The sequence below is a fragment of the Saimiri boliviensis genome, chromosome 2 (assembly GCF_048565385.1).
Source record: "Saimiri boliviensis isolate mSaiBol1 chromosome 2, mSaiBol1.pri, whole genome shotgun sequence".
Taxonomy (NCBI): Eukaryota; Metazoa; Chordata; class Mammalia; order Primates; family Cebidae; genus Saimiri; species Saimiri boliviensis.
Genome location: NC_133450.1, coordinates 237,303,155 through 237,419,158, shown reverse-complemented (window position 1 = coordinate 237,419,158; position 116,004 = coordinate 237,303,155). Strand labels below are relative to the sequence as shown.

Genomic DNA, 116,004 nt, shown 5'->3' with positions numbered 1-116,004 from the left:
TTTTTATCTTGGCATAATTATCCCCATTTTCCAGTAAGCCTTCCCTTTTGCTTAAGCTGGATATAGTCTGGTATACCTCGTTGCTACCTCAAGTGTTCTGACTGATACGACAATGGGAAAGGCCTCGGGGAAACATTATGCAGGAAATGGCACTGCCTTCTACAAGAAACGCCTTAGTTTCTTGACTTTACGGAGATAAAATTCTGTGCCCTGTCTGCTTCACAAGTCTCTTGGTAGATTCTTCTGGAATAATGAATGTGAATGAGCTCTGTAAAACGTACATTGGTAGGTACCTGTTACTGCTGTTGGTAAGAGTTTTGTTTATTTGTACTGCCTCATTGTCTATGGAACCCAGGTCTTCTCTCCTTTGGTACTTCCACTTTCTGGTTTGGGCCCATCTTTTCTCACCTGGAGCTTTCTCTGTGCTAGATATTCTGATTCGGCACTTTAGGTGTCCGTGCTATCCCTATTCCTGACTCCAGCTCTTACTAGCTTTGTAATGTTGGAGAAATAATATAAATCCCTAAACCTTAGTTTCTTTATTTGTAAACTGGAGATAAAACTGTCGTATAACTCCATAAGGGTTGTTGTGAGAAGTGCCATGCCTGTGATGTGTGCCTGGCACACTGAGAGTTACTTGCCCAAGGCTACATGTTCGGTATACATCAGAGCTTGTCTAGAGTCCAAGTCTGTGACGTCAAAGATACCGTTCAGGATCACTGAATTCTGTGGTCTCTGAACAGCTTACTTGAGTTTTCTGCCTCACCTTGGTTACATACTCCACAACACGATGCTTTTTCCTCGATGCCAAGAGAACTGAGTTAGTTAAATAATTAAAAACAAAACAAAACACCATGCTTTTTAGGTCTCTCCTTTGTCCAAAGACCTTTGGTTGGTTCTCAATGCCAGGGACTTTCTCTACTACTCCAGATTAATTATGCTAACATTCAGGGCTCCTAACAGAGCTGGGCAACACTTAACATGTCAGATATGCCTCATTGCTATGTTTAGCCCATGAGTGCCCTGGCTGTGCCTGGAATTCTGGGCACATAGAAAGAGGGAGAGGGCATTTCCCAGGGAGAAAATAACGAGGGTGAAGACCAGGGGACAGGTACACATGATGGTGTATATGGGGAAAAGGAAACAGTCCATCTAACAGCATGTTGGGTGCATGAAAGGCAGGAACTGAAGATGAGACTGGACATGATCTCTAGCTAGACGGTGTAGACCATGAACGTGGTTCTAAAATGCCTACTCCCTGTTTAATAGGCAATTAGGAGTCCTCAGACATGGTTTGAGAGGTAAGGACATGACCACCTGCCTCTGCAGGACATCTTGCCTCGGTTTTCACTCAGACTGTCTCAGGGTTTACATAGTCAGTCTGGGGTAGACTCTCAGCACTCCCATCCTAGGCTCTTCCCCTCATGGTCTCTGGGAGGCCCAGCCTCACTCACTATGGGAAAAATGCTATCTGTAGTCTCATACCACTGAGATGCTGCAGCCTGAAGACCTGAGAAAGCTGCTGGCATGCAACATGACCACAAGATCTCATTCTCTCTGCTTGTCTACAATGGAAATCTCCATGTCTCATAGCTGTAAAATGGAGAGAACAGCACCTGGTTTAGAGGAGTGCTATGTGGATTAAGATAATGTAAAAAGAGTACATAGCATACGGCCTGGCACTAAACAAGTACCCAATAAAGCCTTTCCCCTGGCCTTCCCTCCACCACATTCCATACACAGAGTGGTTTGAAGAATCAAACCAGCTCCTTGCCACTTGTCCAGTGTGTGGGCATCACCTGAGAAGTAGCCACTCAGTTGATGTCTTTCAGAAAACACAAGCAGTCTGTGGTCACAGCACGGAGATGACTGGTGATTCAGATTTCCAATACAGTAGAAGGCACCTGCGAAGGCACTTGCCTTTGCCTCCTGCGAGCCTTCAGTGAACTCTCCAGGAGAGTAGTATGATGCAGAGAAAGGAACAAACCAAAGGGATGCACATAGTCATGTGGCTTCCAGTTACAACTCTTCTCATTCACTGGGTGAACTTGGGCAGTACCTCCCCTTCTCTGATCCTCCGTTGCTTTGTTGAAATAGTGTTGGTGCGAGAGGCCAGTGAGATAATATAGGTAAAGTGCTGCATGGTGGCTGACACTACTAGCTCCTGGTGGGGGATGGTTCTCCCAGGGGGTGCCTGTGAGACTCGGCTAAAGGGAGGAGCAGTCAGGATGGTCAGAAGCTCCCTTGTTGCTTTCTGGGACCTTGCTGTGTTTCATCCCTCTAGGACTAGCTCTGTTTTAACAGTAAAGAAGTTCTGTGACGTCCATGTGCTTTGCATCTGGGAGCAGAGGCAGGCCTATCAGCTCCTTTGCTCTGTGCTGGTTCTGCTGAAAGGTTTTCTAAGAGCACTGTACAGTAGAAATGTGTGAGCTGCCTGTATACGTTTAAATTTTCTGATAGCTACATTAAAAAGAATAAAATGCAGGTGAAAATAATTATAATGTATTTATTTTATTTATCCCAATAGAGGTTGAGTATTCCTAATCTGAAAGTCTGAAAGTCAAAATGCACCATAATCCAAATGAGCATTGACATGATGTTCACAGGAAATGCTCATTGGAACATTTCAGATTTTGGACATTTGGATTAGGATGCTCAACCAGTAAGTATAATGTTAATGTGTTAATCCCCCTGCACACAAAAAAGCAGAAATTTGAAACACTTCTAGTTCCAAACATTTTAGAAAAGATACTTAACTCATATATTCAAAATATCCTTTTAATAAGTAATCAATATTAAAACATTATCAATGAGGGTTTTTTTTTTTTTTTTTTTTTTCTGAGACGGAGTTTCGCTCCTGTTACCCAGGCTGGAGTGCAATGGCACGATCTCGGCTCACCGCAACCTCTGCCTCCTGGGTTCAGGCAATTCTCCTGCCTCAGCCTCCTGAGTAGCTGGGATTACAGGCATGTGCCACCATGCCCAGCTAATTTTTCGTATTTTTAGTAGAGACGGGGTTTCACCATGTTGACCAGGATGGTCTCGATCTCTTGACCTCATGATCCACCCGCCTCGGCCTCCCAAAGTGCTGGGATTACAGGCGTGAGCCCCCTCGCCCGGCCCATCAATGAGTTTTTATATGAAGTGTTTAAAATAACTTGTGTGTTATAAACACATCATGTAAAATAGTCTTTTTTTTTTTTTTTTTTTTTTCGACAGAGCCTCTATTGCCCAGGCTGAAGTGCTGTGGTGGGATCTCGGCTCACTGCAACCTCCGCCCCCGGGGTTCAAGCGATTCTCCTGCCTCACCCTCCTAAGTAGCTGGGATCACAGGTGCCCATCACCACGCCTAGCCAATTTTTGTATTTTTAGTAGAGGATGGGGTTTCACCGTCTGGGCCAGGCTGGTCTTGAACTCCTGCCTCGTGATCCACCTACCTCGGCCTCCCGAAGTGCTGGGTTTACAGGCATGAGCCACCGCGCACCGAGGAAAATAGTCTTATTGAGGACTAGCCATATTTCAGGAACTCAAATAGCCATTATCATTACGTGGCAGCTGATGGCTTCGTCCCTGGAGAGTTTATGACTTAGACTCGGTTTCCTGGAAACAGAGCCGTGCCGCCATCTAGTGGTTACTTTGTCAAATAGCTCCTCAGGCACCCACCCTGGGCTGGCCCCTTCCAGGGCAAGAAGACAGAAGTTAGTTGCATCCTTCTTGCCCTTCTGTGCCCTCAACCTAGAGTTCAGAGCAAAGGATGCAGAGTCCCAGGGGAGAAGCCTATCTACAGCACCCTGAGATTTGAAAGTGAAAAGGCAGTAGGAATGAGGAAATCTCAGAGATGTGGAGATGAGAAGAAGAAATCACCTGCTTGGGGCCATGTGATAAATAAGTCGCTGCCCTGAGGTGAGGACAGCTTCGGCCGAGTATCACATCCAAACCGAGGCAACTGCCTAGAAAATATTGGGGGTATTTTTGTCGTTTGTTTTCTTACAAAGTAATGAATCCATTCATGTTTCAAAATGTGAAAACAGAGTTTCCCATCCCCACACCCTAACTACCCGGTTCCCCTTTAGTGAAGCATCACAGGAAACGCTATGATAAGCTTGTACACTTTATTATTTTGAGACAGAGTCTCGAGGCTGGAGCACAGCGGCATTGATAGAGACCAGAGGCAGCCAAGGCACACCCCCACCCCCAGACCCTCGCCCACCATCTTGAAGGCTGAAAAACCGGATTGCCAGTCCAGCTGAAGCCTGCCCTTTGCCCAACTGACTCTTTCTGAATAATGCCCACCTGTGAACGGGGATGACGGGTTAGGGCCTTGGGAAGTTCACACCGTTTGTAGCGGGAAGGAGCCTGGGCTCTGCTGTTCCTTTGTGATAGCCTGGGATTCAATCCGCGAGCTGGAGAGCCTGTTCGCAGGACTCCATCTCACTTTGCTGAGTTGTTTTTCCTTTCTGCCCAATAAATTCCATTCGCCCTCACCCTTCAAACTGCCTGTGAGCCTCATCTTTCCTGGTCGTGTGACAAGAACCTGGTTTGTCCTACAGCAGCCTGATCACAGCTCACTGCAGCGTCGACCTCTCAAGCTCAAGGGATCCTCTCACCTCAGCCTCCTGGGTAGTTGGGACCACAAGAATGAGCCACCACACCCAGCTAACTTTTAAACCAATTGGGAAGTGTTCCTTATTCCTGTGTTTTTGAAAGCACTTGCTTAAGACTGGTATTATTTCTTCCTTCAAATGTTTTGCAAAGTTCACCAGAGGAGCTATCTGGGTCTGCAGTTTTCTTTGAGGAAACTATGACTAATTCAATTATATTAACAGAGTATAGCTCTTAAGTTTTCCTGTTTCTTCTAAACTGAGGTTTAATGATAGTTCATATCTTTTAAGAAACTTATTTCATCCAAGTTGTAACGTTTATTGGCAATAGTTTGTGCATAACTGTTGATCTTCCCACTTTTGTTTCAAATACGAGGAATGTGTGTGCTCGCTCGCTCTCTCTCTCTCTCTGCCAGGGTGCCTTTATTTATTTATTTAATTTCCATAGGTTACTGAGGAACAGGTGGTGTTTGGTTACACGAGTAAGTTCTTTAGTCGTGATCTGTGAGATTTTGGTGCACCCTTCACCCGAGCAGCATACACTGCACCTTACTTGTAGTCTTTTCTCCATCATCCCCTCCCCACCCTTTCCCACTGAGACCTCTGAGTCCATTGTGTCATTCATGTGCCTTTGCATCCTCATCGTTTAGCTCTCAATTATGAGTAAGAACATACGACATTCGGTTTTCCATTCCTGAGTTACTTCACTTGGAATAATACTCTCGAATCTTATCCAGATCTCTGCAAATGCCATTAACTCATTCCTTTTTATGGCTGAGGACTATTCCGTTTGTGTGTGTGTGTGTGTGTGTGTGTGTGTGTGTGTGTGTGTGTGCGGGCGCGCGCGCGCGTAATTGTTTCTTTATCCACTTGCTGATTGATGGCACTTGGGTTGGTTCCAGGTTTTCGCAGTTGCGAATTGTGCTGCTATAAACATGCATGTGCAAGTATCTTTTTCACATAATGACTTCTTTTCCTCTGGGTAGACACCCAGTACTGGGATTGCGGGACCAAATGATAGTTCTACTTTTAGTCCTTTAAGGAATCTCTGCACTGTTTGTCATAGTGGTTGTACTGGTTGACATTCCCACCAGCAGTGTAGAAGTGTTCCCTGTTCACCGCATCCACACCGACATCTACTATTTTTTTATTTTTTGATTATGGCCATTCTTGCAAGAGTAAAGTGGTATTGGATTGCCAGTTACCTCTTCAGGCTCCAACTTGTCATCTAGCAACAGTGCTTCAGGAGGACTTGCGAACCTTCACTTCTCTAGCTCCTCCCACTATTATGTAAGGTGTAGTTCCTTATCTAAGTCTCTCATCCCATAACACTCATTAAGGCTCTGCTTTCCTTAATAAAACCTGAACCACGTTCAATTTGTCAGTATTTTCTTTTTTTTTTTTTTTTTTGAGACGGAGTTTCGCTCTTGTTACCCAGGCTGGAGTGCAACGGCGTGATCTCGGCTCACCGCAACCTCCGCCTCCTGGGTTCAGGCAATTCTCCTGCCTCAGCCTCCTGAGTAGCTGGGACTACAGGTACGCACCACCATGCCCAGCTAATTTTTTGTATTTTTAGTAGAGACGGGGTTTCACCATGTTGACCAGGATGGTCTCGATCTCTTGACCTCGTGATCCACCTGCCTCAGCCTCCCAAAGTGCTGGGATTACAGGCTTGAGCCACTGCGCCCGGCTCAGTATTTTCAAAGAATCAACTTTTGGCATTTTAATTCTTTAAATTGTTTGTTTTATGTGTCATTGATTTCTACTCACTATTCTTTCCTTCTATTTACATTCTGTTTAATTTTTTCTTCTTAATGTGGAATTTTAGATCACTGACTTCAAACCTATTTACTTTTTAAATATAAGCATTTAAAACTTTAAAATTTCTGTGCCTGCGAGCGGTGGCTCATTCCTGTAATCCTAGCACTTTGGGAGGCTGAGGTGGGTGGATCACCTGAGGTCAGGAGTCCGAGACCAGCCTGGTCAACATGGCGAAACACCGTCTCAACTGAAAATATAAAAATTGACTAGATGTGGTGGCAGGCACCTGTAATTCCAGGAACTCGGGAGGCTGAAGCAGGAGAATCACTTGAACCCAGGAGGTGGAGGTTTTGGTGAGCCAAGATTGTGCCACTGCACTCCATCCTGGGCCACAGAGCACTCTGTCTCAAAAAAATAAAAATAAAAAAATTGTAAAATTGTTTCTAAACACTGCATTAGCTAAATCCCACAGATTTGTATTTGTTGTATTTTCATTATCTGTTTTAAACTTTTAAGTTCAGGGGTACATGTGAAGGTTTGCTTTAAAGGTAAGCTTGTATCATAGGGGTTTGTTGTACAGATTATTTCATCATCTAGGTATTAAGCCTAATGCCAATTAGTTATTTTTCCTGACCTTCTCCTTCTTCCCATCATCCACCCTCCGATAAGCCCCAGTGTATGTTGTTCCCCTCTATATGTTTATGTGTTCTTATCATTTAGCTCCCACTTATAAGTGAGAACATGCAGTATTTAGTTTTCTGTTCCTGTGTTACTTTGTAAAGGATAATGGCCTTCAGCTCAACTGATGTCTCTGCAAGGGACATGATCTACTTCTTTTATATGGTTGCACAGTATTCTGTGGTGTATATGTACCACTTTTCCTTTATCCAGTCTATCACTGATGGGCATTTGGGTTTATTCCATGTCTTTGCTATTGTGAATAGTGCTGCAATGAACATCCACATGCATGTATCTTTATATCAGAATGATTTATATTCCTTTGCGTATATGCTCAATAATGGGATTGCTGGGTCAAACTCATATTTCTGTGTTTAGGTCTTTGAGGAATTGCCATACTGTCTTCCACAATGATTGAACTAATTTATACTCCCACCAACAGTGCATAGCGTTCCTTTTTCTCTGCAACTTTGCCAGCGTCTGTTATTTTTTGACTTTTTAAAAATGGGATTGCTTAGGTTGTCTTTCAGAGTTTTGGTAATAGCCATTCTGACTGGTTTGAGATGGTGTCTCATTGTGGTTTTGATTTGCATTTCCCTAATGATCAGTGATGTTGAGCTTTTTTTCACATGATTGTTGGCTGCATGTATGTCTTCTTTTGAGAAGTGCCTGTTCATATCCTTTGCCCACTTTTTAATAGGGTTATTTAGTTTTTTCTTACAAGTTTGTTTAAATTCCTTATAGATGCTGGATATTAGACTTTTGTCAGATGCGTAGTTTGCAAACATTTTCTCCCATTCTGTAGATTATTTGTTCCCTCTGTAGATAGTTTCTGTTGCTGTGCAGAAGCTCTTTAGTTTAATTAGATCCCATTTGACAATTTTTACTTTTGTTGCAATTGCTTTTTGGTGTCTTCATCATGAAATCTTTGGCCATTCCAGTAGGGCATGATGGCTCACACCTGTAATCCCAGCACTTTTGGAGGCTGAGGTGGGCAGATCACTTGAGGAGTTTGACTCAGGAGTTTGAGACCAGCCTGGCCAACATGATGAAACCCCATCTCTACTACAATTACAAAAATTAGCCAGGCACAGTGGCTCATGCCTGTAATCTGAGCTACTCAGGAGGCTGAAGCAGGAGAACTGCTTGAACCGGGAGATGGAGGTTACAGTGAGCCGAGATTGTGCCATTTCAGTCCAGACTCCAGCCTGGTGACAGAGCAAGACTCCATCTCAAAAAAAACAAAACAAAACAAACAACCAGAAAGAAATTCCTATGTCCTGAATGGTATTGCTTAGGTTGTCTTTCAGAGTTTTTACAGTTTGGGGTTTTGAATTTAAGTCTTTAATCCATCTTGAGTTGATTTTTGTATATGGTATAAGGAAGGGGTCCAGTTTCAATTTTCTGCATATGGCTAATCAATTATCCCAGTACCATTTATTAAATAGGGTGTTCTTTCTCCTATTGCTTGCTTTTGTCAGTTTTGTCAAAGATCAGCTAATTGTAGGTGTGTGGCCGTATTTCTTTGTTCTCCATTCTGCTCCATTGGTCTATATGTCCGTTTCTGTACTGTACAATGCTGTTTTGTTTCCTGTAGCCCTGTAATATAGTTTGAAGTTGGGTAATGTGATGCCTCCAGCTTTGTTCTTTTGCTTAGGATTGCCTTGGCTATCTGGACTCTTTTATGCTTCCATATGAGTTTTAAAATAGTCTTTTCTGGTTCTGTAAAGCATCTCTATTATAGTTTAATAAGAATAGCATTGAATCAATAAATTGCTTTGGGCAGTATGGCCATTTTTGTGATACTGATTCTTCTTATCCATGAGAATGGAATGTTTTTATTTGTTTGTGTCATCTCTGATTTCTTCGAGCAGTGTTTTGTAGCTCTTTGTAGAAATCTTTCAGCTCCCTGATTAGCTGTATTCCTAGGTATTTCATTATATTTGTGGCAACTGTGAATGGGACTGCATTCCTGATTTGGCTCTAGGCTTGACTGTTGTTAGTGTATGGGAATGTCTGTGGAGAGAGGATCCTCCATCCTCACCCAATAGCAATGAGATTGAATGAAATGGTATTGACTGAAGCTAAACAGACTCCATTTCCCCTTTCCTCAGTGTCAGAGGGTTCCAGTAAGAAGCTGAGCTTAAACATTTACTCAGAGACAATGAATGTAAGTTAGTACTCTGCTTTTTCTGGAAAGGTGTCAGTAGGGCTGAGGCTGGAGCTGAACTTCTGCCCTAACCGTCTGAAAGAGACAGTGTAAACTGGCACTCTACTTCTGCAGGTTGGTGTCAGCCAGCTTATCAGGGAGCTAAATATTCACTTCCACCAAGACCTGTGTGCTATACCTAAGCAGGGGGATGGCTGTTAAAAAGGAATACTTTTTAGAACATAAAGTCTCACAGTATTACAAATATCCAAAAATATAATTTTAAAAATCACACATAATACCAAGAACTAGGACAACTACAACTTTCATGAGAAAAAATAATTAATATATTATCAACAGATGTCAACAGTGATGGATCAGATACTGAAGTTCACAGACTATCATAAAAGCAGCAATCATAAAAATTCTCCAGTAACCAATTGTAGATTATTTGAAACAAATGAAACAATAGAAAACCTCAGCAGAAAATTGAGAATATTAAGAAGAATCAAAGGGAAATTATTGAACTGTTAAAACAATAACTGAAATTAGCAACTCACTAATCAGCAAAATAGTTAATTAAAAATGACTAGAGTAAGAAATAATGAACTCAGCCTGGGCATGCTGGCTCACACCTGTGGTCCTAGTACTTTGGGAGGCCAAGGCAGGTAGATCACTTTAGGTCAGGAGTTTGAGACCATCCTAGCCAACATGGTGAGACCCTATCTCTACTAAAAATACAAAAATTAGCTGGGCGTGGTGGCATGTGCCTGAAATCTCAGCTATTTGGGAAGCTGAGGCAGAAGAATCACTTGAACCCAGGAGGTGGAGGTTGCAGTGAGCCGAGATCATACCATTGCACTCCAGCCTGTGGGAAAGAGTGAGACTCCATCTCGGAAAAAAAAAAAAAATAATGAACTCAGTGACAGATATATAGCAACTACACAATAATAACAACATGGAGAAACAGACTAAAAAAGAATAAATGGAGCTTCAGGGTCCTTTGAGGCAATACCAACAGATGAAACATTTGTATCATCAGAGTCCCAGAAAGAGTATGGCGCTGAAAAATAGTCAAGAAAATAAACTTTCCTAAAGTTGGCTAAAGTCATAAACCTACAGATTCAAGAGGTCAAGCTAACACAAATAGGAGAAGCCAAAAGAAATCCATGCCAGTATGCATTATAATTAACCTTCTGAAAACAAAACACAAAGATGAACTTGCTTCAGCCAGGCACAGAGCCTCATGCTTGTAATCCCAGCACTTGGGGAGGCCGAGGCAGGTGGATCACCTGAGGTCAGGAGTTCGAGACCAGCCTGGCCAACATGGTGAAACCCTGTCTCTATTAAAAATACAAAAATTAGCTGGGTGTGGTGGCATGTACCTGTAATCCCAGCTACTAGGGAGGCTGAGGCAGGAGTATCTCTTGAACCTGGGAGGTGGAGGTTGCAGTGAGCCGAGATCACACCATTGCACTCCAGCCTGGGCAACAGAGAAGATTAGCATGGCCCCTGTGCAAGGATGACACACAGATTCATGAAGCCTTCCATATTATTGGGGAAAAAAAAAAAAACCCACAAAGAAAAAAATCTTGAAAGCAGCATGTGAGAGAAATGACACCTTACCAACAGAGGAAAAGCAATTCAAATGACAGCAGATTTCTCATCTGCAACCATGCATGCTAGTAGGAAATGGCACAACATTCTTCAAGTTGTGAAAAGGATTGTCGGCTGTGGAATTTACATCTAGCAAGAACATCCTCAGGAACGAGTGGAAAATAAAGACGTTTTCAGACAAACAAAAACAAAGGGTATTTATTGGTAGCAGGCCTACCTTTTAAAATGGCTAAAATGTCAAAATAGGAAATAAAAAGCAGAAGGAGGCTTGGAACTTTGGAAAAAGAACAATGGAATGGGTAAAAATAGGAATAAATCAGATGGACTCTTATTCTCTTCATGAATTTCTTACATCATATTTGATATAAAAATCTTTACATGATATGGTGCTTAATGTATGTAGAGGAAATACCTAAGAGAATTATACTTTAGGGAGAGATGTCTACTTTTGAAAAGATGGAATAGACATATTTTCCTTCTTTCTTCCATTCAGTACAGATAAAATCAAACAATCCAGCAATCTCAATCCTAGGTATATACCCAAAAGAAAGGAAAGCAGTATATTAAAGAGATATCTGCACTCCCATGTTTATTGTGACACTATTCACAATAGCCAAGACTTGGAAGCAACCTGTGTCCATCAACAGATGAATAAATAAATAAAATGTGTTATTTATGCATAATGGAGTACTATTCGGCCATAAAAATATGAGATTCTGTCATTTGCAAGAACATGGATGGACCTGGAGGCCATTATACTAAGTGAAATAAAGGCAGGCACAGAAAGACAGCACATGTTTTTTTTATCTGTGGAAGCTAAAAATTAAAACCACTGAACTTACGGACATAGAAATTAGAAGGATGGGCTAGGCGCCCTGGCTCACACCTGTAGCTCCAGCACTTCTGGAGGCCGAGGTGGGTGGATTGCTTGAGCTCAGTAGTTCAAGATGAGCCTGGGCAGCATGGCAAAAAACCCCATCTCTACAAAAAATACAAAAGTTAGCTAGGTTGGTGGCCACACCTGTAGTCTCAGTTACTCAGGAGGCTGAGGTGGGTGAATCACTTGAGCCTGAGGAGGTTGAGGCTACACTGAGCTGCGATTGCACCACTGAACTCCAGCCTGTGTGGCAGAAAGAGACCCTGTTGAAAGAAAGAAAGGGAAGGAAGGAAGGAGAGAGAAAGAGAGAAGGAAGGAGAGAGAGAGAAAGAGAGAAAGAAAAAGAAAAAGAAAGGAAGAAAGAAAGAAAAAAGAAAGAAAGAGAAAGAAAGGTTGCCAGAGGCTGGGAAGGGTAATGGTGGTGGTGGATGGTTGATGGGTACAAAAAATAGGAAAATAAATAACACCTAGTATTTGCTAGCACAACAGGGTATATTAAAATTAATTTTACATTGAAAAACAGTATAATTGGATTGTTTGAAACACCAAGGATAAATGCTTGAGGTGATGGATACGCTATTTACTGTCATGTGATTATTACACATTGCATGCTTGTATCAAAACATCTCAGGTAACCCACAAATACATTCACTTACTATGTACCCACAAAAATTAAAAGTACAAACAGTTAAACAGACAAAAAACAAGGGTGCAGCCAGACGAGGTCACATAATCCCAGCACTTTGGGAGCCTCAAGTGGGAAAATTGCTTTAGGCCAGGAGTTCTGGACCAGCCTGGTCAACACAGACTCAGGTTCGTTTTTTTGTTTGTTTGTTTGTTTTTTTGAGATGTAATCTCACTCTGTTGCCCAGGTGGAGTGCAGTGGCGCAATCTCGGTTCACTGTAACCTCCACCTCCGGGGTTCAAGCAATTCTCCTGCCTCACCCTCCTGAGTTGCTGGGACTACAGGCGCCCATCACCACGCCCGGCTGATTTTTGTATTTTTAATAGAGACGGGGTTTCACCATGTTGGTCAGGCTGGTCTCGAACTCCTAACCTCAGGTGATCTGCCCGCCTCGGCCTCCCAAAGTGCTGGGATTACAGGCGTGAGTCACGGCGCCTGGCCGCGAGACCCAGATTCTAAAAAACAAAACATAAAAATTAGCCGAGTGTGGTACTATGCACCTGCATTCCCAGCTACTCGGAAAGCTGAGGTGGGAGGATTGCCTGAGGCCCCGAGTTTGCGGCTGCGGTGAGCCTCGATCACACCGCTGTACTGCAGCCCGGCCGACAGAGCAAGACCCCGGCTCAAAAAGTCAGCGAATAAAGCGAAGGGGTGTACAAACAGGCGTGAATTCGCAGCATGGAGGACAAGTAACATCTTTAAAAAAAAAATCAGAAAGGCCGTATAAAAAGTTAGAAAAAGAAAGACTTGGGGCTTACGTGACCACCCTTCTCGTGAACCCGAAAGTTAGATTTTACTTTCCGATTTTTCACCGTTTCTCCTGGATGCTGCGGTCCCGGCCCTCGCGGCATTCTGGGTGTTGTAGTCCCTCGCTCCAGGGCATCCGCGGTAGGGCAGTCGCGCGCCCCGGGGCAGACTGGGTAGTGTAGTTCCGCGCCAGGAGCTCGTTTCCGCGTCCCGCCATCGTCGCCTGGAGCGTGGTGAGTGTCCTTTCACGGTTCTGGTGAGTTAGCCCGGAGGTGGTCCCTCTCGCAGCCCTTCCCCGGGAAGGAGGGCCGGGAAAGCTGGCGTGGGCAGTCCTGGCTGTGGCGACACGCTTGAGTTTCGGGTGTGGGGTCTGGGCGTGCGCGGTCCGCCCGGAGAGCGGCTTTGGCAGAGGTCCTCTGTTGGGGAGGGAGCGTTGTTGCGAGCTTCTGGCGGGCTTTGGGCCCAGCATCTGAACCTGGAGGGGCCGGCGCAGGCCTGAGACCGACTTCTCATCCTACTCTGCAGGTGCGTCCCGGTACTTCTGGGGCCCTTGAGTGGGCTCTGCCTGGGGTACCGACACAGCGTCCGGCCGCCTGCATCCCACCATTCCCTCCCCACTGTCGCACCTGGGAGGTCTCTGGGCCAGCAGGTGCCTTTGGGGGACTTGATATTCTCGGTTGGAGCAAACTTCCCCATCGGTGTGAGGCACGCGGCTGGAGCAGCAGTCGTCGGGTTGTGTTGTATCGTATTGGTATCGAGGCTGAGTCTCGCTCTGTCACCCAGGCTGGAGTGCAGTGGCGCAGTTTCGGCTCACTGTGACCTCCGCCCCTCGGGTTCAAACGATCCTTCTGCCTCAGCCTTCCTAGCAGCTGGGATTACAGGCGCCCGCCACCACACCCGGCTTTTTGTATTTTTAGTACAGGTGGGGTTTCACCATGTTGGTCAGGCTGGTCTCGAACTCCTGACCTCAGGTGATCTTCCCGCCCCAGCCTCCCAAAGTGCTGGGATGACAGGCGTGAGCCACCGCGCCTGGCCTCAATAGGGTTGTTTATTAGGGCTCGGTGTGGCTGGCTAGCGCACCACAGTTGTGATGGCGCAGCTTGGCCACTAGCACTCGGGTCTGTGGGGGAGGATTGTTTAGGGGTAGACATCCAGACTTAATCTTGACAGTTGGATACGGCTAGGGCCGTACGACTTGGGTCAGTGGCCTTGGAGCCTGTGGGCCCTGCTGCACCTTGGTGAGTTTGGGTAGAGTTAGAGGGTTTGGTTGGAGTTAGACATCCCTGGATTGTGGGTTGTCTGGGGGAATGCTTGTGTCCAGATTGTCGGCTTTTGCGGCTATGTCACACTCCCTTGGACTTTGGGACCCTTCAGGGAGCATGGGTGGGAACAAGTATAATTGTGCCCATAGGGCCAAGGAACATTTTTCTCAAGCCCCAGGGGGCTGTTTGCTGACTCCCTGAATTCCTGGAGGTGCAGGAGGAAGTGGGGAGCAAGGCATACTGACCTACATTCTTATTTCTAACTTTTCACTATGAAACCATTGCAGAGATATCCAGAAGTAGCTATAAAGTTCCATGAATTCATCACTCAGATTCACTACTTATAAATGACTCACCTGTTTTCTTTCTCCCAAATCTGCAACCCCAAGTGTGGATCTCTTTGGAAATGGTCTTTTTCACTAGGGGTCTATGCCAGGGTCTGCTGCCTTGAGTGCTGGCCCTCATAGAGTGAGTTCAGATCCAGGTCTCTCCCTTCATGACTGTCACTTTGAGCAGGGTACTTAACCTGGAGGAGCTGCTGTGAATGTGGAATGAAGTAAAACTTGTGTATGACATTTCTCTGCTGTAGTGCTTTAAAACAGATTTCAAATATCGTATCATTTCATCTGTAAATGGCAAAAGCCGTAATTACTTTTGCATCAACCTAACACTTCAGTATGCATCTCTCATACATGAGGAATTTAAAGAAAAGCAACTTCACCATTAACAATCATACCCAGCAAAATTAACAAAATTTAGTTAGTATCACTTCTTCAGGCTGTGTTTTTTCCCTATTTGTCTCAAAAGATGTCTTGCTACAGATGTTTGTCCACTGCAAAGCTTTCCTGAGTTTTCTCTGGCAGAATTACTTCCATCGTCCTCTTTAGTCGCAGAGCACTTTATGACATGAGGACTTCACCGTTTGCATGGTACATCTCAACTGCCGGGCTGTTCCACTGGTTTGAGATAGTTCTCTGAGGGGACAGGCACCTTGTCTTGTTCCTCATGTGTCACTCACAGTGCTTGGCACGCACCTGGATTGTGCAACTGACTGACACTGAGGGTATGAATTGTCCTTTTTGCCTGGAAAAGAAAGTTCACGGAGGATAGAAACTCAGATGGGAAAAGGGGTCAGGCTGTCACTGGGGAAAGCCTAGGGTGCCAAGACTGTGTGAGGATCTTATCTGAGGTAAAAGGGATCCACTGCTGGGTTCTGACAAGAGAAGGTTCTATCAGTGCCCTCTCTCTCTGCTCCCTTTTACAGTGAAAGTTATCAAAAGAATTATCTACACTTGATGAATGCAGTTCCTTTCTGTACATAATCTAATTTCCAAATATTTCAGGGATTTCTATATATTGTTACTGACTTCTTATTTAATTCCATTCAGGTCAAAGAACAAATGATGTATAATGTCTTTTTGCAAATTTATTGGGAGTTGTTTCACAACCCAGCATGTCGTGTGAGTTTGGGAATGTACCACGGGCCCTTGAAAAGACTGTACATTCTGTTGTGCAATGGTGTACTAATAATATCAGTTTGGTCAAGTTAGTTGATTATTATAGTCAAATCTTGTATTTCCTTATGGATTTTTTTCCAGTTATTTTATCAATTGTTGTGAGGTCAATTCTCCATTGAATCCTGTCAATTTTTGCTTCACGTATTTTGAAGCATTGTAGTTATAAGGTGCATACACATTTATCTTTGTTACATCTTCCTAATGAGTTGATTGTTTTATTATCATGAAACATCCCTTTGTATCTCTGGTAATACTTTGTCTTGAAATATGCTTTATCTGATAGTAATGTAGCCATTTCAGTCTTGTTATGTGTACTCTTTGCATGGTATATGTTTTCTCATCCATTTTCTTTCAACTGACCTATGTCTTTATGTTTAAAGTCTTTATTTTGTAGACAACATATCGTTGGGTCTTTTTTTAAAAAAAATCATTTTGGCAATCTGTGCCTTATTTTATTTATTTATTTTTAGAGACAAGGTTTTGGTGTGTTGTACAGGCTGGTCCCCAACTTGTGGGCCAAAGCAATCCTCCTGTCTCAGCATCCCAAAGTACTGGAATTACAGCATGAGCCATTGTGCCCAGCCAGTCTGTGCCTTTTATTTATTTATTTATTTATTTATAATTTGAGACGTAGTCTTGCTCTGTTGCCCAGGCTGGAGTGCAATGGTGTGATCTTGGCTCATTGCAACCTCCCGATACTGGGTTCAAGCAGTTCTTCTGCCTCAGCCTTCTGCATAGCTGGGACTACATGCCAGGCTATTTATTATTATTATTATTTTTGTATTTTTAGTAGAGACAGGGTTTTACCATATTGGCCAGGCTGGTCTTGAACTCCTGACCTTGTGATCTGCCCTCCTCAGCCTCCCAAAGTGTTGGGATTACAGGCATGAGCCACTAAATCTGGCCAGTGTGTGCCTTTTAATTGGAATGTTTATTTCATGTAATTATGGAAACAATTAGATTTAGGTCTCTTTTACTGTTTGTTTTCTTATTTGTCTCCTGTTTTTGTTTTTTTTTTTCTTCCTCTGTTTCTATCCCTGCCTTCTTTGGGCCAACTGAATTTTTTCCTTAGCATTCTAATTTAACTTAATTCAGTATAATTTAATTGCCACTTAGTTATACTGCTTTGCATTTTTACTTTATATTTTTAGTTTATATTTTAGTTTACTTTATATTTTTAGTTTATGTATTTTAGTCTACTGCTTTAGAGATGACAGTATACATTTGTAACTTGTCACAGTCTAATCTTGTACAACTTCATGTAAAATGAGGGATCTTATAATTGTATGGGTACTTGTACCTACCTGCTCCTTCATTCTTCAGGTTATAATTGTCATATGTATTGAATCTTCATATGCTATCAGTCATAATGCTATTTTAATATATTTGCTTTAAACAGTTGTTTATTTTATTTTTTTTAGATGGAGTCTCCCTCTGTTGCCCAGGTTGGACTGCAGTGGCACAATTTCAGCTCACTACAACTTCCGCCTCCTGGGTTCAGGCAATTCTCCTGCCTCAGCCTCCTGAGTAGCTGGGATTACAGGCACACGCCACCATGCCCAGTTCGTTTTTGTATTTTTAGTAGAGATGGAGTTTTACCACGTTGGCCAGGTTGGTCTTGAACTCTTGACCTCAAGTGATCCGCCCACCTTGGCCTCCCAAAGTGCAGGGATTATAGGCATGAGCCACCACACCTGGCCTCAGTTATGTATTTTTTTTTTTTTTTTTGAGACGGAGTTTCGCTCTTGTTACCCAGGCTGGAGTGCAATGGCGCGATCTTGGCTCACCACAACCTCCGCCTCCTGGGTTCAGGCAATTCTCCTGCTTCAGCCTCCTGAGTAGCTGGGATTACAGGCACGTGCCACCACGCCCAGCTAATTTTTTTTGTATTTTTAGTAGAGACGGGGTTTCACCATGTTGACCAGGATGGTCTCGATCTCTTGACCTCGTGATCCACCCGCCTCAGCCTCCCAAAGTGCTGGGATTACAGGCTTGAGCCACCGCGCCCGGCCTCAGTTATGTACTCCAGCCTGGGTAACAAGAGTGAAACTCCGTCTCAAAAAAAAAAAAAAAAAAAAAAAAATTTTATCTACTATCTAATCATGTGCATGCTTCCTCAATTGCCTCAAAAATGTCTAAGCAAGGTTCACATATTACAGTTGACTGGTATCTCTCTCTCTCTCTTTTTTTTTAAAGACAGAATCTCACTCTGTTGCCCAACCTGGAGTGCAGTGGCACAATCTCGGCTCACTGCAACCTCCGCCTCCCAGCTTCAAGCAGTTCTCGGCCTCAGCCTCCCGAGTAGCTGAGATTACAGGCATTACCACACCCGTCTAATTTTTGTATTTTTAATAGAGACAGGGTTTCACCATCTTGGCTAGGCTGGTCTTGAACTCCTGACCTCATGATCCACCCGCCTCAGCCTCCCGAAGTGATGGGATGATAGCCACCATGCCCAGCTGATTGGTGTCTCTTTAATTCTTTTTTTATTCTATAAGATCTATAAGAGCTCTTTCTACTGTATTTTTTCTACTGTATTTTTCATGCTATTCATTTGTTAAAAGTGTTGCATTTAAAAAAAATTGCAAACATTAGTTCACACCACAGAATGTTTGCATAATTTCTTAATGACTGTTTCCTCCATATCCAGAATGCCATGATCATACTGTTGACAAAAAGAGTCAAACTATGTAAAATATTTTTAGGGATTTATTCTGAGCCAAATATAAGTGACGGTGGCCCATGACAGAGCCCTCAGGAGGTCCTGAGAACATGTACCCAAGGTAGCTGGGGTAGAGCTTGGTTTTATATATTTTAGGGAGGCATGAAACATCAATCAAATACATTTAAGAAATACGTTGGTTTGGTTCCGAAAGATGGAACAACTCAAAGACGGGGCTTCCAGGCTATAGGTAAATTTCAACATTTTCTGGGTTGACAGTTGGTTAAGTTAGTTTGAAGACCTGGGATCAATAGAAAGGAAATGTTCAGGGTAAGATAAAGGATTGTGGGGGACCAAGTTTTATTGTGCACAGGAAGCTCTCATAGCAGATTTCAGAGAGAGCAAGTTGTAAAATGTTTCTTACCAGACTTGAAAGGGTGCCTGGCTCTTAGTTGATGATCTCTTGGATCTGGAAAGGAACGAAGAAAAACAAAGGGGAGAGGGGGATTCTCTCCAGAATGTGGGTTTTTCCCACAAGAGGCTTTGCAGGGTAATTTCAAGGTATGGCAAGGAAATATATTTTGGGGTAAAACATTTTTATTTTCTTCCTTGTTATGCCAGAGTCAGATTGGAAAGTAAGTCATGACATACAGGGTTAAATAAAACTCATCTGATGAGAATTTATGGTTTATAGGGCATGACTCCCCAGGTCCCTTAGATAGGAATTTGGGTAAGATTAAAAAAAAAAAAAAAATCAGAGCTTTGTTCTTAACACCTAATAATATTAACAATAATTCTCATCACATATTGAATTGTCTCTTGTAGTCTGTGTTAGAAATAAGAACTGAGTCACCAAGAAAACGAGCACTCAAAAAACAGATTTCTCAGTAAGGCAGATTTACTTCTACAGAAGGGTGCCGCCTTCGTCTGATGCAATTGCGGGAGCACACTGAGTAGGGTGGAGCTGGGATCTTTATCCCTAACGTAGTTCCTGTTTCTGTGTTCTTTCTCTGTTGGCTGGAGTCAGACAGCACAGTCTAAGCTAACCCAATTAGCTAGTGTTTGAAATTGAATATGATTGATTAGGTGGGAAGGGAGAGGCTGTCCGTTGCTAAGGTGGGAATAGCTGTTTATGGAACAAGTACAGGGCATGTTTGGGTGCGGCAAAGGCAGGAAGGGCTGTTTACAGAACAAGAAAGAACAAGAAAGCACAGGGAAGTTTGAAGAGGAACTTATTATTCTCAACATCTGCTTTTCTTATTCGTTTGTATAAAACAGGATCCAGTCAAGACCTATACTTGTCATCTGAGGAATGATTTAAGAAATATTTTCATTAAGAAAAAAATCTACCCCTACTTTTCCCTTCTTAAAAATACCTTCCTGAGATTGATTTATTTTAAGACTAGGTCAATTACTAACTGCCCATTCTTAAATTTCAAGTTACATTTCAAATTTGGGGACCTATTTTTGATATGTGAGTGGAGGGGAGGGTGCAGCCAGGATCACATAGAAGGAAACTCAGATTATGGCCTCCAGCCTTCTTCATATCTCCCTCAAAACTAGGAATCCCGCCTTGGATTTCCTGAAACCTGTCCTTTGGCCTCAGGGTAAACGTGGATGGAATGCTTTGTTTTCAGTATGATGACACATTTTATTTTTCGACGTGAATGCTCACTGAAGGGCACTCTGAGGCCTTTTTCTTTTAACGGAGTTCACCCAAAGTCTCACCGACCTGCTGGAAGATGGGGGCTCCATTCCCCAACCAGAGTTTGGATCTGCGTCTGTCGTTGGCCCAGCTCTGTGAGCTCTATTTGTAAGACACTGGCTAAGAATGGGCTTCACTGATGCCCTCTGCAACCTGCCTTTGTTGCTTCCCTGTTCCCGTACTCCCTACTGAATTGGGAGGCTGGACAGAGTGTGAAGGGTGTTCCTCCCAAGTACCTCTCTCACTTCCCATCTTTCCCCAGATTTGCCTCTGCAACTTGACTCTCCTCTAGGAAGAGCACTCCAGAGAGCAGGAATATGGCCCCAGGGCTCCTGACAACCAGGGAGGAGGTGAGTCCTGAAATTTCTTCCTAGCTCTTGCAGGAAGGATTCATAATCTTTTCTTGTCCTGAAGGCTACCTTCTTAGTGTTAGGCAAAGCCTATCTTGATCTTGCAGGTGTGACTCACCTGAAGTTCTCAGTCCTATTTGCTACATTTATGACTCAGGTATTCACCAAGTAGTTAATTGTGACCATTACATCCTGGGCAGTTAGAATAAAAATACAGGACATCCATGCTTATGTGCCCAGTGACTCCAAAGCCATACAAAATTACAGTGGCTCACACCTGTAATCCCAGCGCTGTAGGAGGCTGAGTCAAGTGGATCACCTGAGGTCAGGAGTTTGAGAGCAGCCTGGCCAACATGGTGAAACCCCGTCTCTGCTAAAAATACAAAATTAGTTGGTCACGGTGGCAGGCACCTGTAATCCCAGCTACTCTGGAGACTGAGGCAGGAGGATCACTTGAACCCAGGAGATGGAGGTTGCAGTGAGCCAAGATCATGTCACTACACTCCAGCCTGGGCAATAGAGTGAGACTCCATCCCCAAACAAAAAAATGTAGGAAGGCTCTCAAAAGAGAAATTGTTTAATTTGCCCCTGAAGGGTTTGGCAAGCTGAAGAGTTACCGGAAGAGACTGCTGTGAAAATGGTGCAGGATGGTGGCCCATGCCTTAATCCCAGCCACTCGGGAGGGTGAGGCAGGAGAATCGCTTGGGCCTGGGAGGCGGAAGTTACACTGAGCTGAGATTATGCCATCGCATTCCAGCCTGGGCAATAGAGTGAGACTCCATCTCAAAAAAAAAAAAAAGGAAAGAAAAGAAAATGGCGCGGGAATCCTATCCCCCCTCACAGAGACGAGGTGACTGGCAGGCTATCCCTCACCACGTGGGAAGCTTTCGACAGCCAGTGGTCTTCCGCCACATTCATTTTCTCTGTGCATAAGTGAGGACACTAACCTGCTATTTCTGTGTGCTACATGAATAGATTTAGTTTCGCAGGCCCATACTTTCTTTATAAAGTAAGTTTTCTATACTTAAAAATTGGAAGACCATGCTTAAAGGTTCAGATTGCCTACTTCTCTGAAAATAGATTATTCACCACTGGCTAGGCAGTATGTGAACTTGATGTAACTGAATGGAGATAACACAACCTAAATAGCTGCCAGGCAGGGCATTTTTGTGTTGTTTTTATTAATTACACAAAATATTTTTTGTAGTTTTCGCTAATTCAGATTTGCTTTGTGCTACAAATATGTCAAGTGTAGAATGTTTTTGCGAGATCTGTATGTAATTGTATTCCAGGGCTCATGGTGGATATTTGCATATTTCTAGATAAATTAAAAGTGGTTTTGATCTTATCAGAACATCACAGAGAGCTGTGAGTCCCTTTTTGTTACGCGTTTGAAAGAAATCTGTAACACCTTTGAGAGAAAATGCGTATGTAGCACAGGCAGTTCAGAATTTTTTTCCAGGGTAATGGAAGACTTTTTTCTTCTGTATGCTGCACTTCACTTTGAACGTTAACAGAGAAGCATTCTTGCCAAACATGGAACGTTGGCTAATATTTTCCGTCATTACTCTTTTACTTCCTATGGAATCTTTAGCAGGTCCTAAACTTTATTCTGTCTGTGACCATCTTCTCTCAGTATACATTTTTTTTTTTTTAGCCATTTCTTTGTGAAAAATTGGGAAAAGATAGAAGCATCTAAAAGGCTTAGCTTTTTAAGATGAAGCTTCCATACCTAGAATAGTGTCTGTTAGTTGAAAAATACTTGTTGCATAAAGGGAAAGAGGTTTGTTATGTTGCATGCTATTTGAAGTATTGAAATTTTATGTTTTATGATTTTCAAAATTGTATTTCCTGGGGCTTTGTTATGCATCAGATCTGAATTATGTAGAAAAAGCTGACCTATATACAATTTAGGCATTTTTCCTAAGGGCTTTTGCCTGAGAGAAGAAACTGTAATATGCATTATACTTGTAACATGGAAAGGGAGCTAGTAGGCGCAATATGTTAGCTAATAAGAAATTGGCTAGCATCCTGTGTACCCAGAAAATCTGAGACAGGTCTCAGTTAATTTAGGAAGTTTATTTTGCCAAGGTTGAAGATTGTTGAAGAAAAGAGTCAAACTCTGTAAAATATTTTTCAAGTTTTATTCTGAGCCAAATATGAGTGACCATGGCCCGTGACACAGTCCTCAGGAAGTCCTGAGAACATGTGCCCAGGGTGGTTGGGGCACAGCTTGGTTTTCTGTATTTTAGGGAGGCATGACACGTCAATCAAATACATTTAAGAAATACTTTGGTTTGGTTCAGAAAGGTGGGACAGCTCAAAGGACTTCCAGGCTATAGGTAAATGTAAACATTTTCTGGTTGACAATTGGTTGAGTTTGTCTGAAGACCTGGGGTCAGTAGAAAGGAAATGTTCAGGTTAAGATCAGATTGCGGACTTCAGAGAGAGAGAGAGCAGATTGTAAAATGTTTCTTGGGCCGGGCACGGTGGCTCACGCCTGTAATCCCAGCACTTTGGGAGGCCGAGGCGGGTGGATCACGAGGCCAAGAGATCGAGACGATCCTGGTCAACATGGTGAAACCCCGTCTCTACTAAAACTATAAAAAAGCAGCTGGGCATGGTGGCGCATGCCTGTAATCCCAGCTACTCAGGAGGCTGAGGCAGGAGAATTGCCTGAACCCAGGAGGCGGAGGTTGTGGTGAGCCGAGATCGCGCCATTGCACTCCAGCCTGGGCAACAAGAGCGAAACTTCGTCTCAAAATGTTTCTTACGTGACCTAAAAGGGTGGCTGGCTCTTAGTTGATTATCTCCTAGATCTGGGAAGGAAGGAAAGAAAACAAAGGTGAAAGGAGATTCTTTATAGCATGTAGATTTTTCCAAGAAACTTTGTAGGACAATTGCAAGGTATGGCAAACAAATATATTTTTGGGTTAAATATTTTTATTTTTTTCCTTGTCTCATAATGTTATGCTAGAGTCAGATTGGAAAGTAAACCACGATATATAAGGTTGAATAAAACCCATCTGATGAGAATTTATGGTTTGTAGATCATGACTGCCCAGACCCCTTAGGAATTTGGGCAAGATAAAAAAAAATCAGAGCTTAGTCCTCAGGGTGTGGGCGCACGACGCAGCCTCAGGAAGTCCTGATGGCATGTGCCCGAGGTGGTTGGGAGACATCAGTCAATATATGTAAGAAGTACATTGGTTCAGTCTGGAAAGGGGGACAGCTTGAAGCAAAGGCAGGGAGACTTGAAGCGGGGTTCCGGGTCACACACAGGTGAGGGGAACAGTTACGGTATATTCTTTTGAGTTTCTGATTAGCCTCTCCAAAGGAGGCAATCAGACATGCATCTGTGTCAGTGCGCAGAGGGGGAGACTTTGAATAGAATGGGAGGGAGGTTGGCCTTAAGCAGTTCCCAGCTTGACTCTTCCCTTTCGCTTAGTGATTTGCGGGCCCCAAAATTTATTTTCCTTTCACAACCCCTTCACTGAATCTAAAAATTTTAAAAAATGTTTATTGTATGCAGGAGACTTTGTTGGTTTAGGAACAGTGATACCTACAGCATAGCATCAATTTGTATAAGATTATTGGTTTATTTTGGGGTTCACTCCTCATTGGAATTAAAACTTAAAAAAAAAATTTTCTGTTGAGATATAATCCATATACCATACAATGCAACCATTTAAAATGTACTCTTCAGAAGATTTTATTATATTAACAAAATTGAGTAAGTTCACCCTCATGTTTTCATCACTACCGAAAGAAACCTCATACCCATTAGGAGTTATTCCCATTTACCTCTCTCCCAGCCCCTGGCAAACACCCATCTCCTTTTTGGTCCTATGGATTTACCTCTTCTGGATATTTTACATAAATGAGATCAGATAATTATAGAAAAATGAAACATGTATCATAAAAAACCTACAGAGGAGGGAAATCCAGGGCTCTGCCCTTCCCCAAAAGCAGCTAATGAGTTGGCAAACACTGTCAGAATCAACTTCTGTAAAATTCTGGAATTGAATCAAAACTGGAAGACTTGGTGAAGAAATAAGCTGCTGCTTAGTGATGAGAGTGCTGTAGCGTTTCAAACTTCCTTGCTACCATTAAATTGCCTGCCTCCCACCTGTCCATGAGGAAGCCCAGGCACAAAGATTTAAGTCAACTTTCATAATAAGCACAAAGAACCAAGGAAACCATAGACATGGAACTAAAGGAAACTAAGTCAGAATTTTTCAACAGAGAACATCGGTATAGAAAACTTACTTTAAAAGGTATAATATGAAGCCGGGCACGGTGGCTCACACTGTAATTACAGCACCATGGGAAGCTAAGGTGGGTGGATCACCTGAGGTCAGGAGTTCAAGACCAGCCGAACCAATATGGTGAAACCTGTCTCTACTAAAAATACAAAAATCAGCCAGACATCATGGTGTGTGCCTGTAGTCCCAGCTACTCGGGAGGCTGAGACAGGATAATTGCTTGGACCCAGGAGGTGGAGGTTACAATGAGCCGAGATCGTGCCACTGCACTCCAGCCTGGGTGACAAAGCGAGACTTGGTCTCAAAAAAAAAAAAAAAAAAAAAAAGGTATAATATGGAAATTCTAGAGTTGCAAAATACAATAACTGAAGTGAAAAATTCACTTGAGGGGTTCAACAACATATTTTAGCAGGTGTAATAAAGAATCAGTGAACATGAAAGTAGTTCAATTGAGATTATCCATTTTGAGGACCAGAAAGAAAAGAATAATGAAAACTGAATGGAACCTAAGAGACCTGTGGGTCACCACCAAGTATACTAATATGCACATAATGGGAATTGGAGAAGAAAAGAATATTTGAAGAAATAATGTTTAAAAACTACTCAAACTTGATAAAAGACATAAATCTATATGTATAAGAAGTTTATTAAACTCCAGAATAAATATAAAAAGATCCACACCAAGACTTATAGTCAAGTTGTTGAAACCCAAAGACATAGAATTTTGAAAGCAGCAAGTAAGCAGTGATTGATTACTGATGAGCAGTTCTCAATAATATTAATACCTGATTTCTCATCAGAAACTATGAAAGCCACAAGTGAGTGAGATAACAGTTAAGATATTGTAAGAGAACACTGTCAACTAAGAATGCTATACCTGGCAAAACTATCCTTCAAGAATGAAGGAGAAATTAAGACATTTCTAGATAAACAAAAGCTGAGGGAGTTTATTAACACATCTGCCCTACAGAAAAATGTGACATCCTTTCTGAAATGAAAGGAAGCTAGGCAGAAACTCTAAAGCATAGGGGATAAAAAGAACACTAGTAAAGGTAACTTCGTAGGTAAAATTAACATGTGCATAAAAATCATAAATCTATGTTAATAGGCATATAATACATAAAGATGTAATATGTGACAATTACAACAGAGAAGGGAGGGGTGGAAAGATGTAGGAGCGTAATGTTTGTGTACTGTTGAAACAAAGTTGGTATTATGGCTAAATGGCAAAAGTAAATCCTTCCTTATCAGTAACCACATTAAGTGTAGATGGCTTAAACCCAAAGCATATGCATGGATTGGCAGACTGGAGTAAAAATAAAACTAAAAATCATCTGTGTACTCTGTACAAGAGACTCACTGTAGATAACAGGAAGCAGAGAGGTTGAAAGTAAAAGGATAGAAAAAAAGATAATTTATGCAAACAGTAACCAAAAGCTGTGGTGGCTATATCATTGCGAGACAAAATAGACTTTAAATCACAAAAGGTTATGTGAGATTAAGAGGACATCATGTGCTAATGAAACATTCACTACTGAAAGAAGATAGAATTATAAGCATACCCCCAACATAGCTTCAAAATATATGAAGTAAAAATTCACATAATTGAAGAGAAAAGTAGTTCTATAATAATGATTGGAGACTTTAATACCTCACTTTCAACAACAGCTAGAACAACCATATAAGAGGTCAATAAGAAAATATAGGATTTACACTATAAACCAGTTGTGCTTAACTGATATACAAATGGTCCTCAACAACAACCTTTCGACTTGCAATGAGTTTATCAGGATGTAATCCCAGTGTAAGTTGAGGGGCATCTGTATACAGAACACTTCACCCAACAATCGCAGAATGCACATTCTACTGAAGCACACATGGAACTTTCTCTAGGATAGGCCGTATGTTAGGCCACAAAATAAGTCTTAACGTATTTGAAATGATTTAAATAATACAAAGTATCTTTCTGATCGTAATGGAATGAAACAAAAAAGGAATCCCAGAAAATTAGTGAATATGTGGAAATTAAAGAACATATAAACAGTGAATGGATCAAGGAGAAAATCAAGGAACAGTAGAATATACCTTGAGATGAATGGAACTGAAAACAACCCACTAAAACTTATGCAATACAGGAAAAGCAGTGCTAAGAGGAAAATGCATGGTTCCAGTCAGTGGCCTTATTATACACAGTATGGAACTAGAAAAAGAACAAGCTAAGCTGAAGGTAGCAGAAGGAAGAAAACAGTAAAGGATAGAGCAAAGATGAATAGAGAGAAAAGACAACAGAGAGTCAGTGGAACTAAAAGTTACGTAAAAAGATGAACAAAATGCATAAACCTTTAGCTAGGTTATCTAACAAAAAAAGACTCAAATTACTAAACTCAAATGAAATTGAAGCCATTACTGCCCATTTTAAGGAAATAAGGATTATAAAGGAATAGTATGAACAAATGTATACCATTAAATTTGCTAACCAAGTGAAACGTACAAATTTCTAAAAACATGTAGTTTATTAAAACTGATGGAGGGGTGAGTGCGTGGCTCACGCCTGTAATCCCAGCACTTTGGGAGGCCAAGGTGGGCAGGTCACGAGGTCAGGAGTTGGAGACCAGCCTGACCAACAGGGTGAAACTTCGTCTCTACTAAAAATACAAAAATTAGCTGGGCATGGTGGTGTGTGCCTGTAATCCCAGCTACTCAGGAGGCTAAGGCAAGAGTATCCCTTGAACCCAGGAGCTGGAGGTTGCGGTGAGCCGAGATCACATCACTGCACTCCAGCCTGGGTGACAGAGCGAGACTCTTCAAATAAATAAATAAATAAATAAATAAATAAATCTATAACTAGTAAGTATATTGAATTAGTAATAAAAATCCTCCCAAAGCCTGGGCATGGTAGCTCACACCTGTAACCCCAGCACTTTGGGAGGCCAAGGTAGGTGGATAACTTGAGGTCAGGAGTTCGAGATCAGCCTGGCCGAGATGGCAAAATCTCATCTCTACTAAAAATACAAAAATTAGCCAGGCATGGTGGCAGACGCCTGTAATTCCCGCTACTCGGGAGGCTGAGAGAGGAGAATCATTTGAACCTGCGGGGTGGAGATTGCAGTGAGATCATGCCATTGTACTCCAGCTTGGGCAACAGAGTGAGAGTCTGTCTCAAGAAAAAAAAAAATCCTCCCAAGAAAAAAAAGCCCATGAGCAGATGGTTCTGCTTGTTAATTCCACCAAACATATAAAGAAGAGTTAACACAAATCTTTCTCAGACTCTTCTAAAATATTGAAGAGAATAGGGCAGCCCCCTGGCACCAAGCAGCCTGAAAGAGCCCGAGCCCAGAAGCTAAGTGAAGAGAATATACTTCCTAACTCATTCTGTGAGGACAGTGTAACACTGATATCAAAAAGATACTACAAGAAAAGAGGACTATAAGCCAGATATCCTTTAAGAATATAGATAAAACAGTCCTTACCAAAGATATTCTCAAATTGGATTCAGCACCGTATTAAAAGGATTATATTATGACCAAGTGGGATTTACTCCCAGAATGAAAGGATAGTTCCACAGATGAAAATCAGTAATGTAATATACCACATTAATGATATAGGATAAAAACCCCATGATCATCTTATTTGGTGTAGAAAAGCATTTGACAGAATTGAACACCCTTTCATGATGAAAAAACACTCCGTAAACTAGGTATGGAAGAAAACTCCCTTAACATGATAAGGGCCATGTATGAAAAATTCACAACTAGCATCATTCTTAATGGTGAGAGACTATAAAACCTTTTCCCCTGGGAATAGGAACAAAGCAAGGATGCCCACTTTTATCCATTCTATTTCATAGTACTGACAGCTTTAGCCAGAGTAATTAGGCAACAAAAAGAAAAGGCATCCAAATCAGGAAGAAATAAAATGATCTCTTCGCTGAAAGCATAATCTCATATTTACAAAACACTGAGTCCTCTGCTGTGGTATGAATGTGTCTCCCAAAATTCATGTGTTGAAATTTAATCACCAATGTGATAATATTAAGAGGTGGGACTTTAGGAAGTGTTTGTTATGTGTGGACCAGGCATGGTGGCATACCTTGTAATGCCAGCACTTTGTGAGGCTGAGGCAGGAGGATCGCTTGAGCTCAGGAGTTTGAGACCAGCCTGAGCAACATAGTAAGATACTCTCTCCTTAAAAAAAAAAAAAAAAAAAAAAAGCCATGTGTGGTGATGCACACCTGTGGTCCCAGCGACTTGGGAGGCTGAGATGGGAGGATTGCTTTAGGCTGGGAGATTGAGGCTCCAGTGTGCCGTGATCACACTGCTGCACTTCAGCCTGGGTGTCGGAGGAAGACCCTGTCTCAGAAAACACCAGAAAAGCAAACTGGTAAAATGAGACACTAGTAAATTATGATAAACTATATGATAAATTATGTAATGTAGTACCTAGAGCAGGCGTTCCCAAACTACGGCCCGTGGGCCGCATGCGGCCCCCTGAGGCCATTTATCCGGCCCCTGCCACACTTCAGGAAGGGCCACCTCTTTCACTGGTGGTCAGTGAGAGGAGCACAGTATGTGGCAGCCCTCCAACGGTCTGAGGGACAGTGAACTGGCCCCCCCTGTGTAAAAAGTCTGGGGACCCCTGACCTAGAGCAACCACTTAAAAAGCTATACAATGGCCAGGTGCAGTGGCTCATGCCTGTAATTTCAGTACTTTGAGAGGCTGAGGCAGGTGGATCACCTGAGGTCAGAAGTTCAAGAACAGCATGGCGAAACCCTGTCTCTACTAAAAATTCAAAAATTACCCGAGTGTAGTAGCAAGAGCCTGTAATCCCAGCTACTCAGGAGGCTGAGGCACAAGAATTGCTTGAACCCAGGAGGCGGAGGATGCAGTGAGCCAAGATGGTGCCATTGCACTCCAGCCTGGGCAACAGAGCAAGATTCTGCCTCAAAAAAAAAAAAAAGAAAAAAAAAAAAGCTATACAGTGAAATACCCTAAGAAACACTTTAGGCAAATCAAGATAGAATTATTAAAAAGTAAATTTGGGCCAGGAGTGGTGGCTCACGCCTGTAGTCCCAGCACTTTGAGAGGCCAAGGAGGGCGGATCACCTGAGGTCTGGAGTTCAAGACCAGCCTGACTAACACAGAGACACCCCTGTCTCTACTGAAAATACAAAAAAATAAAAATTAGTGGGACATGGTGGCACATACCTGTCATCTCAGCTACTGGGGAGGCTGAGCCAGGAGAATCACTTGAACCTGGGAGGTGGAAGTTGCGGTGAGCCAAGATCGTGCCATTGCACTCCAGCGTGGGTGATAAGAGTGAAACTGTCTAAAAAAAAAAAAAAGGTTTGAGCAACCCATGAGAAAGTTGTAAAGAAAACAAAGAGGTATTATATTGTTTACCGAGAAATCAAAGGATTAAAAAAAAAAAAAAGAAAACAGGTAAAAAGCCGAGAGAACAAGCAGAAATTAAATTTAAATGGCAGACATTCCAACCAATAACAGAATACATATTCTTTTCATGTGCCTTTGGAAACATATACAAAGATAGACACATTCTATGCCATAAAACAACATAAAGCAAAACTTTATTTAGTTAAAAAATTTTTTAAAAATTTAAGTCGTGTAATGTTGGTCATAGCAGTAGGCCAAAGAAGAAAAATCATGATTGTATCAGTTAATGCAATTAGTTTGGCAAAATTCAATAACCATTTGTAAACAAACTCTCAGTACAATAGGAACAAAGGAGAATCTTCTAAAAATCTACAGCTAACATTCATTTTAAAATTTGGTAGGCCGGGCGCACGGCGGGAGCGGCGAGCAGACATAAGCAGTTCACATTGTTGGGCGACTTTTGCAACAACTCGCTGCACCGCGGCCTTCCACGCGCCGCCGGCCGGGCATGAGTTAGTGGCAGACGTGGACGCCAAACGTTTGCTGCTGCCCGATTTCTCCACCCAGGTGAACTCGTCCCTCACCTCCCCGACAGGCCGAGGCGCCATGGCCGCACCCTCGCTGCACCCATCCCTGGGGCCTGGCACTAACATCAGCTCATGAGCCACCTGTGCCTGTCCCCGGCTCGGCCCGGCTGGGTGAAGCGGCTTCCCCGCAGGCCCCTCTTCTCAGTGGCTGCTTCCTGGGCCACCAGGGCACCTCGGCGCCTTCAGGCATGTTCCTCAGCTGGCCACCTCCTTGCTTTGCCTTCCGATGGCGCTCCTGAGGCTGAGGAGTGAAGAGGCCGCAGAGCCAGGCCACCCTGGGCTTCGTCAGGTGTGTTTTGGAAGCTGGCCTGCTGGGACCCTCCACCCTAGAGCCTGTGTCAGCCACCAGCCCTCTGCACCCTGGAAGCACACGGGCTCTGGGAAAGACAGCCCTGACCTTCAGTGTTCCAAGTCACGGTGTTCCCCAAGAATTCTGGGCTGGTGGCCTGATGGCAGTGCTGGTGAAGACCCTGAGCCTTTCCCCGTTGGGGCACCCAGGAGGGCCTGGCCGGCATGTGCAGCCTGTGGGCGGTCGGCTGATGTCCCCGCTGTGCTCAGGGTGCGTGACCTGGTGCCCATCCACGCAGGTGTGTGGTGTAAACACGTATGTGCTGTACAGACGTGTGTGGAGAGAGCCGCACACCAGCAATGTTTCGTATTTATTTTTAATCAAGACATTTCCCCAGTTTTCCTATAAATTTACTTAGTGTAAGCAAGTCCATAACGACCCTCCTTTGGTGAAATCCGGGTTCGAATGAGTATCTCAAGGCAGGAGATGCATCTGTTTTAAGATGCTTTGGAGCAGACAGCTTTAGCCGTTCCCAATCCTTAGCAATGCCTTAGCTGGGCCGCATAGTTAATACTTTGGCGAGGATGACGGATATATAAGGGGACTAGAGATAAGAGTAAATGTATAAAGCATCTGGAAAGGTAAAAAAATCTATTTTTGTACAAATGTAATTTTATCCCTCATGTATACTTGGATGTGGTGTGGGGAGGGCTGGGACTGTTTTGTTTCTGTTTCTGGAGATTGATGTGAAAGCTTCCTCTGAGAGATGCCAGGGCAGACAATGGCAGAGGAGAGGGCCGCTGTGACAGCAGCCAGGCTCGGGAGGAACCGCCGCCGGGGGCATCTTCCTTGGGGACAGGAGGGTGGGCCTGAGGCTTTCAAGGGTTTTCTTCCCTTTTGAGTAATTTTTAAAGCCTTGCTCTGTTGTGTCCTGTGGCCGGCCTTCCTGTGACTGTGACTGAAACGGCTTCCCCATACGATCGTCTGAAACGTGGCAGCCGCGGGTGCCCGGGTCTGATGGACAGTGGCATAGAATTGTGGAAAAGAAACACGCAAAGGGAGAAACATGAGAGAAGAAACAAAATATGAGTGTTTAAAATACATCGCCATTCAGTTCTTGAAAAAAAATTTGATAATACATAACACAAAATTGACCGTTTTATAACCTTTTACAATTCAGTGGCATTAACTACGTTCACACTGGTGTACAACCATCAACACTTTCCAGGATTTTTTCATCACCCCAAATAGAAATTGTGTATCCATTAAACAATAACTCCCCATCCCCACTCCTCCCAGCCCCTGGTAACCTCTGTTTTACTTTGTCTGTATGAATTTGCCTATTCTAGGTACCTTACATAAATGGAATCAGACAATATTTGTCCTTTTGTGACTGGCCTATGTCACTTGGCTATTTTCAAGGCTTAGCTCCTAAAAACATCCATCAGAATGTCCCTCCTTTTTAAGGCTGAAAAATATTTCATTGTATGTATATACCACATTTTCTTTATCCATCTTTATTCACATTTTCTTTATTCATTCAGTTGATAAATATTCAGGTTGTTTCCAGCTAGTGTAAACAGTGCTGCTATGAACATTGGTATCCACGTATCTGTTTGAGTCCCTACTTTCAAGCTTGGGGGTATATACCTAGGAGTGGAATTGCTAGATCAGATGGTAATTACATGTTTGAGTTTTTGAGGAACTGCCAAGCTGTGTTTCATAGAAACTGTACCATTTTACGTTCCCGTCGGCAGTGTGCAAGTTTCCAATTTCTCTATACCCCACAAAAATATGTTTTTCCTTTTTTCTTGTAGTGGCTATTTTAATGTTTGTGAAACAGTATTTTTAATTTAATTTAATTTAAATTAAAGATTGTTTTTAAACATCTACTCTGATTCTGGTCTATGGAACAGTATTAATGGGGAAAGACTGAATGCTTTCCTTCCACGATTGGGAACAAACCAAGGTTTATCTGTTCTTACCATTCTCATTCAACATAGTGCTGAAAGTTCTAACCACAGCAATAAGGCAAGAAAAGGAAATAAAAGACATACAGATCATTAGCAAAGAAATGAAATTGCTCCTATTTACAGAGAACGTGATTGTCTATGAAGAAAATCTCAAGGAATGAAGGGAAGAAAAGCTTTTAAAGCTAAGTAAGTTGAGTCTAGGAAGCCATGAATAAGAACATATAGGATTGTACCGATACACAGTTCAAAGCAAACCAAACCAAGATGCTGAGTTTAGGGTCACAAACCTAGTTGGTGAAGTATAAAGAAAATCAAGGAAATGATCACAAATTTTGGATATTACTTACCTCAGGAGATGTGAAGAAAGGTATAGGGGCTTGGAAAGTGTCATGGAGGTGGACCCAGGCTGTTTGCAGTGTTCCTTGTCTTGCCCTACATGATGGTTACTTGACTGTTTATGATACGTTGCTGTATTTCCTACTTTTATTTTGACACATTTCTATGTGTGCATTATAATTTGAATATAAAAATTTTTAATTAGAAAAAAAAATAAAGCTAAGTAAGTTTAGTCAGGTTGCCGTATACAAGATAAAACAGACAATTGTATCATATATCATAGCATGAACATATGGTCACTGAAGTTAAAATACATTACCATTAAAATTACTAAGAAAAGAAAGCTGAAGAAATTCTTAGGTGTAAATCTAACAAAACATGTAGGGTCTGTTTGCTGAAACACAAAATGCTGATGAAAGAAATCGTACACTGTCTAAATAAATGGAGAAGACATACCGTGTTCATGGATTTGAGAATTCAACATAGTAAAGACGTAAGTTCTCACCAAATTGGTATACAGGTTTAGTGGAATCCTATCAAAATTTCAGCAAGAGCTTTGGGGATATAGACTAGATAATTCTAAAATATGCGTAGAAAGACACAGGCTATTTTAGAATAGCTAAATCAACTTTTAGCATGAAGAATGAAGTGAGAGAAATTGGTTTACCGGATTTCAAGTCCTGCTTTGTAGCTGCAGTGATCAAATCTGTGTGTTTGATCAGTAGAACAGAGAGCCCAGAAATAAAACCAGCATCAATGTATGGAGGGAATTAATAGTCTTGAACATATGGAACCAGGTTTCAGGTTAAAAGCAGGAACCATCAGTCTCACTTGGGTGCCCCAGGACTGCCTTCTTTCTGCCTTGACTAGCAGCTTAAGTTGGTTAGTGAGCCTGGCTGGCTCTTGAGTGAGCAGGGATGTGTTTGTGTTACAGGCATTGATGGCCTTCTGGGATGTGGCTGTGGCCTTCACCCAGAAGGAGTGGAAGCTATTGAGTTCTGCTCAGAGGACCCTGTACAGGGAAGTGATGCTGGAGAACTATAGCCATCTGGTCTCACTGGGTAAGGCTGGCCTGTTTAAGGTTTCAGATTCTGCTTGTGTGCATTTTTTTTTTTTTTGAGACGGAGTTTCACTCTTATTACCCAGGCTGGAGTGCAATGGCGCGATCTTGGCTCACCGCAACCTCCGCCTCCTGGATTCAGGCAATTCTCCTGCCTCAGCCTCCCAAGTAGCTAGGACTACAGGCACATGCCACCACACCCAGCTAATTTTTTGTATTTTTAGTAGAGACGGGGTTTCACCATGTTGACCAGGGTGGTCTCGATCTCTTGACCTCGTGATCTGCCTGCCTCGGCCTCCCAAAGCGCTGGGATTACAGGCTTGAGCCACCGCGCCTGGCTTGCTTGTGCGCATTTTAAGCTCTTACGTAGCAGCTGCCGTGCTTCTGACTTGGAAAGAAAAACAGTTTTTTTCTCCTATTCTCCCAGAAAATGCCCGGCTTTTATAGTGAAGTTTTGTGTGTGTGTGTGTGTGTGTGTGTGTGTGTGTGTGTGTGTGTGTGTTATGTCTGACACTGCATTTTCAGGCCTGTTTACCCTGGCTGGCCTCCTCCTCTAAGGTTATCTTCCTTCAAATGGAGGAATATTTTGATTGACTCCAGCACAGGGTAGAATCAGTATATTACCTTTAGGTCTAGGATTCCCTCCCTGTATTCATCCTTTCTCGGCATTCTGACATTGTTTACTTCACCTCTGCACCTCCCTACAGCCTTCTGGGCTTACTGCATTCGTAGGTTGCCTCTGAGTTCTGAGATAGCCTCCTAAGTCCCTAACTCAAGGTCACCTTGTTTTTTTGTTGTTGTTTTTTTGTTTTTTTTTCCTGTGAGTAGGAATTGCATTTTCCAAACCAAAGCTCATCGCACAGCTGGAGCAAGGGGACGAACCTTGGAGAGAGGAGAGTAAACATCTTCTGGACCTTTGTCCAGGTGAGTGAGAAGCCCTGGGCAGGCAAGGGTGCAGGGCAGTGAGGAGCTCAGTAGGTAAGGAAGGAGGGGCTGTCTTTGAGGTGCTAGGAGGAAGCTCTTCTTCAGGCCTCCCGGACCACTGGTAAAGGCTGCATGGCACTGCCTGCCTTCCACACTGTGTGCCTCCCGCAGGAGAGGGCACCTGTGGCATTCTATCTCCTTCCTCCGTCAGGGAGCCTCACTCCTCACTTGGCTTCCTTTCTCAAGCACATTTAAGATTTCTCCATTCTTGGGCTCATATGGTTGGCTTGATCTTCAAAACAATACCTGTTCTTTGAGACTGAATCCCTGCCCCTGCTACATGTTTGCCATTTCTACTCTTTTTTCTTTTTTTTCAGGCACAGTCTTGCTCTGTTTTCCAGGTGGAAGTGCAATGGCATGATCTCAGCTCAGCGGGGTTCATGTGATTCCCCTGTCTCAGCCTACAGAGTAGCTGGGACTACAGGTGCCTGCCACCATGGCCAGTTAAATTTTTTTTGTATTTTTAGTAGAGACAGGGTTTCACTGTATTGATCAGGCTGGTCTCAAACTCCTGAGCTCAGGCAGTCCAACCGCTTTGGCCCCCCAAAATGCTGGGATTACAGGCGTGAGCCACCGCACCTGGCCAGTTTCTATTCTTAACCTGGTAACATTTTTGTGCATCAGTTCTATCCTGTAAATTCTCATAACTTTGTTTATTTTGTCATAGATTATTTAAGGTTATAGAGGTTATAGAAAGGTATGAAAAACTGTGCAATAAGTAGGGTTGGGGCAGCCCTACACCCTAAGAGATAGCATGATATAAAACCAGGCAGTAGCCCTGTACTTTCCCTGACTGTGTCCGGCTGCACTGCCTCTGTTTTCTGAATTAGCATTCCATGACTGTCTTTATCCTCTTATTCCAGCCAATGGGTTCTTCACTCACATAGGGTGTTGTTTTGCATGTCTGTAAACTTCTCTGCACATAATATTACTAAGTTGTTTCTAACTTTTTGGCTCTGAAATAATCTTCCTCTGTGTTCTTGTATGCCTCCTTGGGAACTCGTGCAAAATTTCTCTTAAGATATGTACCTAGCTGTGTAGTAGCTGGTTCACAGGCATGCATAGCCTCAACTTACATAAGTTATGCCAACTTGTGTCCTGAAGTGGGCATGGCAGCTTATGCTCCCATAAGGAGTCTGAGAATTCTTGTTGCACATCCTCACCAACATTCGGGATTGTCAGACCTCGTGGTTTATCCATCTATTCAACTTGAAGTGAAATCTCAGAGGGGTTTGTAAGTTGCTTACTAATGAGCATGAGCATCTTTTCCTATGTTGCTTGGCCCTTGCTGTTTCCCCATCTGTGATTTGACCGTTCAAGGTATTTGCTTACTTTTCAATTGGGTCTATTCTTTTTGTTACTGATTTATAGAAATTCCATATAAATTATGGAAACATTTGGGTCTCTAACTGGAATTAATTTTATATGAATGCTGGGAGATAGAAATTTTTGCCTGCTTTATCTTCTTGTTTATTTTCAGAGTTTCCTGGCATTTTATTTTTGTTTTGTCTTTTGCTTTTAAACACAACTATACAGCTGGTTACACAGCTATATAGTTATATAGCAACTGAGTGCTTTTGTCTTTCTAAAAAAAATACATTACATAAAAATGGGCTGGGCACGGTGGCTCACGTCTGTAATCCCAGACTTTGTGAAGCTGAGTTGGGTGGATCACATGAGGCCAGGAGTTTGAGACCAGCCTGGCCAACATGGCAAAACCCCATCTCTACTAAAAATACAAAAATTAGCGAAGTGTGGTGGGGCATCCCTGTAATCCCAGCTACTCGGGTGGTTGAGGAGTGAGAATTACTTGAACCTGGGAGGCAGAGGTTGCAGTGAACTGGGATTGCACCACTGTACTCCAGCCTGGGCTACAGAGTGAGACTCTGTCTTAAAAAAAAAAAGTAAAATAATAATAAAAATGTTAATATACAATAACCAAGGTACATTATAAGGTGTGCTTTTAAGGTATAATAAACTTTACATATTTAGATGTGAAATTTGGTTAGTTTTGGTATGTGTATACATGCATAAAACCACTGCCACAACGAAAGTTAACAAGTGTGTCTGTCATCCTTGAAAATTTTTGTTTGCCTCACTGTAATCCTACCCCTCACTCCTTCCTGTCCTCCCCTGTACCTGGACCTCAGCTTTCTATAATTATAGATTTGCCTGCATTTTCTAGAATTTGTATAACTGATACTATTGGAATACAGGCTACAACTGGATTCTTCACTCTGCATAATGATTTTGAATTTTATCTGTAATGTGTGTATCAATACCTTATTAATTTTTATTGCTGAGTATTCCTTTATATGGCTAGGTCACATTTTCATACTGATCTATTAAAAGACATTTTGGGTTTTTATTTTTGACAAATACAAATAAAGCTGTTTTGAGTGTGTACGTTTTTGTGTGGATATAATGCTTTTGTTTCTGTTGGATAAATACCTGGGACTGGAATGGCTGGGTTGTGTGACGATGGCTACAATACATATGAAACTTTTTAAGAAACTCACAAACTGTTTTCCAAAGTGGCTGCACCGTTTCACATTCCCACAGCGGGGTATGAGAGCTCCAGTGTTTTATATCTGTCAAAACTTGGCTTGGTTATTATATTAATTTCAGACATTCTTACAGCTGTGTAGTGAGTGGCATCTTACTGTGGTTTTGGCATTTTAATGACTGCTGATGTAAGTATCTTTTTATGTGCTTATTTGCCATCTTATATCTTCTTTAGCTAAGTGTGTTTTCACATCTTTTGCCCATTTAAGAATGTGGTTTCTTATTTTTGTACTGTTGAGTTTGAGAGTTCTTCAGATATTCTGTGTAGAAGTCCGTTATCAGATTTATGATTTGCAAACATTTTTTTCCGTGGTCTACTTTTTCGAACCTTAATAGTGCCTTTCAAAGAGAAAAATTTTAATTTGGATGAAGTCTAGTTTTCTATTTTTTTCTCTATGAACTTGCAGTTTTGGTAGTAGTGTATTTAAGAAATTTTAGTCTAAGTTAAGGTCAAAAGATATTCATATGTTTTCTTTTAGTAGTTTTAAAATTTATAAATACATTTAGGTCTGTAAACCTATTTTGAGTAAATATGCTTAATAAAAGGGCTGAATTTATGTACTTTTCATAGGGGAGGAAGGGCTTACAAATATCTAATTTTTCCAGCACGGTTTATTGAAAAGGCTACCCCTTTTTTTTACTGAATTTCCTATGTACCTTTGTGAAAAATCAGTTGACCATGTGTGAAAGGTCTATACCTGGACTCTATGTTTTTTCTACTCCTCTGTTAGTGTCTGTATGCCAATCCTACAGTTTTGATCACTGTAGCTTTAGTAGGTCTTGAACTCACTGTAAATCTTCCATCTTCTTTGGGAGGCCAAGGTGAGTGGATCATGAGGTCAGGAGTTCAAGACCAGTGTGGCCAACATAGGGAAACCCCATCTCTACTAAAAATACAAAAAATTAGCCAGGTATGGTGGTTGGGTGCCTGTAATCCCAGCTACTCGGCAGGCTGAGGCAGGAGAATCCCGTGAACCCAGGAGGTGGAGGTAGCGGTGAGCCACAATTGAGCCATTGCACTCCAGCCTGGGCGACAGTGCAAGACTCCATCTAAAAAGAAAAACAAAAACAGAAAACGGAGCTCCTCCATCTTTGCTTTTTTTGCAAGTTCTTTTTGTTATTCTTTTTTTTTTTTTTCATGTAAATTTTAGAATCAGCTTGTCAGTTTTTACCAAAAATGTCTGCTGATATTTTGATTGGGATCGAGTTGAATCTGCATCAATTTGTGGAGAACTTACACATAACTAACACTGTGTCTTACAGTCCATGAACACAGTGTAGCTCTCCATTTACAAAGGCTTCTCTCATTTTTGTCTGCATTGTTTTGTCATTTCTAGTATACTGGCCTTACATATCTTTTGTCAGATTTTTCCCTAAGTATTTCATATTTTGATGCTTTTCTTTTTTTTTGAGATGGAGTCTCGCTCTGTCGCCCAGGCTGGAGTGCAGTGGTGCGATCTCGGCTCACTGCAATCTCTGCCTCCCAGGTTCAAGCGATTCTTCTGCCTCAGCCTCCTGGAGTAGCTGGGACTATAGGCGCACACCAACACATCAAGCTAATATTTGTATTTTTAGTAGAGACAGGGTTTCACCATGTTTGCCAGGTTGGTCTTGATCTCTTAACCTCATGATCTGCCTGCCTCAGCCTCCCACAGTGCTGGGAGTACAAGCATGAGCCGCCGCACCCAGCCTGATGCTGTTTTTAAATGTCAATTTTCAGTTGTTTATTGATGGTACATAGAGATAAAATAGATTATGTTATTGTGATTTTGCATCCTGTAATCTTGCAAAACTCACATCTTTTTCCACTGGAATATTTTAATACCAAGAACCTTCTCTGTGTTCCAGATAGAATATCAATGGCCATCCCTAAAGCCGCTTAAGTTCCTTCTTGCAGATATGATCTTACTGACTCCAATCAATTATACGAAGAGTTTTTCTTAGGAATAGTATGGTCAAAAATAAGAAACACATACTCTGTGAGTAAAAGTAGTTAGCAAATGAAATAACATACAAATCAGTATTGTATTTATAATCCTCTGCCTTGAACCAAGGGTCTTCTGTTAAGTAGTTTAATTCCATTAAATTGTTCACTTCTGTTGTGTTAGGGCACTTGAAACCCTGATTCCGTTTCTTGCTATGGCTCTCTACTTACCGGGTACATTTCTGATCAGTGCCCTTAAATATTTGTTCCTGGGGCTGGGTGCGGTGGCTCACGCCTGTAATCCCAGCACTTTGGGAGGCCAAGGTAGATGGATCACTTGAGGTCAGGAGTTGAAGACCAGCCTGGCCAACATGCTGAGACCCTGTCTCTACTAAAAATACAAAAAATTAGCCAGGCGTGGTGGCATGCTCCTGTAATCTCAGCTACTCAGGAGGCTGAGGTGAGGGGATTGCTTGAAACCAGGTGGTGGAGGTTGCGATAAGCTGACATTATGCCATTGCACTCCAGCCTGGGCAACAGAGTGAGACTCCTTTTCAAAAAAAAACAGAAAGAAAAAAATTGTTCCAGGAGACTCAATTTCTAATCTGAGTTATAGCAGGAGTCTTTAAGCAAAAGTAAGTTAAAAAAGAGAAACTAGCAATGCATAGGAAAATGCCTTATTTTTCTCTTACTGAATACTTTATTTACTCACTACAGCAAACAATTTCAGAGATGATGAAAGCAGACTTCTCTACTGAGGAGTGTCCCACGTGACTTATAAGAATTGAGTCCTTAAGGGAGGATCTGTACTCAGAAGAAAAAAAAAAAAACGAATTCAGTCCTGCCAGGCATAGTGGCTCACACCTGTAATCCCAGCACTTCGGGAGGCTAAGGCAGGCAGATCCCTTGAGGTCAGGAGTTTGAAACCAGCCTGACCAACATGGTGAAACCCTGTCTCCACTAAAAATACAAAAATTAGCCGCGCATGGTGGCGCACACCTGTAATCCCAGCTACTTGGGAGGCTGAGGTAGGAGAATCACTTGAACGTGGGAGGCAGAGGTTGCAGTGAGCCAATATCACACCACTGCACTCCAGCCTGGGTGACAAAGCGAGACTCCATGTGAAAAAAAAAAAAAAAAGAACTTAGTCCATAATTACCTAGGACTTACGGTATGAACTTATGGACGCTGAAAGCGCTGCCAATTTCCGGGGCCTTTAATTTATACCATGGTAGGAATTAGTATTATCTCCAATTGGCAGCTTATTTAAACCTAGAAACAAAATGTTTTTAAAAAGCCAATTCCTATAGTTTTAACAGTTTTAGTGCATGGATAAGAATATGCTTAAGCCAAAATACGTATAATCCCTGAAACATCTTTGTGTTAATAAGAAGTTATCTATTATTAACCTTCAAACACTGAGCTTCTCCTTAATTCACCAGAGTTTTTAATAATCCTGGCTTGCAGCTGGGCTCGGTGGCTCATGCCTGTAATCCCAGCACTCTGAGAGGCGGAGGTGGGCAAATCACAAGATCAAGAGATGGAGCATCCTGGTCAATGTGGTGAAAACCCTGTCTCTACTAAAAATACAAAAATTAGCTGGGCATTGTGGCACACACCTGTAGTCCCAGCTACTTGGGAGGCTGAGGCAGGAGAATTGCCTGAATCCAGGAGGCAGAGGTTGCAGTGAGCTGAGATTGCACCACTGCACTCCAGCCTGGCAACAGAGACTCCATCTCAAAAAAAAAAAAATGCTGGATTGTTGAGCAAAACAGTTTGCTCAGTGTTGTGCAGTGTTATTCGGGGAGCATAGTTGACAGCAATCTGCCCAGAGGCTAGAGGGCAGCATCCTTGTTTGCAGGAGGACAGCATCAGGGATTCCTCTTCTTCGAGAGGACTTAGTGTGTCCATACTGCAGTTCAGGAGACGGCTCACATCAGACTGATATGGAAGTCGCTGGCCTAAAACCTATTCCACATGAGAACCAGTATCTCTTGCTACAGCTTATCTGATTCACTGCTGCCCCTTACCTGAGACACCACAGTCAAGGAAGCCCAAAGTATGACTCCCCTTCAGATACTTAGAACTTTTTTTTTTTTTTTTTTTTGAGATGGAGTCTTGCCCTGTCACCCAGGCTGGAGTGCAGTGGCATGATCTCCAGTCACCACAACCTCCGCCTCCCAGGTTCAAGCATTCTCCTGCCTCAGCCTCCCAAGTGGCTGGGACTACAGGTGCACGCCACCATGCCCAGCTAATGTTGTATTTTTAGTAGAGACAGTGTTTCCCTGTGTTGGCCAGGCTGGTCTCAAACTCCTGACTTCATGATCCGCCCACCTTGGCCTCCCAAACTGCTGGGATTACAGGCATGAGCCACTGCACCCGGCCCAGATACTTAGATCTTATTTATAGCTCCTTCAAGATGGTAATCAGTCTGTTACTGCATCCCAGACACCAAGTCCTTGGCTCTTGCGTAAACAGCAGGCCAAACGTTTCTCAGGCAAGGTTTAATAGGCTTGAGCTGGAGCAAAAGCAAGGGAGCAGTGCCCAGGAAGGGAAGATAGATGTGTAACTCTGCTTGCAGCAACGTATAGAGCTGAAGCTGCCCGTGATGCTCGTTTGAACTTTTTCGTTTGGCTGATAGGACTAGTTTGTAGTATGGGTTTTCTGTGCTGCAGTAGAGCATGTAAAGTGCCCTTGTGGGATGGAAGATAGGTCTTTGTTGTGAGCATCTGACAAATAACTGTTGGGCAGGTATTACAATCCACAGGCACCCGTGGCGATTCTGACCGAGACTTTCTCTCTAGCAGAGCCTAGGACAGAATTCCAGCCCCGTCTTCCCCGCCTGGTGGCCTTTTCTAGCTCGCAGCTCCTCAGACAGTATGCGCTAAGTGGTCGTCCCACCCAGATCTCCTCCAGCTCATCTGCGGGAAATGACTTCCAGCTAGAAGCTCCAAGCTGCTCTAGTGCAAAAGGAGAAAGTGGAGAGACAGAAGTCCCCGACACCTCATTACGAAAGAGGCCAAGCAGAATTTCTAGGACATTCTTCGGCTCACATCAAGGTGACCCGGTAGAATGGGTGGAAGACAACAGAGAAGGAGGAATAGACCGTGGCCTGGCCCAGAGGATGAGTCCTGGGGGCTCAGACACAATGTTGAAGGCAGTAGACATCTCAGAATCTGGAGCAGTCACACGTGGAAACTGTAGACTGGGACTTAGCAAAAAGTCAAGCCTGTTCAGCCACCAGAAGCATCATGTGTGCCCTGAATGTGGGAGAGGCTTTTGCCAGAGGTCAGACCTTATCAAGCACCAGAGGACACACACCGGGGAGAAGCCGTACCTGTGTGCTGAGTGCGGGCGTCGGTTTAGCCAGAAGGCCTCGCTCTCCATCCACCAGAGGAAGCACTCGGGCGAGAAGCCGTATGTGTGCAGGGAATGCGGGCGACGCTTCAGGTATACGTCCTCTCTGACTAATCACAAGAGGGTTCACTCCGGGGAGAGGCCCTTTGTGTGTCAGGAGTGTGGGCGAGGCTTCCGCCAGAAGATAGCCCTCATTCTACACCAGAGGACACACTGGGAAGAGAAGCCCTTCGTGTGTCCCGAGTGTGGGAGAGGCTTTTGCCAGAAGGCGTCCCTCCTCCAGCACCAGAGCTCACACACTGGTGAGAGGCCCTTCCTGTGCCTTGAGTGTGGGCGTGGCTTCAGGCAGCAGTCCCTCCTGCTCAGCCATCAGGTCACACACTCAGGGGAGAAGCCTTATGTCTGTGCTGAGTGTGGGCACGGCTTTCGCCAGAAGGTCACTCTCATCAGGCACCAGAGGACACACACAGGGGAGAAGCCCTACCTGTGCCCCCAGTGTGGCCGGGGTTTTAGCCAGAAGGTCACCCTCGTCGGACACCTGAGGACACACACAGGGGAGAAGCCCTACCTGTGCCCGGAGTGTGGCCGTGGCTTTGGTCAGAAGGTCACTCTCCTCAGGCACCAGAGGACACACACTGGGGAGAAGCCCTACCTGTGCCCGGAGTGTGGGCGTGCCTTCGGCTTTAAGTCACTCCTGACCCGACACCAGAGGACACACTCAGAGGAGGAGCTTTATGTAGACAGGGTGTGTGGGCAAGGACTTGACCAGAAGTCACAGCTTATCTCTGACCAAAGGACACACTCAGGAGAGAAGCCCTGCGTTTGTGATGAGTGTGGGCGCGGCTTCGGCTTTAAGTCTGCCCTCATCCGCCATCAGCGGACCCATTCTGGGGAGAAGCCCTACGTCTGCAAGGAGTGTGGGCGTGGCTTTAGCCAGAAGTCTCACTTGCATAGACACAGGAGGACCAAGTCTGGCCATCGGCTCCTACCACAAGAGGTCTTCTGACCTTTCCTTTCCTCGTCAGTGTGAAGCTGGCAGAAATCACTAGTAAATGCTTCAGTTTCCTGAAATGGAACGGAAACAAAAAATGTAGCTTTGTTTCATCGATGATAAGATAGTTGCTTTTGGTTTACTTTCTATATTCACAATTTGTCTTAGCTTGCTAGGGGTTCCATAACAAAGTACCGCAGGCTGGGTGACTTTACCAACAGAAATGTATTTTCACATTTACAGAGGCCGGAAGTCCCAGATCCGGGTATTGGTAGGTTTGATTGCTGCTAAAACCTCTCTGCGTGGCTTGCGGATGGCTGCTCCCTGGCCGTGTCCTCACGTGGCCTTTTTTCTGTGTGGATGCTTTCCTGGTGTGAGTTCCTCTTCTTGTAGGGATACCAGTCATTTTGAATAGGGCCATAGCCACATGCCTCATTTAACCTTCATAACCTTCAAGGTCCCATCTCCAGATAGAGTCACACTGCAGGGCTGGGACTTCAGCAGCTTTTGGGAAACCACATTTGGTCTGTGCCGCTCCACTAGCAAAGTTTAGATCCTTTTAACATGCAAAATGCATTCACGTGATCCCAGCAGTCCTAAAATTGTGTACCCAATTCAACCTGAACTCTGGATCCAAAATCTCATTTAAATATCATCTAAATCAGGCATGAGTGAGACTTTAGGTACAGTTCATCCTTAGGCAAAATTCTCCAGCTGTGATCCTGTGAAACCAGACGGATTATCTGCTTCCAAAATATTATACAATGGTGGGATAAGCAGAGGCTGGACTTCCCCATTCCAAAAGCGAGACATGAGAAGGAAATGCGGAATGATGGATCCCAATCAAGTCTCAAACCTGGCAAGGCAACTTCCATAGATTTTCAGTCTTGGGAACAATCTCCTTTGGCTCAGTGCTCTGCGCTCTGGGCCAGCTGGATTTGTACACCTGCTTTGTGGGCTCATGGGAGCTGCAGGGTTGCTCCCTTAGCCCTGGGCAGCGGCTCCTGGCCCACTGAAATTGAGGAGGAGACGCGCTTGCCCTCTAGACCTGTACGCTCTGGGCTCATGAGAAGCTTTGAGAATCAGATTCTTCCCTTTTCTTGAAGATTTACTTATGTTTGCAGCTGGATAGCTCTATTGTACCTTCCTGTGGAATCCCAGTCCCACGGCCTGCCTTCATTTTGTCCTGTCTCTTTCTCTATTCAGTTCAAGCTTGGAGCATTTCTGGTGAGCTGGTTCATCGCTTCCATTCAGACCTACACTAAACTCTTTATCATGTGATTGTCCAGCCACACCATAGTGTTCTTTTGAGAACATACTTTCTCATTTTTTGCAATGTGAACAGTCGGAGAATTTTTCAAATCTTTAAGTACTAGTTCTTTTTTGCTTAAGCCTTCCTTCCATTTATCCTTCTCCTCTCACATTTTCCTATAAACAGCAAGGAGAAAACAGGCTGTGCTTCATCACTTTGTGTAGAAATATCACCTGAATATCCTGCACTGCCTCACTCCCAAGTTCTATACGCCACAAAACACTCGAATGCATTTGGGTAAGTCCTTTGCAAGGATTCCAGTTTCCAGTTACACATTCCTTAAAATTTAAAACAAACAAGAAAAACCCCACACATTTTGTAGATCCGGGTTTTTGCCATGTTGCTTAGGCTGGTCTCACACTTGACCTCAAATGATCCTCCTGCTTTGCCCTCTCAAAGTTTTTTTTTTTTTCTTTTTTTCTTTTTTTGAGACGGAGTTTCGCTCTTGTTACCCAGGCTCGAGTGCAATGGCGCGATCTCGGCTCACCGCATCCTCTGCCTCCTGGGTTCAGGCAATTCTTCTGCCTCAGCCTCCTGAGTAGCTGGGATTACAGGCACGCGCCACCATACCCAGCTGATTTTTTTGTATTTTTAGTAGAGACGGGGTTTCACCATGTTGACCAGGATGGTCTCGATCTCTCGACCTCATGATCCACCCGCCTCGGCCTCCCAAAGTGCTGGGATTACAGGCTTGAGCCACCGCGCCCGGCCTGCCCTCTCAAAGTTTGAGCCAACACACCCAGCCCAGAACCTTTAACATCTACTTTCCTACCAACAGTGTTTTAAGGCCCATCCAGGCTTTTCTAGCATGTGCCTCAAAACTCTTCTAGATTCCCTCTACCAAGTACCCAGTTCCAAGCCACTTCAACGTTGTAGGTTTGTTACAAAGCATCCCAACCATAGTACCAAAACCTGTATTAATTTGCTAGGGTTGACATAAGTAAACACCAGACTGGGTGTCTTAAGCAATAGAACACTTATCTTCTCACAGTTCAGGAAGCTGGACGTCCTAGAATGAGATGTTGGCAGGTTTGGTTTCTACTAAGGCATCTGAACTTGGCCTGCAGATGGCTGCCCTCCCTCTGTGGCGTCACATAGCTTATTTGTACACACACTTTCCTGCTGACTCTCGTCATAAGGACACCAGCGATACTGGATTAGGGCAACACCCTGAAGACCTCATTTTAACTTTAATTACAACTTTAAATGTCCTGTATGCAATCACATTGGGGATTAGGGCTTCAACATACGTATGAATTGGGGTGGGGAGGGACACAATTTAGTCCATAACATTCTGTCTTCTGGACTTCCAAAATTCACGTCTGGCCATCAACTCCTGCTGTCAGAGTGCTCTCCTCACTGCTCCTGCCCTTCCTCCGTAAGTGTGAAGATGGCAGACATCAATCATAGATGTTCCACTTTCCTGATACGGAATGGGGAAAAAAAAAGAGTTGCTTTCTTTCATTGATCGTGAGATAGTTGGTTTATGCTTTACTTTCTGCACAGCAGTACTTTGTATTTTATGGCCTTTTGTTTTAATAAACTGCTTCTCTACAAAGCTGCATGCCTGGCTGTGTACCTCATTCACTGATCTGTTGAGCAGAACCCCAGGGCATTCAACTTCTTGGATTCTAGACCTGAATTCTAGATTACTGTCCTATGGGACAGGGATATTATGGCCTTCAACCTCACCTCTTCTTATGTCTTCCAGTGTCTGTGATGAGAGCCACTAGCCACACACTCAACTTCCCTGACGCCAGATGTAAGGGCATTTATTCGCATCTCTGTCATGTTAACTATGCCTGCGTTCCAGTGATCCAGCCCTTCAGCCACAACCTTCTTTAAAACTCGAGTCAGGAACTAAGGCTCTGAAGCCACCCACCCTTCTATCGAGCCCAAGGCACTGCCCCTTTTGCTGTAATCCCTCCTGTTGCTTGATCCCCAGATCGCCAGAGCCCAAATGCCTCAGATCTGAGCAAATGGCTCCATCAAGGCTGGCCCTGGCCCTGGCTCTGTGCCTTCAGCACCAAGTGTTGACTGCATGGTCAGTCTCCCCAGTGCTTGGAGTCACTGCTGGCTCAGAGGGGTTTTTCACCAGAATGAAAAGAAAGAGATTTTAGTTTGGGAGAATTCATGTTGGGAGGATAGATGAAAGAATAACAGGTGGCGGTCACTGACCCCAACGTCTTAGCTGGAGATGATCTTCAGGCTAGCTTTGGTGGGGATGGCCTGGGACCACTGGAGACAGCCCTCATCAGCACATTTTCACTGAAGCTGTTTTGCGTCAGTGAGTTCTCCAATGGCCAGAGCTGAAGTCACAAGGGAAGCCAAGTGTGTGTGTTTGGGGGTGGGGTATGCACACATGCACGCATATGTATAGTATGGGGTCATTTCATGCCAGCAGTTTAAAACTTTCTGCAGAGAATATAAATAGAAATAATAACCATTCCAGCATATATATTGACCTTTTACTTCAGAGTGTTTTTCCATAGGAAGTTTCTATGGCCATTCACTCAAAATGGACCTGATAAATGATATAGAAGTAAAAAACAGGCCGGGTGCAGTGCCTCACACCTGTAATCCCAGCACTTTGGGAGGCTGAGGCGAGTGGATCACTTGAAGTCAGGAGTTTGTGATCAGCCTGGCCAACATGGTGAAACCCCATCTCTACTCAAAACACAACAATTAGCCAGGTGTCGTGGTGGGAGCCTGTAATCCCAGCCACTTGGGAGACTGAGTCAGGAGAATCACTTGAACCTGGGAGGCGGAGGTTGCAGTGAAACGGGGTCATGCCATTGCACTCCAGCCTGGGCGACAAGACTCCGTCTGAATAAAAGAATAAATAAATAAAACTGAACTCTTTTTTTGTTCTTGTTGTTGTTGTTGTTTTTAATAATGTCTCTGCTAGCTACATCTGAAACCTCTCTTTTAGATAAAAGTGGTGATGAGAGAAGGGCAAAAGAATTGGGTTAGTAGAAAACCACACCAGAAATGAATATTAGTGTTTCATGGAAATAAGAAATCTATGCCTAACACTACCACACAGCATTCAGTTACAGGTTTTCTGAAAAGAAAAAACATGCTACCAAAACATCACTTTAGGGTTACTCTGTCTGAACTCTGGAATGTAATAGCCCTGGCTGTTAATACCTAAAAACAGCACAAAATGAAATATAGAATTAGTGACTCCAGGCCGGGAGTGGTGACTGACGCCTGTAATCCCAGCACTTTGGGAGGCCAAGGCGGGTGGATCACTTGAAGTCGGGAGTTCAAGACCAGCCTGACCAACATGGAGAAACCCTGTCTGTACTAAAAATACAGAATTAGCCAGGCATGCTGGCACTTGCCTGTAATCCCAGCTATTTGGGAGGCTTAGGCAAGAGAATCGCTTGAACCAGGGAGGTGGAAGTTGAGGTGAGCCGAGATTGCACCAGTTCACTCTAGCCTGGGCAACAAAAGAAAAACTATCTCAAAAAAAAATAGTGACTCCAATTTTGGTAACATTGGATTAAGATAAAATATTTAGGAATAAGTTTAATAAAGAATATTCCAAACCAATAAGTAGAGAACTATAAAGCACCACTGAAACCAAAAATAGACTTCAATTAATAGAAAGGCATCCTCTCTTCTTGGAAAACATCTCAATATAATGAAGATGTCAGTCTCTCTCACTAACTTTATAATTTACAAAATTGTACAATCTCATTAAAAATTCTAATGAGTTTTTTCATTGACATGGACTATAAGTTAATTCTAAAATTCATATGGAAACTTCAACTAAGAATTGCTACAAAAATGCGGCACAGGAAGTGCTTTAGAGGGACGAGGCCGTCCAGATTTGAAAACTTTACAAAGCCTCTATAATTTAAACAGCGTGGTACTGGCAGGTGAATAGGTCAAAGTAACATAAATAAAAGAGCAGAATGCATTTAAAAATGCCTGTCAGAAAGCTGGAATCTCACATGACTGTGGCAAATATTCTTTTAATAAATGGGACGTTGACTAGCCATTTAGAAAATAATAAAATTCCATTCCTCTCATCACACATGAGAATTTCTAATGGGTCAGAGATTTCAATGTGAAAAACATTTTTAAATGTTAGAAGGAGACATGGATGAAATAATCTTTAACCTAATATAGGGAGAGGCTTTCTACTTCGAAATCCAGAGTCAATACAGGATTAATAAATAAAAACTACAGATACCAAAAATCGTTTGCATGGACAAAGTGTACCATTATAGCAAAGACAAATGACTGCCAAAAATCCTTATCAACATATTCCAAATCACCATATTTCTCTGATAAAGGGTTAATCCTGAGGCCGGGTACAGTGGCTCATGCCCGTAATCCCAGCACTGTAGGAGGCCAAAGAGGGCAGATCACCTGAGGTCAGGAGTTGAGACTTGCCTGACCAGCATGCTGAAACCCCATCTCTACTAAAAAGAGAAAATTAGCTGGGCATGCTGGTGCATGCCTATAATCCCAGCTATTCGGGAGTCTGAGGCAGGGGAATTGCTTGAACCCGTGAATCGGAGGTTGCAGTGAGCTGAGATCATCCCATTGTACTCCAGCCTGGGCAACGAGTGAAACTCCATCTACAAAAAAAAAATAAATAATTGAGGGGAAAAGACTAGAAATCCTATAGAAAAGTGGGCAAAAGACATGCACAGATTCTTTGTCAAAAGATGTATACATACATGAAAAGATGTTAAATTCACTCATGGTAAGAGAGACAGGCTGGACGTGGTGGCTCACACTTGTAATGCCAGCACTTTGGGAGGCCGAGGCAGGTGGATGACCTGAGGTCGGGAGTTTGAGACTAGCCTGACCAACATGGAGAAACTCCATCTCTACTAAAAATACAAAATTAGCTGGGCCTGGTGGCACACGCCTGTAATCCCAGCTACTCGGGAGGCTGAGGCAGGAGAATCACTTGAACCCAGGACGGGGAGACTGTGGTGAGCCAAGATTGCGCCATTGCACTCCAGCCTGGGAAACAAGAGTGAAACTTGGTCTCAACGAAAAAGAGAAACGTGAATTAAAACCACACTGAGATGCCATTTCTCACCCATCAGATTGTCAGAAATTTAAAAGCTTAACAGTACTCTCTATTGGTGAGACAGTAGAGAAGCAGGCATTTTCATACGTTGTTGGTGGGAATGCAAAACGTTTTAAGTCCTATAGAGGCAAGCTGGCAGTATTTAATTAAATTATATATGCACATACCTATTGACACAGCAAGCGAGCGCACTTCTAAGAATGTATCCCTTAAGAGTCACCTCCAGGCCTCGTGCGTTACCCCATGCCTGCAATCCTAGCACTTTTGGAGGCCAAGATGGGCAGATTGCCTGAGCTCAGGAGTTCGAGACCAGCTGGGCAACATGGTGAAACCCCATCTCTACTGCAATACAAAAAATTCAGCCAGGTGTGGTGGCGGTCGCCTGTAATCGCAGCTACTCAGGAGGCTGAGGCACAAGAATTGCTTGAACCTGGGAGGCAGAGTTTGCAGTGAGTCGAGATCATGCCACTGCACTCCAGCCTGGACAACAAAGCAAAACTCTGTCTCAAAATTAAAAAAAAAGAGTCAGGGCAGGCACGGTGGGTGGCCCATGCCTGTAATCCCAGCACTTTGGGAGGCCGAGGTGGGTGGATCATTTAAGGTCGGGAGTTTGAGACTAGGCTGCCCAACATAGAGAAACCCTGTGTCTACTAAAACTACAAAACAACAACAACAACAAAATTAGCTGGGCGTGGTGACGCATGCCTGTAATCCCAGCTACTTGGGAGGCTGAGGCAGGAGAATTGCTTGAACCCAGGAGGCGGTGGTTGAGGTAAGCTGAGATCACGCCAGTACACTCCAGCCTGGTCAAAAAGAGTGAAAAACTTCGTTTCAAAAAAAAAAAAAAAGTCGCCTCCAGTATTATGAATGTACATGTGCACATGATTACTTGTCAGCATTATTTATAATTGCAAAATATTGGAAGTTGCTTGGACATTCGGGCATAGGAAATGGATTGAATAACACATGATGGAGTCAGATGTAAGTGTGAAGAGAATGAAGAGGGTATCAGCAAACTGTTATGGAGTGAGTTTTAAAGGAAATGTTAAATGAAAGAGCAATGTGGAAAAAGTCTATACAGTGTGTTACCTCTTGTATAAGAAAGAAGGAAAATTAATGTAGATAGTGTTTGACTATACCGCCTCAGTCTTGCTTGGGCAGGGTTTGTTATATGTGAATTAGAATTACAAACAAATCCAAACTGTAGTAGGTTTGTATATTGTAGTGGTATGGGCAGAGTCATCCCGAAACTATTTTATATACATTATCGGATTGAGCAAATGAGTACATGTGTCTGTGTTGTTGGGAGCCAGGGTTCTCACTGTGGAAGAAAAGTCCTACAAATGAGGAATGGGGCAAAGAAAAAGAATCCTGTGAAGATGGACTAGAATTGGAAGTATTGGTATGAACTTTGGATTCCTAAGATGCGTGTGTGTGTGGTCATGCATGTTTATGTGCACCTGCATTTTGTGTGCATGTATATGTATGTGTATACGCACATATGTATTTTCTAGGTCTGTCCACTGAAAAGACTAAGAAGCGCGGACACACCAGTAGCAGTGAGCACAGGCAGTATCTAGATCTTATAACACCACTTCCCAGTGATGAGAGTCAGGATGACCTGAAGAAGGCGCTGCTTCCAGGACTAGGATTCGATGATCCCAGAATACCTTGTCAGGCCAAAAGGGAAATGCAAAAAAAAAAAAAAAAAAAAAAAAAGAAAGAAAGAAAGAAAAAGAAAGATGGAATATCCCACTAGGACAGAAGAGTCAGTCTGAAGGAACTCCCACCCATTGGCCAAATCTGGGACAATTGGAGTATCAATCTAATTGAGTACACTAATGACTTAGAAAGCATGGGGGGGTGGAAAATAAAACCTTATGAGTTGAAACCAACAGTAAATACATGAATAAGTGAAGTCTATTCTTACAGTAGGATGCCATGGGCCACTGGGTCAGTTCACGTTTCCCTCCGAACGTTAACATTTTACACAACTGTGGCACATTTGCCAGAGCTAATAAACTAACATTGGGACGATACTATTAACTGAACTACAGACTTGATTTGCGTTTTCCACTAGGTCTTCACTCTTCCCCTTCTTCTGATCTAGATTCAGTCAAGGATCCCATGTGGCGTTTAGTGGTCACATCTCTTTAGTCTCCTCCAACCTGTCAGTCTGTCAGTCTGTGTCTTTCACGACCTTGGCACTGGAAGGGAACTGGCCGGGGCCTTTACATAGTGTCTCGATTTGGACTTGTCTGATGTTTTCTTATTAGATCGCCACTACCAAGTGTTTGTAAGAATATCACCGAGGTGGCCGGGCACTGTGGCTCACGCCTGTAATCTAAGGACTTTGGAGGCCAAGGCAGACGGATCACCTGAGGTCACATATGATAATGTCACCTTGATGCGAGACTTGAATCCAGGAGGGGTACAACCAGAGTAAACCTGGGGAAATTTTCAGTTTGTTTTCCAGCTGTGTTGGAATTGCAATAGCGAAATATGTCTATGGTTACAACAGAAATGTCCGGCAAAAACAAAAAACCAAAAAAACAAAACCTTTTTCCCCTTTCAATCACTTATTTTTATTAGCTGTTTCTTTAAGTCAAATGTCATTAGCAAGATGTTTATTTATATGCCTTTATAGAAACATTATCTTTTTTAGCTAAGCTATTGTCTCATTTCCAAAGATTGTGGTAATACCAGTGCATACCTTAAAAAAATTAGACCATATGTACCCAATGGAATATTATACTGCCTTTAAAAAAGAGGAATCCTCTCCTTTTGATAACATGGATGAACTTGGAGCACATTATGTGAAATGAAATAAGCCAGACAGACAAATACTGCATGATCTCACACGTGGAATCTTAAAAAGTTGAACACGTATAAATTCAGAGTAGAACTGTGGTTACCGGGGACTGGGGGTGTGGTTATAGAGAGATATTGATAAAAGGATACACAATTGCAGTTAGATAAGAGGAAAAAGTTTAAGAGACGTGATGTACGATAACTAGAATACAGTTAGGCAGTGCTTGATGGTGGAGATACATTCTGGGATATGTGTCATAATGTGATTTTGTCATTGTGGGAACATCACAGAGTGTACTTATGTAAACCTAGATAGTATATAGTTAAAAAAGAAAAAAAGGCTGAGCACTGTGGCTCACACCTGTAATCCCAGCACTTTGGGATGCTCAGGTGGGTGGATCACAAGGTCAGGAGTTCAAGACCAACCGGGCCAAGATGGTGAAACCCTGTCTGTACTAAAAACTACAAAAATTAGCTGGGCATGGTGGCAGGCACCCGTTATCCCAGCTACTCGGGAGTCCGAGGCAGGAGAATCGCTTGAACCCAGGCAGCAGAGGTTGCAGTGAGCCAAGATCGTACCCCACTACACTCCAGCCTGGGTGACAGAGTGAAACTCCGTCTCAAAAAAAAAGGGGAGGGGGATGATAATCTTCTGGGACAACTGTCATCTATGTGGTCCCTTCAGCGAACGCCTGGCCCCCGACTCCCAGGGCACTTCCCAGACAGCCAGTGCCACATCCCAGGCAGCCCCTGCTCTGCCCTTGAGGTCTGTGCCTGGCAGAAGGGCGGCTGACCCTCGGCCCCTCTCGGCCCGGGTCCCAGCTCTCCCTGGCCCTGGGACCAGCAGACACACTCACCCTGTGCCTGGCATGCTGGCCGTGCTTGTGCCCGTCGGTGATGGTGGGTTGGGAGGGAACTGTTTCAGATACCGATGTAAATCTGTGTCTGCATCAATTCCACACAGGAGTTCAGTCATCATACGGGAAGGGAATCATAGCTGTGGGGGGCTCCATGCGGACCCCCCGGGCCCCTGAGGCCAGTCCCTGTGGCCACAGCAAGGAGCATCTGCTTCCACCAGTCGGACAAGACTCTTTCCTGCCCAGAAACTGGCAGAGGGACTTCCCCTGCTCCCCACGCACCGTCGTATCCCAAGCACACCCGTGTGGATGGACCCCGCGACATCTCCCCTCAGCCCGGGGCCCGAGCTCCTCCTGACGAGGGTTAAGCAGGAGCGGCCGCCTCTCCCTGTGTCCCTGCTGCAGGCAGCTGCCTTCTCCTCAGCTCCCACGGGCAGAACAAGAGCCAGCCAGCTCTCTCCATGCCGGGATTTTCCAGGGATGCTGATAACTAAAGCAGGCGGGGCCTTGTGCGTGGGTGGCGGGAGGGATCAGAGCTTCCTCAGCATCCGTCAGTCCCTGGAGCGTCTGAAGGGGCAGCCTACACCTGGAGGAACGAGTGGGGCCGGCTCCCGTGGGTCCCCAGTGCCTGGCATCCCCCGGTCCCTCTGCTCTCCCTCACAGACCCCCTCCACTGAGCAGCACAGCCCTGAGGACAGAGGCAGCAGCCCCGAGAGCATTTCCGATACAACTATATTTATTATATTTACACAGGAGACCCCCAGGGTGTTGCTCCCCACCTCCTACCCCCTCCCCCAAGGCCCTCCCTTTCCGTTCAGCCACCCTCTTCCTCCCACACTCCCACCCTCCAAAGCTAATGCCCATCAAGATCAGCACTGGGGGAGAAGTCTTTGCTTTGGGTCAGCCGGTGCCCTGAGGGTCCGAGAGTTGAGAGCCCCACCCTTGAGGATTGGCACCAGAGGGCCTGCCCTGTCCCCCTACTGGCTGCGGTGCTGCTTTTTCTTCCTCTTAGAGAGCAAGGGGTCACCCTTTCTCTTTAGGGACTGTGAGGGGCCACCCAGCCCCCGAGCCGGGGATTGCGCCCAAGAGACTCTGAGCCCAGGCCCTAGGTGGGGTGAATGTTCAGCAGGGGATGGGCCTCCGAAGAGAGCTCGCTTCTTGGACTTGGTGGCATGAGTGGCTGCTGGGCTGAGGCCTCTTCTCTTTGCAGATTGGGACTGAAGAGCTCCCTGGGGTCTCCGCCCTTCTGGGCTGAGAAGGCCCGAGGAAGGGACAGGGCTCTGGGACAGCTTCCAGGGCCGCAGCCTGTAGTTGGTACCCACGACAGAAACCACACCAGGGATTTCCCTCTCCTCCTCACTTGACCCCTTCGACGGCCTGGGTGACCCCTTGACAGGAGAGGCTCCAGGGAGACCCCAGGTGTCCTTGGTCCCCACACCTGGGCAGGTGGGTCTATGGTCCTGGGGAGGAGAGTATGGCCGGGCAGCCCTCAGCCTGCGGGAATCCAGCCTCTCCAAAAGCACCACAGGGTTTTTGGACCTGGCCATCCCAGTGCGCTCTCTGCCTCGTCCCTGAGGGTCCTGGGAGGCCATCTGGGGGGTGGGTTTCTGGTCCTGGGGAGGAGAGTTTGGCCGGGCAGCCCTCAGCTTATGGGAATCCAGACTCTCCAAAAGCCTAACAAGGTTTTTGGACCTGGCCATGCCAGTGCGTGCTCTGCCTCGTCCCTGAGGGTCCCGGGCAGCCATCTGGGGTGGGCAGGTTTCCACGCTGACCCCTTGCTGGGGCCCAGGGACATCTCTCTCTGCTCCTTGGCCCACTGCAGACTCAGAAGAGATTGAGTCCAACCGGGCAGTGCCATGACCAGGGGCTGCCCTGGCACACCGTTCCTCCTTCAAGGACAGGCGGCGCTTCTCCGATACCTGCAGGAGGAAAGGGGGCACTTACTGGCACTGCCCCAGGTGTGAGCAGGGCCCAGGGTGGTGGAGACCAGGGCACTTGGGCGGCAGGCAGGGAAGCCTGAGGCAGCTGGCGTGTCAAAGACAGAGGGTGTGGCTCTGCGGGCATCCCGCTGGGCTCACTGCAGTTTGCATCCTGACTCCCCTCCTGGCTCCTCTCCATCCTGCTCCATCTGAACCTGCACCTCCCCACCTCGGAGCGGCTCCCCAAGAAGCTGAGCATCCCCGCAGGGTCGGGTAGACAATCAGGTGGGGCCTGTGTGCCGGGTCCCTCCCGCCCCCGGGGTACCTGGGTGCCCCTCCCTCCCTGCTCTACCTGGGCAAGGGTGAGCCCTTCCTCCTGCTCCAGCTCCTGGCTTAGGGCCAGGAAATCCAGCTGTGGATCTGGGGAAAGCAATTCTTCCAGGAATCGGGGGTGGATGACGGCCTCCACCTGGAAACAGAAGGAAGACGGCGTGAGCTTCCCGGGCAGGAGTAACCTGGAGCCAAGGACACCTGGAGGAGTCGCAGAAAGCAGCGAGCGCCCCGTCCCCGCCCTTCTGGAGCTGTCTCATACCATGGCGACCAGCAGCTCCACACACAGACCACAGACCTGGTAGCATCCACACATGCAGACAGAGACACACAAACCACACACAGACACACAGACAGACCCACATACGACACAGGAAAATACACAGACACAAGTAACATACCCACGCCGCACTCACACCCACACAGACACATAGTAACAAATCACAGACACAAACACACAGACACACAATCACATACACAGACACTCAAATCCACGGAAACGCACTCACCCCCTGCAGAGTAGCTAAGGAACAGAGCTTAATTCCAAGGACCTGTGAGTGCCACGCCCCAGAATCCTGCAGACCCCAGCACTTCAGGCCAGCCCACCTTGGTGACGAAGTCTTTCTGGGAACACAGATTGTCAGCGTAGCTCAGGAGGTCGGGGTCTGAAAGCATCTCGTCCCCGTCCTGCTCCACTTCGCCCTCTTCCCTTTGTCCCGGGAGCTGCCCCGTGGCCCCAGCGGGAGGCCCCAGCAGCTCCTCCATGATGTCTACATACTCCTGCACCACTTCAGGGGGCATCTCCTCCGGGGCCTTGGTCTCCGCTGGCCGCTGGGGACTGGGTGGCGGCAGGCAGGCAGGCGGGGCCTTGGGGCCGTCCTGGCTGGGAAGGTACACTGAGGCAGGGAGAGAGGAGGACGGGCGTGGTGAGGGCTGCTCCTCCTGCCTGCACCACACAGGGGAGGGCAGGGCTCGGGGACGTGAAGTGGGTCCCAGCGGGGTCAGGACCACCTGAACCACAGCGCCCCCGAGGAGACGCCGCAGGAGGGGCACATGGGAGACAGAGTCGTTTGGGAGGAAGTTTGGAGCCACTGATATGCCGGGTACTGTACCCGCTCATCCGTGCTTCTGGGCAGATTGTATGTTGAGGTTTGGAATGGGGAGGGGAGAGAGTAGCTAGGAAACGTGACCAGGTGAATACGGACTTCATGACCATGGAACGCCCAGCCCCCGGCTCCCCTGAGCTGTCTTGTTGGAAGGAACAAATCCCTCTCTTGAAGGGAGGCATGGGGTGTGGGGACAGTGGCCTCCCTTGGCCCCTCTGGCCTTTGCCGTGGCTCCTGTGGGAACGTGGGAAGCCGTACCTGGCTGCTTGACCACCTCAGGGGCCGATGGTCCTTGAGGTTCAAGCCTCGGCGGGGCTGGAGGAGGCAGGCACTGGGGCCCCTTCATCCACTGCGACTTCTGAATCTGCATCTCCTCAGCCTCAAACTCCAGGAACCTGGGGTGCAGAAGGTGCAGGCTGTGCTGAGAGGGTCCAGGCGCCCTGTCCCCAGGACCAGGCAGCTGCCGATGGCAGGGATGGGAAGGAGTGCCTGGGGTGGGCTGTCGAGACCCTCCCTGGGACCCATTACCCAGTCCCAGGAGGGAGCTGCTCCCAGAGTTCTGGGCTTACCCTCCCTCGCCGGGCCCCTGCAGAGTCCATGGCATCAACAGGGCTTCCTGACTCAAGTCAGGGCCAGGAGGCCCTGGAGGCACCAGGGTGACCCCTCCTCCAGGCTTCAGCTGGCCAGGGGTGGGGTTTATGGCAGAAGGTGTCAGGAATGTTGCCCAGATGCAGGAGTCCTGAGGTTGGGACTGTGGGGATGACCCAGGAGCACCAGGCCTGGTTGGGAGGAAGCCAAAGCTGGGCCCAGGAGACAGGGCCCCTTTCCCCTGAGGCTGCTGTCTGTCTGTCTTAATGGAGGGGACTGCCCAGGAGCAAAGGCAGGCAGGCCAGAGATGGGTCTCATGGTGTCCTGGACGCAGGTCTCCCCTGACCCAACACAGGTTTCTCCAATCCTGTCCAGGCCGGGATGGGTGAAAACCGACTTCTGGCCACTGCTGTGAGGAGAGTGCACCCCGCTCTGTCTATAGTTTCCAGCGCCCCTTCCCCCCATCCCCACAGCTGGTGGTGACCACCTTTGGGCTGTGATGCTGGCTGCTCCCTCCATGACCCCCAGTGTCAGGCAGGGGTTGTCCCCAGGCCAGGCAGGGCGTGACTTCCCACCAGGGCAAGATAGAGACCCCCGAGGACTGTAGGAGGGAGGAGCAGCTTCCTGAGGGGGCCGGGGGCCCAGGAGAGCCTGTTTGGCCACACCCTCCTCATGCTCCACGCTGAGAAGCCACCATGGCCACCTGGCCTCTGTCACCCTGTCTCACCCTGCCATGCGGGCTCTGACCCTGCACCCCAGACTCACTTTCCCGCCATCTCGTAGTAGATCATCCGGTCAAAGTTGCTCTTGAGCTGCCATTCCCGCACGGCCCGCCACAGTCCCTCCTCCAGGGTCATGCTGGGCTTCCGCCGGGCCAGGGATCTGAGAACTGGGCTGTAAGGCGGTGCAGTCAGCCCCCGTCCACAAGCCCACCGTCCCTCCCAAGCCCACCTGGTCCCAACACCGGACCCCTGTCCTCCCCACACCTGTCCTGCCATCTGTCCCGGTCCTGTTCTCCCCAGCGTGGGCTCCTCAACCTCCAGGACACGCCCCCGAGATCAAACATCAACACAAGCCACCGGGTGGCCTCTCCGACTGCCCCTCGAGTCTTCAGTGTTGACAAGTGAACTCAGTACTGTGGGTGGAACGTGTGTGTCCCCAGCATTCCTGTGCTGAAGTCCTCAGCCCCGGTGTGCCCGTTCTTGGAGTCAATCGGCGTTAGAGCAGGTCACGTGGGTGGGTTCCCGTCATGGCATCTGAGCCCTGATAAGGGCAGGAGGAGACACCAGGGCTCTCCCTCTCAGCCTGGGACTTCCGACCTTGAAACTGGGAGACGTGACTGTGTCCCGATAAAGCACCCAGTCTATAGCATTTGTCATGGCAGAGCCCGAGGTGACCGAGACAGCACGCACACAGAATGACCGGGGAGCGAGGGTTAACGTGCAGGTTCCAGGGCCCCAGGAACTGAGCATTTAACCAGCTTCCTGGGGACTCTGGAGCAAGGCAGCCCCTGGGGACGCAGCCTCTGGGTCCTGGAGAGGAGCAGAAACCAGAACCAAAGCAGAGCGGGATCCACGCCCACTGCACGTGGAGCCTGTAGCCTGGGGCGGCTCCACTCCGAGAATCAGGGTCCCCAGTGTACCGGGACTCAGCTCCAAGGGACAAGGCAACCAGTCCCAGGATGCAGGGGCGGCAAGATTTTTGGGAGCAAAGATGGGGCCTCCTTACACCTACACCCTGGGCAGGGGACTTGCCTAGGGAGTGGCCAGTGTGTTCCCTCGTGGATGTGCCCAAGCTCCCATGGAATACGGGTTTGCTCATCAGCGGGAGACACAGGGTCACAGAGGCACCGCAGGATGGAGAAAGGCGGGACTGGGACTGAAACGAAAAACTCCCCCAGATGCTGGCATTGCTGCCTCAGGCACCACAGTCCACGGCCCTGGGCTGCTGGGCTCGTGGTGCACTCAGAGCCATCACTGGAGCCCGTGGCTTTGGGGAGCGCTGTCCTAGATGGCCTAGTCCTGATAATGACAGCAATAGGGACAGTAATCATAACTGCTGTCATGTAATGTGTCACAGCGTGTGCCGGGCACTGTGCTGCGTGTGTCATATGTGAGCTCAAGTCACCTCTTCACCATCCTCTGAAGGAAGCATCATCGTCCCTTTTTCTAGGAGGGATCGAGGGCGAAGCTGCAAATACCTGCCCAGCGTGGACCCTAGTGCGGGGCCCAAGACCATCCCCTGTGCAGGCTCCACCACCGCTGTGCCAGCGGGACCTCAGCAGAACAGTGGGCGTGTGCCAGGTTCCTGCAGCTCCCACCCCAGCCCCATGTGCTGTGCCCCTGGCCTTCGCCACCCAGGTCAAGGGGAGGCACTGGGGTGAACTCAAAGTCCTAAACCCAACCCATGGCTCATGTCGGACCGGGAACCCTCTCTGACCTGGGTCTTCTGTAAACATTGTCATGAAAATGACTGAAAGGAAGGATGGGCTGGACTCACGGCACAGTGAGGGGCAGGTGACATGAGGCCCCTGAGAGTCTGTCCTGAGCCTCAGCCAGATTAATGTTGCTGAAAATGTGCCCTTCCATAGCTCAGCCCATCGCCTTCAAGACTGCCCTGCAAGCTCCCCTGAACAGCGTGACCTCCCGTCCATCCCGCAGCCCCTTTACGGGTGAGCTGCAGGACGAGCTCCGGTGCCCCGAGGACACTCACATGAAGAAGCAGGAAAGCGCTTCCGTGTCCGGACTCTGGGGAAGGTGCCTCCGGGCCAGGGGCTTGTAGCGCTGCCAGAGTCGGAAGTTCTCATACACGCTCTTGGGGTTGCAGGAGTCGTCCGGGGGGGCCTTGGCCTGGGAGGGAGCCAGGCTGCCCTCTCCATGAGCCCCTTGTGGCCATGGCCCAGCATTCCCTGGGGCCGTCATCGGGGCCGGCTGGGGAGCCGGTGGTGGTGCTGGAGGAGGAAGGCCCTGGGACCAGCCTCCCTCGCAGGCCTGGGTGCCCAAAAAGACCTGGGCAGCCATAGCGGGCACCATAGGGGCCACTGCCAGGGGTTGGGGAGGTGGACATGTGACGCCCAGGCAGAGGGTGCCTGGAGCCTGCCAGACAACGGAGGCCTGAGTTAGGACCAAGGTCTGTGCCTGAGGGGCCTTCACAGGCCCCACTTCTGTCCTCATCTGGACAAGGACGTTGGAAGCCCCGGGCCAATTCAGGCCTTGGCCATCCTGTCCTGCCACCAGAGGGGTCCTGGGGAAGGCAGACAGCACCGGAGGGCCGCCTGGAGAAACCGCTGCAGTCACGAGGGGCGGCCCGTGTGCTGGGCCGAGAGCAGGTGTGGCGAAGGGCAGAGCCATGAACACTGGCATGGAGGCACCAGGGTTCTCTGTCATGCCCGGTCCCAGCACTGGGTATGCTGTGAAGACAAAGGAAAGAGGTGAATGAGCTGGGGTCTCCAGGACTGCAGTAGTTACTGGGAATCAGAGGGGTGTCCCAAGAACTGAGAGCGTGTGACAGGGAAACTCTGCAGCTTGCAAGTGTCCCTGTGTGTGCATCGGATGCTCTGTTCCTCCATGGGAGGGTCGCCTCACTAGAGAGCCTGGCCCGGGCTCCACAAGACTCCCTGACCCCTGTCTGCCAGAAGCAACAGCCAAGCCTTCACTGCGTCTGAGGGTCTCCCTCGGGCATCCCTGGCAGACCCTGCCAGCCTTACAGGCATCTCCCAAGCCATGGGTCAGGGATGAATCTCTCGCCGGCTTGGTGGCCCTCGGCACGCTCAGCAGCAGGTGAGGGGCCTCCACCAGGACAGTGCTCTGCACTCAGAAGGCCTACGGGAAGCCAGAAGGTTCCTAATATTGTGCCCCCATCTCCTCTTCAGTCTTCTTTTCCTGAAGCTCTTGTAAAGCCCTTTCTTTCCTAACTCAGCACAACAAAAGAAAACCACTGAATAGACCAGGTGTGGTGGTTCATGCCTGTAGTCCCAGCACTTTGGGAGGCTGAGGCGGGCGGATCACCTGACGTCAGGAGTTCAAGACCAGCTTGGTCAACGTGGTGAAACCATGTCTCTACTAAAATACAAAACGCAGCTGAGTGTGATGGTGCACGCGGGTAATCCCAGCTCCTCAGGAAGCTGAGGCAGGAGTATTGCTTGAGCCCAGGAAGCAGAGACAGCACTGAGCCAAGATTGCACCTGCATTGTAGCCTGGGTGACAGAGGAAGAATCTGTCTCAAAAAAGAAACAATGAAAGAAAACCACTGGATGGGAATCTCTCCCAAGCCAGCACCCTGTGAGCCCTGAAGATAACCCACACACGTCATGCCCAGCCTGCAAGTGACTGTCCCGGCACCAGGCACAGCAAGTGCTACACAGGGATCAGATTCGGGCCACCCTTTCCTCGGTGCTCGGTGGTCCTGGCTGCCACTCAGGAAGCTCTGTTCCCAGGGAGCAGGTCTGAGAAGCGGTGGTGGCATTCCCTGAGGTACTGTCATTGCGCAGCCAGCAACAGCAGCACACGATTAGAGCACAGCCAGCAAGCGGTGAGCAGTGGGGCTGTCAGGGGAGGTGTCCGGGGATTTTCACAGCTGCCGGGCATGTTACAGTAGTTCCTGGGACAAGGAGCCCACCTCTGGTCCTTTTCCTTTGAGCTCCCAGTAACTGAATATAGTGACCAACCAAGAACCAGAGGTTCTTGGGCCATGGGCCAGGTGGGCAAAGTTGTCTGGAGCTCATCCCTGGTCCCTAGGACCTCATGCAGTCTCCAGTCAAGGGAAATAGGGATACAGCACGTGCAGCTCATCAGTCAGGACACACAGCCTAACTTGAATAATAATAATAATCATAATCATAATAATAAGAGGACCGTCTTCCTATTTGTGTGTTATTCTCCTTCCTCTACTGAATCGGAAACCAGGCTTTCCAGACCCTTCCACTGAGAACCAGCAAGAGTCCATGCCTGTCCCCTGTTCACGAGGTAGTAGACATGGAACAGAAGCAAATCCTTCCTCTCCACAGTAACACAAAGTGCAGAGGACGGGCCATGAGCTAGCAGACAGGAGGAAGTGGGTCTGAAGACCTGAGCTTCCACCAAAGGACGAACAATTCAGAATAACCTGGGAAGCCCAGACCGTGTTGCCTGAACTTCCCCAACTGCCCCCACCCCTGTTAAATCAGAGCCAACAGCCACCTGAACTGACCGAGAAGCCACCTCTGGGGAGGGAGCTGAGAGGCTGTGACAGTTACAGTAGCCCCCAGCCTCACCCACCCAGAGGCTGTCACTGCATGCTCTGTCACAGACAACCCACCCAACAGTTTTCTGGCTGAGACCCCTTCTCCCCACTCCTCCCTAATATCTAGAAAAGTCCAGTCCAAATCCCTCTGAACACTATGGAAGGACACCTTCCAGGTGCCTGAAGACACAACACAGGGCTTAGGCTTGCCTGTCATCCTCCCTGGGCCACCAGCACAACACCATCCCACCACGCCATACAAACACATGGTGACGTGACCTGTCCCCCTCTAGAAAGAATCAATACATCCACTCCGTCCTTTCCCCTACACGGTGTATTCCCCCAGGCATCTTGGTCTGCCTCTAAGGAGCCATCCTCTCTAACCACAGACTCAGGGTGCCATGGCCCTCCCTAGGTATGATGTCTTTGGGGACATCCAGGGCTCCCTCCCTCCCTCAACATCAGCCCTATCGACTGTCCCCAGGGCAGTGTCAAATTTGAATTCCCAAGGACTTGAAACATGGCAGAGACTTGGATAATGCCCCTGTCCCTACAGACTCACCTCCATTTGAAGCCATCCCCTCAGGCTGGGTGCTGATCACCGCTGTCTGACAGTTTCCACAATGAGAAAAGTCAAGGGCAGGACCCAGAGAGTGAACTGCCTCAACAGATTCTCCTGAGTTCAGGTAGATCAGGGAAAATTTGAAAGTAAATAGGTTTAGAACATAGGACCCCAGACATTCTGCAGAGGGGGAGGGGCAGTGCAGCAGGTACTGGTAGGGGTGGGGGACATTCTGTAAAGAGCTCCGGCCAATAGGCAAGAACTGAGGTTCCCTTCCAGCTGGACGGCAGCAGCGCCGACTGTGTGCGCCTCTTTAGGCAACTTTTCAATTGTCCTTCTGACTCACAGCACAAAGCTTCAACCTGATGTCCCCTTTACTTCCATTCTTTGTCAACAGACCTACTTTTGTGCCCCTCAACCCATGCTCCTTCCCACTTGGGCTCTTTCCCGCTCTTGATGAATTTCAACAGGGGCTGCACTTCCTAAACACAATTTAGGACACTTCCTAAGAACCCCTGTGTTTGTCAGACGATCCACGTCTGGATCCTGTGCCTGGTTCAGAGGATCCAGGCTATGAGGTGGCTGTGTGCTCATCACCGTTGTGGAAGCCGTCCTTGAGTCCCCGGGTCCTGTATGGTGCTGGAATCTGTCCACACCAGCAGGCCAGCCTTACTTCCCATCTCCTTTGCTGGAAAGCCTCAGTCGGGGAAAGAGTGGCTATGTGGCCAGAGAGCCTTTCATTTTGTTTCCCAGCATATTGTGCTGGTATTAAATGTTTATTTTTTATCTTTTAAATGGTTTTAATTTAACCAGGCAATACTTTTTTTTTTTTTTTTTTTTTTTTTTTTTTTTTTTTTTTTTTGAGACGGAGTTTCGCTCTTGTTACCCAGGCTGGAGTGCAATGGCGCGATCTCGGCTCACCGCAACCTCCGCCTCCTGGGTTCAGGCAATTCTCCTGCCTCAGCCTCCTGAGTAGCTGGGATTACAGGCACGCGCCACCATGCCCAGCTAATGTTTTGTATTTTTAGTAGAGATGGAGTTACACCATGTTGACCAGGATGGTCTCGATCTCTTGACCTCGTGATCCACCCGCCTCGGCCTCCCAAAGTGCTGGGATTACAGGCTTGAGCCACCGCGCCCGGCCAACCAGGAAATACTTTTGCATGGTTCCAAATTCAAATTGTGCACAGTGGACTAGGCGGTGACCGGTCTTCCTCCCACCTCTTTCCCTGTCCACAGCATTTTCTTTCCTGGAGCAAACGGGCGTTGGGAAAGATGCGAATGCTGCTCTGAGAGATGAGAATCTTGGCCAGTGATTTTAGAAGAAAATGCAAACAAACAAACACAAGGTTTTCAATTGAAGGTACAGCCCTTCTTCCAGATGAAGACATTGATTGAATGGGCTGGATCCCCACGCAGTGGTCAGCGGCGGCCTTTGGCAACTGACAGAACAACATCTGGGGACTCAGGAGCTGGGTTTTGTTTGAAGAAACTTCCCTACAGGAGTCATGAGCAGAGGAAAACGAGTGTGGGAGAAAGGAGGGGACTCTCAGGGAGGAGTACAAACGGAGAGAAAAAAGCATGTCATTGCTGAGGAAGAAAATGGAACACTGCTTCTGTTTCTTCCCTCTACCTCCTTCCCTTTCTCCTGCGGATGGACAGCGCCAGCCCACTGACGGTGGGAGCCCAGTTTACTCTCGTTCTCCCGATGCATAGGGTTTTGTCTTCACTTCTGTTGAACATCACCTTTTCATATTTTTATTATTATATATTTGGTTTCCCACAGCATCTCAAACATGCTTCTGTCACTGAGAAATGAAGGCTGCCTATTCGCAAAAAAACATGGGAGGAGGTTGGGGAAAGGAAGACGCTTTCGGACGGATGAGTGCACACTGGGATCATTTCCTGAAACGCTCCCTGTTGGCACTTACGAAGCATCTGCCCCTTCGGAAGACAACTGGACTCAGGCGGGCAGAGTTGCAGGAAAACATAACCGGGGCCACACAGCAGGGAGGGCGGCGGATCGCAGGTCTCGAGCCCAGGGTTCCCCGCTCCTTGCTCAGGTGTGTGAGAAACTCATTTCCTAACTCCTGTCCACTATTCCTCATGGGTTCCCGGTTTGGTCCCAACCCTAAACCTGAATGGTTCTTGAGCATTTCTATGAAATGCCTCCGCAGTGGCCACTGGGAGGGGAGTGACCTCCACGCAGTGCCTGCCTGTCTGGGTGCCCCAGGCCTTTTGTCCTCTGAGACAGAGCCGCCTTCTTCCATGCAGCCCTCTTCCGCCATGCAGCCCACCTCGATCTTAGCTGAGAAGACTGATGGAGAGCAATTCAAGCAAAACCAAAATAAAACAAAAACAACATAAACACTTTGGAGACCTTTCTGAGGACTTGCTCTTTTATCATGGGGTAAACTTGAATGATTTTCAATCAGTTGCTTCATCTCAGAGGGATGTTGATGGAAAATCTCCTCAGGCGCTGAAGAAGGGCAGAATTTTTGGTTGCTTCCTCCCCTTGTCAAGCCAGTCAGCCGACGCTTTCTCAAGATTCTCATGCACAGCTTTGATATCGGATATGAATGAGTCTTTTTTCTGAGCCACTGACAGAAAAAGTGTACTGTGGAACAGCCTCTTGTCTGAATTCTGCAATCCTCTCTGTGTGTGTTTGAAGTCCTAGATCCCAGGAGGACAGACAATCAAATTAGCCAAAGGTAATTTGTGAAGACTGGCCACGGGAGGTGGTGGCTAAAAGTCCTCTGGCCCCTGCTCTCTGAGCATGACCTCAGGAAGTCCTGGGCCGCACTGACTGCTGAGAAAGAACGCCTCAGAGCATGGATCTCATTTCAGAAGACAGATGCTCTTCCACACAATCACGGAAGGTAGGTAGAGGAATGGCGGGTCCATGCCGTGTCCTACAGAGCTCTCAGTTTCTGCCCTTGAGGCTCTGGGCCAACATAGATGTGAAGACGCTTTACTGTTATCAGGAGGAGCCATGAATGGTAGGAACCTGCAAATGAGCAGAAAGGATCTGACGATTAAACTTTCTTCTATTCCAAATTCAAGTCAGTGAGTTACTTCTCTACTAGTCTTTTATTGCCAACTCTAATTCTGCACTAGGTTGCAGAGTGGGGTTCGGGGGAGCGTGGAATTATTCCCTTACTATCTGCTGCTTTGTCTACTGAAATTGATCAAAGCTATAACGAAAACATTTCTAGAAATCATTTGAGTAGGAAAAACTGTGGGCATGGAGTCCGAAGAAAGTATCTTTTGGAGCGCTTTTTCAGGTCTAAAACTCTTTGCCAGAAATGTTCTTTAATGGATCCTCCAGACTGGGTAGGAAAACAGGGCATAGTATTTTTTTAAAAAAGCATGAGCGGGAATGAAACAAATGCAGCCCAAAGGGGGAATGCAAGACTTTCGCAGTCTGAGGAAACTGATTGAGGGTAAACCCTCCAAAGGCAAACCTTTCAGCGAGGCTGCTAGCCACGTGCGTGGACTGCCGGTTTGTATTACTGAAAATCAGGAGCGGCGGTTTGGGACGCGCTGGTTTCTCAGAGGGACGGTCATGGAGGTTCCCATGAGGAGGCGTCGCCTGGCCCCGTCTCTCCATTTGCGCAGCTCCTGCGGGGCCCTCCCAGGGCGGCCTCCGGGTCCCCGCGTGCAGGCGCAGCGGCCTCGAGGCGGGCGGGGCTCCCGCGCCCTCAGTGGCTCCCGGTGTCCGTTGCAGGTGGTTGGGGCGGAGAGACGCGCAGCGCGCGTGGAAATGGCCATTCGCCAACGGCCTTGGCTCTCATGGCGTCCTCCTGGTGTTACCTAAAAATAAAACTACGTGTGATTAGAAGGCAGTCGCCTCCTGGTCGTGCTCCCGCTGGTCGTCGGCGTCCGCAGCGGGCCTATGGCTGCGCGTAAGGCGGGAGCGTGCCCAGCGGGGACCCCGCGGGACCCCCAGACCGCGCTTCTTTCCCTGGCCGGCCTGGCCCCGAAGTGAGGGAGGAGCTTTAACGGTGCAGTGGGAACCCCGAAGTGTGTCTCCTCCGTGCCTCTCACATTTTGAACAACACAAGAGCTTGAGGAAAACCCCAGCCGTTGAAACCGTGATGCGGTTCAGCAAAGAAGTAGCTCCTGTCCGGGTAAAATCAGTGACGTTCTCACGGACGTCCTCACTGAGTGAGTTGTGAAGCTTGTTGACTTAATCAGAGTGATCACCCAGCATGCAGGTTCCAGTACCTCATTTGTCAATGATGTGAGCGGCTGCAAAGTCCAAGACCAGGCCTGTAGTCGTCGTCTGTTCACTTGGTAGCACAAGTTGGTTGTGGATGCAAGAGTGTGGCCAAAGTCGAGAAAAGTTCTATGAGAATCACTTGCTTATGTGGAATTTATAATAGAAAGTAGGGTATATTATTTGTACGTTGTAGGCTACACATGTATTACATCTAAAATTTACTGCACACGTGTGTGTGTCTTCTTGGGCAGTTGGGTCAGTGTGTGTACTTGAGAATGTAAGAAAGGTTTGTTTTGGACTTTGATGGGGTATGAGATGGTCCATACGTGGGATGGTGTGTGTTTGTGAAAAATGTGTTTATATGACTTCTTAGTTTGCAATTTGATATGTATTTAACTGGTGAGAATCGAATATATATTCACATGTGTGGGTTGGTGGTGTCTGTGTGGAGACTGCAGATTAAAGAAGGTCATAACTGGGCTGGGTGCAGTGGCTTACGCCTGTCATCCCAGCATTTTGGGAGGCTGAGGCAGGCAGATCACCTGAGGTCAGGAGTTCAAGACCAGACTGGCCAACACGATAAAACCCTGTCTCTACTAAAAATACAAAAATTAGCTAGATGTGGGGGTGCATACCTGTAGTTTGAGCTACCTGGGAGGCTGAGGCAGGAGAATCACTTGAACCGGAGAGGCGGAGGTTGCAGTGAGCCAAGATCCAGCCACTGCACTCCAGCCTGAGCGACAGAGCGAGACTCCATCTCAAAAAAATAAAATAAATAAATAATTATTGAATGTAGGAATCAAAGAATGGGGTTTCAGGTTGCGTGCCCTTAGTTCAGTTCCTGAGAGTTTATAAGCAATAATGTTTTGTTTTTTAAAAGAAGTGAAAAAAGGGAGCATAGTTGTATTGAAGGAGAAGTTAAACAATGACTCGGGCCCCCAGACAGTCTCACCTGACCCCTTATGCTGCTGTGGGACTGAAGTGTCTCATTAGAACTGTCCTTGTCAGCCGCTTTACACCTGTCTCTATTAGCTACTGGATATGAAGCTTCCCCAGAAAGAGGCAAGAACTCAGCACGGATGCTCTCCATAGCTGAGGCCACCCTGGGAGGGCCTGAGAGCCAAGTCTATCTTCCAGCAGCACTCCCAGCAAATGGGGAAACAAGTCCTTCATCAAGGAGGGATCTAGGTGGCTGACACCCGCATCCACCACAGTCTGCTCCTTTTCAGCTTGAATCCATTTCTTCATTTGTAGTCTGAGGGTGGAAGACAAGTGCATGTGTCTTTGTGTTCAGGATTGTAGGAGGTGCAGGTATGTTTGGGTAGTGTGTCTTTATGTATACAAAGTTGGAGTTTGTGTGTATGAATTTAGGGAGTGTGAGGGGCTGTGTATGTATTGGGGTCATGTATACAAAGTTGGAGTTTGTGTGTATGAATTTAGGGAGTGTGAGGGGCTGTGTATGTATTGGGGGGAAGCCACCACGTATGTTTATGATTGAGTTGGAGTTTTGTGTATAATGTGAGGATTCTTTTGGATTATATGTGTTCTAGACTGTGTGTAGTTTATGTGGATAGTCAGAGTATGTGTAGGGAGTGTGTACATGTATTTGAAGGAGGGTGAGGTTATGTGAAGTATGTGTTGAATTCTGGTGGCATGAGGCATGTGTGAACAGCTGGCCTGAGAAGGCTAGAGTGTCTAACATATGCATTTGGGGATTGGGAGCTGGTGTCTGTGCATGTATTTGGGTCATGGAAGGTTGTAGATGTGTATTACTAACTGTAGATGATTGAGGATGCATATTTGGGGAGTTTTGAGAGGATGTGTGTGTGTGCATGTACCTGGGTGCATGCACACATGTGTGTGTGTGCAGTGTGTGTTTTGGTGGGTGGGGCATGCATCCATCAGAATATCCCACATTATCTGATGTAACAGATAATTCTGCATCTCAGTGACTTCCAACAACGTAGGCTTCTCACACGTTACGTGTCCTCCATTGGTTGGCTTTGATCAGTAACTGCTCCTCTGCCTTGGATCCAGATGGATAGAGCAATCTCATTTGGGACATGTCTAGAAGGACTTTTTCTGCTCAGAGTCATACATGGCATTTCTGCTCACATTTCATTTTCCACAACAAGTCATGTGGCCACACTCGAGTTAAACAGACTGGGGATGTGTAATCTCTCAGACAGAGACACCCCAGAGAAGGAGCATGAATACTCTTCATAGTGATACATCTGCCCCATTGTGTATACATTCAGAACGTGTTCCATTGCTGGGTTTATATTTCATTAGGGGGGATGGGGAGTTGATGAGGGAGTGTGTTTAGGTGTGTGAAGGCTGCTGTATGACAAGGGATGCATTGGCAGGTGTGGAATGTTTTTATACTGACATGTTTTGGGGATTTGTGTCTGTTTTGGGTATTTGTATTCTGTGTCCCATATATGTTTTATATATTTAAGATATATATTTATGTAGGTAGGTTGAATAAGTATTCAGTGATGTTGGAAATGTGTTTTTCAGGGAATATGGGTGAGTTTTTAGTATATTACAGAAGCATAGCGAGTTTTGGGTTTATCCTGAGGGTACTAGATAATTGTGTGTTCATATTTGAATGGTGTGTGTGTGTGTGTGTGTGTGTGTGTGTGTGTATGTGTATGTATTTTTGTGGTGGGGGTGGTTCTGTGTGTGTGTGTTTTTTTTTTTTTTTTTTTTTGAGACGGAGTTTCACTTTTGTTACCCAGGCTGGAGTGCAATGGCGCGATCTCGGCTCACCGCAACCTCCGCCTCCTGGGTTCAGGCAATTCTCCTGCCTCAGCCTCCTGAGTAGCTGGGATTACAGACACGCGCCACCATGCCCAGCTACTTTTTTGTATTTTTTAGTAGAGACAGGGTTTCACCATGTTGACCAGGATGGTCTCGGTCTCTTGACCTAGTGATCCACCTGCCTCGGCCTCCCAAAGTGCTGGGACGGGTTCTGTGTGTTTTGACGGTACTGTGAGATATTGTGAATATGTGTGCATACATTTGAAAAGACAGGTAATGTTACATGTTTTACTGTTTTGTGTGTATTCAGAGTAGAGGAGTTTTATGTATGCTCATGGTGTCTAGATGAGAATTTAGGTGTACATTTTTGGTATGAGAAATTTGGAGGCAGAGGGATGGCTGGGAGTATATGGATGTTACAAGCTATATGTATGTAATCTGAGAATATGGACGAAATATAGTTTTCAAGATGGAGGCTTGTGTATGTTTGTATTAGGATCTGTGAGTATATTGTGGATGTATTATTCAGGCATCTGGATGTTTGAGTTTGTGTAATCTGAACAGTGCGAATTTATTCAGGAAATGTGATAGTTGTGTGTCCATTCTAGAGCTGTGAGTGTGTGGTCTGTGCTTCTACCAGGGGAGTACAGGATAACTTCCTTTTATTTCCTATTTTTATAGCATTTTATGTAACTCATAAAACTGTCTTTGCATAAAAATTCATACAGAGTTGCTAGAGAGCATACGATTTCCAAAAATGTCCTGGGTTTTTTGTTACATTAAGTTTTTCTAAGGATGCACTCGAGTCAGTGGTAAAACGCAGACATTATGCAATACTTCCTGATCTTTAACAAACCATTCTCATTATTTTGTCTCCGCACAGTTTTAACTCTGATACCCACTTTGTGCAGGGTTTGCTAGAACTAGGATGTCAGAGAACCATTAAGGCAGGATCTACAAGAGGTAAATATTTCCAGACAGCAGTAATAGCCCCTTGGCCCCCACCCCAACTTCATATATCCATACAGTCTGTCTACAAAGCCTGGCAGGGTGCCAGCTCACGACTTCCATTTGGGAGTCTCAAGATCTCTCGATTGGGCAAGAAGCAAACATCTGGGGGGAATTTTGGAAACTGAGGCCATCTCTACCAGAACCCATGTGGCTGTGCTGTAGTGTGGTCAGGCTAGTGACTCTTACCAGTTAAACACCCAGCCCACTCACCACTAAGTAGAGCCCACTGGTTGGTTGATGATTGCTGCTGATGTGGTCCCCTCTCCCCAACAAAACTTGCACATGGTCGCAAAGGACTTCACACTATCTCTTCCCCTCTACTGCCATCCAAGGAGCATCTTGACTCTTCCAGAATCAGACGTAAAAGACAAGGTTGGTAAAATCAGTATCCATCCTACCTGAAGCTATGATTAACCATTGTGCACAAACATGGCACTTTTATTTATTTTTTATTATTTTCTTGTATTTTATTTTTTTTGAGACAGAGTTTCGCTTTTGTTGCCCAGGCTGGAGTGCAGTGGCGTGATGTCGGCTCCCTGCAACCTCTGCTTCTCGGGTTCAAGCAATTCTCCTGTGTGGGTCTCCTGAGTAGCTGGGATTACAGGCGCCCGCCACCACACCTGGCTAATTTTTGTATTTTTTAGTAGAGACAGGTTTTCATCATGTTGGCCAGGCTGGTCCTGAACTCCTGACCTCAGGTAGTCTACCTGCCTCAGCCTCCCAAAGTGCTGGGATTCCAGGCCTCAGCCACCACGCCTGGCCTGAACATGGCACTTTTAAAAAGCTTTTTATTCAGCAGGGAGCAGTGGCTCATGCCTGATATCTCAGCACTTTGGGAGACCAAGGCAGGTGGATCACTAGATCAGGGGTTCAAGACCACCCTTACCAATATGTTGAAACTCATCTCTACTAAAAGTACAAAAATTAGAGAGGCTGAGGCAGGAGAATCACTTGAACCCAGGAGGTGGAGGTTGCACCACTGCACTCCAGCCTGGGTGATAGAACAAGACTGTCAAAAAAAAAAAAAAAAGATTTTTTTTTTCCTTTTCTTTTTTTTTTTTTTCCTCATCGCTAAGTGTCGTATGAGTTCGATTTGGTGAGGGCCAAGATTTTTTTTTTTTCTAAGTAAAATGGACACCAAAGAGCCCAATGATTTTTTTAAGGGTTTCTTTTTAATTTTTTTTTTTTAAGGATATAAATGGAAGCTGCAAAATATGGGAAGAGGAGCAAGAGAGCTGCAGAGTTTGCATTTATGTTGTGAGGGGCTGGGGAGAACACAGCCAGGGAGAGAGGACCCCAGCCCACGAGTCCCTGCTCCCGCATCTGCTCTCCCCGCACTCAGGCTGCCCTGCCAGGGAACACAGGACAGAAGTCATAAGAAACCAAACTTAAAGCTTCTTTCTTGTGGCTGGTTGGGTGTTTACGAGTGCAAATGTAGTAAGCCACACCTGGCGGACATAAGGGGCCTGTCTGTGGAGGCCATAGGCATGCGTGCTCCTGAGCGTCACTCAGCCTCTGGTGACCCCGAGGCTCCGGGCAGGCCAAGCGCCTTCACCTCTCCACTTTCTTGAGATGCCGCATTTTTTCCTGTTGGCAGTGGCACCTCTCGTCGGTGCTGGGGATACATTCGTCGTACCACGCCTCCTCCATCTTCTCCACGGGGTAGACGGCTTCCTGGTAATTGCGGATGAGCCGCAGCTGCGTAGGGTCCAGCGGCTTCTTGCTGCAAGCCCCTGAATGGTCGCACTCAGCCGGAGGTTCCCGGCGGTGGAGGAGCCCTGCGGCAAAGTGGCCCACGGAGAGGCTCTGCGGCACGATCCTGCGCACCTCCTTGTCGGACAGCAGGTAGGGAGAGGGCACCGGGAAGTCGGGCGAGGCGACCACGAGCTCGTCCAAGGGGATCTTGTAAAAGTCCTTGCTGCTCCTTTCGGGGGCAGGGCAGACCCTCAAATTCCTCCCCGAACCTCTCGGGGTTGATTATTACATAGCTCCTCAGGTCTCTGCGCTCGGTACCAGCGCGTGGACCTTGCGCTGCTGCTGTCGGAGCGCCTCTGCTCGGTGTCTACTTCCTTCCTATTTATTTTTAATATTTTTTCTAGACTGCTCAGCAGAATAGGAGAATTTGATGTATCTGTGGGTTTCGGAAATTTTAGTTGTATATTTTTAGGGTTCTTGCATATATTTGGGGTGTATATGTGTAAGTAGCGTGGATGTAAGGGTATTTTTAAATAGGAATTGTTTTAGGATGCGTTGGAGGTGAAAGTACATGCATAGTTTATGATATGATAGAGTTTAGAGGCATTGATTAATGGAACTGTTATATCATGAAAAGATAATGAATTTTGTCAAATGTATTTTCTGCAGTAATTGATATTTTTCCTTTATTCTACCAATGTGATGTATTGCACTGATTGATTTTCAGTGCATTGAAACCATCTTTGTTGAATGGGATTGAACTATCAATACCACTGATGTTGAATTATCTTTGCTTTCCGGGAATATACCCCAGTTAGTTCTGGTGGATAATGTTTTAATGTGCTACTAAATTTGGTTTGCTAGCATTTTGTTGAGAATTTTCGAATCGATATTTGTAAGGGATATTGTTCTCTACTGCTCTTTTTCTTGCAGTGTCTTTGGTTTTGGTATCAGACAATGCTGGCCTTGTAGAGTGAGTGTGGAAGTGTTCTCTCCTCTTCAATTATTGGAACAGTTTGAGAAGGATTGATGTTAATTCTTCCTTTAATGTTGGTAGGATATACCAGTAAAGCCATCCAGTCCTGGGCTTTTCTTGGTTGGAAAGTTTTTGATTACTGATTCAATTACCTGACGAGTTACAGGCGTTAGATTTTCCATTTCTTCGTGATTCAACCTTGGTAGATTGTGTTTTTCTAGTATTTGTCTATTTCATGTAGATCATCTATTTGTTGGCATACAATTATTCATAGTTCTCTCTTATAATCTTTTTATGTCTGTGAAATCAGCAATATCCCCTCTTATTTTGAATTTTAGTTGTCTTCTCTCTTTTGTCTTGGGTAGTCTAGCTAAAGATTTGTTGGTTTTGCTGTTACTATTTTTTTTTTTTTTTTTTTGACAAAGTCTTGCTCTGTTGCCCAGGTTGGAGTGCAGTGGTGCAATCTCCACCTCCCGGGTTCAAGCAGTTCAGCCTCCTGAGTAGCTGAGACTACAGGTTCATCCCATGGTGCCTGGCTAATTTTGGTATTTTTAGTAGAGACAAGGTTTTACCATATTGGTCAGGCTGCTTGAGCTCCTGATCTCAGGTAGTCCACCTGCCTTGGCCTCTTAAAGTGCTGGGATTACAGGTGTGAGCCACTGCGTCCAGGCTTTGTTGTTTTTTACAAAGTACACATGGTTTTATTGATTTCCTTTTTAAAAAAAAAATTTCTATTTTATTTCTGTGCCCTAACTTTTATTGTTACTTTTCTCTGCTAGCTTTGGGTTTAGTTTGTTTTTTCAGTTTATTAAGATGTAAACTTTCATCATTAACTTGAGATTGTCTTTTCTAATGGAAGTGTTTACAGTTATATGTTTCTCCTAGAACTGCTTTTGCTGGCTCCCATAAATTTTGGTATATTATATTTTCATTTTCATTTCTCAAATATATTGTTCAATTTACCTTGCAATTTCTTCTTTGATCCATTGGTTATTTAACAATATGTTGGCTGGGCACAGTGGCTCACACCTGTAATCCCAGCACTTTGGGAGGCCAAGGTGGGCGGATCATGAGGTCAGGAGTTCGAGACCAGCCTGGCCAGCATGGTGAAACCCCATTTCTACTAAAAATACAAAAAAAAAAATATTAGCGGGGCATCATGGTGCATGCCTGTAGTCCTAACTACTCGGGAGGCTGAGGCAGGAGAATCGCTTGAACCTGGGAGGCTTAGGTTGCAATGAGCTGAGATCGCGCCACTGCACTCCAGCCTGGGCAACAGAGCAAACTCTGTCTCAAAAAAAAAAAAAAAAGTAAAATAAAAAACAATTTTTTTTTTTTTTTTTGAGACAGAGTTTTGCTCTTGTTACCCAGGCTGGAGTGCAATGGCGGGATCTCGGCTCACCGCAACCTCCGCTTCCTGGGTTCAGGCAATTCTCCTGCCTCAGCCTCCTGAGTAGCTGGGATTACAGGCACGTGCCACCATGCCCAGCTAATTTTTTGTATTTTTAGTAGAGGCGGGATTTCACCATGTTGACCAGGATGGTCTCGATCTCTTGACCTCGTGATCCGCCCGCCTCAGCCTCCCAAAGTGTTGGGATTACAGGCGTGAGCCACCACGCCCGGCAAAAAGCAATATGTTGTTTGAGGCCAGGTTCAGTGTCTCATGCCTTTAATCCCAGCACTTTGGGATACTGAGCGGGGCAGATCACCTGACATCAGGAGTTCGAGACCAGCCTGGCCAACGTGATAAAACCCTGTCTCTACTAAAAATACAGAAATTAGCCAGGCTGGTGGTGGGCACCTGTAATTCCAGCTACTTGGGAGGCTGAGACAGGAGAATCACTTGCTGAGACAGGAGAAGCACTTGAACCCTGGAGGCGGAGGTTGCAGTGAGCCGAGATCATGCCATTGCCCTCTAGTCTGGGCAGCAAGAGCAAAACTCCGTCTCAAAGAAAAAAAAAAGTTTGGTTTCCACATATATGTGGATTCTTCTGCTGTTTATTTCTAGTTTCATTACATTTTTATCAGAGAAGATATTTTGTATGATTTAAATCCTTTTAAACTATTAAGACCTATTTCATGGCCTACCATAGTCTGTCCTGGAAAGCGTTCCATGTGTACTTGAGAAAAATGTGTATATCTTCTTGGTGAATTGATGCTTTTATCATTACATAATGTTCATGTAGCTTGTACCAGTTTTTGACTTAAAGTCTATTTTGTCTGATATTGCTATAGTCACTCCGATCTCTTTTGATTACTATTTGCATAGGGCGCTGTTTTAGGAGGAAAAAAACCTCATCAAACTGTTTTTCTTCTGCTTTCAAACCACCGCAATAGTCATCAACACAGAAGATGTCTGTGACCAAACTGTATGGGATTGTCCCCACCAACAAGCAGTGGACACCAGCTGGGTATCCTCCAATTAAAATTCAGATACTATCTACCCGAACATAATGTCAGAGCCCACAGGTTGAAGGCTCAGTCCCCAAAACTGCCCACCCTCCTCCCCACCCCCAGGCAACCACTAGTCATAACTCTGGGCCTCCAGAACTTCTGATTGACAGGCTTCAAGTTGGGGTTCCCTCTTTGGGATGGATTAATTTGCTAGAGTGGCTTCCAGAGTTCACATAAGCACCTAACATTTACCAGTTTCTTCTAAAGCAGCTGTCCCCAATCTTTTGGCACCAGGGACTGGTTTCATGGAAGAAAAGTGAGGGGAGATTAGATTCTACCTTGCAGCAAGTGAGTGGAAGACAGGAGGAGGCAGAAAGATCCTGTTTCCTGAGACCCATGCCCAGGGCCTACCATACCCAACATTATAATCAGAGGTACCTTTGAAAACTTTTTTACTTTCAACCTAATTTTTATCTTTATCTTTTTTCTTAAACGGAGTCTCCCTTTATCACCCAGGCTAGAGTGCAGGGGTGCAATCTCGGTTCACTGCAACCTCTGCCTCCTAGGTTCAAGTAATTCTCCTGTCTCAACCTCCAGAGTAGCTGGGACTACAGGTGTGCACCACCGTGCCCAGATGATTTCTGTATTTTTAGTAGAGTTGGGGTTTCACTATGTTGGCCAGGCTGGTCTTAAAACTGCTGATCTTAAGTGATCTGCCTGCCTTGGCCTCCCAAAGTGCTGGGTTTACAGGCATGAGCCCCTGCACCTGGCCCTATTTGTGTCTTTTTTTTTTTTTTTTTTTGATGGAGCCTTGCTCTGTTGTCTAGGCTGGAGTGCAGTGGCATGATCTTGGCTCACTGCAGCCTCCACCTCCCAGGTTCAAGCATTTCTCCTTCCTCGGCCTCCCAAGTAGCTGGAATTATAGATACACGCCCCCATGCCAGGCTAATTTTTGTATTTTTAGTAAAGACAGGGTTTCACCATGTTGGCCAGGCTGGTCTTGAACTCCTGACCTCAAGTGATCTGCCTGCCTCGGCCTCCCAAAGTTATATAGGGATTATAGGTGTGAGCCACCGTGCCCTGCCTCCTATTTGTGTTCTTAGATCTAAAGTAAGTCTCTGTAGACATCCTCTAGTTGAATCGTATTTTTTAAAAAATCTGTTCTTCCAATTTGTGTCTTTAATTGGAGAGTTTAATACATTTATATGTGAAGTAATTACTGATAGGGAAGAACTCACGATTGCCATTTATTTTAAGTCCTAGTGGCTTTTTTGTCCTTTATTTTCTCCATTATTGCCTTACTTTTTTAATTGATTTTTTTTTTTGGGGGGGGGACAGAGTCTTTCTCTTGTTGCCCGGGTTGGAGTACAATGGCGTGATCTCGGCTCACTACAATATCCGCCTCCCGAGTTTAAGTGAATCTCCTGCCTCAGCCTCCTGAGTAGCTGAGATTACGGGTAGCTGCCACCACACCTGGCTAATTTTTTCTTTTTGCTCCTCAGATGCAGTAGGGCCTGTCTTCCGGTTCACTGATCCCTTCTTCTGCCTGTCTGAATCTGTTGATGAATTCTAGTGAATTTTTCAATTCAGATATTAGATTTTTCAGCTACAGAATTTGTTTGGTTCTTATATAAAATCTGTCTCTTTGTTGATATTTTCATTTTATTTGTATATCATTTCGGGGGTTCTTTGTGTTTTTCTTTTGCTCTTTAAGCATTTTGAAGACATTTTTAAGACTTTTTAAAATAGCCTTTGCTAGTACGTCTGATGCTTTTATCTTCAGGAGCAACTTTTAGAGGGCTATTTTATGCCTGTAGGTGGGCCATGTTTTCTTGTTTCTTAGTATGCCTTGTGATCTGTTGTTGAAAATTGGCAGTTGAAAAATCAGCCACCTCTGTCTTTATAGACTGGCTCTGTATAGGGGAACACCTTCACTTATCAGCTCATCATGAACACTTAAAGTCTTCTCGGGTCTTTTCTGGGTATATGTCTTCCCTGTGTGTGTGCTTTTCTCTCGTCTCCTTTATTTTGTTTTATTTTTTGAGATGGAGTTTCACTCTTATTGCCCAGGCTGGAGTGCCGTGACGTGATCTTGGCTCACGGCAACTTCTGCCTCCCAGGTTCAAATGATTTTCCTGCTTCAGCCTCCCGAGTAGCTGGGATTACAGGCCTCTGCCACCATGCCCAGCAAATTTTTTTGTATTTTTAGCAGAGAGGATATTTCACCATGTTGGCCAGGATGGTCTTGAACTCCTGATCTCAGGTGATCCACCCACCTTGGCCTCCCAAAGTGCTGGGATTACAGGCACGAGCCACTGTGCCTGGCCCAGTCCCCTTTATACCCAGTCGCTTTTCATGTCTTAATTTCTCTTGAGCGTCATCCCTGCCTCTTCCTAGTGTCTTAGCAGTTCTGTCGTATTTCCCAATCAGTCATCTCTTGCCCTAGGCATCTGCAGGTCTGTAGTCCCCCTGAAGCTTTCATAAGTTATATTTCACAGCTTTATCCAGTCTGAGGTGTGCTTTGTTTGGCCATCTGAGCTCAGTTGGGTGACACAGAGATTCATCAAACAATCCCTGGACAGATGAGAATGCTGCCAATTTGGCCTGCCTTCTCTCTGTGGTTCACAGGATAACTGGGGCTAGGTTGCTGCTTGCCCCAAAGCATACTGCACGATTCCAGGGAGGGGGTAGGGCAAGTGAAAGTTAAAATGCCATGACATTTTTTTTACTGTTTTGACTTTAACTTTTTCTCGATTGGGCTTTTGCTTGGTTGCTGTAATCTTTACTGATTTCAAGGGCTCCTATAAGGCTATTTTAGCCAGTATTTTGTTGTTTATTTTACACTTATATGGGGGATTTCCAGAAGCTTCCTAGTTTTTTGAGACGGAGATTCGCTCTTGTTACCCAGGCTGGAGTGCAATGGCGCGATCTCGGCTCACCGCAACCTCCGCCTCCTGGGTTCAGGCAATTCTCCTGCCTCAGCCTCCTGAGTAGCTGGGATTACAGGCACGCGCCACCACGCCCAGCTCATTTTTTGTATTTTTAGTAGAGACGGGGTTCCACCATGTTGACCAGGATGGCCTCGATCTCTTGACCTCGTGATCCACCCGCCTCGGCCTCCCAAAGTGCTGGGATTACGGGCGTGAGCCGCCGCGCCCAGGAGCTTCCTAGTTTTCTGTCTTGCTGATGTTATTCCTCTCACCCTCCTATTTAAGATCAGTGCGTTAGTCACCTTAATTTCATCTGAAATTGTAATTCCTTTATGCCATGTAACATATTGACAGATTCTGAGAATTAGGACACAGACTCTTTTTTTCAAACATGTGTAAATTTAATGCGGAATCTTGAATTGGATCCTGGCACAGAAAAAGAACATTAGGGAAAAGCTAACGAAATTCTAATAAGACAGTGAACTGTAATAGCACCAGTGTCGGTGCATCGGCTGCGACAAATGCGCATTGGTAATGTGAGATGTAAACGATGGCAGACATAGGTTGTAGGGTACGTGGGAACAATCCGTACTGTCTTTATAACTTTTCCGTAAACCTAAAACTTTTCTAAAAATAACTAAAAGAAAATAGTAACTACAACATATAAGAAAACCATGCAGTACTTTTGAACTGAGATAGAGTATTCAAAGAAGGACAAGCTTAAAAGAGGGATCTCTCCCCAAGTCTGACGTTCAGGCTTCATTGGAGAAGGTATAGTTGCAACCCACTGGGAGGCAGAGACATCTGTTAATTCTCCCAGGCAGGTTGGCCCTCAGTTGCTAGTTGGGCAGGCAGGAACCAACTCTGGGGTACAGGCAACCAGCATGCAGGTTTTCAGAGGGAAGAGGGTGCCAATGGCAACCCTCTGCAGTGCAGGTGGGGTGCGGGTGAGCAAAGGAAGTGGGTGCATTCGTTGGGACTGGAGGACAAGAGAGTGCCGTGTTTATGTCCAGAGGGCAAGAGACAGGCCAGGCTCTGAGGTCACTGAGTGACTCTCCTCTGGTACATGGCTGGCCAGAGCACCCACTTCATACCGCTTCTTAACTTTATGGCCCCAGAAGCAGCAGGACAGCCCCTTTCTTCTCGTAGTGTTCTCCAAGCACCCTCTGCTGAGAAAACTGTAAGCCAAAAGGATCTGAGCAAAGTCTCAATTAGTTTAGGAGTTTATTTTGCCAAAGCTGAGGACATACCTGTGACACAACCTTAGGAGGCCCTGATGATGTGTGCCCAGGGCAGTCAGCCTGCAACTTAGTTTATGAACTGTATCTTTTAGGGAGACATAAGACATCAATCACTATATGCAGGATATACACTGGTCAGTCTGGGGAGGCAGGACAACTGGAAGCAGAGGCGTCCAGGTCATAGCAGATTCAAAGGTTTTCTGATTGGCAATTGGTTATTATCTAAAGAACTGGACTCAAGGGAAAGGAATGTGTGGGTTATAGTAAGGGATTGTGGAAAAATCAAGGTTGTATCATGCAGATGAAGCCTCCAGGTAGCAGGCTTCAGAGAGAATAGATGGTAAATGCTTCTTATGGGATGTAAGCAGTCTGCTCTCTCAGTCTTAAGGTCTGCATTGATGTTAATGGTGATGGATCCCTGGGCCCCGTCCCCCACCCGCACTCCTCCCATCATGGCCTGAACTAGTTTTTCAGGTTAATTTTGGGATACCTTGGCCTAGAGGAGTTCATTCATTCAGATGGTTGGGGGTCTTAGAAATTTAGTTTTGATTTACAAAACCGAACACTGTTAGGGAGAGATGCTGAAAGGAATTCTGTCAGTTATTGCAGAACATGTATTACAGGATGAATCTGCAGCTGAGAGGCAAGAAATTGGTGACGGCCACAGTTCCTCACCATCTTCCATAGCTGACACTGTGAGAACCACCAGAGAGCTTTCCACAGTTTCATCAGTGCATTATCTGGTTGACTTGGTGAAGGGTCTATCCTTTGGGCCCCCTCAGGGTGTGATTCAAAGGTGGCTGAACATATTGCTTATAAGAAATACCACCCAACATTTCCATTCTTCAGAATCTTCAGACCCTTTCCTCTACGGTTTGTCAGGAACAGTAGTTCTCCATTGAGTCCAGTTTTTAATTAACCAATCTGCCACAGTATTAATGCCTCTCTTAACTGCTTGAGTCAACTCATTAAGTATCAGATCCTGAGAGTACTTTGATATTGATAAACTTAGCACAATCTATGTTTTATCCTCTCTTTTCTAACTCCCTTAGAATGAGACAGGAATTTACCTTGAAGTTAATGAAACGGAAGCATCAAGGCCCCTTATTTACATGTTCCCTTCCAATCCCCTGGAAAACACAGAAATTACTCACATAGTTAATGTTTTGCATATGAAAAGTAAAATATTATAACCGCAGTCAGTTAAGATAGCTGTCTCATTCCCCTCTGGCTTCCTCTTATATTGGGTAGTTTGGTATAGCATCAGACATGTTTGAAATTTACTCAAAGCATGTTCTAGTTGAAGATACATTTAGTTTGAGTTTAGAGAGTAGTATGTATATGCTTTCCAGTCACTGCCGTGTATAGGTAAGTTGTTGCTAGCTGTCCCTGAGAAGAAATGTTCTCTAGGAACACTCCTGGAGAAGAGTGTTGATCCATTGCTATTGCAGTAAGATTGTGACATCACTCTGCTCTGTAGTTTCAGGCACTGGAGGTATGTTGGTTTAGAGGGGACAAAAATGGTGTGAAATCTAAGGAGCCAAGAGTTTATAGAAAATTCTCCCAAGCAGAATTATCAGATGTGTAAATCTGCAAGCTGCATATTTGATTCTCATCTTGGCCCATTCAAATGGAAATCTCTTCCTATCAGGAATATACTTATGAATATACTTCTCTTTCTTTCTCTGTCTCTCTCTCACCCACACACCCCTCAAAATGTCTATGATTGTAAGGTAAATACTTGTGGGAATACTACAGTGAGTCCATTTGCATGTGAAGTCACATGTTTTATAAACCCCACATTATGGACTCTATCTTAGGGTATCTGAGATTTGTCATCATAGTGAAGTTTAGTGGTTTCATATTAAAAGAACAGAACGTGTACCATTTATTTATTTATTTTTGACAGATAAACAGTTTTTATATTCCTCCTCCTCCTCCTCCTCCTCCCCTCCTCCTCCTCCCCTCCTCCCCTCCTCCTCCTCCTCCTCCTCCCCTCCTCTTCCTCCTCCTCCCCTCCTCCTCCTCCCCTCCTCCCCTCCTCCCCTCCTCCTCCTCCTCCTCCTCCCCTCCTCCTCCTCCTCCCCTCCCCTCCTCCTCCTCCTCCCCCCTCCTCCTCCTCCTCCCCTCCCCTCCTCCCCTCCTCCTCCTCCTCCTCCTCCCCTCCTCTTCCTCCTCCTCCCCTCCTCCTCCTCCCCTCCTCCCCTCCTCCTCCTCCCCTCCTCCTCCTCCTCCTTCTCCTCCTCCTCCACCTCCCCTCCTCCTCCTTCTCCTCCTCCTCCTCCCCTTCTCCTCCCCTCCTCCTCCTCCTCCCCTTCTCCTCCCCTCCTCCTCCTCCCCACCTCCTCCTCCCCTCCTCCCCACCTCCTCCTCCCCTCCTCCTCCTTCTTCTCCTCCTCCTCCCCTCCTCCTCCTCCTCCTCTCCTCCTCCTCCTCCTATCCTCCTCCCCTCCTCCTCCTCCCCTCCTCCTCCTCCCCTCCTCCTCCTCCTCTCCTCCTCCTCCTCCCCTCCCCTCCTCCCCTCCTCCCCTCCTCTTCCTCCCCTCCTCCTCCTTCTTCTCCTCCTCCTCCTCCCCTCCTCCTCCTCCTCCTATCCTCCTCCCCTCCTCCTCCTCCCCTCCTCCTCCTCCCCCCTCCTCCTCCTCCTCCCCTCCCCTCCTCCCCTCCTCCCCTCCTCCTCCTCCCCTCCTCCTCCTCCTTCTCCTCCTCCTCCTCCCCTCCTCCTCCTCCCCTCCTCCTCCTCCTCCCCTCCCCTCCTCCTCCTCCTCCCCTCCTCCTCCTCCCCTCCTCCTCCTCCTCCCCTCCTCCTCCCCTCCTCCTCCCCTCCTCCTCCCCTCCTCCTCCTCCCCTCCTCCTCCTCCTCCCCTCCTTCTCCCCTCCTCCTCCCCTCCTCCTCCCCTCCTCCTCCTCCCCTCCTCCTCCTCCCCTCCTCCTCCTCCTCCTCCTCCTCCTCCCCTCCTCCTCCTCCTCCTCCCCTCCTCCCCTCCTCCTCCTCCCCTCCTCCTCCCCTCCTTCTCCTCCTCCTCTCCTCCCCTCCTCCTCCTCCCCTCCTCCTCCTCCCCTCCCCTCCTCCCCTCCTCCTCCTCCTCCCCTCCTCTTCCTCCTCCTCCCCTCCTCCTCCTCCCCTCCTCCCCTCCTCCTCCTCCCCTCCCCTCCTCCCCTCCTCCTCCTCCTCCCCTCCTTCTCCTCCTCCTCCTCCTCCTCCTCCTCCTCCCCTCCTCCTCCTCCTCCTCCTCCCCTCCTCCCCTCCTCCTCCTCCCCTCCTCCTCCCCTCCTCCTCCTCCCCTCCTCTTCCTCCTCCTCCCCTCCTCCTCCTCCCCTCCTCCCCTCCTCCTCCTCCTCCTCCCCTCCTTCTCCTCCTCCTCCTCCTCCCCTCCTCCCCTCCTCCTCCTCCCCTCCCCTCCTCCCCTCCTCCTCCTCCTCCCCTCCTCCTCCTCCTCCTCCTCCTCCTCCTCCTCCTCCTCCTCCTCGTCCTCTTTGTCTTCTTCATCTTCCTCTTCCACTTTTTTCCGGGCAACTTTAGCGGGACCCTTTGCACCATCAAACTTTCCTTTGGACTGAGTCGTCAGCAGCACCCTCCTCACGCTTCTCCTTCAGCTGTGCCGCCTTAGTGACGGAAGGCTGCTCTTCGCTGTCATTGAGGCCATTCCACATCTCACCCACCTTTTTTGCCACGTCTCCAATAGAGATGCCAGGGTTTCTGGATTTGATCTTGGGGCGGAATTCTGAGCAGAACAGGAAGAAGCCAGACGGTGGCCTTTTGGGGGCATCAGGATCCTTCTCCTTCTTGCCTCCCTTAGCTGGTCCATAATCCTTCATTTCCCGATCATAGCGCACTTTATCCGCCTTTGCCATTTCATCTAATTTAGATTTCTCTTTCCCGGACATCGTCTTCCACCTCTCAGAGCATTTCTTGGAAAATTCTGCAAAATTAACAGGGCCCTCTGGGTTTTTTTTTCTTGTGTACTTCTCTGCACGTCTGCACAAAGAAGGCATAAGCAGACATCTTGCCCTTTGGTTTCTTGGGGTCACCTTTAGCCATCCTGACTGTATTGTTCTCTAGTCTCGCAAGTGTACCATTTATATGAAATTCTCTGATATAGCTCACAAATGAAATAAATTTGATAGAATTTTTTTTTGAGATGGAGTTTCACTCTTGTTACCCAGGCTGGAGTGCAATGGCGCAATCTCGGCTCACCGCAACCTCCGCCTCCTGGGTTCAGGCGATTCTCCTGCCTCAGCCTCCTGAGTAGCTGGGACTACAGGCATGTGCCACCATGCCCAGCTAATTTTTGTATTTTTAGTAGAGACAGGGTTTTACCATGTTACCAGGATGGTCTCGATCTCTGGACCTCGTGATCCACCCGCCTTGGCCTCCCTAAGTGCTGGGATTATAGATGTGAGCCACCGCGCCCGGCCAATAGAATTTTTTAAAATTTGACAACAATCCTAAAATTGTATGTAACTTTACCAATACTGAGTTGTGGAACTAATGAAATTTTCTGTGCCACTCATAACGACAACTACAGATGAATTTCTGTTAAGCATCATATCTGGAAAGAATCTCTGTTTTCTCTAGAGAAAAGCAAATTGCAAGTTTACTTTCAAATGAGAACTAATCAAAGAGTAAGGAGCTATTGATATACAGAAAAATACATTAAATAGTGCCTCAGGCTATTAACACAAATATGGTGTTTCTTTAGACTTTGTAATGTTCTTGTGATATTTTTAAGCCTTCTTAAGTATGTAACTCATTGTGATTTATGTTCTCAATGTAGATAAATGTTCACTTGGAGAGATAAATCTGTTTTTTTTTTTTTTTTTTTAGACAGAGTCTTGCTCTGTTGCCCACGCTGGAGTGCAGAGGCGTGGTCTTGGCTCACTGCAACCTCTGCCTCCTGGGTTCAAGCTATTCTTCTGCCTCAGTCTCCCGAGTAGCTGGGACTACAGGTGCACACCACCACACTCAGCTAATTTTTGTATTTTTAGTAGAGATAGGGATTCACCATATTGGCCAGGCTGCTCTCGAACTCCTGACCTCATGATCCCCCTCCCCGCCTTGGCCTCCCAAAGTGCTGGGATGATAGGCATGAGCCACTTCACCCAGCCGTACATTTGTATTATTAAAAAGAGATTCCCCCAAGACTCTAAGCATCAGAGACCAACTTTGGACATCATTGACTGGCCTAAGTTCCCTGGCCTAAGTCACTTTACCTACGGCCTTCCTCTAAGGAAGAGATGGGGTTTTCTGTAGGAAGAGCCCTGCAATACCTATTAGGGTTGTGAGAACAAGGACTCCATCACTTCTGGTAAGAAGAGCAACAATAACTCTTGGCCTGCAGTAGCCTGTATTTACTAAAGCTTTTGCTGTTTAAATGAATTAGCTATCCGTGTGTAAAAAACTATGCCAAACACGTAATGGCCTGAAGCACCAACCATTTTTTTAGCTCCTGAGTGGCTCTGATGATCTGGCCCAGGTCCAACTGGTTCTAGACGGGGCCAGCTAGTGCTACCATAGTTAGTGTCATCCAGTCATCCAGTTGGCCAAAGGGTGTCCACAGCTGAGATGACTCATCTCCTCCCTCCTCCATGGTGTCTCACATCCTCCAAGAGGCCTGAGCTTGTTCAGGTGGCAACCGGGCAGGCTCCAAGAGAGAGAAAGAAGCTCATAGGGTTTCTTAAGGTCTGGATTCAGAACTGACAATCATCACTTCTGCTATGTTTCGTTGGCCAAAGCAAGCAAATTTGTCTGATTTCTTTTGGCACAGATTTATTACATTTGTAATTATATACAGCTTTGAGAGGCAATGAACCCTTGCTGGTGGTAATAATAGATTAATAACTCTATGATGGTTATGGTGATAACAGTTGTAGAGTTACAAGGAGAAAAGTCAAGTGTTTAAACAGCATTGTCTTGGCCAAGAAGTGACTACAACCAAACTACAGTCTTACTTTGGGCAACTTATATGCTATAGTAAAATGAACATGGTCTTTAAATAAGACCAGTCCTGAATTCTACCTCCGGTGTTTTATTAACTGTGTGAACTTGGGAATGTTGGTAACATTTCTGAGTTTCAGTTTCATATCTGTATAGCAGAGATATCTGTTTCATAAGATTGTGTTAAATAAGAGTAATTGTACATTAAAATACCTGTCAGCCAGGCGCAGTGGCTCATAGCTGTAATCCCAGCACTTTGGGAGGCCGAGGCAGGCAGATCATGAGGTCAGGAGATCCAGACCATCCTGGCTAACATGATGAAGCCCCTTCTCTACTAAAAATATAAAAAATTAGCCAGACGTGGTGGCAGGCACCTGTAGTCCCAGCTGCTTGGGAGGCTGAGGTAGGAGAATCACTTGAACCTGGGAGGCGGAGGTTGCAATGAGATAGCACCATTGCACTCCAGCCTGGGTTACAGAGTGAGACTCCATCTCAAAAAGTAAAAAAAAAAAAAAAAAAAAAAAGCCTGTCTTCTCCTGGGTTGGGTTGCCTTTCATTACTTAAACCCAAGGTTTTATTTTGGCATCCTTTTGCCTCTTAAATGTCTTCTGAGATTCAAGTTAGCCATTCTCGTTTTTTAAACTCCAAAGGTCAAAGAAGGTTTCCAGCCTCTATATAGATCAGAGCAATTCCCTGGGCCTTCCTCCTCTAATTTTCTCCCAAAGAGCTTCAGCTGACACTATGTCCAGGGATTAAATAAAATTTCAGTGATATTAAATTGCCCATAGGCACCAGAGACATTTCTGCGAGCAATGAAAAGCATTCCACAGGTATTCATATATCAATAATCACACGAAATATTAATAAGATAGTTCAGCTTGTTAAACATTCAGCTATGAAATCTCTATTACGTGTCCAGCACTTTATTAGGCACAATGAATTACAAAAAAAAGTATCTCCACCACACGCTATACATACTAATTGCAGGTATTAAAGCATGTATCATCTCATTAACAATATGTGGTATTTTTTGTTAATGAGAAGGAACATTCAGTGCTAGAAAATAAGATTGGTATTCTCATACATTAGTTTTGGCGTTTGGCTGGGTGAGGTGGCTCACACCTGTAATCCCAGCACTCTGGGTGGCTGAGGTAAAAGTATTGCTTGAGCTCAGGAGTTCACGGTCATCTGGGCAACATAGCAAGACATCTCTTACAAACCACGTAAGAACCTCTCATTTTTGCCTCCTCCCTTCTGTGGAAACCATAGTTTTAAGAAATAATTTCAATTAATGGCTTTTATTGACCCCAGCTACTATTATTGAATATACCATCTAAAAATGGCTTAATGGGCTTTTTTTATACTGTAGCGCTTTCAGATCTAGTCTCTAAATATTAATAAGCATCAGTTTAAAACACACACACACACACACACACACACACACACACAGAGATCTAATTTTGTTGCTGTCTTGCTAAAAATATTCAACACATTTCCTTTGTGTTTTAAGGATTAAAGTTTGAATTTTATCCTACCAGTATGATTTGACACATTCTGACTTTCGTCCTTATCTTGATATACACTCCCTCTATCATTTACTCCAGGTACACAGGCTTTTTTTTCAGTTCCTGGAAAAAAATCAAACGCCTTGCTGATGGGGAGTTTCCTGTTCTAATGCTTGAAATACTGATTTCTCCTCTCACCCCATTCGCCTTTGCTAACTCTTCAACTTGGAAGCTTTCATCATTGCAGTAGCAGGGTGGCATGCAAACCAGGGCCAGGCTGTACATGGGATTCTCTTCCTGTGTTAGTTATCCACCATTGATTTTGATTGTTTGCAGTAATAAACTCTGAAGGGTCCAGATTTCCCTCTCAAACTAGCCCCAGTATGAATTTACAATTTCCCATCAGCCTACTCTTGTATTGTTTAGTTTTAAATTTTATGACGGAATATGGATTTTTCTCTCTTTACCTCCATACTAACTTATCCTCTGGTTGAGATTAGGGCAACTGGTTCTCACCACTCTTATTTCACAATGCCAAGTGACATGTCTTGGTTTCTGATCCACAGGAGACGCAGAAGACAGCATAAATAAGGTGACTAGCACCATTATTCTGAGCTTGCCGATCAGAATCTTTTACACCTAGAGTAAGGCAAGAGGTATTCCATTTGTTGCCATATCACGTCGAAGAGCACATCACCAGAAATCTGTGTCCGGTTCTTCTTGACACCACACACTCCACACTCCCATCAGCGTGTCTGACTTTGGAGGGGTACCTGCAGACAGGTGGAGCAGAATCAAGGGAAACAGGCAACCGGTGGGTTTTGTTACCATCCATATTAAACAAAGGCTAGACAAAGATAAATCTAATCTTGGCCAAACCTGCCATGCCTTTGGTCAGTTGGGCCCCGCTGGGATTTGGATTTGAATACATGAATAGATCTGGAGAGCATGCAACCTCCGCCCCCACCCACCCCCGCTGGGGTTCAAGCCATTCTCCTGCCTCAGCCTCCCTAGTAGCAGGGTTTATAGGCACCTGCCACCGCACCCAGCTTATGTCTGTGTTTTTAGTAGAGATGGGGTTTCACCTTCTTGGCCAGGCTGGTCTTGAACTCCTGACCTTGTGATCCACCCGCCTTGGCCTCCCAAAGTGCTGGGATTATAGGCATGAGCCACCATGCCTGGCTGTGACATTTTCAATTCTATAAGTTAAGCTTGGTTCTTTCTTGAAATGGTTATGTCCGTTTTTAACTTTTAGATTATTTTACTGGCTTCCTTGGATTGGGTTTTAAATTTCTCCTGAAACGTTGTTGAGCTTCCTTGACATCTAGATTCTGAATTCGCCGTCATTTCAGCCATTTCAATCTGGGGAGCTAGTGTGACCTTTTGGAGGTAAAGAATCACTCTGACTGTTTGAATTGCCAGCGTTTTGTACTGATTCTCATCTGAGAGGGCTGATGTTCCTCTATTTTTTTGGAGTTGCTGTCATCGGACGTGGCTTTTTGTTTTCATACCTTTGTTTCCATCTAAGGTTTGACCGTGGGTTATGGCGAGTGTCGTTGATAGGCTTAGTTTCTGGGTGCTTTTAGATTCCTCCGTTGGCATTCAAGGGTGATGGGTGCTGAAGGCATTTTCGTTTGGTAGTGTAATTAAAGCCATAATCCAGTAGACGGCGCTGAAGTGTAAGGTTGAGCAGACAGGCTTTCGGCCGCGTCTCCTTTGTATTTCAGCATGTTGGCAGCAGTATTCTTCGGGGCGCGAGGAACTGAGGAGGGACAGTGAGAGATGACCCCCTCACTAAGTACATTCTCAGGCTTTAGGAAAGCCCCTCCAGTCACTGGCACTGCACCCATATTTCCTTAGCCCCAAGGGGGGCTCTGGCAGTCTGCACTCCCATCTCCCTTAGGGGCAGCCTGAGCTGAAGCTCCCCAAGTGCCTACTGATCTCTGTGCTCGGCAGAGTCTGAGCAGTGGTGGGTTATATCTGCAGGTGTCTGTGGAGGCAGTGGGTCGAGGGTGGAAGATCCCTGGGGAGGGCGGTGTTGCTTTGAGGGTGCAGCTGGTGTGGCACCTGCAGCCCAGGGCTTATTACCCAGCAGATGGTTGTGGGAACCACCCAGATTGTGCTACCCAGATTGGGTCTCCTGGTGTCTGCCCTGGTAGCTGGCCCAGCCAGTACTTTGGTCCTAAGCCTTCTGCACTAGAGCTCTGGGTCGTGAGGTGCTCTGGGCTTTGGGACACCCTTGGGCAGAGGCTGCAGCTGGTAAATAAGCCACATCCTTTTTATACCAGTGTTGCAGGGGGAGGCAGGCCTGGCTCCCACACTGGCCCATGAACCTGTGCCTCACCATTCTCAGTGTTCTGAGAACGGAGGCTCTTCTCTTGCTGGAGCTCCAGTCACAGATGTCAGCTCAGTACTCCTGAGCTATGTGCTCACACACTGGGGGCTTGGGACTGGGTCTGCAGCTTTGTGCTCTTGAAGTTGAGCACTGGCTGTGCTGGGGGGCCAGAGCGTTCCCAGGCAAGGCAGCAGAGGCTGTGGTTTGTGCATGCTCTTGCAGGAGAATGTTGAGAAGCATTAAGTTTACCCTGCTCCCATGGCTCTGTGAAGGATACCTTTAGTTTGTAATTAGTGGTAGGCGGGTAGCAGCCGCCTACTTGGTATGTTGTTGAGTTATGTGTATATGTAGAACACCTGTGTGTTAATAAGACTCACCTGTCAAAGACCAAATAAATACGTGGATGAGAATCTGCTGAGGGCCTTCAGCCTGGAGAGCTGTCAGCCCCAGAGGCTCTCAGGCTATTGGTCTCCAGGACAGAGCCACTCTGTTGTGCCATCTGGGTGTCTGCCTCTCAATACCTTCGGCGCCGCCTGAGTGGGGGTCTCCCGACGGAGCCGCTTCTGGGTAGGAGAAGGGGCTTGGGAGGGGCCCGTGGATGTGGAGCGGGGAGCAGGGGGAGTGGGGGGAGATCAGATGCACTTTGGTCCCACAGGAAAGACAGCCCTGCTCTCTCCTGGACCCGACAGTGAGCAGGAGCTAGAGCCACTCCGAGCAAGATGGAGTGCCTTGGGGGATGGGTGCCTATGATTGCGTTTTGCCGCAGCTTCCCTGCAACACAAAACCTTCTGGGCTCCATGCAGGCCTGAGCTCTGCTTCTGTCTACTTTCCGGGCAGTTACCCCTGCCCATGAAAATCTCTGTGGGGTCATGGAATCTCTTGTGGCTAGGATCCCAGAAGGCCATGGCAGGAGTGTGTTGCCCATAATTCCTTCTCACCCCTTTCCTAGGATCTGTTCAGTGCCAGGAGCTGGGCAACTCCATGCATGGTTCTCAGCTCCCTCCTCCTTTCTGCAATGAGTGGTTGTTACAGTTTTATTTTCTCTCTCTTGTTGGCTTATCAGCTGTACTGTCTTTTTTATTGTCTGTCGAGGTTTCCCCAGGTTGGTTTATACATCTTCATCACGAACTTTCTGTAATATTATTCCACCTCACGTGATAGTATAGGGACCTTACAATATTACAGTTCCATTTCTACTCTATTGGCCTTTGTGCTATTATTATAATACGTGTTACTTCTACAGATGTCGTAAATTTCACAATTCATTACTATGCTTTAGCAAGTCTTCCAAAGATAATTTTAAAATAAGAAAACAGATGTTATTTCTATTTACCCTCATACTTACTATTTCCAGTGTTCTTTATACCTTGTGAAGATGTATATATCCGTACGGCACCCTTTTCCTTCTGCCTGAAGGACTTCTTGTCACATTTCTTGTAGGGCAGATGTGCTGGTGATTCATGCATTCAGATTTTCCCTGTCTGAAAAAAAAAGTCGTTATCCCTGTTTTTCATTTCTAAAATTATTTGTTGTTGAGGATATAATTCTAGGTTGACAGTCTGTTTTGTTGTTGATTTGAATGCTATGAAGATGATACTTTTGTGTTTCCCAGTTTGTTTCTTAGGAGAAATTTTCTGTTATTCTTACTGCTCCTTCGTATGTAATCTTATTTCTCTGGCTGTTTTATCACTAGTATTGAACAATTTGATTATGATACGCTTTGGTTTCGTTTTCTTCTTCTTTCTTGTTCTTCTGTTTCATTGAGTTCTTTGGATCTTTGAGTTTATCATTTTTATCAATTTTTTTTTTTAAAACTGTGGCCATTATTGCATGAAATATTTTTTCTCTTTCTCTCTCCTCTTCAGGGACTGCAGGTATTTGTATTTAGGCTGCTTGAAGTTTTCCCACAGGTCACTTATGATCTGTTCTTTATTTTCAGTCTTTTGTTTTTATTTTACTTTGGACAGATTTTATTGCTGTATGTTCAAGTTTATGTCTTCTCCATGTATATACTGACATTCACCTGCATGAAAAACAGCAAACTTTAGCCTTGATAGCCTGTGAAAGGCCAGTCCAGATCCTCCCAGGTTATAGCCACTGTTCAAACATCCTCCAAAGCTGGGTAGTCCTCAGGGTGTCTCAGAGAAGCCAACCTCAGGGCATAGTTCACTTCTGCGTCAGGCCTGTGAAGGATATTTCCAAAGGAGGTGACACCTATCTGGTTTCTTGCTTTGTAAACACCCCTGTGATGATCTTTCTGTTTCAGTTGGGGAAGTTCCTCCTGACGCTGAGCAGTCATCTGCCGTTTCCATCTGCTGAGCCCGCTTCTGCTGTCAGGCACAGCATCTACCTCCTTCTCCAGAGGCCAGGCTTTAAGTGATTTGAACGTGTTATCTTGCCCAAGTCTTTCCTGTCCAAACATTCATTTCCACGCTTCCTACCAGCTTGGTCATCTCTGCCACAGTGTCCTGTCTGGAAAGGTCCCTTTGGACGTCACTTCCAAGTGTGTGGGCCTGATGTGGCTCTCAGTAATTACATTCATTTCTAGTTAGTGACATAAATATGAATATTTTACTAAGTCTTTTGATGTTTTCCAAAGGCTATAGTTGAAAGTTGGAAACTAATAAAATTATCCTGTCAGAAGAAAAATGCCCTTTCTTACCATTGCTCAGATTTTCTGCTCCTGATTAAAGATGACTGAAAGAATTTTACATGTGTCTGCTCGTGATGAAATTTAAAGGAATAAAATAACATAATCAAGACTTAGGTAAAAGTCAGAGATCAAACCCAACTGTCTTCTGCATTTTTCAGAAAGAATTTTGAAGCTGAGAATAAATGGGACTCAAGGCCGGGCGCCGTGGCTTAAGCCTATAATCTGGGGGGCCGATCTGGTGGATCACGAGGTCAAGAGATCAAGACCATCCTGGTCAACATGGTGAAACCCCATCTCTACTAAAAATACAAAAATTAGCTGGGCATGGTGGCGCGTGCCTGTAGTCCCAGCTACTCGAGAGGCTAAGGCAGGAGAATTGCTTGAACCCAGGAGGCGGAGGTTGCAGTGAGCCGAGATTGCACCATTGCACTCCAGCCTGGGTAACAAGAGTGAAACTCTGTCTAAAAAAAAAAAAAAAAAAAAAAGAAGAAGAAGAAATGGAGCTCAATCTATGTGAGGAAGAGTCACAAAGTCCCACATCCCTAAGGTATCTTTGAAAGCCAGAATGTCTAGAAGGCCATTCTTCACAAGAATTACTACTGATTCATAGAACCATGAATTCATACTGGTTCATGTAATAATGGATTCACAGAACCACAGATTCATACTGATTCTTAGAATCATAAATTAATACTGATATTTCCAGTTCCCATTCAGCACCACAGGGATAGTTCAGCCTTCCTGCTCTCTTCTTCACAGCTCCTTCTCCAGCAGAGCACCTGGCCCTCATTATCCATAATGCGTTGACTTCTTTGCACAACCTTAGAATATATGTAAAGTAGTTTGGGGTACCATCCCTCCCACTCCTTGTTTAATCATTCTTGAGCACATGAGAAACTGGCATGTTTCTAAGTATAAGACCGGGTAAAGGGTGCACTCAAACAGGCATCCTCTTCCCATTCCTCCTTCTCTACTCCCATTCCCCCATCCCAGCCACCCTGCCTCTTCCTGTCTCTCTTTTTCATTTCTTGTTTCCTTTTTGAGCAAATGAATAGATAACGTGTATGTTTTTCTGTTTCCTGTTCTTTCTTGTATGAAAACTAAATACTTCATGAAAAAGTTATCTAATTTAAGTCTAACCCTAAATCTAGACAAATGGTACCATCGTAATTATTTAGCAACTTCAAGTATGCATACACATAAAGGGATAAAGAATTGCTTCTAACACTAAACTAAATTATTGAATCAACTTTCTAGTTTTTTCTCTCCATAAGCATTCTGGTCCTTATTAGAAGCACCCAAAGGCACTTAGCGTTCAGCCTAAGTAGAAGCCCAGGCTAGCAATAGGTATCCTTATGAATGCACTCATCTATATTTTTACACTAAGAATATCTGCAAGCTTAAAACCTTCTTCTGATTAGTAAATGTAAGGGTTTGGGGCTAAGTGGATCTCTGATGCCACCCAGTTCCAAGATTCTGTTCCCATGGTGCTATGGTTCTCATATTCCAAACCACAGGAGAATCATTTTACAGAGACATTTACAGGCAGCCTCACTGTCCTGTCTTGAACGTCCTCCACCAAAGTGTGAACATGGGTGGCATGGGCTACATAACGAATAAGAGCACCTTCAAAGTAAGAGACCCCCTATACCTGCGGAGGGCCCTTGTGAACAACCTTGGAGAAGAAAAGAGAAACAGGATTTACATCCAAAACCTTCAGAAGGCATTAGACATCCGGTTCAGGGAGATTGATAGAGAAAAAGCAGCCCTGAAGAAATTTTTGGTAAAGCTTCAGAAGACAACCGGCTATTTTCCTCAAAAAGAGCAATTGTGGTGACTGATGAGGTGCCACCACAGGGGAGGAGTTCATCCAAAACATCCAATACAGACAGAACACACCTGGGCTTCCTTCTGTATTTCTCTGTGACCCCAGAAAACAGTGTAAACAACGACGGGACAGAAACAACTACGGAACAAGCCAAAAAAGAAAAAGACTAGACATTTGAGGACACAAATGGAGTATTTCTGAAAGAATCAACAAAACCTCCTACAAAAGAATCATGCACTGATGTTTCCCCCAGGCCGATTCTATTTCTTTATGACTTGAGGTGGTCATATGCAGTGCACACATCATTTTCTTACAGATCTTCCTTGAGGCAAGAATAAAGCTTAGCTATTTTAGAGCTCTTTCAGATACTGATCATGAAATACATATTGTATTTGCCTTAATCCTGTTCTCTTCTCATTGATAACATTTTCTTTTTTCTTTTTTTCTTTTCTTTTATTGCATTTTAGGTTTGGGGGTACATGTGAAGAGCATGCAAGATTGTTGCATAGGTACACACGTGGCAGTGTGATTTGCTGCCTTCTTCCCCATCACCTGTATCTGGCATTTCTCCCCATGCTATCTCTCCCCACCTCCCCACCTCCTCATCCCTCCCCCATTTCCCCCCAACAGACCCCAGTGTGCAGTGCTCCCCTCCCTGTGTCCGTGTGTTCTCATTGTTCAACATCCGCCTATGAGTGAGAACATGTGGTGTTTGATTTTCTGCTCTTGTGTCAGTTTGCTGAGAATGATGGTTTCCAGGTTCATCCATGTCCCTATAAAGGGCATGAACTCATCGTTTTTGATGGCTGCATAGTATTCCATGGTGTATATGTACCACATTTTCCCTGTCCAGTCTATCATCGATGGGCATTTGGGTTGGTTCCAGGTCTTTGCTATTGTAAACAGTGCTGCAATGAACATTCGTGTGCATGTGTCCTTACAGTAGAACGATTTATAATCCTTTGGATATATAGCCAGTAATGGGATTGCTGGGTCAAATGGAATTTCTATTTCTAGGTCCTTGAGGAATTGCCACACTGTCTTCCCCAATGGTTGAACTAATTTACACTCCCACCAACAGTGTAAAAGTGTTCCTATTTCTCCACATCCTCTCCAGCATCTGTTGTCTCCAGATTTTTTAATGATCGCCATTCTAACTGGCGTGAGATGGTATCTCAATGTAGTTTTGATTTGCATTTCTCTGATGACCAGTGATGATGAGCATTTTTTCATATGTTTGTTGGCCTCATGTATGTCTTCTTTTGTAAAGTATCTGTTCCTATCCTTTGCCCACTTTTGAAAGGGCTTGTTTGTTTTTTTCTTGTAAACCTGTTTTAGTTCTTTGTAAATTCTGGATATCAGCCCTTTTTCAGATGGGTAAACTGCAAAACTTTTTCCCATCGTGTTGGTTGCCGATTCACTCTAATGACTGTTTCTTTTGCTGTGCAGAAGCTGTGGAGTTTGATTAGATCTCATTTGTCTGTTTTGGCTTTCGCTGCCAATGCTTTTGGTGTTTTGGTCATGAAGTCCTTGCCGACACCTGTGTCCTGAATGGTTTTGCCTAGATTTTCTTCTAGGGTTTTTTATGGTGTTAGGTCTGATGTTTAAGTCTTTAATCCATCTAGAGTTAATTTTAGTGTAAGGTGTCAGGAAGGGGTCCAGTTTCCATTGATATCATTTTCAATTATTTTCTACAGTTTTAACCGCATGAATAAATAATACATATTAAAAGTAAGATGAAAACAATATCATAGTAGGAAATATATGGAATTTTGTATCTATAAGAAAACTCAATTTAAATGTAGGTTTTGCCATGTATTACTTGTATGTTCCTAGCCCTAAAAACTCATTTTTAAAATTCAAGATGAGGATAATAATACCTATATTAAAATATTGTTTTTAAGGATTAAATAAGATTTTACACACACACACACACACACACACACGGCATACTGTAGCCACCCCTAAAATGGTACTAGCTCTTATTGTGATGACTGTCGTTTCCATTAGTACTTTTATTACTGTGTAATAGAGCTCAGGTTCTGTTCCCAGCTCTTTCCAGTATCTCTAGGCAAATCTGTTTTTTTCTGAGGCTCTAAGAGTCAGACTAGATAATGTCCACACACAGGCCCTTTCAACTTTAAGTTCTTTGATACTAAAACTCCATGGTTATACTTTGAAGAATGTTTGCAGCATCCTATAGAAAAGATCTAACAATCAGAATGCACACCAAGGTGACTAGAGGCTTGGATATATATTCCTACTTAACCATCTACCACCCTCATGTTTCAAGATATTTGTAATTCAAGTACAAAACATTCTTAGTGGCCTCTCCTGGTTTTTGTTTGTTTGTTTGTTTTTATACAAAGTCTCTCTCTGTCGCCCTGGCTGGAGTGCAGTGGTGCAATCTCTGCTCACTGCAACCTCCATCACCCAGGTTCAAGCGATTCTCCTGCCTCAGCTTCCCGAGTACCTGGGATTACAGGCATGTGCCACCCTGTCCAGCTAATTTTTTGTATTTTTAGTAGAGACAGGGTTTCACTGTGTTAGGCAGGATGGTCTGGGTCTCCTGACCTCATGATCTGCCTGCCTCAGCCTTCCAAAGTGCTGGGATTACAGGTGTGAGCCACCACACCCAGCCTGGCCTCTTTTATGTACAAACACACACACACACACACGCACGCATGCACATACACATCATAGATACATATATACATGTGTATACAAACATACCTATGTATTATATGTATGTGTAGGGCTGTTGGGCCCCACAGGGTCGTGGGGTGTCCCTTATGCTGTGCTGAGGTGCAGGATCTGAGAAGTAAAGAGACAGGACATTGAAAAACTGGCGAAGAGCATCTGGACTCCAGGGACCATGCAACCTGTGAGCAGAGATCAGCGAGAGCCCCCAAATGCCCAAGAGCATCTGTATTTATTAGGTACAACGAGGGGGCAGGGTCGTGAGTGAGGTAATCATCTATAGGCTTAGTGATAGGGCATACATAATCATGTGAGTCACAAGTGAGGGGGACACCCCATTATGTCACCTAGGCAGAGGTGGGTCGTACACGATAGGGGGCCATGCCATGTGCAGTAGTAGAGGGTTGTATACAGAAAAGGGGTCCATCCCCATTAGGTCACCGAAGCAAGAAGGTGGGCTGTGTGCAACAGGTGTCGTGCACAACATTTCTTATCTGGGGGCTGGAGACTTCAAAGGATTTCTAATAGAAGGATACTATAAGCCAATGCAGTGGGAGCGGACAGGCTTGTGCTCTTAAGATATTTATAGGAGGATGATTTGAGCTAGCACAGAAGCGAGAAAAGTCTGACAGGGTGTCCAGCTGCCGTGACTGGTCACACCAGAGGGGTTCTTCTTTCTTGGTTATTTCCAGGATCTCAGGCCTGAGGCTGACTTTCCACAGGCACTGGATGCAAGGTACTACAACTCCTTTATCAGGAGGAGAGGCTCCTGCTCCAAGCCTGCCATACAGCGTGTGCCCTCTCAGGCAGCGACGCCACCGCCTGGGTCTTTGGTTCTTGTCCTGGTCTGGCTGTTTTCCCATGTACTGCTTCTGTTCTGTGACTGCTCTAGGCATTCCTCCTACTACAGACTACTATATGGTTATGTGGAAGGATTCTATAAATCAGCATTAAATGCGTCAGTACAGCTCCGACTACAATAACTCTATGATTATATAGAAAGATTATATGGGACTAAGTAAAATTATATATATAAGCTAGATATAGTAAGCAGTAAGTTATACTTCAGGCACTAACTCTATAAACTAATACAGGGGTATATGATTATATATGAAGGATTATATAAAGGAAATAGCTGAGTAATAACACCATAAACTAAGATATTATTCAGGCACTAATTGTGCATGGGGTCTGGACAGTTCTCCTTCCTCGGTGCACATGGGGGGTGTTACCCACATGTATGTGCGTGGCAGGATCAAGGGGCATGTGGTTAGACTGTGGATTTTCTATGAGGGAGAAGGGGAAGGCGAAAGTGTCAGGTGGTTTCTTAGCCAGGCACAGCTATATCAGTGCTTCTATGTCATGAAAACTGTAATTATGTTGTGGCCAGCGTGGTCACGGGCAGAGGTTGCAGCCTCTCTGTTGGTAGTTGCTCATTTGTTGTGAATTTAAATATTGTGTAGTTACGTCCTAGGAGGTACAGAGTTCGTGTAATATAATTAGGACTAGGGACAGCATCTTGGGTTTTTTTGTTTGTTTGTTTTTGTTGTTTGAGACAGGGTCTCACTCTGTCACCCAGGCTGGAGTGCAGTGGTGTGATCTCAGCTCACTGCAACCTCTGTTGCAGGTCAAGCTATCCTCCCACCTCAGTCTCCTGAGTAGCTGGGACTACAGGTTCGTACCACCATGCCTGACTAATTTCTATATATTTAGTAGAGACGAGATTTCACCATGTTGCCCAGGCTGGTTTCCAACTCATGAGCTCAAGCAATCCGCCCACCTTGGCCTCCCAAAGTGCTGGGATTACAGGCATGAGCCACCATGCTTGGTAAGGGGCAGCATTTTGACTTGGGTCACCATTTTCCTCTATGTTGTTTCAAAAGCCCTTGTTTTAAAAGCTCATTATGTCTTTCTATGATACCACTGCTGTTATTTTGTAATGTTACTTTGTAATACCCATTGTTGCATTTGCTTTGTGATACAAGGAGAGCCTTGATCTGACTGTGTAACTTGTGGCACACCCAAAGGCTGTAAAAGCTGTTTTGTTAACCCACTGTAACATTAGCAGAGCCTCCTGCCTCACATGGGTAAGCAAATGGATGGCTGTGCAGATATCCATTAACATATTCATTGGTTCCTGTCACTGTTGGGGTGTGGGGAGTGGGGTGGGTGCGGAGGCTCTTTGACGTTGATTTGCCAGTTCTGATAATGGCCCTTCTGTGAATTTCTCCTCCCAGCCAGTGGGCCCAGTATCTAAATTTCTAGCACAGTACAATCCCTAAGACCCTTGCATAAATGTCTCTCTGCTGGGTTGACTCCTCTGTTAATAATTCCTTTTTCGCTGGGCATGGTGGCTCATGCCTGTAATCCCAGCACTTTAGGAGGCCAGCGTGGGCAGATCACAAGGTCAGGAGTTCAAGACCAGCCTGGCCAACATAGTGAAACACCATCTCTACTAAAAATATAAAAACTTAGCTGGCATGGTGGCAGGCCCTGTAATCTCAACTATTCAGGAGGCTGAGGCAGGAGAATTGCTTGAGCCCAGGAGGTGGAGGTTGCAGTGAGCAGAGATCATGCCACTGCACTCCAGCCTGGGTGGCAGAGTGAGACTCTGTCTCATAATAATAATAATAATAATAATTCCTTTTTGTGATCCCATGATGCTCAAATGCCCTGACCTTTCCTCTTGCATGCTCACCAGAAGAGGGGTAGGGTAGGGTAGCTCTTCCCAAAGCTATAGGACTCGGCCTCCTTCAAGAGGCTTACCTGCTGAGATGCTACAGTTAATTCATCAGCTTTGGTGTTGTGTCATGCCTCTTCCGTGTCTTGTCTGGTATGAGCCAAGGTATGGTACACCAAGGTAGGCAGAATGGAAGCCAGTGTAACTGCTAGCACAGCGTAAATATGAATACCAGGCCAAATAGTAATTTTTCCCAGGAAAGGTTTAATGGGCTTGAGCTCTATCAAAGCAAGGGAGCAGCGCCCAAGAAAAGGACCCCAGTGCTGCATCCAAAAAGGGCTCAGCTCTTGTCATTTTAAAGAAGCCGAGGCAGAAAAAGTAATGACGTCGAAGCTGAAAGAAGAAAGAAACACAAAAAGTGGCTTAACAGTCAAAGACCAGTTTAATTTGGAGAATGAACTTGAGAGGGGCTTCTGGCTGATTTTGGTCAGGAATACTGTCTCTTCCAGATTTAAGAGTATTTAAGGGTTTTAGGGCCAGAGAGCTTATCACAGGCTTGGAATGTTTGTGTGGAGAAGTTTACTGCAGGGTTGGAATGTCTCTGGCTGGAGGGGAGGTTATCTCAGGGCTAGCATGTCTCTGTGTGGGGAGGGGTTTATCTTAGGGTTGGAATGTTTTTGGTCAGAGATGTCATTTGTGGTTTATGGTCATGCTGATCTTAGCCATTAGGTTGATGCCCTTTGGATTTAGGTGGGTTTTGATCAAGGGAAACTAAAATGGTGGTGCTTGTGCAAGATGGTGATGCTCCTGCTCTTTCAGAAGCCTGTTTAGGCAAAGTTTTATTTGCACCTGTACAGCTGGGCATCATGCCCTAACATACATTGCATAATTAGAAAATGGCATATAAGCCCCAATTTGGGCAGAGATTTTCATATTATAGTGAGATTATAATGATGAAAACTCAGTGAAAGGTCAGTGCTGGAGTCCATTTTATCTTCAGCCAACTGGATCTGGTCCAATTCTCATAGGGGATGCCAGAGTTGTGCTTTAGTAACCTTGGAAGACGGTCAGGTTCTTATCAGGAATGCTAGAGTCCAGCTTTTAGTGACCTTGGGAGACATCATTTAAGGGCATAAACAGTCAGTTTCTTCTATTTATGGTTAGGAATTCGGCCTGATCAGCTAAATTAGGAGAGGCTTCCCTTCTGCTGTGTGACTTGCATCAGCTTGTTAAGGGAGGCAAGAAGGCAGGAATATGCCCGGACATGTGAGCCCCATGAAGTTTTGGTTACTGTGTCTCTTGTCTACAAAGACCGCGTCTCTTCCCTACACTGTCTCAGAATGATTATTTTCCCTACATCTTTTTACCCTGAATATCTTGGCCTTGTATTTTCTAGCTCTGATATTGCCAAAGTCCCAACCAAGCAGTTATCTCATTAGCCATTAACAGGGAGTTTGTGAAGATATAAACCGTGGGAAAATGGCATATCTGTTGCTAGGAGTAGTGCACACATGGAAATGAGCATCTGTAGCTGTCCTTGATCTGGGTTCCTTATGCCATGTGCTCACTCCTGCAGTGATGAGAGGCCATTGCTTTTCTTGTTTTGAGATTGCTGACCATCCTCCCTTCAGTCCCCACTAAGCAAGAGGCAGAGGCATTTTTTTTTTTTTTTTTGAGATGGAGTTTCGCTCTTGTTACCCAGGCTTGAGTGCAATGGCGCGATTTCGGCTCACTGCAACCTTCGCCTCCTGGGTTCAGGCAATTCTCCTGCCTCAGCCTCCTGAGTAGCTGGGATTACAGGCACGCACCACCATGCCCAGCTAATTTTTTGTATTTTTAGTAGAGACGGGGTTCCACCATGTTGACCAGGATGGTCTCGATCTCTTGACCTCGTGATCCACCCGCCTCGGCCTCCCAAAGTGCTGGGATTACAGGCGTGAGCCACCGTGCCCGGCCCCTAGGCAGAGGCATTTTGAGGGTTTTGGCAAGTCGACCTCAGTGGCAGAGTCTGTGGCTATTTTCTCATGGAATGTGACACTCCAGTAGGATTAAATGTGGCTTGATTCTGTAAATACTATCTCCATTTTAGTAAGGTTGCCGTTGCTGATCTAATTTTACAGTGAGTTTTTCCATCACCCAGGGCATAACAGGAATCTTGGTTCATAGGGTAAATAGGCTCTGCCCTAGTAAGGGCTTCAATTTTGATAACTAAAAAGGAGAAAAGTTGTGGGTGACTGGAATAGATAGGAGGAAATTTGGGAGGAAGGAATGGATTGATGCCAGAATCCCAATGTTGATTTAATCTCTTGATTGGTGTGGAAGGTTGGAGTGCTAGGAGCTTATCTTTTGCCAGATTGGGAATAGTTTACTTCTCTGAGTTCTAGGTGCAACCCAACACTTTAACAGGTCAGGAGGGATCTTGTACCTTACGTGGGGCAACTGTCCATCCCCTTGCAGTGGGGTGCTTGCTTACACCTGTGATATCCTATGAAACAAAGTCTTCGTCAGGACCAGTGAGGAGATGTCACTGATATGATGCCAAGGCTAAGTTCTTGGGGGAAGTGTGGGGCAAGCATCTAGGTCCTCTTACCAAAACCCAGGTGTAAGTAACAGGCCTTTCAGTATCGCGTAGGCAGTCGGGTAAAGCTGTATTGTTGACTCTCAAAGGTGAAGTCAAATTGTGGTTGGCTGTCATGAAAAAATTTTAGTGAGTAAAACATGTTAGCCAAGTCTGTGCAGTAACTCCAAACCATTTGCCCATGTTGTTTTGAATGTCATCCATTAAGGTGACAATATTTAGTAGAGATGCTCTAATGAAGAGAATAGCATTGTTTAACTTTCTGTAGTCTACAATAATAAGTCCAGTCATCAGTAACAACTCACCTTTAAGCAACTAAAAGGTGAGATGGTAGGAATCAGTACCCCTTCTTAACTAAGTCAGTCCCGATAGGCTGGCACCCTTCAGTGCCTTGTCTCAGCCAGAACTGGCGTATCTCCCACCTCAACTGGATAGTGTAAGGCTAACTGGTTCCCACAGGGAACCCACCTACCAACAGTGTAAAAAGCCTTAGGCTTGTTCCCTGCTGACTGAGAAGGTCTATTCAATAAGGGGAACAAGAACAGAAGTATTTCTTAGCAAAATGGGACTTTATTTATTTAGAGAAGCAGTCTCACTCTGTTGCCCAGGCTGAAGTGCAGTGGAGCAATCTCAGCTCACTGCAACCTCTACCTCCCGGGTTCAAGCAGTTCTCCTGCCCGAGCCTCCCAAGTAGCTGGGATTATAGGTGCACGCCACCACACCTGACTCATTTTTGTATTTTTAGTAGAGATGGGGGTTTGCCATGTTGGGCAGATTGGTCTTGAACTCCCGATGTCAGGTGATTCACCCGCCTTGGCCTCCCAAAGTGCTGAGCCATTACAGGCATGAGCTACCACACCCGGCCATAGGGAGTAACTTTAATAGTTAAGTGGCTTATTAATCTTCCTTCCAAGCCTGTCATTTCCTTGAGGGGTCCTTTGAAAGCAGGAGTGCTTCCTGGGATTAGTGAGATGTGAGCATCCGCATCCAACAGAGCCAGCTTGTGGTGTTTGTTTTTTGGAGCCCAAACCACAGTTAATGGAGGAGGGCGATTGTCTTCCAGGGGAACCTGATTCCACAATCACCAGATCCCTGCGTGGGGTGGGTACCTGCCACTGGTGAAGATCAGGGGCAGGCAAGAAGGTGGGGATGGCTTGAAGGAGACACCAGAAGCTGACCCTAGTCAGAACTGTAGCTGCCCCATGGCTTTCTGAGGGGTCATCCACTTTGGGATCCCCTTGTCCCTCGGGTTCTAGCATAACCTCTCTTGTTCATCTTGCCAGGAACATGGTTGCAGGTGGTTTGTTTGGCTTGTGGGAGGGAAGCAACTTTGTGGTCGACGGTAATTTTAAAAAGTCAGGCCCAGAAAGGGAAAGAATAAGACCCTGAGATGTAGGATTAGGACATCTGAGTGGGCAATCAGATAATTCTGACCTTTCTGCTCTGAATTTCCGTGAGGCCTCCCTGATGGCCTTACAGGGGTTCACCATTCAAAGCTTCCCTCCCAGGTACAAGGGATGCTCCCTTGGCCTCATGCCCACCCCTACCCCCACAAATTGAGGGGGCAATCAGAGAATTTTGATCTCCCCGCTCCAGATTTCCTTGAGGGCTCCCTGATGGCCTTACACAAAGTATATGCGAACTTTGGCTCTGTCTGGCCCTGGGCCCTGCTACAGCCTTTGCAAGGCGGAGGAGGGTCAGGCAGGCTGGACTGTGCCGCCCTCTTCTCCCACCTGCTCCAGGGTGTCTGGTGCTTCTTGCGGACAACTCTGGATGCCTGAAGAACAGGTGAGTCATATAAACAATTTATTGTCCATGAGGCCAGGGGAGCATCCCTTGTCGCTGGGAGGGAAGCTTTAAATGGTGAACTCAGACTGGGGACTCTGGTCCCCACCTTAGAGACTCCTTGCTCTGAGTAAGGCCACATTGCCTGAGTTTTGGGGACCGTGGCCTGCCAAGGATGGCAGATAGAGGGACCCAGCCTCCTGGGCCCAGGCCTGCCCAACTTCCTCCAGTCCTACCACCCGGAGCACGAGGGCCCAGCACCACTCTTGGCCTCAGGGATCTGTCTCATGGGTGACCAGGAGGCCACTCAGGTCCTGGAGCCCGACCATTCCTGCCTCCTTGTATGAATGAGGGTGGTGGCCAACCTGCCTACTCATCACCAAGATGACTAGTTGCTATTCGGGCCCCCTAAGGTCACTGACTTGGCCTTCTGGGGTTTGCGCAGGTCCCAAGTAGCCATGCACTGGTCTGAGAGGGCTCGCCCTGCTTTGGGCTAGATTCCAGTACTGGTCAGAGCCACAATCGGCTCAGTCTCTTTGGTGATCACCTTGGCTGCTGGAGGCTCCAGGCTCGGGCTGAGGCCAGATCAGACCCCTCTGGGCCTGGGGCTTGTGCCATGTGAGGGGACTCTGTCCCACAGCAGGTCAGCATGAGGACACAGGACATTGTGCTGGCTGGCCAGAGCTATGAGAATGCCACACACACCCTCCCCTCCAGAAGCTTCCAAGTATCCAGCTTCCTTGTGGATGTTGGTCTCAGCTGGCTGAGGGACCATCTGGGGCTTCCAGGCAGCTTGCAGGGTAGGCTGCTGCCCTGGCTCCTTCCGGGTCATGCAGGTCAGTGAACCTGGCAGGAAGAGGACACGGGCCACCATGAGCGGGAGGTGACTCGGGCTCTGCCTGTGCGTCTTCAGATGGCTGAGCAGGGGTTGATGATGGGCCCCAGGGAGGGTTCACGGCCATTTCTGTCCATGGTCCTGAGGGTAGCCCTCAGGATGTTGAAGGGATGGGGGCCCAGCATTCCTGCCTGAAGCAGTACTATGGGAACCATGGGCCCTGAGATCAGGGTCCAAGGGAAGGTTTGGGAGTGAATAACCACCCAACTGGTGGTCTGTCCTGGACTGGCCAGACCCTGAGCTCCTGGAACCCCCAGAGAAAGGCCTATGGCCCCAGGCTCTTTGGAGACCCTCATGCCACTGGAAGTCTCAGCCTTGGGAAGAACCTGGCCAGGCAAGGGTCAGGGAGGACCGCACTCCTGTTTTCGGGGGACTATCCTTATGGGGAGGCATGGTCTCACTGCGTCATCCAGGCTGAGTGCAGTGGCGTGATCATGGGTCACTGTGGCCTTGGCTTCCTAGCTTTGAGCAATTCTCCCACCTCAGCCTTCCATGTAACTGACACTACAGGCACATGCCACCGCACCTGGCTAATTTTTAAGTTTCTGTAGAGATGGGGTCTTGCCATATTGCCCCGGCTGGTCTCAAACCCCTGGACTAAAGTAGTCCTCCCACCTCAGCCTCCCAAAGTGTTGAGATTACAGGTGTGAGCCATCACGTTTAGCTGAGTTTTCCTTTATTTTTGAAAGATAATACAAGAATAATCATGTAACTTTCATTTTTCTAATGTCCTTGTTGAATTTTAATATCAAAACTACTGCTGGTGTCACAAAATAAGCTGAGTAGGCTTTCTGTTATATTCTCTGAAATCTTGACACTTTCTCTTTATTAAGTGATTGGCAGAATTTAGCAGTGAAGCTATCTGGGCCTGGAGATGACATAATGAAAATATTTTAATTTGGAGGTTCAATTTCTTTAGTAGCTTAAGACACTTCAGGGGTTTGTTTTTGATTATTGCAAGTTGAATTTTTCTATGAATTTGTCAATTTTACCAAACTTCACATTTATAAAGTTACTTGTGGCCAGGTGTAGTGGCTCATGCCTGAAATCCCAGCACTTTGGGAGGCTGAGCTGGGCGGATCACCTGAGGTCAGGAGTTCAAGACCGGCCTGACCAACATCGAGAAACTCCATCTTTTTTTTTTTTTTTTTTTTTTTTTTTGAGACAGAGTTTCACTCTTGTTACCCAGGCTGGAGTGCAATGGCGCGATCTCAGCTCACCGCAACCTCCGCCTCCTGGGTTCAGGCAATTCTCCTGCCTCAGCCTCCTGAGTAGCTGGGAGAACAGGCACGCGCCACCATGTCCAGCTAATTTTTTGGTATTTTTAGTAGAGACGGGGTTTCACCATGTTGACCAGGATGGTCTCGATCTCTTGACCTCATGATCCACCTGCCTCGGCCTCCCAAAGTGCTGGGATTACAGGCTTGAGCCACCGCGCCCGGCCCGAGAAACTCCATCTTTACTAAAGATACAAAATTAGCTGGGTGTGGTGGCACAGGCCTGTAATCCCAGCAACTCAGGAGGCTGAGGCAGGAGAATTGTGGTGAGCCGAGATCACGCCACTGCATTCCAGCCTGGGCAACAAGAATGAAACTCCATCTCAAAAAAAAAAAAAAAAAAAAAAAAAAGCTACTTCTAATATCCTTAGTCTTTTGAATCCTATTCATTTATAATGTTTGCGAATATACATATATATATATGTATGTATGGTTTTTTTTTTGAGACGGAGTCTTGCTCTTGTTGCCCAGGCTAGAGTGCAATGGCACGATCTTGGCTCACAGCAACCTCCGCCTCCTGGGTTCAAGTGATTCTCCTGCCTCAGCCTCCTGAGTAGCTGAGATTACAGGTGCCTGCAACCACGCCGGGCTAATTTTTTGTAGAGACGGGGTCTCACTATGTTGGTCAGGCTAGTCTTTAACTCCTGACCTCAAGTGATCCACCTGCCTTGGCCTCCCAAAGTGCTAGGATCGTAGGCATGAGCCACTGCTCCGGGCCAAGACTATATTATTAGGTACATACAAATTTGGAAAATTTCGCTAATGAACTGAATATAATTAGAACTAAATGTGTTTACCCCTAGTAATTATTTTTGCCTTGAAATTGTATCTTATATTAAATAACCGCTCTTTGCCTTAAAATCTATTTTTTTGTTGTTGTTGTTGAGACAGACTCACTCTGTTGCTCAGGCCTGAGTGCAGTGGCACGATCTCTACATCACAACCTCTGTCTCCCAGGTTCAAGCGATTCTCCTGCCTCAGCCTCAGATTACAGGCCTGCACCACCACAGCTGGCATATTTTTGTATTTTCAGTAGAGATGGTATTTCACCATGTTGGCCAGGCTGGTCTTGAACTCCCGACCTCAGGTGATCTGCCCAGCTCAGCCTCCCCAAGTGTTGGGACCACAGGCATGAGCCACCACACCCGGGCTCTATTGTTTGATATCAGATAACTACACCAGATTTTTGGTGTGTGTATGCATGGTAATCATTTTTTATCCTTTTACTTGCAAATGTTATATACATTTTAGAGTTCTCTTTGAAGTTCTCTTAGAAGCTTACAGTCTGTAGATGTGACTGGAGAAATAAACAGAGGCCAGATCATAAGAACATCAGACTTTCCTGAAAGCAAGAATGGGGGTTTAACAGGTTTTATCTTTCCACTAAGTGTTTGGAGGCCAGCGTCCATAACAGTGCTAGTCACCCTCAGTGCTCACAGAAGAGTTTATCCACATGAAGCATAAAATAAACATTTTAAAAATAAAAGATTGCTAAGAATAAGTTTCTGTAGTCTATCTGTTTTTACCCTTGAACCACAATCATGCTGTCTTACTTCTTACATAAACTTTAAACTACTGGTACCTGATACCGCAAGTCCTTCCATTGTTCCGTCTTCTGCATGGTTCCACTTCCTTCTCTTGGCCCTCTGCACTTTAATCTTTTACAATCACCTCATCAGTCAAATTATTATAAGGAGAAAGAGCTAGCTAGGATTATATGGAGATTTATTAAATTAGAAAATTAATTCCAGGAATGCTTATTTCCTTATATACACAGCTGCTTCTGGCTCACACTCATCCTGAGGGAGCAGAGGTTGGTAAACCAGCCTCAGTGCGGAGGGTCTCCCGCTGGATCCCCAACTGGAGCCATCCCTGGGCCTAGACTTCCGTCTCCCTCACTTCCAAATGAGTGCTCAGTCACAGGAAGCACACAAGAGGCCCTCAGGGCAGAAGTGGCTGTGCCTGGTGCCACCTTGCCCAGGACCTCCCAAAAATGAGGGCCATGAGACAATGCCACTTTATTTCCCTTGAGAGAAATGGAGGAGGAACCGACATAACACAGAGACACCTGAGGTTTTTAGAATCTATAACCTCACATACTGAACTAGTTAGTGTTTAATGTCTCTGAGAATAAAACCAAATCTTCCCTCCACTTGCGTTTCCAACATGTGGACGCCTTGCTCTCTGCACTTCTCCTTGGCCAGGAGGTGACACCTGGGGAAGCAGCACCAAGGCAGGCATCGCCATTCCGCACAGGCAGGCCCTGACTGGCAGCAGAGCTCACTGTTCTGCTGGGTAATCACCAAGGCACGCATCGCCATTCCGCACAGGCAGGCCCTGACTGGCAGCAGAGCTCACTGTTCTGATGGGTAAGTCAGGAGCACACAGACTCACCAAGCACAGGCCGGGAATCTCTGCTGGATGCTCTTGGCTAGGAGCATAACCTCTGCCTCAAGACCAGCCCTCACAAGGGTTAAGGGGCAGGGTGTGGTGTGGAGTGGGCCCAGTGTGGCCATGGGGAGGCCTTGGAGGGTGGAGCCGGGCAGGTGGCAGAGGAACAAGGGGACTGGGTGGTCCTTAGGCACAGGCAGACAGGCCCAGGGCCAGCTTCTCACCCCTCCGGGATGAAGGGCCAAATCAGCTCCGGGTTCAACAGCGACTCCTCAAGAGGCTGGTCCACGTGGAAATCATGAACGTGGGGGGGGCCTGGATGGGCCTTGGGGGCAGGTCCCCCTGGACGCTGAGGAATCGGCAGCTCAGACGGGTGGGCAGGCAGAGGAGCCGTGAAGAAGTACTGATGGAGGAGAGCCTGGGGGTGGCAAGTAAGGAACAGCAGAAGGAAACCAGTCACCTCCCTGTCCTCAGCCTCAGGCAGATGTTCCTTCATCTGTGCATTCAGCGGACTCAGTGTCTGCGTATTTTCTGAGTGTCTACTATGTCTGAAGCACTGTTCCAGAAGCTGGGGACATAGCCGCTAATAAAACAGACAAAAGGTCGGTCTTTCTGACGTAGGTGGGGGTGGGGAGTAACAAACAAGATGAAGTAAAATACACCGTATGTCAGATAATGACTAGTGCAGTGGGAAAGAGACAGCAAGAGAGAGGAATGAGGAATCCTGGAGAGAGGTTGCAGATCTGAAGCATCATGAGGGAAGGCCATCTGAGAGGTGACATTTTAGCCAAGACTTGAGACATGAGCACGTGGGACACGAGGTTCCAGGGCAGAGACAAAAGTGTACAGCCCCGAGGGGATGCCCCGGTGTGTGGAGGAGGCCCTGGGGCTGGAGAGCAGTGAGCACAGGGCACAACAGCTGGCAGCGTCATGAGGTGATGGCACCCAAACAGGTGGTATCTGTGGGCCACAGAAAAGACCCTGGCTCTTCCTCTCAGATGGAGTCATAGGAGGGCCCTGGCAGAGCAGGAATGTGTCCTGCTCTATTTGGATAAAGTTACTCTCTCTGCCAGGTGGAGAAGAGATTAAATGGGATGAGGGGAGACCCAGATTCTGGGAGGCAATCAGGAGGTAAGGGTCAGATGGCTGGGGTGCACTGTGGATGCAGAGCCCACAGGAGCTGCTGACAGTGGAGACCAAGAGAGCTTGTATGAACACATGCTGCTGGTGCTGCGTGCAGAGAGGGGACAGGGACCCCTGAGAGACACACCCTGCCTGACACCTGCCAGCCCATGACCCTGTGGTCCTCATCGTCCTCCCAGGCCTTCCAGCCTGTATCAGCCTTCCTCGGTCCTCTCCTCCAGGCTGCTGCCTACCATTTCTCTCTTCAGCCAACACCTCCTCCAACATCTCATGCTTAAACCTGCCCTCCACCAGAAAGCTTTGCTCGACCCCAAAGTTGGTCTCGCCTCTCCTCTGGGGCTCCCACACCGGGACAGCACAATCTCTTGTGACCTTTTGGGCCTGGAGTGCCCCATGGAGGCAGGTCTGATTGTTCACCATCTGTGTGGGGCCCGGGACAACCCCTGCCACGTGAGGGTGTGCAGAAAATACTTGCTAAAGGAATGAAGGAACGAATCCCCAGTGCTCGCCCTACAGGATCAGAGGCAGCCCAGAAGTCAGCACCCCTGGACATGTATGTGCTCTCCTGTGAGGCGGGCATGCCCCTCTTAGAGGCCACCCTCAGGAGAACTCTAGGGATGTCCAGTGGGGTCTGCTCAGGAGAGGCACACCTGCTCCAACGTCCCTGTCCCCTGGGTTCCAGATGCCTGGTGCTGGTCCCTGCCCATCAGTTTCTGAGAGCTGCTGACTTGATGGAGTCACGTGGCTACCAAGTACAGAATACCAGGGTGATGGGGAGGGGAGCTGAAGGAGCAGAGACCCCAGCCTCTTGCCTTACCTTGGAGGCTGCGATGCGCCGGTGAGGAGGGTAGAGGAGGAACTGACCCAGCAAGTCCAATGCCTGGGGAGAGGCGTCGGGCAGCACCTCCTCCAGAGGCACGGGTGCCTGTTCCTTGAAGGAGATCTTGTTGTAGTCCGGCAGCTCAGCGAGCTCCTGGGCCAGGGAGAAGGAACAGGGTCCATGACAGTAGTCCCCAACCCTCACCACACCCTCTGCTGTCAGCTCTCAGCCCCTAACACACCTTCATGTGGGGGATGCTCTCCCACCATGTGTCTCCCCGACCCACTCAACCACCCCTACATTCCTTAATCCATCCCATTGCCTTCTCAGATGGCAGCTCTGTGCCCAGCTTGCTGAGACAGTGCACATGTGTATACTGGGGTGAAAGGGGACAAAGGACAAGACCTACCCCCAAACCTGCATGACAGCAGGAAGGAGGAATCCCTGAGTTGGGGCAGGACAGTGGTCCCTGTCCATCAAGGGGGGTTGGGGCCAGGAGAGAGAAGGTTCAGGGGAGGGAGTGGTCACTTGCTGTCAGGGAGTGGAGTAAACCTGCCCCACGCCCATCCCACCAAGGGGCCCTACAAACCGGCCAGACTTGAGGGCTGGGGGTGCCCAAGATGCGAAGCACACAGCAAAGCTGTTCAATGTCGTTCTCACCCGGGAAAAGTGGGGACCCATTCAACAGCTCCCCCATGATGCAGCCCACGGCCCTGTGGACAGAGTCCCAAGCAGCTCAGAGATGTCCCACCATGGACCACAGACCCACCCGCAGAGCAGCTCTAACACCGCACTCCAGGGCAAGGCCCCCACAAGCCAGCCCTGGAGCGTCATGTCCAGGGGCCCAGTCCCTGAACCCTCAAAGCCCTCAACCCTAGCACCCAGAGCAAAGCCCCAGCTGTTCCAAGACTTCTCAGAGACTCCTACTCTAGGGCACACAGCTCCCCTGCACTTTCTGGGGCAGACCTGCAAGCTGCCCCAAATCTCAGACCCATGGGCACTGCCAACTATCTTCTTCTTGCAAAACAAGCTCAGAGCTTTCATGTCCAAGGATACGGGCCACTGACCAGCTCAGAGATACCATATCCTGGGATCTAACTCCAGCACATACCAGCTCAGACCACCTCCCCACTTAGCCCAGAAAGCTTCCCACCATTCTCATCCCACCTGACCCCCACCTAGCTCAAAAACATCATAGTGAGGATCCCAACCCCAAAGGGTTCAGAATACCCTAACCAGGGAAGACACCCTTAAGGGAGCCTAAACTCCCACCATGGAAAAGACCACCAAACAGCTCAGAGACCTCAGAGCCTAGCAGAAATCCATGAGCCATGTTACCCTTTGACCACCCATGGGGGTCTTACCACAGATCGACGCCCTGGTCATACTGGCGGGCACCATACAGGAGCTCGGGGGCTCGGTACCACCTGCGAGGAAGAGAGGTGGGCACTGGCCTGAGAAAAGGATGCCTGAGGAGGTGACCCCAGCCCCACAGCAACGTCCGGAGAAGAGGCCCAGAAACATCTCTTCCCCATGGCGAGGGCTGGAAGGGATCTGGCCCTCCCTACCTGGTGGCCACCTGGTGTGTGTAGAGGCGGCTGCCATCTGGGGAAAAGACACGGGCCAATCCAAAGTCTGCTATCTTGAGCTGGCCTGAGGCACTAATGAGCAGGTTGGCAGGTTTCAGGTCCTGGGAGTGCCAAAGGAAGGATCAGTCCCTCCAAATCCCCCACAGGACCTTGGGACAAGACGGCTTGGCAGTCTAACCACCCAGGTCAACCATGGTCCCTGCCTCCTCCAGGGCCATGCCCTGGCTGCTTACCTGGAGGCCTTGACCAGCTCTGTCCCCACTTCTGGTCATGCTTTTTACAAGGGCTAGCCCCATCCCCAAGCCGAGTCAGCTCCCCAGACCCCACCCCCGGCCTATGCTGAGACTGACCCGATGCACGATGTTGTTGGCATGGCAGAAGGCGACACCCTTGAGCAGCATCTGCAGGTAGCTCTTGACCTGTGCCTGGGCTAGTGGCCTCTGGGCATGGCGCACCACCTCAGCCAGATCCGACAGCATGAACTCAAAGGCCAGCACAAAGCCTGCACCATGTGGGAACACAGCCTTTAGCTGCACCACCTGTGGGCAGGACATCCTGTTAGCCCCTAGATTCCAATCACCAGACCCTCTCTGTGACCGAGACCTCACCCTAGGCTCTGACAGAGAACCAGGTAGATGGAGAAGGTGACATGGGACCTGAGCTAAGAATCAGAAAGCTCGTGCTCATGACTTGCTCGGCTCTCCTCAGATAAGGTGGGCCCCCACTCTTATTTCTCCATGAACACTCAGGGAAAAGGTCTAAAGAAGGTCATTTAGTGGCAGCATCTGGTCCACCCACCCAGCCCACCTGCCTGAGAATCATCTGGATGGTCACACATGAGATGGACACACAGGTCTCCTCCTTTTTCCTCTAGAGCCATCGAATCCCAGCACCGAGCAAAGGACACCAGAAATCCCACCTTTCCCGGTGCTGGGACAGCTACAGACGCATCACAAACACTGAGGCCACCACTGTCAGAGGGTCAGGCTACACAGAGCTGAGAGACAGGACTCTTAAGGAACGCGCAGCACAGAGGACTAACAAATAAATGAACAAATGGGATATATTCAAATTCTGTAAGCACAAGAGTAGAAATAGAAAAAGGCCAGGCATGGCATCTCATGCCTGTAATCCCAACACTTCGGGAGGCCAATGTGGGTGGATGGCTTGAATCCAGGAGTTTGAGACTAGCCTGGGCAACATGGTGAAACCTTGTCTCTACAAAAAATTAGCCCGGGATGGTGGCACATGCCTGTAGTCCTAGCTACTTGAGAGGCTGGGGTGGGAGGATCACCTGAGCCCAGGAGACTGAGACTGCACAGAGCCAAGATCACACTACTACATTCCAGCTGGGTGAGAGTGAGACCCTGTATTAAACAAACAAACAAACAAACAAACACCAGAAACAGAAGAGAGGATAGTGTGATTCTGTGTGAGTGGAGAAAAGGATACTTCTTTATTTAGATGGAGTGGGGCTAGATGAAGACCCAGTTTGTGGGGATCTGGAATGACGCTCTGGGCAGGGGGAGAAGCAAGTACAGGGAGACGAGGGATGTGAGAACATGAGGCTGTTCAAGGAAAGGACATGTCTGCCCTGTTCTGTGCTCCTGGATCCTAGATAGCTGCTGGTCCCTGAGAGATGCCTAAGAAGTTGTACTGAATGAGAGAAAAGGGAGAGGCCAGCTGGAGGTGGCCTCGTGTAAAGAGAAGCCACCAGGGCTCTTTAAGCAGGGGAGCAGATGACCTGACACACTTTTTTTTTTTTTTTTTTTTTTTGAGACGGAGTTTCGCTCTTGTTGCCCAGGCTGGAGTGCAATGGCGCGATCTCGGCTCACCGCAACCTCCACCTCCTGGGTTCAGGCAATTCTCCTGCCTCAGCCTCCCGAGTAGCTGGGATTATAGGCACGCGCCACCATGCCCAGCTAATTTTTTGTATTTTTAGTAGAGACGAGGTTTCACCATGTTGACCAGGTTGGTCTCGATCTCTCGACCTTGTGATCCACCCGCCTCGGCCTCCCAAAGTGCTGGGATTACAGGCTTGAGCCACCGCGCCCGGCCCTGACACACTTTTGACATAGCTCTCTAGACTGTGGCTGTGGAGAGCAGTGGGGAGGCTGCTGCTGTTGTTCTGATGAGTGGTGGTGATGACTTGGGCAGGGGGCAAATCTGGAGTATGTTTTAAAGTTAGAACCTTCAGAATTCCTGACCAACTGGATGCAGGGACCATATCACCATATTACCAGCTTGCTTATGGATCTCTTTCCACTTATCCCACATATGGCTGTCTGGAAGCCCTTTTATCTTCCTCAAAAAATCAAAATAGGGCCGGGCACAGTGGCTCATGCTTGTAATCCCAGCACTCTGGGAGGCTGAGGAGGGCAGATCACAAGGTCAGGAGTTCGAGACCAGCCCGGCCAACATGGTGAAACCCAACCCCATCTCTACTAAAAATACAAAAATTAGCCGGGTTTTGTGGCAGGTGCCTGTAATCCCAGCTACTGTGGCGGCTGAGGCAGGAGAATTGCTTGAACCCAGGAGGCGTAGGTTGTGGTGAGCAG

General features: G+C 46.5%; 3 protein-coding genes and 1 pseudogene across 11 annotated transcripts in view; 2 read left to right on the top strand and 2 right to left on the bottom strand.

The window, feature by feature from the left end:
• The first annotated feature begins 6,193 nt into the window (after nucleotides 1–6,193).
• On the top strand, nucleotides 6,194–47,350 carry ZNF169 (zinc finger protein 169). 7 transcript variants are annotated; one of them, XM_039475221.2, is made up of 5 exons: nucleotides 6,195–13,348; nucleotides 20,524–20,611; nucleotides 34,387–34,513; nucleotides 35,341–35,436; nucleotides 42,793–47,350. In XM_039475221.2, the coding sequence occupies exons 2-5, from the start codon at nucleotides 20,579–20,581 to the stop codon at nucleotides 44,346–44,348; spliced, it is 1,812 nt and encodes a 603-aa protein (XP_039331155.1). In that variant the 5' UTR covers nucleotides 6,195–13,348; nucleotides 20,524–20,578; the 3' UTR covers nucleotides 44,349–47,350. The 7 variants fall into 7 exon arrangements, with proteins under 7 accessions (XP_074251659.1, XP_039331155.1, XP_039331154.1 ...); XM_039475220.2 differs by having other exon boundaries at nucleotides 42,790–47,350; XM_074395554.1 differs by having other exon boundaries at nucleotides 13,326–13,371; nucleotides 42,790–47,350.
• On the top strand, nucleotides 10,677–10,746 carry LOC120366464 (U6 spliceosomal RNA; annotated as a pseudogene).
• Nucleotides 47,351–54,913: 7,563 nt separating the features above from the next.
• LOC141583188 (NUT family member 2G-like) lies at nucleotides 54,914–64,240 on the bottom strand. Of its 2 annotated transcripts, XM_074392523.1 has the most exons (8): nucleotides 64,098–64,240; nucleotides 61,028–61,724; nucleotides 59,081–59,209; nucleotides 57,986–58,122; nucleotides 57,228–57,517; nucleotides 56,644–56,760; nucleotides 56,065–56,291; nucleotides 55,350–55,911 (listed from the first exon to the last, which is right to left on the bottom strand). In XM_074392523.1, exons 1-8 carry the CDS (start codon nucleotides 64,111–64,113, stop codon nucleotides 55,350–55,352), a joined length of 2,175 nt encoding a protein of 724 aa, XP_074248624.1. In that variant the 5' UTR covers nucleotides 64,114–64,240. The 2 variants fall into 2 exon arrangements, with proteins under 2 accessions (XP_074248628.1, XP_074248624.1); XM_074392527.1 differs by lacking the exons at nucleotides 55,350–55,911; nucleotides 56,065–56,291 and adding an exon at nucleotides 54,914–54,952.
• A 42,774-nt stretch (nucleotides 64,241–107,014) lies between these two features.
• CDK20 (cyclin dependent kinase 20) overlaps nucleotides 107,015–116,004 on the bottom strand; it is a 10,910-nt gene continuing 1,920 nt past the window's right edge. The window contains exons 3-8 of one of the 2 annotated variants that reach the window (XM_003938184.4): nucleotides 113,797–113,985; nucleotides 113,426–113,547; nucleotides 113,222–113,284; nucleotides 112,447–112,570; nucleotides 111,855–112,010; nucleotides 107,015–110,312 (exon numbers count right to left, since the gene is read on the bottom strand). In XM_003938184.4, coding sequence (XP_003938233.1) covers nucleotides 110,115–110,312; nucleotides 111,855–112,010; nucleotides 112,447–112,570; nucleotides 113,222–113,284; nucleotides 113,426–113,547; nucleotides 113,797–113,985 — 852 coding nt within the window. In that variant the 3' untranslated portion in view covers nucleotides 107,015–110,114. The remainder of the gene's footprint in view (nucleotides 110,313–111,854; nucleotides 112,011–112,446; nucleotides 112,571–113,221; nucleotides 113,285–113,425; nucleotides 113,548–113,796; nucleotides 113,986–116,004) is intronic. The other variant, XM_074395553.1, reaches the window with a different exon arrangement.

Bases quoted from the DNA above. Each gene is read 5' to 3' on its own strand.
- LOC141583188 (XM_074392523.1), bottom strand. The intron at 56,761-57,227 runs GTGGGCTGGCCT...TTCTGTTTCCAG, and splicing joins AGAAAGACTTCGTCACCAAG to GTGGAGGCCGTCATCCACCC. The intron at 55,912-56,064 runs GTCCAAAAACCT...TGGGATGGCCAG, and splicing joins GCACGCACTGGCATGGCCAG to GTCCAAAAACCCTGTGGTGC.
- ZNF169 (XM_039475220.2), top strand. From the start codon at position 20,579: ATGGCCCCAGGGCTCCTGACAACCAGGGAGGAG. The intron at 20,612-34,386 runs GTGAGTCCTGAA...TTTGTGTTACAG, and splicing joins TCCTGACAACCAGGGAGGAG to GCATTGATGGCCTTCTGGGA. The intron at 34,514-35,340 runs GTAAGGCTGGCC...TCCTGTGAGTAG, and splicing joins TAGCCATCTGGTCTCACTGG to GAATTGCATTTTCCAAACCA.